The 144,179-nt window shown below is 39.2% G+C and overlaps 1 protein-coding gene and 1 long non-coding RNA gene across 2 annotated transcripts; one reads left to right on the top strand and one right to left on the bottom strand.

Moving 5' to 3' along the window:
• Nucleotides 1-36,327: 36,327 nt before the first annotated feature.
• On the bottom strand, nt 36,328-43,625 carry LOC140322407 (uncharacterized). Its single transcript, XR_011919197.1, has 3 exons — nt 43,493-43,625; nt 36,628-36,705; nt 36,328-36,515 (listed from the first exon to the last, which is right to left on the bottom strand). It is a non-coding gene; the product is annotated as an uncharacterized lncRNA (long non-coding RNA).
• Nucleotides 43,626-54,875: 11,250 nt separating this feature from the next.
• On the top strand, nt 54,876-97,840 carry LOC140330755 (cathepsin E-like). The gene is made up of 8 exons (XM_072411176.1): nt 54,876-54,974; nt 60,403-60,559; nt 64,642-64,759; nt 73,519-73,637; nt 74,167-74,396; nt 78,512-78,653; nt 95,561-95,659; nt 97,781-97,840. The coding sequence occupies exons 1-8, from the start codon at nt 54,919-54,921 to the stop codon at nt 97,838-97,840; spliced, it is 981 nt and encodes a 326-aa protein (XP_072267277.1). The 5' UTR covers nt 54,876-54,918.
• Nucleotides 97,841-144,179: the final 46,339 nt, after the last annotated feature.

Raw genomic sequence — 144,179 nt, 5'->3', positions numbered from 1 at the left:
GGGTTTTACGTCTAGTCTGTTGTGAGTCACTCACTGGTAACTGCAAACATTGGAGTTAAGTGCTGAATTCTGACTACAAAGTTAGCAGTACATGAACACGCAACTGAAAAAGCCACTGTATTTAAGCTTTCCCCATTCTTTCAGTATTTGTAATGTTAGGGTTGAAGTGTTCTACCTATATAAATTTAACAAATGCTTAACAGACCCATCTTTATACACTGCAGTTACATTGTTGTATATCCCAAGGCAATGCTTGTTGTGTATATAACTTGCCCTTATGATATTTAAATACCTTTATGGTATATTATCTATATACAGTATTTTGGTGTATGTGTTTCTGTGTGGATAGTGCACCTATTGGAATGCTTAATATACCAGTAGTATGCATATGTCTTTTGACATGGTTGATTGACCAAAGGAATATAGACGGTTCAAATAGTAAATTATCACCATGCAAGGTATATTTTACTGTACATATAGTAGCTTCCTAAATTAGGTATAATGTTTTTTTTTTCTTTTTAGTAGTCCCTGTATTTGATTGTCTATTATTTGCAAAGTTGTTTATTTCTACAACATTTACTAAACCAAGTGAAATATCCTTTGCAAGGGGACACTTACATTTACCTTTTAGGATACCACTTTAGTTAAATTTTACCCCGATGCTTACTAGTGCAGGGAAATTGTTATGGTAATAGTACCATACCAGTGGTATAGTAATGGTCAACAAATGCAACAGATTCCTGTACTGATATTGCTCAGTAACATCCGTGTGAAAATCTTGCAGGGGCCAGGTGTCTGTCGACCATGACTGAAAGTGTAGACAAATATTTACAGCTTGCTGTCCTGCAAGGCACGTAATCAGGGTTGGTTTTTTTTTTTACTTCCTATTTCAAGCTCATTTGCACCATATGCAGCTGAGGTGTGGGCCGGACAGAAGCGCGTAAACATGCCTTTGGAGATGACCCCTGGCAAGACCTCTTTTGTGTCCTTTGTTTCTCGTTTGGGGCTTCCATGCAAATCAGAAGTCCCCACAGTTTATGTTGGTTAACTTTAGCAATGGGGTTTGTTTAATACCTACACACCCTTGTTATTTCTATGGTATACTTCTTACCCTATTTCCCTTGTCTTTGTTCTGTTAGTTTGATTTATTTATTTAATATATATTGGGAGGATTGGGGGAAGACACAAGAAATATCTTCTCAGTTACATTACAGGTACATTACATTAAAATTAGAATCCTATTCTTCGATGTTTCTCTGTTTTCCGGTTTGAAATAAGACTGGATGCCTATCATTGAATGTTAAGTGGTTGAACTCCAAGGCTTCAAATTAATACTGGTTCTCAAATAGGGCCAATACTTGGTCACACCACACCCCTGTTTTCGTTGAAAAAATATATGGGGGAGATTATGTCACCAGAAGCTTAAAGAACATGTCTTTTATTTATTTCTATATTAAATGTATAATTTGACAAAGTGTAAAAACCTCTGCTTTATACCTGTCAGAGGTATTACGACAAGGGCAATAAAGCAGCCACCCTGTTGGCTCGTAAGGCCTGGACAGAGAGACAGCAGCCACCCCAGGAGCAACACGAAACATCCAGGAACTATGAGATATGATCCTGATTGGATTGAGTGATCTTTGGAGACTACTCTATCTTCATTCTAAGGTACATGATCTCCAGAAAGCTTGTAGACACCTGCCAACCCTTAAAGCTCCTCCAATAGACTCTCTCAATAGTCCTCTCATGGCCTATCACAAGTGGTGCTTGTGGCTACTAAGTTACTGCCTTCTAATAATGCCTCCGGCCCAGACTTGCTAACATACGATTCTAACATATGATTATTAGAAGACCTTTAGTTTCGTTCTGACCCCTTATCTGACCCTTCTTTTTAATAGCTTTCTAGACGAAGCTGCAATCCCACAAACTATTTTATCATCTTGATACCCAGTAAAAATCCTTGTGACCCAGCAAGTTATTAACCAAAAGCTCTTTCTAATGCAGATTGCAGTTTTGAAACTCTTCACCGAATCTTGGCCACATGTTTATTGCCAAAAAATCTCCTAACGTGTATACATCATGTCTTTCTCACAATTATTTCCAAAGATTAGGTGGGTTTTATTCTTGTGGATAATACATCCTACAGTCTCCTCGTCCTTGGGATGTTACTTCCTAACAACCTGATGACTGAAAATATGAAAAACGCAACTTTTATTTTTTATCTATTAAAATATATGTTAAAACAATACATGCTAAAACAGTGAACAAGTGGAGTAAACAATATGTTTCAATAAAATATAGGACATTTTGGTGGTCTCACATATGACATTCTCGACGTGTTTTGCGGATAAGTCCTCTTCTTCATGAAAAATATGGAGACCTATGATATTTGATTCATATGATATTTGATTATATGATATTTGATTCAGTATATAGTAACATTAAATCTTTTCACACCAATTTTAAAAATATAGAAGTAAAAAATGTGTCACTCATTAATGGATTGCAATTCACATCAAACAAAATCATCTGCAGATATCTTTTCCAAATTTTGCTCAGGTCATTCAACAGGAGAGAGTGGTAGCAGTATAGCAGGACGCAATCATTTGTTTTGATTGGGTAAAGCTTTCAATAATGTAATTATCCACACTAATAAAAATCATAGTGGTGATAATCTTGGCATAGTGATAAAGTGTAAAGTCTTAAGAGTTAATTGTTTTGCTAGAAACAGTATGGAAAATATATGATCTATATTACCATTGATACATGAGTGAATGGTGTTGTTCCAAACAGTTCCCCAATACAATAGTACCTAATTTATAAAATAAATATCTTTTGCATAGAACCTTACCTCAGTATCAATGTAGCCTGTATATGCCTGGATTCATAAACTTATCAGGGGGCCAAAGTCTTAACCATCCTATGGACTATTCTAGAATGTTTATCCTGCCTGTACAGCCACCCGGCTCCTAATGAAGCCGAGCAATCGGACTCTGCGTCCCTCATGGATGTGAAAGTCCCGCACCTGTGGGAGGTACAGGGCAGGAGTCATTGCACCCTCCAGCCACATTTGGAACTGGGTGACGTGGGTGGTTTTCCCTATCTCCCCAGAGGGGAGATATGGAGGGGGTTACAAAGTGAACAGGGTGGGAAGAAGAAAAGATAAAGTATGTTCTGTGAGGTGTGAAAGGAGGTAAATATATACTAATGTTGAATAAAAATAAAATATATTGTTAATTGCTCAGATTGGAGAAACTGTGAGTTATAAAAATCTTGAGTACAGAGAAGACAGTGTGGGGAAAATCCCCAGAAAATTCAGCACCCCGAGTCACCGGCTGGGGATAGGAGAAGCAGGACGTAAAACGCTGAATAGGTGTTGGAAAAAGAAAGTGGGGGGGGGGGGGTTATACTTACTGGGGATATCGTTGTTGGTACTGATCTAATGTAAGAAACAGGGGTCTAAATTAGGATCATTAGTTGTCTGAATGGATGATATGAAGTTGGAGTAAATATAGTGGAGAAAAAAGTGCTTACTGAAACAAATTGTTTGTGGTATGCGTGGAATAAGGAACGTGACGCCGGCAGTCAGCCTTAAGAGGTCTGCACTGGCCGGCGTCCCCTCCCTATATGAGAAATGGGGTGATCGTGAATATGCAGTAAGAGTGGAGGAAGCACTTCCGCCCTTACTGTGTGTGGGGACACACCTTACTGTGTGTTTATTGAACTGTAGTGAGCTTTCTGTCTTTTATTGTTCAATATGATTAACACCCCTAGCATTCCAATTCTGTCCAAATTTTCACGCAAAAATTTTTTTGCATGGAAATTTATTTTACAGTGAAGGCCTATTTGTTCCGAATTGCACCCAATCCACTTGTGGTACCCTGCAGCACAATGCAAGCTTATGCATGGAGTATTGAAGTGAGCAGCAGTGCATTAGCTTGCATTGTGCTGCACGGTATCACAAGTGTTATGGGTGCTATTCAGACCAAATTTGTGCATTTGGGTGGCATACAGAATGAATCTTCCCAGAACATTACAAGTGCCGAAAATGCTGAATGCACCTTTTTTGGGTGCGCATTCAAATTAATAGGCTGGTCTAATGCAACACACAATAATGAAATAAAAGAATAATTAAAATTATTCTGAGCATTCCATGTTGTTTTTATCTCATCATTTACTCAAACAAATACTCATTATGTAGAGCTAAAAGGGAGATAATTACATTTATAAACTTACTTTAAGCGTTTCAATCCTTCAATTCAAAAAATGACGGCAATTTCAAAAATAACGGCTTTTTTTTCTGTTTGGACTGAACACGGGAGGTAAGTAGGTGTCAAGACATAACCCTGCCCACTCTCCCATCGCAGATCTGCTCCTGGGATGGGAGAGCGGGGGGGTTGTGTCCAGGGATACAGCTCGCCCACTTCCACAAGCCTGGGATAAAAAAGGGGACATGGCCAATGGTTCTCCTGACCCCGCTCGGTGTGGCACTGGCCAGAGCCGCGGACCACCAAACAGGCCAGATAAACAAGCCGAATGGGCTGTATACGGCCGGCAGGCCATAGTTTGCCAATGCCTGGTCTAGGGGGAAAACATTTGGGGATGTTAGAAATGGAAAAGTATCTGGGCGTTCAATTTTGGGCACCAGTTCCCCAAAAGGACATTGTGGAATTGGGGAGAGTGCACAGAAGGTCAACTAAACTAATAAAAGGAATAAAGGAACTCAACTAAGTCGGGAGATTAGCTGAACGTTATCTATTCTTCCTTGAGAAAGGGGACTGACGGAGCATCACTGGGCTCTTGAATATTAATTCAAAAAGAGAGAAGGGTGCAATCCAAATCTAAGGGCATATAGTGGTAAATCTAGGGGGACCATGTCAGCTGAAATTATCTACAGTGTCTGTCAGGATCTCCTTCATCTTTTCATAAATCATGAACCAAGTTTGAATTGTTTGAATTGAGTTACGGCAGGTGCGGAAGACCACCAAGCTTTGGCTGAGATGATTTTAGCTGGAGTGAACAAGTAGACAGAACTGCAGTTTGGTACATTTGATTAGTTTGAGATTAAGTAAGGAAAAAGTTTTTTTAAGTAATGAAAAGCCCATAACTGTAAGCCATTTGATATACCCAAACCAATATCTTCTTATTTTACTGCAATGCCATCATGTATGAAAGAGCGTACCTTCAGACTGACAACCTTGAAAGCAGTTAACTGATGTATTGTGAGAAAAATGTTTTAGTCTCTGAGGTACCATGTACTAGCGCAACATTAGTTTGTAATTGGGTTTATCCACTGATATAGTTATACTGCAGTGGGCCAAAGTATTCCAAATTTGCTCCCAGTCTTACGAATATAAGGATATGCCAATATCTTTTTCCCTGTGGTGGACATAAGGCAGGGGGAAGGAGCTTATTTGGGCCTATTTGGGCTGACATTTTTTTGTTTGAAATATACAGTACAACCAGAGTCCCCCTATGCTTTGGCTGGAATAGCAAACACAGAGGAACCCTGGGTCTTTTATCACACCATATGAAATTCATGCTCAACCTTTGTAAAATTCACAGTATGTGCAAGGGGATTGGAATAGGTAAGACCCGCATTGGGGACAGGAGTTTTGGCAACCATGTCATTTTGACTGATGCAATGCATTCAAAAAGTCTAAACAAATGAGGCCATAGCACTAAATTAAAAGCCTTCTTGATGTCTAAACTTAAAAAGGCAGGGCAGGCCTCTGGTCTTCGTTAAATGTATTAAGTGCGAGACTCGATAGGTATTTTCCCCAGCTTGTATCTGCGACATGAAGCCTACCTGATATCTGGTTATCAGGTAACTTATACCCTTATTCAATCTGAATGCCAGGACGGAACCAAAATAGGGTAGTTAGACCAATGTGTAGTGTCTGCTTCTGGTTTTGGAATCATGCTAATTGTAGCTTCAAACATTGTCACACCTAGCTCACCTCCTTGCTGCAACTCATTGAAATCTCTCACAAATTTTTTTATATTATAGGGCCGTGAATCTGTCAGGTCCTGGCCTTTTACTTAGTTTAGGGATTTAATCACAGTAAGAACATCTGCTTGAGTAATAGGGGATTCTACTACTTTCACTAAGTCAGATAAAAAAGGTGGTAGCGCTAAATAAAACATTCACCTTTACTTCCGCAGATCCCTCGATCCCTGTGGAGGTTGCAGCCATATTCCTTGCTCCTTTTCCGCCTTCTGCCTAAGTCACCTAAGATCAGGCATAAGCAGAAGGAGCAGCCAGAAGCCTCCTGGGATGCATGACATGGGTATCGCTGTGGCGATATAGACAGAAGGGGGAGGCTTCACTATTTTTAAAAATAAGGGTGTTAAACCCCCCCAAAAAAAGAAGGTAATTTTTACCTTACATAAAAGGGTGGTCTACCCTTTTATGTTATTATTATTATTACACAGTATTTATTTAGTGCCGACATATTATGCAGCGCTTTACACCTCTCCCTTTTTACCTACTGTATTCGCCATGTACACCTCTGGGTAAGAGGGATAGAAATATCTGGGACAAGAGGAACGCGAAAAGCGAATCTCCTGAAGGCATATAATGTTGACTTTATGATCACTGAAGTAACCGAATGCTAGGGAGCGTTTCATTGTTGATTTTAGTCCATGCACATTAAAGGTTATAACTGAGTTAGTTATGATGGTGGTAGCTGAAATCTAAGCTTATGAGCCAGTGATAAATTAGTCATAAACCCCCATCAAAGGTAAAGCTTTGGGGAAGGGGTAGGAAGGTATAGGGAAGAGAAAGGGGTAAGAATAAATAGAAACACATAGGGCTAGTAAAGATAAAAAAAAATAGAAAAGGTTGTGGGCCCAAAGCCCACATATTGTAGCATCTCTATATAACCACCCCTACCAATAATGAGTGAAGGCAAGCACCCACAAAAACTAAAGGAGTTGGCAGTGTTGGTCGCACTGAGGAAGGACAAAATGGGCTTAACCATAACTGAATGGGAGTGCTTATACTGGTTGAGGAAGGGAAAAGCACCAGAATCGCAAAAAAACTAGGTGTTGTTCCTATAGCTCTGGTGAGGGACCAAAGTAGAAGAAAATGGGATTAGGCAATCCCTAGGTCTATAATAGAATAAGGATTTATTATCTGAAAGCCATCCTTCACAAAAGTTCAGTTGGTTTAGCATGGTAAGAATAACTGTTTTTCTTGGTTCCATAAAGGGGGGCTCTGAGAGAACGGGGCATCAACCATATATCATTAGGAGGCCCGCAGCCTTTTTTGTAGCTATACCCTCTTAACCTTAAGCTTAATAACCTTCAGTATGATCACTAGATATTTAACATTAATAAATCCCGATTCTATGTTAAGTCCAGTACTTAAAGCGTACCCAAACTAAGAAATTTCACTTTACTGAAAAGGGTAGACAACCCTTTTATGTAAGGTAAAAATTCTGTTTTTTAAGTGCAACACCCTTTTTTTCGAGAATGAATGGGGGCGCAAAGCCTCTTGGGATACCTACGTCACGCATCCTGGGAGGCTCTTGGATGCTCTTTCTGCGCATGCCCAAGAATCTATTTTTATTGAAGGCAAGACAAGATACAACAAACACAATAAAAAAAACATGACAGTACATATACAGATATACAGTACAATCACTTAAAAAACAAAAAAAGGAAAACAGAATGTATTAGGCCACAAGAAACATAGCGTGAATAGCATAAGAGCATCCGGCATACAAAAGAAAATGAACAAAAATAAACTACAACTGATATAGAGTACATCATCAGACATGGCCTTTGCCCCTTATTTTTTTAATTTTTAAAAAAGTGACTAATTATACATAGAAAAGTTGGAAAAATAACCACATAACCGTGGGACAAAACCAAGTCCCAAAACTAGGGTATACCCATGTAATCGGTAGAACTGTTCTCTCCTCCTTCCCAAAAACCTAAAAGAATAAATTAAATGAACCCCCTTCGAGAAACCATGCGCCCTTATATAAGAAATTGCTCTAATTAACTGCTCCCAAAGCTCTCCTGTCATACCAGATCGTGTGGCGAAAAGTTTCTATATTATCATGTAGCTAAGATGAAGACAGTGAGCACTGCAGATATTGCATCCACGTTCCAAAGCACTTTTGTGGGTGAGTGTCTAAGTGTTTGGTAGCTTCAGTTTTGTCAATCAACATTAGGGTTTGCAAGTAATTAGTACATTGGGTTATTGTGAGGGTATGAGGTTCAATCCATTGCTTTAGTATGGCTTTTTTTGGCTGCCAGCAAACAAAGATGGTCAAATTTAGATAAACAAGAAGTATTACTTGGGGAGGGTTCTCTATAAAAAAAAAGTGCTAAATGAGGTGACATAGAGTAATATATCGAAAAACTGATTTCCAAAAAGCACCTATCACCGGGAAATCACATAACAGATGTTCTAAGGGAGCAAGTGGAAAAACACACTTAGGGCAGGCTACTATCTATTGAGCCACCACACTAGAACAAAACTGCAGATTAAACACATAATATGCTCTATGAATGTTTTTAAATTGCAGTTCTCGCCACACCTCCCGAATAATAGACTTCCTAAAAATGGACTAACTAGCCTCCAATAATTTTAATGTATCAGAATGGGGACATTGTAAATAATCAGCCCGTTTGGCCACAAAATGTAACCTGGATTCTACCCCTGTAGTGGCATCCAAAAATCATGGTTAGATATATGAATGTCTAATGTCTAGATGTGGGTGGGCCCAGCATTCGACCTAAAGAGGAAGGTAGAGGCGGTATAGAAGCAGTGCCCTGCCGTGGAAAAAAAATGAACTTAACCTGTAAATAATACAAAAAGTGTTTGGAGGGGGGAGCAAACTTAGCCCAAAGGACATCAAAAGATATTGGACAGTTTGTGTCATCTAACAAATCACTCAGCTTCGTAATACCTCACCTTACCCATAATTTATATGCATTATATTGCAACCCCTGAGAAAAACTGGGTGAGGAATGTAATGATGTCATAGTGGTAAAGCTTTGCCAATATTGACACAGCTTTTTATTCTCTCGTCATGCCAACAAAGTATCCCGCAGAAGCAAATTTGTACGTACAGTGCATGGTATGCTAGCATATGGGGCATTAAGCAACGACCAAGGTCGCACCAATAAGGATTCTAGCCTGACCACTGCAAAAAAAGATGGATCCTGCCACCAATCCTTTACATATCAAAGCAGACATGCTGCGTTGTATTTGCGGATGTCTGGGAAACTGATACCAAGACTTTCTTTAGATTGAACAAGTTTGGATCTAGCAATCTGAGGGGTCTTACCCTGCCACAGAAAAGCTGTAAAGGCAGCGTTCGATTTCTGAATGTCAGAATGTCTCAACAAAAAGGGCAGTGTTTGCATGGGATATAATAAACATGCAAAGCTAATCATTTTAAGTAAGTGACACCACCCCATCAGAGATAAAGGTAAAAATTTCCAGCTCTGTAATTCTGTCAAAAACTTGGTAATATTAGGAGTATAATTCAATTTATACATATCAGGAAATTGCCTGGTGACTTGGACTCCCAAATAGAGAAAAGCATGCTTGACTAATTTTAAACCCAAATTGCGTATAACTGACAATAGTTCAACAGGCACCGTTGGATGTAGATATAAAAATTCACTTTTATTATAATTTATGCAGAAGCCAGAAAAAGATCCAAAAAACTGTATATGTCGCAGTAATTTAGGTAAATCTTTTTCTGGGTTCCCTAGAAACAGCATAACATCGTCCGCAAACGTGGCTAGTTTGACTTGTTTTTTTTGAATAGTTATAGAGACAATAGAGACAACACTCCCACCACCTGTACTTGGGCTGAGGGAGTGGAGTACCTTGCAACTATAAATTGTGCAAATATCCCTATAAATCCAAACTGCTGGAGCACAACATGAAGCCAATGCCACTCAATACTATTGAAAGCCTTCTCTGCGTTGAGCACCAATAAAGCGTTTGACTTGGAGGAGGAGCCAACCAATCTATTATGTTCCAGGACAGATAGCACTTTCCTAACATTAAAGGCCGTAGATCTACCTCATACAAAACCTGCCTGGGCCAAGCTAACTAGTTTTGGCAAAAGCAACGTCAGACCGCCAGCCAAAATTTTTGACATCCGCTTAATGTCAACATTTAAATGGGTCGGTAGGACCCAAGGTTCAATAGATCTTTTCGCTTTTTAGGCAAAACTTTAATATAGGCCTAGCAACCTGAAGACAGATAAGTAGACCTTGAATAGATATGATTATATAATGTGGTTAATGTAGGGGTAACTTGGTTCACCAATATTTTAAAAAATTCATCCGGTAAGCAATCCAGTCCTGGAGCCTTGAAATTAGCTGGCCGCTTGATCACAGAAGTAACTTCCTCAGATGTAATAGCAGAATTAAGATGCAGTAATTCTTCTGACAGAAGGGGTAATTTCAACTGATCTAAAAATGCCTGCCCCAGTGCAATTTCACTTCCTTGCGATGTATAAAGATTCTTGTAATAAGAAGAAAAAACAGCAGCGATAGCATGAGGTAGGTGTTGTACAGAGCTTGTAGCATCACGAACACTTGTAATTCTCAGAGCTGTTCGAAAACCTTTGGCTAGATTGGCAAGCAGTCCGCCTGATTTGTTGCCAAATCTAAAAAGTTCTGCTGATTTATAAGCATGAATGGTAGTATCATACTGATGCAGTCAAAAGTCAAAAGTTTGAAGCAAGTCTTCCCTGTCTTTTGCTGATAGAGATTCTTGAAATTTTAGATAAGCCTGACGGGCCTGGGTACTGGTTTCCATATATTTCGCTAATGTTTTTTTCTTTGTGAGGACACATGGGCCATAACTTTGCCCCTCAGAACTGCCTTGGCTGTATCCCAGTAAAACTGAGGTGTATTTTGGTGGGCGGCATTGTGATACTCAAAATCTAGCCACCAGTGCTTCAGGTGTTGTTGAAATTGCTCATCTTTGGCTAGAAAAGCTGGAAAGCGCCAGGTGAAATCGAACTAATGCAAACAGCTCTCCGTTAAAGACAATAGGACTGGTGCCTGATCCGAAATAATGATGGGATGAATAGTAGCCGTTTCCAACTTCAGTAGCAGATCAGCTGAAACCAAGATGGTGTCCAGACGAGACATAGTGGAGTGTACTGCAGAATCATGCGTATAGTCTCTGTCCAGAGCGTGCAGATGCCTCCCGGAGTCATTTGACACAGACCCCTGCCGTGGTGGAGATGGATGTCTATCTTCCATGGTGTTGGCAGTAGCATTAAAATCCTCTGCCACCAACATGGGAACTAAGGGAAAATTTTGAATGACTGAAAGAAGGTTGTTATAAAATAGTCAATTGTCCTGATTAGGACCATAAACCACTAAAAGCGTAAATGCATTAGCCAGAAATTGCAAAGTTAACGAAGCCCATCTGCCATCCAAAGGGTCACAAGTCTTATTAGATATGGTGTATTGAAGTCTTTTATGTAGCAAAATCATTACACCCGCTCGCCTACCGTGAGCAGAAGCACCCCAGACCTCGTCAACCAAACTTTTTCTCAACAAATAGAATGAAGATGACTGTAGATTTGTTTCTTAGAGGATCACAATATCGGCTTGTAATTTTTTTAGGTGCCTAAGAACCATAGTATGTTTATGAGAGGAGTGTAATCCTTTAATATACCATGTAACAATTTTCATTTAAGTAGGCATAAATGAAAAAAAGGTAAAGAACCACAGGTAAATCAACTCGTCTTGTTGTCTGAGGCCATTCCAGTGGAGTAGCCCCAAAAAAATATAGTTGCCATCAAATGGGGACAACAGTATTGGGTGAAGAGTGGACAGTCTTTCCAGTAATTTAGTAGTACATTGCACAGTCGGGGTATACCGAAACCAAAAAATAATTGAAAACAAAAATAACAACAAAAATAGCAAAACTCACCTGCGCTTGACATTCTTTTTTACCAGTTAGGAAATACTTAAACATGAGAAAAAACAACCCTGAACTGGGTACGCTGCTGAGAGAAAATTGTTGCCAGACATGTAGAACTAGTAACAAAAAAGAATACATTCTTTGAAAATGTGGTGTGTGCAAAGGTGGGCAGCTCTAATGGACAAAAAAAAATGTATTTTTTCACTTCTTGTGCTATTTATAATTAATAGAAAATCTTGTGCCAGTTACACTTATGGCGGTAGATTATGAGGAGGCAGCAGGAGAAGAATGAGTGGAACGTGACCTACGTTCCCTGTGTGATGGTGAATGGTCAACATCTTCCAGCGAAACTAAAAAATCCATAGCCTGTTGTTGATCATTAAAAGTATGTGCTTCTTTATCAGCGGTGAATATTTTAGGTACGTGAGGGCAAATCTTATCCACTTAGTTACCAGCTGTTTGCAAACTTGTGAAAAAAGCTTTGCTTTGTCGCTTCGGCCGCATAATCCGAAAAAAAGCATTACTTTATTATCATCAACTGTGAAGTGTTCATGGGACCAATAAGCTCCCAGCAACTGGACCTTGTCATGAAAGTGAGGATTTACAATAATGGGTCTTGGAAAGGGCTTATTGCGTTGCAGTGGCCCCAGTCTATGAGCTCTTTCCACTGGTATAGGAGTAGGAGTAGAGTTTTTGTACATCAGCAGCATTATACATTTCCGGTACTCCAATTATCCGCACATTTTTGTGCCAGGATCTGTTCTCCAAATCTGTTAATTTCTCCTATAACGTTGTACAATGGTCTCCTAGCTGTTTTTGTTCCGATCTAACTGTAGGTAAGTCATCCTCCATCCTCCAAATCACTGACTCTTTGCTGTAGCTCTTAAATATTTTCCCCATGCTTATTAATAGTATCTGTAAAAGGTTGCATCTGCTGAGATATAGCTTCTGTTATAAGCTGGGCTAGGCTAGGTTTCAAGCTGTGTGAGACTTCCTGGGCCAGCAGTTTGTAATCTATGGCAACTGAACTCCGCGGGGAATTCATTTCCCTACCTGGGCTTGAATGAGGTCATTTTGGCTGGAAGTGTTGCCTTCCCCCCTGTCCGTCGAGGCTGTTGCTGTTAGTAAGCCTGGGATGAGGAGATGAAGCGCTCCATCCAATCTCCGCAGCCTGCAGAACAAAAGCAGTCTGCTGCGGGATCCCGGGGTATAGTTTGCTGGGCACTGGAACACCGCCGCTTGCACACCACCTCCTACATTGGCGCCGGAACCAGAGGTCTAAATTCCTGATAGCTTAACAGGTCATATGGCTCAGCATTGGCATTTTAAATGGCTCTTTGGATTCAACCAAATGATTCACTACAGAACCTGCACACCGCTCTCCTTTAATGAATTAGTGGATACATTTGCATAATTTTTTCTCCAAATTCATAACTTCTCACTCTCTTACTAGAGACCTAACTTTTTTCTTCCCCTACATCTTTTGAGAGGGCGTGTGTCAGTATTAAACTCTAATGGGGATTACTTCCCTCTGTCTTAGACTTCTACCTTGTATGGTTGTCATTGAGACTTTTGATAATTTACCTGATCTTGGCTTTGTGATTCCTGTAACCGGATTACTTGATGCACTTGTTTCTGTTCTTTTGACTAGTCTGGATGATTGACTTTCTATTTAAACCATGGGGTTTCCTGTACCCTTTGCCTAAATATTGTGGTTCATCTTGTTTGTTGTGTCATCTCTCATGTGTAGCTGTTTAATCTGTTTATTCTTGGACTTTGGCATGCACTCTCTCTTGCTAGATTGCCCTACAGACTTGCCTCTGCTGCTGAGAATAATTAGGCCTAAAGTAAGATGAAGATCACTGGAGATGCGTTTGCTCTGATTTAGCAGATTCCTACTGTAGCCATGTTTTTTTTTTTTTGGGGGGGGTGGATTATATTAGATGACCCACTCCAAACCGGCTATAGTGCTAAACCTGTAGGTTTCCTGGGAGAACTAAAGCCTTCGCTAAGTGAAAGAGTGAAATTGTTAATGAAAGGAGATTTGTTTCCTGGGAAATTACCCAGTAATCTAAATGAGATGTTTGAAAGCAGAGGAACTACTGCACCCAACATACCATAAGAACATAAATAGATATCTGTACCCACTGAATAGAAATACCAAAATGTTTATATAGTAAATGTTAATTAACCCCCCTCCCGTCATCCTGCTGGTCCTGTGGACACGTCCTGCTCCTCTGATCTCCTGCTGTGTAATGCAGAGACAATCTCCGGGGTTTCCCGGTGACGTTGGTGCATGCGTCGGTGTGGGCGGGCGGATCCGCAAGAAATTCAAATAATTTTGTATTGGATTCAATACAAAATAGTTGTATTGAGTCCAATACAAAGAAATTTTTATATAATATGTATAGTTATAATATATATTTATATATATATATATATATATATATATATATATATATATTATATATGCTACTGTACACTTACATTACCTGTTTTAACTATTTTTTGGATTTTTTTTAAACAGATTTTTTGTGTTTTTTTATTTAAAGTTTGTCAATAAATGTATTAAATTTATTAAATATGGGACATATTTCAGTGAGTTAAGCCTAAAAATTTTAGCCTATAATAGTAAAAAAAATTCCATGAAAAAAAAATGGAAATTTGAACACAATTAGAATGCTAGGGAGGTTAACAGCAAAATCAACAACATACAGGAAAAATGTATGAACAAATAAACCCAACAAGAGTCCTGGTGTAGTTGTATACACATGCAGTGCTAAGACAGCTCCAGAGATTAGAGCAGGGGCCTCTGAAGTTGAGCTCAGATGTGACATCAGCTGGAATACCTTTCATTCAGGATGATGGTGATGAGGAGATCCTGCAACAGGCGCTGGACCACCTTGAAGAGTAGCTTGTCTCTGAAAAAGTCAGCAGTGTAACAATGGAACTCAGTGTCAGCCTATCTATTCTGCCACTCAGTCCCTAAAAAGTCTCTAATCTGCTACTGCAACCGGACCTCAAGCTCCCTATGAGCTGTTGGTTTGCCTAACCTGGCTCTATCTTATTCTGTTTAATGTGCTCTACACTAATTCTAACTAAGCTCCCAGACCAAGAGGGCACTACAGCTATTCAGAGTACTGGTAGCTGTATGTAAACTCTAATACAGATAGATTCACCAAATAGTATTATAAGGTGAATTACTTCACATGCACAGAATTACACAGACCAGAACTACTCAGCACTGTGCATAAAGTACCCCCTAGGGAGTCAGTTTTAACTCTGTAACCAGACCTATTGGAACACAGAAGACTTGGTCATCAATAATCCCTCTGGGAAAATTTGGCACACTTGCCTGCTAGGCTTTTCCTCTGGTCTGGGATATCCCATAAAGTCCATTTTCAGGATGCATTTCTGTATGGGTGGCCATGTGCTCCAATCCTGACAATACTTCCTGGAACTGTTATTAACCTGGAACTGTTATTACCAGGGGGCTACACTACATTAACTCAGGCTGTGCAAAATCATATACAGGTCATTTGAGTACTACAAATACTAGTACAATGATTGCAACAAAAGATTCTTACACTGTACGATAAATCTGTCATTACAACAAATTGAGTGTCTCCATTTTCACTGCCAGCAAAATTTATTAGAGACTCAAAGCTGTTCAAACAGCTCTCAAAGGTTGGATTTTTAATTTTCTTACTGATTGAGGAGGCTTAGGTGTGGGTGTCTCCTTACTTGGAGCAGCATTGTCCTGTGCCAAATAGTCTTTACGAATTTCTGGAAGCCATTTAATTTTTGATGACCCAAATAGTTTAGCTACTACTCAGGCCACACTTATGAATTTGTGTTAGGTTTAACATCCAGTAGCACAAAATACTACTGATTTGCATCACTGGGTAGCAGACACAACCTAGAATGACAATTAGGGATGAGCGAGCAAATTTTTTAAATTCGGTCTCGCAGGGGATTAGGCCGTTCCCGCTTACTAAACATGTAGGTAAGAATGGTCTTTGTAAATGTGGCCGGCGAGACCGAATTTTTGGGACCTGAAAGACCAATTAGGGGAACAGAGCTGTCAGCTCTGCTCCTCTGACTCCTGGTACAGTTCGCATTATGTGTTCCTGGATAGAGTTTCTCTATCTAGGAACACAGTGTGAGTCTTGCTGGCTGCTTATGAATACATGCAGCGTGTGAAAAATCCTCAGATTTTTCCCATGGCTGCGTTCATTCGTAAACACAAGCCGCATGACTCACTCTGAGAGGAAGAGTATCGCTGCTGCATTTATGAATAGCTGCGATAATCCTATAGTGATTTCCGATGGTTTTGTGAAATTTCGTTTTCCTACAATGTTTTCATTTCAGGAAAGCAAACCAAACAAGCAAACTGATGCCATTAGGGGACCTTTCTGTGTTTCAGAAAAGCAGAAGACACATGAAAAGAATATGTGCTTGTATTGTGAAAAACCTTGCTATTATGCTGCGCTATGTGCAAATAAACTTCGGAAGACTTTAGGGAGCAAATTTCAGAAAATGGGCCTGTACAATCTATTTCACAGCAATTGCTTCTAATGACACAAGGAAAAACAGGGTATCTTCTGAACAACCCCAATTTATTGTACCAATTATACTCTTTATTTAGAGTACGATGACAAGAGAGCAACCGACAGAATAAGGGGTTATTTATAAGTGAATCTTGTGAAATGTAATTCACACAGTTGTTAAAACTTACTTTGGTCATGCAATGGATAGTACACATGGGATGTACTTTATAGCAAGATTTAAAAAAACTTAAAAAAGCCGATGATATGAATCAGGCAATAAAGTGTTATCTACAAAACATTTACAATTCAAGTTACCCGCTTGTAATTTAGGCCCAAAGTTTATTGGACCTTTTTAAATTTTGGTTTAGGCAATCCTGTTCAAAACCATGTTCAAAGTACCAGTAACAGGTGAAACGGTGCACATTGTCTCCAAGAGCCCCAGTTCAAGTAGAAGGTGAGGAAAAAAGGTGGAAAAAAGACTTGTGACTTTTACGTGCAAACTCTCATACCTAGTTAAATGGCAAGGCTTTGGCCTAAATGAAAATTTGTAGAAGCCAGAAGAAAATGTACATGCAGCTCAATTGGTTAGGAACTTCCTTCAAATAAATCCTAACAAACTTTCAAGTAGTACATCCAGGGGAGGAGTAATGTCTGTAACAGACTCTGCTAGGGTTTGAGCTCTGGTCTTATCATGCTACGTTACATAGTTGTCACTGAAACTTTTAATAATTTACCTAATCTTGTCTTAGTGATTCCTGTAGCCTAATTACCCAATTATGTTGGGCAATCAGACGGTTAATATGCAAGTTAGGGTTTATAGGTTTAGAAGATTCAATCTGTAAATGGATGGAGAACTGGCTTAAAGAGTGCATCCATAGAGTAGTGATTATTGATTCATACTCTGAATGGTCTAAGGATATTAGTGGTGTACCCCAGGGTTCAGTGTTGAGACCTTTACAGTTTAACATCTTTATAAATGATATAGAGTTTAGGAATAAACAATCTCTGTGTTTGCATATGACACAAAACTATATAATGGAATGAAGTGAATACAGGATGTCTATAATCTACAAGCAGACCTGGATGTACTGTTTGATTGGGCAGCCAAGTGGCAAATGACATTCAATATAGATAAATGGAAAGTTATGCACTTGGGGGGCTTACAACATGCATGCTTCATACTGTCTAGGGGGAAAACATTTGGGGAGTCAGGAATGGAAAAGCATCTGGGGGTTCTGGTAGATCGGAGACCTATTAATAGCATGCAATGTCAAGCCACAATTTCTAAAGCTAGCAAAATACTGTCTTGACTGCAGAGATGGAAACAAAATCCTGCGCTGTACAAAGCATTTGTCAGACCTCACCTGAAAGATGCAGTCCAGTTTTGGGCACCAGTTCACAAAAAGGATATTGTGGAATTGGAGAGAAGGCAGAGAAGGGCAACCAAACTAATAAAAGGAATGGAGGAGCTCAGCTATAAAGAGAGATTAACTGTACAGAAACTAGAGAACTCTCTTCCCGAATATTCACTTCAAGATCATAACAAAGGACAACAGGGTACTCTGCGTATGGAGGAAAAGAAGTTTAAGCTCCGGATAAGGAAGGGATTCTTCACTGTAAGGTCTGTGAAAATGTGAAATCGGCTCCCTCAGAAAGTAGTTTCAGCAAGTACTATAGATTGCTTTAAGAAAAAGTTGGATGATTTTTTAGAAGCACAGAATATAACAGGGGTTTAAATCTTTAAATAAAATATAACAGAGACTGTTGATCCAGGGAACATCCAATTGCATTGTGGAATCAGGAAGGATTTTTTTCCCTTGTTGGAGCAAATAGTACCAGGGTTTGTTTTTGGATCAACTATGTCTTATAGGGTTTTTATCTGGGATATGTTTTTGTCCCTAGTGGTTGAACTTGAAGGACTTTTTTGTCTTTTTTTAACCTGACTAACAAAGTAACTATGTAAGTCTGTTTGAAGGCCCTCACACTCGGTACAAAATATAATTCATCCTATTCTGGTTATTAATGTATTTTCACTGTGGTTTATGTATAACCTTGTTTATTTCAGCTGTAAGTCTCCTAAGTGTAGATTTTAGTAGAGAAGGGGTGATTGTTAACAGTAAGTTGTAACAGATTAAATATCTGTTTGCTTAGATATTCCTGGTTATGTTTTTCTTATTGTTTTTGTATAATATTCTTTGAAATTTTAAATAATTATTTACATTAAAAAAACTTCACTTTCTGTAATTTTCAAGACTGCAATATCCACCCCTCCAAAATGAGTAATTTATTAAATAGTCTATATTTGCTTTTATTCAGTCCTTGCTAGTAATACCTTCTCTCTCACCAAACAGATTACCTAAGAAAAATGCTTTCTTTATGCTTGTCATAAGGCCATTAAAAACTTCACTTCAACAGTCAGGTAGTCATGAACCTCTCCTTTCGAAATGAATTATACACTAAAATATCTATCTGTACTTTGCTCTGGTGCAGTGTGCATTTCAAACATTTATCTATATTTACTTTCCTGTATCAAACAACTTGTATCAAACAAGTATTTGTTCCTCTTTGTGAAACAATAAGCTCTCTTTCCAGATAACAGGTAATGTATTTATTATGTATAGGTAAAAGGTAAAAAAAATCTTTTCTTTTATCATTTGTACTCTTAAACACTTGCAGTTACTATAACATATTATGCTAAAACATGTTTGTGTTTGCTTTGCCATTTACCATTGGTAACAATCTTGCTGTCAGGCACTCTGATTTCTTGCTGCATTTGCCACAGGTGTCAAAAACCTGGAAACACCCTTGTTTACAAGAATTCTACTACTGTCACAGCCATGCTCTGTGATTTAAATTGGAGGGTTTTTTTGGTGTTTTCTAAGATTGTGTTGACCACTAAATCACCAAGTGACTGATTATATTATCCAATCTGGTGACACCCAAAGCTCTCAGTGACATCATACAGATAGCTTTGCAACAGGCACATTTAAGGATAGAAAATAAAAGGAGTCACAAAATATAGAAGAAACATTACAAAACTCAGACACCAAGGTAGACTTACTGGCTACCACATTAATGGCCATATCTAGCGAATTACAGCCTCAAGAAACACTTAAATTGTCCTACCAGCTGGCAGTTTTTTTTAAATCAATATGATTGGGGCCCCCTTTGAATACCAGGACAGCTTGAAGTATTCCTGATCTCTGGGTAATGCACATGACAGGTTGATCTATGTGCCTTTAACTCCATGCACAAGAATGGGAGTCCTAGCGGCCAGCTCTAAGCAGAGATCAACTTTCTGAAGTTGCCATACAATTGGCTGAGAGTCAAAGTACCACTTCTGTGTGACTAGCCCCACTGTGACACAGGGAAAACACAGACAAAGCACTATGGTACTTTAAACAAATCAGCAGTTTTCCAGTCCATAGAAGGGTCACACTGCACCACCACCACCACATTGCACTGCAAGCAATACAGTAACAGTCCACACCTGCAGGGAATGACAGTCAGTGGTGTTGCTGGCTGGTTTTAAACAACAGTCTTCCTTCCAAGGCTGTGTACTAGCAATCCTAGCATAAAACACTTGAAAATGTGACTCCTCCTTCTTGCTGTCCTGATGTTAATTACCGTAGATAGTTATTGTCTAGGTTTTGAGGGGACCAAGGCATGGGAACACTTTGGCTGCAACAACTAGACTGCTGCCACAACATTGCTGTTTGCCTGCATTGATGGTGTTTTCCTTTTTTTGACAAGTACAAAAGACAATTCCTGATGTCAAAAAAAATCTTACCATATGCCACTTCCTCAGGTTTCTGATTTTCTTACTTGATGTTGCACAGGCCATGTAAGACCTAAAATAATTCCAATACCAGAAAAAAAACTATTATACAGTATAGATGGTATTTGCCAGTTTTCAGTTATCACAAATTCCTACCTCTTGCCACACCTGCCTGATTACATATTGCCAAGGCCTTGGAACACTTATATTGCCATAACTAAACGGCTGCTGCTACTTTTCTTTGACATCTGGGTAAGTATAGGTAGTTCCACCCTTGCCTTTGGCATGTATAGCACAACATGCGCCCATGTAGACATCAGTGCAGTGGACCCTGTACACCTCAATACCTTCAAAATTACTTTACAAGCCCACCTCTCATACCAAAGCTTTTACAAAATTAAATGTAAAGCAACATTCCTGTAATATTCATTTAGTCACAAATCAAAATTGTACAGCATGGGGACATATGTTGCAACTGCAGGCTTATGTAATACATTGCCATTTAAATAATATGGTTAGAAAGTCCTAAAGGTGTAGGAGGTATTTATTTATATATTTTATATGTAATAATATAAATATATATTATAATTTATATTATGTATGAAAAAACACTGTGTAATGTACCCCACTAATAATAAAATCAGATCTTTCAAGACATTGAACCTGGATGAACCGTGTTTGTATTCACCTTTTGCCCATACAAGGCCACCTGGAACTCAGATGGCCAGAAAAGTAAAAGGCAGCAAGTGTGTAGCCCCTTCCTGGCAACCTCAGGTCCTGTCCTTTCCCCAACAGTGGGGCAGAATAGTGAGGGAACGGCACCTAATTTGTACATAAACACAGGAAAAAGGTAAATGGGTTACCCTTTATTTTGTGGGATTTAATGACATGCCTAATGCATTAATACACTTAAATAAATATCCTATTCCATATAGATTGTAACACTGTGACAAGGAAGTCACATATGTTACTAGGTAAGGACAATGAAATTCAGTGACAGCAAATTAAGAAGTATAGTCGTGGAGGTGAGTGTTTTCTATATGTAGGTAAATATGTAATATTTTAAAATATTAAGGTATATAAATTCAGTATATTGATAATTATATATTATATAGTATGTAAGTATTAAATAGGTCGATAAGGGTATTCCACATCAACTATAAATCCAATAGTCTCTGGGACTTTAGATCCAAAAAGCAACTTAACTCCCTGAGAAAAGAATCAGGAACATCTGCACACCAGATCAAAATGTGAACACTCTCATCCCAGGCTGCAGCTCCTGTTTGACTTAGAGTTATCTTTTCAGTTCCTGTCTTCAATGAATGCAGATAGCAGACACACACTTCAGTTAATGAACCCTGGTGTTCTTAAGCTGCGTACACACTTGCAATTTTTGCAAATCGGGACTACCCGATGCATGAACGGTGCTGTACATACAGCACCATTCATGCTCTATGGAGAGGGGAGAGGAAAGCGACGGAGCGGCACCCTGCTGCGCGCTCTCCCCTTCCCTTTCATTAGGATCGGTCGTCGTCCATCGTCCGTGGATCCGGCAGGTCGGTCGTTCGGACGATGGACGACAACGACTGTACACACGGCAGATTTTCGCCCGATATTTGGCCGATGCCGATTATCAGGCGATAAAAATCTGCCGTGTGTACGTAGCTTTAGTTCTGTTTCAGGACTTCAACAAATGCAGATAACAGCCACATTCTACTTGAAAAGCCTTTGCATTATCTATTCATTGTATACTTTTCTGTGCTTTATAGGTGTATCCCATTGTTTGACACTGCTATCTGTTTGTAAAAGCTACTTAGGGGACACTCAGAGGTTATGGATTTAAGTTGGTACTTATTACATTTGGATGAATAATTATTAAAGGCATGGTAGTGAATTGCAGCTATCATAATGAAAGTGTATTCTCTAGCCTTGGAGTATATTGCATTCATGACTGGGGTAGCTTGTACCTTTGCCCCCAAAAATCCCCCCCCCCAGACATGCCCCCCTTTTTACCCTTGCCAGCCCCTTTTCTTAGTTCTTACCCTCTTCCAAATAACACTTCACAATATGATGCATTTAAAGTGGCTGGCAAGCAGCCTTTTATTTAACAATATAACAATAATATAACAATTTACAATAAATCTTACCTTCCACCAAACCTCAACAGCCTCCTCACACCTTATAACAGGGCGGGTGGGTGGGAAATTTCTTCTTTCAAAAAACTGTCCTTAACTTCCGTCTCTCCTTCCTTTTACCCTCTCTTCTCTCCACCCACTATACTTCCGACCTGACCCTCTCTCTCTCCCCCTCCTCTCTCTGTAATTCAACCTTAACCCCTTCCCCCCCTTTTCTTGTGCAGTCTGAGCACGCCTGTCATACAGCCCCTCCGCATATTTCCCTGCTCTAGGCCTCTCTTGACTAGGGTAGCTCTTACCTTTGCCCCCAAAAATCCCCCCCCAGACCTGCCCCCCTTTTTACCCTTGCCAGCCCCTTTTCTTAGTTCTTACCCTCTTCCAAATAACACTCCACAATATGATGCATTTAAAGTGGCTGGCAAGCAGCCGTTTATTTAACAATAAATTAACACTTTAACATTTCCATAAATTAACTGCATATAAATATAACTCTAACATGTACATACAATAATCAACAAATAAAAAACACATAAACAACAAATAAAATAAATTAACCATTAACTAACCACCACATAAACTCTAAGTTAACCCTTTCTTTCCCCTAACCAATTCCTAAAAGAACCAATCATTTGTATCCAAAACAACTAGGTTGCAGGTCCGGAAGGTAAAGTCCGCCACACCACCAAATCTCCAATAATGACCATTACCGCCAAGCCATTCTGGCCCCTAGCAGCACATCACCACCTCAGGGGCCTCCACCATTCACCACTTAAAGGGCGGTCTCCACCACCTTGGGTGCCCCCCCACCAAAATTAACTCAGAACTCTTCCCTTCCACCAAACCTCAACCGCCACCCTCATGCCCGTGCGCCCCTCCACACTCGAATCGCTCTCTGTATCCCATCTTGTATTCCAAGGCACCACAAATCGGTTCCAACATCATTCAAATGAACCCCATCCCTCCGCAGAAACCGCCAAGTATCCTCCTCCAATTCCCTATGACGTACCACCAAGCCACCATTCCTAGCCACAAATCTGCCCACCTCCTTATTTACTTTGACCCTAGCTTTATTCAACCTTTCCACAGACCTAGCTCCCCGCCATACTGACCTAGCCACCATGTCAGACCATAACAACACTGTCCCCGGAAACTCCAACCTCAATCTCAAGAAATCTAGCCGCACGTCCCTGACCAGACCTTTCATCGCCCTGCGCTCAAGATCGTTACCCCCAGCATGCATCACCAGAACGTCCGGCGGCCTATCCAGCGCTGCGCACCTCCGAATTTCTGGGACCATCCGACTCCACATCATGCCTCGAACTCCAATCCATCGCACAATCGCCTCTGGCCGTGAGAAACCCAATTGACGACCCTCCGGCCTGACTTCCGCCCTTCTCGCACCCCACCAAACGTAAGAGTGCCCGACAATCCACACCAAGCAACTCTGATCACCTAAAAAGACAAACAAATTAACACAACTGTCTTCCCTTCCCCACCTGTCAACCACCTTTTTCTGGAAAGCAGCCCCTTTTCACACATCCTCCCCCATCCTACAATAAATGAGGCCTAATATACAGTTGGAACCTTCTAGATTCCCACCTCCCTATCCGTCTAATGGCCTCCTCCCCCAACCCCCATCTAACTGCCTCTGTAGCCGCCCCAATCCGAAACGAATGTGAAGAAAACGCTTCCACATCCATCCCTAACAACCCCAAGCACTTTCTATAAACCGCAATAAATTGAAAACGGGACAGAAAGGCCCCATCCTCATGAATCAAGAGGGGATCTCCTCCACTCCTCCTAACCCTCATCAACGCCTCCACTGCTTCCACCGGGCAGACCCTTGACCCACCGCTCAGTCTAAAAACCCGACCCAGAAAACCCCTACCCCTTTGATCTGTCTTGGAACGCCTAATCCTCATACTCTCCTCATCACTGGAACACACCACGTCTTCCTTCAAAATACCCCCAGGGCAAGTCTTGGTCGGACTAACCAATTCTCCAATACGCATCGCCCCAAAAAACGCTATGCTAAACGCTGCCTTAAACAAAACCCGCTCATAACTGCTCGTGCACACTACTTCCAACTGCCTTACCACCCTCTGCAATAACTCAAATGACACCGGCCTCCGTCTATCTGGCACCCTGCGTCCCTTCCTGTACCCCTTCTGAGCCTGCCGCACTATAAAATCTTTTGTCACGTCCCGCCACCCCTGCCACTTAAACCAGAAAGCCATGCCAGCCAACAACCTGTTGACCGCCGCCACTGACACGCCCTGCGTGAATTCCCTAACCAACCAGTACAAGAGCACATGTACCGCATCGCTCCTGTCCCCCAAACTAGCCATTTGATCACGCAGACCTTCCCATTCCCTCCACACCGCTGAGTACACTGCCCAAGTTCGCTCACTCACTGACTGCCGAATCAAACCTCTGAGGATCCCAGCGCAATCCCCCATAACTGCTCCGGACACGGGTAACCACATTGCTCCGCTTCTGGCGCCAACACGCCAAACCTGTCCCACTGTAAACGATACAAAGCATCAGCGATGACATTGCACACCCCTAGAATGTGCGGCGCAAAAACAAAAATATTGTGCTGCATACACCTCAGGACTAAATGCTGCATCAATCTCACCACCGGCAATTAAATCTAACCTTCTTATTGGCCAGCTCCGCCCCCCACAACTCCACCGCTAGAACGATCAGAAACAGTTCTAAGACCACTAAATCTTTCACCAGGCCGCCCTCGACTCATTCCTTAGGGCACACCCCTGTGCACCATTTTCCTCCAAAATACGCCCTAAAACCAGTAGCCCCGGCCACATCAGTGAACAATTCCAGGTCCACCGCATCCACCGGCCCTTCAAACCACAGCGCTATCCCTTTAAAGGACTCCAAATCCTTTGCCAGATCGCCAGGTCCGCTCTCATCTCTCTCGTCAAACACACAAAATGCGACGGCACTTTCACCCCCTCTGTAGCCGCCTGCCCTGGCAGCCACAGTCCCCCTATCCTCGGCCACATGTTTAACCCCCGCAGAACGCAGGGTTCCATCTCTAGGTGAAGCCTCCCATCTCAAGGCCTCACCTGGGTCCATGTGGGGGCTACGCTCCCTGGCAGCCGCATCCAGAGCTCCGCCGGCGACGAGGATTCCTCCCTAGGCTAGGACAAGACCTGGGCAAACGGCGCCTGGCTGACCTGCCAGGAGGGTCCTTAGTGGGGCTCCCAGATTGGCGCTGAGCTCTGGCAAATGGTTCAGGGCTCAGGCGCACCGGAGCCCTAGCTCTCCGAGGCCGCAACCCCTCTAATCTATTTAACTGTGGAGCCCTATCAGCCCCCCCAACTGCCTTTGCTACTCTAGCTTGCAGCCAGGCCTCACCTTGTGAGGCTGCTGCAGCCCTAAATCATCTCTCCGTATATGGGTAAATATTTCTCCAATGCTTTAAAGGTAACTTCTGTTGAATCACAATTATGATTTCTAGCACTGGCTTCCATTTCACCCTAGAATCAAATTCAAGCTCCTGTGCTTTGCCTTCAAATCCCTACATAGTTCTTGTCCCAGTTACCTTTCTGACCTGGTAAAAAAAAATACTCCCCCAGCCTCTCTCTCAGCTCCTCCAATGACCTACTACTGACTTCCTCACACTTTTCTAGAGCTGCCCTAATTCTCTGGAACGGTCTTCCCCTTCCTACTCGGCTTGCTCCTACTTTCTGTTCATTTAAAAGAGCACTCAAAACCCATTTTTGAATGGAATGTTGGTGCAATCCTGTTTATTAATAAAAATATTAATAATAACAATAATAATAATAATAGCAGTACCAGCCCAGGATACATTCCAAATGATCAAACAGGTCAGTATTTTTAAAATGATCAAATAACCCCGCCCCCAGGTAATAAGTAATAAGGTTTCTGAAGACACTTGAATATCTGCTAATATTTGGAGAAAGTAAATGGTATCTTTGATATAAGATGATAATTCCACAATATACAGCTGTAAATAAAAGTGAAAACACTAGCATTAGAGGTTAAAGAATTAATGCCTAATGCTTTGAGTTTGTCAGGAGGATTTTTTTTAGATTTTTGTGAGTTTTCAGCAAACAATAAAAGGTAGGAGTAATTGGATGAGTGATCTTAAAGAATTTCTTCATTTCCTCCGGTATAAAGCCATTCTTATAAGCCCTGTCAATCAATCAATAGAATTCATTTTTAAATTGTACACATATGGTAGGGCTGATATGCCTATACCCTTCTTGGTTATTCAATATTTGATAACATGTTTTCATAAATATGTGATAAATATGTAAACTATCAGAGATTGTGCAGAAGACCTGACCAACTTGTCTCAAGTAAAGGTAACCAGAGAAGATTGCAAAAAAAGGTAAAACTCATTTTGAGAACCAGCAGGCCTTTTTGGTTCTGGAAAGGGATTATGGAAAATACCACTTGCCTGACCCTTACCAGAATTGCAAACAGGGCTCAGCAGTTAGGTCTGTGGAGGGTCCGATTGACAATATGAGTTCCCTGGTAACATTCAACGCAGGAACATATTGTGCACATCTCCAGGGAAAATCTCTCCCGATGAAGACAAGGTGGAGTTTGGGAAGGTGGCAGGCTTGGGAAATGTTCACATTCTGCTGTGGATTTGACAAGACCAATGACAGCGGTTGAGGAATGTCATAGATAAGATGACCACCAATGTTTTAAATTCAGTTGGGCCCTATGATTAGTAGAGCTTTTCAATGGCTGTCTGGAGAGGGGTTTGCTCCCTCCCTCCACGAGGTGATTCGTTGTGATTCTCCTGTCAAAGAGGGAGAATTCATTAAGAATTGAGGACTGGTGTCCGATTAGCCTTCTCAATGTTGATAGAAAAATCCTTGCAAAATGTTTTTTCTGATGCTTGTCGTTAGTGGCAGGCAATCATTTGTTCAGCAATAATCACTGCTCTATTCAAGGTAGAACTACATTCTTAGCAGTTTTAGCTATCCTGGGAACCTTGGAGAGATGCAGGGTGCTGGTTGGAGGAAATATGAGCTGGCATTGGATCAGGCATTTGATCGGGTGAAACATAAAGATCTCTGCTGCTTGGCAGATACGGCACATGCTCTAAATTTACTGACTGTCTAAAATACTCTACGTGTACTCTTGTTTAAGAGGGCATAAAGCTACCTACTTGTGAATGGTTGGATTGGTATATCTTTTGAAGTGAGCTCAGGAAGGCGACAGAGATGCCCACTGAGTCTCCTCGCATACGTATTCCCAATTGACCCTTCCATTAAAAGGCTAGAGCGTGGAGTGTTGTGTGAGGTTCCTTTGGGTATTGCTAATAGTGGATCTGTGATTATCTATAGGACAGATGAGGCGCAGGTGGTAGTCTCAGAGATTGAGCAGTATGCAGATGCCTTGAGTTCCAAGATCAACTTTGCCAAGTGTGAAGTTTTCTGTATTGGTAAGGAAGGTGAGAGTTTTGATCTCCCAGTCAACTTCACAGAACCTCAGGAGTAGGTTAAAATTTTAGGAATTCGATTTGGGCTAAGTGAATATAACCTGCTAAATTGGGAAAGTAAACTGGAGATTGCAAATGCCAATATGGAAATTTGGAAGAATTAAAGTTGAAGGAATCTTGTGGTGGGAAGGTGGTTTGCAAAGTATGTACAGAATAAAATACCCTTAATGGAGAGTATTTTGACACCTCTGAGCTATAAAACACAAGACAGAGGGGTTTTTTTGACAAAAAGAGATACTTTTAGTATTCAAGTTTCAGATCCCTGCTATGTTTATCTGAAACTTGAATACTAAAATTATCTCTTTTTGACAAAAAAAACCCCTCTATTTTGTGTCTATCTTATATCTTTACAATATGGAAGAATTATAAAATGTCATAGAAAGAAAGGGTTGATCTGGTCAAAACTTACCTGGTTCCAAATTTTTTTTTGTATGTCAGCTTTGCGTTTTGCTAGCTTCCCTAACACTAGGATATACAACTGCTTTTTCCAGATGCTCTGGGGAAATAGGATGAACCTGGTGAAGCAGAATGTGAACTACCGATCCAGAAGGGAGGGTGCTCAAGGTATGGTCAACTTGTTATTATTCTTTTCTCTGCTCTTTATTAGGCTTAATTTTGGTAAAAATTTTGCAGAGAACCCTCCTGAATGGTTGGTAATTTTCCAATCCTGATTCAAGCTTTTACTACATAATTGGGGAACTAGGGGGGATGTGAAAAAGCCAAAGATCCAGCAGGACAGGCCTATGATACCCTGAGTTTGAGAATCCTAAAGCAATGGCAGATCACAGCGGAAGACATTAAAAACCTTTCTAGGAAAATTCTGAAAAGGCGGAATTTGTCTTCATTCTTTGATGGGTCATTGGCCTTAAGGGATTGCCCAAGTCCAGTTTTAAGGAAAGGGCTGAGAATAATTATTATGAAAAGGATTCCCATGACGTTTAGGCACCTGACATGGCTCCTGCACAAACACTGTGCTATACATGTGGCTCAGGTGGGCAGTCATCTTGGATTTTTCAGGAAAGCTCGACTCTTTTCCATCAATATTTGTAATAAAGTTTTTTTTATTTTATTTTTTTTTACTCTTTCTATTTCTAGCAGCTTCACTTTTAAATCATTGTGTTGGTCGCTGTTAGTCAGATCGTATTCCACATGCTTTTTCCTTACGTTTAGTTGCATGGAAAATAGCTTCTTTTCTTCCTTTTAATTAGTAACAACTGACTTGGCTCGCCTTTCACCTGACTTTCTCGCTCTTTCGGCTCCAATGCCCCTTCGATGTAGAAGTTTACAAAAGAGTATGGAGGTTCAGGAAACAAAATCCCAATTTGTAAAATTCAAGGGTTTAAAAAGAATGGAGGAACATCAGGTCTTCCTTTGATGTTCTTCCCTCTGCAGGGTGGGTGGCTTTCTATGTCGGTCCTTTATACTCTCCATAGAATTTGCTTAGGCAGACTGATTTTTGAAAAAGGGCTACGTACATGGTGTCACATTTGTGCTTCTTGGCCTTACTTAGTATAGGTGTTTATGTGGAATATAGGTAATTTTGTTGCATAAAACTAAGATTTTTATATTGTATAGTATAGCATAATGTGTAATTTTTATTTATAGATTAATATGTATTGTAAATATTGTATATATTATGTGATTGCAAGAATTTTAATAAAACAAAATTTACAATCTGCACAGAGGAAGGTGTCTTGGTGAGCTCTCCAAAGATCCACAGGGCCTTGGCCTGCTCTCCCTTGCAGGCCAAGAAGAATGGCACTGTTATGCAAGCGGGTGTGGACCCACTGTGCCACTGACTGGGTATACTCCAGAGGGGCGTGACTAAGCCACTACCAGGTCTTCGCTAGAGCCTCTGATGGTGAGGATAGGCTTGGGCTGCGGGGTAGCTGCCAGGTGCCACTCCAGAGCAATCCCCAGGCCAGTGGCAGCTGACCACAGGAGTCAGAAAACCCGGTGCAAGCACCGAGGGGCTTGCGTGGCCAAGAAGTCCAGAAACCAGGATCCAAGATCAGGTCAGGCGGCAATCAGGCAAAGTCCAAAAACGTAATCCGAGGTCAGGGTCAGGCAGCAAACAGGCAAAGTCCAAGAAACGTAATCCGAGGTCAGGGTCAGGCAGCAAACAGGCAGAGTCCAAAAACGTAAGCAAGGTCCAGTACACAGCAAAAAAAAACAGAGAAAAACACCTTAGCAGAGTTACACAGGGTAAACCAGAGATTGCTCAGGCAACTTCCTGTAGTAGGAGGTGCCTTTAAGTACCTGCAGGAAACCAGCCATAGGCTGTAGAAACCAGAGGGCGTGTGTGTGTGTGTACCTCATAGATTAGGAGAGACACACCCACGCCAGCTCAAACACCAGAGCAAGTCTCAGCATGAAGGAAACACAAGCATGGAACATATGCTTTCAGGTAGTGGGTTACCTGAAAGATAGGACCCGGCGTCCATGCCTGCGATTAGGAGCAGCGGCGCCGGCATGACCTGCAGTGCTAACAAGCACTATCCTGGGGAAACCAGGAAGCTAGCCTCCCTGCCAGTGACTTGGAAGCTGGAATCCATGTGTCTTATTGTGTCTTTTAGGATCTCAGCACAACAATCAAAGAAATAATGAGTTTTCACAAAAAGTGGTGATTAAAAGGAAGAAAAGAAGCTATTTTCCATGCAACTAAACCTAAGGAAAAAGCGCGTGGAATACGATCTGACTAACAGCGACAAATGAGAGAAGTAATGCAGGATATAGCAGAAGCCGAGCTCGCGATATTCTGCCATTCCTGAACCGACAGTGACTCTCCCCGATCTGAGTCCCATTGACACATATAGAAGAGTTTTTTGAGAGGGTCAAATAAAGCTGAATATACAGCCAAAATTCTTCCCTTGGCTTCAGACAGGGCTGAGCATGACTTTTCAAAAACTGTAGTTTGATTAGTTTAGATTTAAGGTTTAGATTTTAAGAAGGACTGTATTTGCATAAACCTGAATGTTTCTGAAGTTGGGAGTGAGTATTTTTTCTGTAGTGCACATTATATTCCTTCCATCCAAGAGAACTCCAATCTCTTTGTTTAGCCACCATCCAAACTGTAGTTTGTAACACCCGGGGGGGAGTTCTGAGTTGTTCCATAGGGGTGCTAAAGGTGAGTGTATGGAATCTAGATTATGATTGTATTTTTGGCCATCCCAGATTGGCCATGAATAAGACAAAGCAGGATACATAATTGCAGGTCTCTTGTTGGGCGGAATCCACATTAATACATCAACCAGTATGGATGGGCAAGAAAGTGCTTCCAATGCTGTCCATTGTGGCCTGGGTTCCATGATGGTGCATAGTACAGCAACTTGTGCTGCTCTATGGTATAAAATTAAATTTGAGACTCCCAGGCTTTCTAATACTTTGGGAATAAATAGGGTGTTGGCAATAATTCTTTGGTGTTTATTACTCCATATAAAATTAAATAAATTATTTTGTAGGTTTCGTAATATATTTCTAGGGATTGCATTAGGCAGGGCTCACAGAAAGTATAGGAGTCTTGGAAAATATTTATTTTAATGCCAAACCATGAAGGTGGAGAAGTTGACCAATCTTGTAAATCTTTGATAATTTTACGGAAAAAGGGGTGGGTAGTTTGCCTGAAAGATTGTTGCCATGGAGGGAATCAATACCGAGATCTAAGATGGATTTTTGTTCCCACTTAAATTTGAAATTGTCCTACAGCTGGGAAACTATTGTCTGAGGGAGATTTATATTGAGAGTTACTGATTTATTACTGTTCACGGTAAAGCCTGAGAAAATATATTCAATTCTTTAAAGAGATTAGGATGTATGATTATTGGAGTAGTGATATACTTTAATGCATCATCTGCATACAGCCCACATTTGTGCTCGACTGAGCCCCAGGTAATGCCCTTTATGTCAGGATTCTTCCTGATCACTATTGCCAGAGGTTCAATTGCTAAGGCAAACAATAGCGGGGAAAGTGGACAACCTTGTCGGGTACCCCCTCCTTATCTGTATTAGTGAGGATAGGTGTCCTTTTAAGGAAATATTTGCTAATGGTGTGAGTAGAGAGAAAAGAGTAATCTGAGAAATGCAACTCCAAATTCCATTTTCTCCAGGAGAGCTAACAAGTAGTCCCAAGATAAGCTATGAAAGGCCTTATGTAAATCTAAGGACAAAAGCATTGCTTCTCTGCCCTGTAAACCCAGGTCCTCCTAGTTTGGTCTGGGGCCTTAAAGGTGATGCAGAAAACCAACCTGGTCTGGCTGTATGTAATGACCCAAGAAGTATTAGGTCTATCAGCCAGAAATGTAGTCATTATTTTGATGTTGCAGTTAATGAGGGATAATGGTCTGTAGTTGTCTAACTCCGAATGGTCTTTACCTGGTTAAGGAACGACACCAATAAAGACCTTGTTGTCATTTTCTGGAACTAGAATACCCGCTCTATGATGGTTAAAGTAATGGACCAACTGGGAAACCAGTTCCAGTTCAAATGCTTTGTAGTACATATTTGAAAAGCCATCTGGGCCAGAGGTGCTATTACCCTTCAAACTAATAATAGCTTTTATAATTTCTTCTACTATAATTTTTTATCCAAAAAATTTGCATGTTCTTTATTCAATTATGGGAGAGGAATATTAGAAAAAAAAAGATTCTGAAAAATAGGTCTCTGAAAACCTGTGGAGAGTCGGAGTATATTTTAATATAATAATTAGGTAAGATTTCCAGAACCAATTTCGGATTCTGGGACATTACTCAATTTAAGTTTTGGCATGGCATAAACTGTTTTTGGGATGAAGTCTATTCACTAGGAGAGTTCCTGGTTTATCACCCCAAGTAAAAAACCTATGTTTGAACCGTTGCAGAGATTTTTCTGCTCTGGAAGTCAAGGAACAAGTTTAATTTAGTTCTAAGGGTTTCAATTTGTGACCTTAAATCTAAATCTGGTTGTCATTTTTGTTGAGGTTGCAATTGGAGTAAGGCCTGCTGATTAATGATTTGTCTAGATGGATTTTTAAGATTGGTAGCCAGGGAGTTTAATGACCTCTAAGTGTTACCTTATGGGCATTACAATTAATCATAGGAGAAGTATCATCAGGGTTATTCAAGCTAAAATATTTTAAAATTATGGATTTGATAGAGGCGCAAGTGGGAACATCGCTAAGTAAGGATTAATGTTAACTCCAATGTGGATGGGGGTTCTTGGACCATGGTTTTGGAAGTTGAAATAGAACCGGATCATGGTCCGATCATGGGATTGCTAAAATACGAGCTAACGTTAGGCGTGATGCAAGTTTATTGAATGAACTATACGTGAATATTGTTTGTGGGCCGAGGAGTAATAAGTGTAGTCTCAAGTAGTATAAGTGTAGTGGACGGCTTGTGTTCTCTCCAAGCATCTACCAGGTCATATTGATGTAATATTATAGCCAATTTTGTGCTTTGTTTAGGAGAGTATTTTAAGTTGGCTTGGAAGTCTTATCTAATATTTGGTCCAAAGCCAGATTGGAGTCTCCCATTATTATCATTATTATCGAAATTCCCTCTATGATAATATGAAATTTGAAATTCCCTCTACTGATAATGAATCTAACATATGTTGAAAAAAGGTATATTGACCTGGGATATGTCAAAATAGATACCATTGCTTCTTTTAATTTACTTACAACCAGTATATAGTGACCATCAGCATCTTTTAGTTCTGGATGAAGTTGGAAGGAAACTTTATATGAAAAACACAAGGCCACTCCTTTCTTTTTTTCCTTGGAATTAGCTAAGAAAACCTGTGGGAAACATTTATGCAGGTACTGGCAGTAGGAAGTGGCAGTAAAATGTCTCTTGTAATGGTAATACCCTGTTTCCCCGATGATAAGACACTGTCTTATTTTTTTTTGGAAGGCCAAAATATGCTCTAGGGCTTATCGATTCTGGTAAGTAATCGGTGGGTGGCTTATTTGCGGGGGGGGGGCTTATTTTTCATTTTTCCCTAAAAAGGGGGGGCTGTCTTATTTGATGGCCTTGCCTTATCATCGGGGAAACACGGTATATCAACCATAAGCGAGTGAAAGTACTGGAAAGCCTTGACGCTTTTACTGGGGAGTTGAGGCCCTGTACATTATTTATCAAGCAAGTACACGTAAGCTCGCTGGGTGTATATACGCTCCGATATACAAGGCGTATTTCCGTGAGCCGGAGTCAGAGCCGACTGCTAGTACACTCGCCTTCACTTGCCAGTCGGATTTCAACTTTGATAAATGAGCAATGGTGACGAGAATACGCCAATTAAGGCAATTAGTTGTGAGGTCATAGCAATTAATTAGCGCACACTTGCTCCTTGTTCTGTGCATATCTACAGTCCAATACAGGTCAAATAATTCAAGTTAGATTACAGATGAATTAAACAATTGATTCATTAATTAAGGTCTTTATTGCTTGCTTTTTTTAGGTAAGTGCTAAATTTTTTGTTACATTATATACATTACCAAAACGTCTTCATTTATAGTTAGATTTGTTGCAGTTGTTTTGATACTTTTTAGTTTGGTTGCAACACTGGTAACTTTATATCATGCTGTAAATAAACTAATTAGCACTTCATAATATGTCACCACACAATAGTATGAATTTAAAAAAAAAAAAAGGTGCAATCAACCATTTTTGATTTGCTTTAAATTTCAATCTTGTTTGGCTTTAGATAAAGCAAATATTTTAATGAAATATTGTTGGCAAAGTTGTTAGAATACATGTATCAAGGAACATTTAATGATTTCACTTGTGTGTGTATGTATGTCTAAATAAATTTAAATGTATATAAATACATATGCATTTTAATTTTTACTATTTAAACTGGACTGGTTTATGGGGGTTAATCAAGGAAGTTTGCTTGTCTACTATGAGTTGATGTGACTTAATGTAATCTTCATTCTTGCTATTGGACAGGCAGAATCGAAACCAACATTGTTGCAGTTGCTACCACAACAGCCCTAGCCACCAGTATAATCTCCCTCATAATCTTAAACATATGCATAAGCGTGTATTTGTGCATATTTGTGCACATTTTAAAAACAAACGATAACACCAAAACAGGCAAATCACATATGCATGAATAATCCACCATATAATTCATGAGGCTAATTCATGCATATGTGTTGTGCAGGTTTTGGTTTGTTATCTTTGTTTTTTTTTTTTTTTTTTTTTTTTTTTTTATATTAAAGAATTTGCAATGTTACTGGTATTGTTGAATTTTACAACACATAGGTCCTGATATATTAAAGCTCTCCAAGGCTGGAGAGAATACACTTTCACCAGTGAAGCTAGGTGATCAAGCAAACCTGGAATATATTTCTTCAATGTCATTTGCTATTGGCTAGCAAATGCTTTGAATCCTGGATCAGATCCATCCCAGGTTTGTTAGATCACTCAGCTTCACTGGTGAAAGTGTATTCTCTCCAGCCTTGGAGAACTTTAATAAATCAGGGCCATACAGTCAGCACATATAGTTATATGTATGTATGTATATATATATATATATATATATATATATCCTTCAACGTCCCGCAACTTTTCTTTTTCTATTATTTGTTCATTTTGGGATGTGGCTGGTGTAATAATTTTGCTGGGAGTCTCCAGGTTTGTTTCTTTAAAGCCCTGTGTTACACTTTTGCACAGCCAGTGGAGTGATTGGGCAAATAATACATAAAACTATTTAAACCGGGAGTTTGCTTTCATTGTTAATTTTTTAAAAATAATTACAGTGAACTTTAAGCTGCAAAATAATCATTTTCAAGTGGAATTAATATAAAAAAAGAGAAAAAAAAAAAAAGAAAAAAAGAGTTGTTTTGTGCCACACATGTTCATGCTGGTATGCAAGGTAAATAATAGATATTTTTAATATGAAGGATACTCGGTATATATGTAAATAAATACATGTTTAGCATTTTTATTGTTGGTAGATCATTTTGAAAGTAGCTCGCAAACCAAAAAGGTGTGGCCACTCCTGTACTAAAGGGTTCAGCTGTGTATTGTATGCAAAATGTATTGTTGAATGATGTTACAATCACATTTAGTTTGAAGAGGACATATCTATCATACCCAAGTATGTTACTTTTAAGGTTACATGATAGCTTGGAAGAGATGACCAGAAAGGAATGCAGCAATGGTGTCAACTCTTCCAAGCTTCAAAACAGGTTGGTGTAGGATAAGAGCATGTGAGATATTTTTATGTTCAAACAACCATTGTGTAAAAACTAATTTTTTGGGTGTTTTTGTAAAGGAGAACCAAGGATGTGAAGGAAAGCCAGCGGAGATGTTTTTAAATGTGTGACTTTGTGTTTTGTTTTTGTTTGAAACCAATAAACAAAAACAAAACCTTGCTTAGATTTATTTTTAATTCTGCCCCTCCAACTGATTTTTTTTAGAACAAAATAAATAAATAAATATGAATATACAAAATGTAATCAATAAAAACGTTTTATAAACATATGTACATTTTTGTGAACAGAACAATTTTTTTTTTTTGGGGGGGGGGAGTTTAAAATCTGTAGTGCCTTGGCATATACCACATGGAGGGGTCATCCTCAGCTGACGCTCCATGGCAGACATCCTCCTGTGAAGCCGATACGGGCTATCATGTCTACTTCCTGGTGGGTGAAGAAAAAACAAAGAATATATTAACCGGATGAGTTTGTGAAAAACATTAAGGAAAAGTACTGTCCTTGTAAAAACCAAACAAAAAATAAACTAGAAACTTACCAGGAGGATGTCTGCGATGTCACTGGGGTGCGAATGGAAACTCCTCAGGGCTGGATGCCTCCATCGATCCTGAACTGGCTGTGTATGTGGAAGGAGACAAAAAATTAGAGCGGTAAGTACTAAGCGAATGTAATAGTATCATATGCAGGTAGTTCTTAAATTGCACAATGCTGAAGAATGCAAGTTATAACTCATCAAGTTATTACTGTTTTTCTGTTTACACTGAGTACAACAAGAAAGAAAGCCGATTCCTGGGGCCAAGCTAGTTATGACAATGGAACTAAAGTTATGCAGTTTGTTCTCAATGAAGATTGTGGGTTTTCACAACGGACAAACTTGTTCCTTGGCTAGTGGCTAGTCATACACTCATAATGATACTTATTGGAGCTAGGCCTAACAAACTATATCCTAGTTTATATTCATGGTCCTAAAGGAATGTTTAAAATATATAAAATATAGAAATACTTACATTCAGATGAGGAACTTGTGTCCTCTAGAGGAAAATAAACACCATAAGTAAAAATGAGTGGGCCCGACTAAAGTGGATGTTTGTAGGTTTAGTCAAGGATAACAGATTAATGCTTACTAACTTCTAACTGATACTTTTGGCCTATGTCTAAAAATTGGGCTTAAACATTTTCCAGTAAGGTTCAACTGAACAACTCATGACTATTTTAATTCATGCTAGCCAACAACCTAGATAGAACCTTCATTTGATGCAGGAATAATGACTGGAAGCTATATAAAATCATGGTCGATCTTTGGATTTGTAAGTAAAAATGGTTAAAGTAGTGTGTGAATGTGTTTTTGAAAAACATTTTGAGCAAAAGATGATTGGAATTGGATGGTGCAGTACTAGTTGTACTGAAAAACAAAAGGATTTGGCAAACATTGATGGTAAAAGCAGCCATGGTTTAAAGAGCCTGTTCACAATGCTAGAAATCTGGCAAACAAAATAGGCGAGTTGGAAGCCTTAATGAGTGAGGAGGATTATGACTTAGTTGGCATTGCTGAATCCTGGCATTGTTCTTCACATGACTGGGCTGTCAATATTCTTGGGTATACTCTTTTTCCTAAAGACATAGTCAAATGAAAGGGTGGTAGTGTCTGTCTGTATGTGAGAAGTGATCTAAAAGTGAATATGAAAGAAGAAATTGCGGATGGAACAAGCGATGAGGTTGAGGCATTATGGGTGGAGTTGAATAACACACAATTATTTATTGGAGTCTGCTATAGGCCCCCCAATGCTAAGGAAGAAATAGAAAATCAACTACTAGCACAGATAGAAAAAGAGGCAAAAGTGGAAGTGTTTTAATCATGGGAGTTTTCTACTACCCTGACATTGACTGGAGTAATGGCACTACAGGAAAAGCAAAAGGAAAGAAATTTGTGAATTTGTGAACACAATTTTATGGTACATTTTATAGAAGCCCCAACTAGAAATGATACTCTGCTTGACCTAGTTCTTTCTAACAATGCAGAGCCTTATAACAAATGTGCATAAAAAAGAAAATCTGGGTAGCAGTGATTAAATATTATTTCATTTAATGTAAATTTTAAACAGGAAGCAAAAACAGGAAAGATAAAAACATTTAATTTTAAGAGAGCAAATTTTCTATTATTAAGGTCGGCTCTCTGTGACTTAGACTGGGAGACAATATTGTCCTCAAAGAACACAAAACAGAAATGGGAATGTTTCAAGTCTGTTCTACAAAAGCACACTGAAAAATATATTCCAATGGGTAATAAGTTTAAGAGATTAAAATTAAAACCTATGTGGCTCACAGCTGATGTTAAAAAAGCCATAAAGAACAAGAAAAGGACACTCCAAAACTATAAGAATGAAGGATCACCTTCATAATTTGAAACCGATAAAGAATATAACAAAAGATGTAAAAAGGAGATAAAATGTGATAATGAGATAAAAACTTCAAAATGAAAGACAAACTGCAAAGGAAAGTAAGGCAAATCCCCCCAAAAATTCAAATATTTTAATAGCAAAAATATCAGATCTGAGCATGTAGGCACCTAAAGGATGTCGCTGGGTTGGTAACTGGGGATAAAGACAAGGCAGATTTACTAAACACTTTTTTTAGCTCTTTGTACACAAAGAAAAATTGCAGAGCTCAAGTCCAAATTCATAATAGCAATGTCACTGCCTTAAATCAGTCACAATGGCTCAGAATTGATATGATTGAGAAACAGCTGGTAAAAATTAGGATTGACAAAGCACCAGGACCTGATGGATTACATTCACGTGTCCTCAAAGAGCTGAGCTTGGTTTTTTCAAAGCCATTATTTCTCATTTTTAGAGACTTTTTAGTCACTGGCAAGGTACTGATGGATTGGTGTAAGGCCAATGTGATTCCTATCTTCAAAAAGGGAGCAAAGTCCTTACCAGGTAACTACAGACCCGTTAGTTTAACGTCTATAGTTAGAAAGCTGGTAGAGAGTTTGATAAAGAACCACACAGAGGAGTTTCTGCTAGAAAATAATATTATAAGTGATAGTCAGCATGGCTTCAAGAAAGACAGTTGTCAAACCAATGTACTCTCTTTTTATGAGGAAGTAAGTAACAGGTAGACAGTGGAATAGCAGTTGATATAGTGTACTTGGACTTTGCTAAAGCATTTGACTCTGTACCCCACAGATGGTTAGTATGCAAGTTAGGGTCAATAGGTTTAGAAAAGTCAATCATGGATAGAGAACTGGCTTAAAGATCACATCCAGAGAGTTGTAATTAATGATTCATACTCTGAATGGTCTAAGGTTATTAGTGGTGTACCCCGGGGTTCAGTGTTGGGACCTTTACTGTTTAACATCTTCATAAATGATATAGAGTTTGGGATTAAAAGTACCATTTATATAGATAAATGTAAAATTATGCACTTGGGGACTAACAGCATGCTTCATACTATCTAGGGGGAATACATTGTATACATTCTATACAATCATAGACTTATTAACAGCATGCAATGCCAATCTGCAATATCTAAAGCTAGCAAAGTACTTTCTTGTATTAAAAGAGAAAAAGACTGCAGAGATGGAGACATAACCCTGCCCCTGTACAAAGCATTGGTCAGACCAAATCTGGAATATGCAGTCCAGTTTTGGGCACCAGTTCACAAAACGTCTCCCATTCTGCCAAATCTTAGCCCTGTGTATGCAATTGTTTTCCCCTGCAAAACAATTGCATATATGGTACGTCTCCCATTGTAGATGAATTTATTACACCAACTTTAATCTCTTCATAGATTTATCTGTTCACTGTCCCTTAGTTCCAGCTGAGTGCACATTGATATTTATTGCCCTGCGAACCCCTCCCCTCCCCAGGTTCAACTGATATCCCAAATTCCCTATACTCTGATCAGTCCATCCATAATCAGGGCCCAAAACACTTCTATTTCAACAACAGGCAAGGTCATGTTGGGACCCTGGTCACGTGCCCAAACCTTAAGTGTCAAAATTATAAGTGCAATGGGAATAATTCCAGGGAATTCACACAGGAATTGGAACAGATTTGGACATAATATTTTACTCTGCCAGTCCCATCTCAGCCTTTGGACTGATTTATCCACCTGGTCTCTGCTGCTGCCATTCTGAACTGGTATTTCATCAAACCATCTTTTTGACCGAATCATCATGTCCCACTCCTGAAACTCATTGAACGCAAATTACAGGAATGCCTTTCTTGGACTTCTGTTTGCCACATTGTTTAATGTACGCATATGGTTTGCAATTATCTGTAAAAATATAATATTCACCCTGCTCTCTTTTTGTTGGCACTACTCCCTGTCCTCCCTAGTCTGAACTCATTATCTCTCTGCTCCTTCACTCTCCTGCTTTCTCTGTTTGTGCTACTGCACCTTTTTTGTCTACTGATACTTTCTGGTGACATCTCACCCATCTCTTCTAATACAAATCATGCGCTCTATTGGTATCAGTGACTCTGCTCTCTTTTGGTTTGCTTCCTATCTGTCTGACTGCTACTTTCAAGTTTCTTTCAATGGTAATTCCTCCTCGCCCACTCTCTTCCCTGTTGGTGTTCTCCAAGGGTCAGTCCCTGGACCGGTTCTCTTTTCTCTGTACACCTTCTCTCTCGGTAGCCTCATATCCTCCTTTGGCTTACAGTACTAAATGTATGCTGATGACACTCAGATCTATCTGTCCACTCCTGAGTTGTCTCCCTCAGTCCTGGATAAAGTCTCATGCTGCCTGTCAGCCATCTCATCATGGATGTCTGACCGATTTTTGAAACTCAAACCTGGATAAAACAGAACTCATCATCATCCCCCCCATAAAATTCCAAATCTCCCCCTGAAATATTTCTAACTGTTAACAACACTGTTATTCAGCCCTCCCCTCAGGCACATTGTCTGAGGGGAGGGCTGAATAACAGAATATTCAGAACATTTCAAGGTCCTGTCACTTTCATCTACGCAACATCTCCAAAATCCATTTTCTTTTGACTTTTGAAACCATCACTTCTTCCCACCACTACATATCTCCAATACTATTGTGTGGTAATTCCCCCACCTACTATATTGTAAGCTCTTCAGGGCAGGGTCCTCTCCTGTATCACTGTCGCTATATAAATCCTGTTTATTATAATTATTATTATTATTAATAATAATAATAAAAATAATTACCCATTGGAATATATTTTTCAGTGTGCTTTTGTAGAACAGACTTGAAACATTCCCATTTCTGTTCTATGTCCTTTGAGGACAATATTGTCTCCCAGCACAAGTTACAGCGGGATGCCCTTAATAATGTAAAATTTGCTCTCCTAAAACTAAATGTTTTTATATTTCCTGTTTTTTCTTCAAGTTTAAAGCTTACATTAAATGAAATCATATTATGGTCAGCGCTACCCACATTCTCTTTAATATGCACATTGGTTATAAGCTCTGCATTGTTGGAAAGAACTAGGTCAAGCAGAGTATCATTTCAAGTTGGGGCTTCTATAAACTGTACCATAAAATAATCTTGTATTAAATTCACAAATGTACTCCCTTTTGCTGCTCCTGTAGTGCCATTACTCCAGACAATGTCAGAGTAGTTGAAATCTCCCATGAATTAAACACTTCCACTTTTTGCTGCTTTTTTTTATCTGTGCTAGTAGTTGATTTTCCATTTCTTCCTTATCACTGGGGGCCCTATAATTAATTGTGTATTGTGCATCCTCACATTCAACTTCACCCATAATGCCTCAACCTCATTGCTTGCTCCATCAACAATTTCTTCTTTCACATTCTCTTTCAGATCACGTCACATACAGACAGACACTACCACCCTTTCATTTGATTCTGTCTTTACGAAAGATAGTTTAACCAGGAATATTGACACCCCAGTCATGTGAACAAAGCCAGGGTTCAGCAATACCAACTAGGTCATAATGCTCTTCACTCATTAAGGCTTCCAACTCCCCTATTTTGTTTGCCAGACTTCTAGCATTGGTGAACAGGCTCTTTAAACCAATGCTGCATTTACCAGCACTGTTTGCCAAATCCTTTTGTTTTTCAGTACAATTAGTACCGCACACTCCACACTTGTATGTAACATGGGAAGCTCCTTATATTTTATTATATAAACAGGAATTATATAGCGCCAACATATTACGCAGCACTGTACATTAAATAGGGGTTGCAAGTGACAGACATATAGCCAGTGATACAGGAGGAGAGGACCCTGCCCGGAAGAGCTTACAATCTAATAATATTTTTCCATAACTCTCCCCCCCAACTATCCCCAATCCACCATCCACTAGTGGCTGACCCCTGACAAACCTTTCTGCCACCTTATTTAACTGTCACACCACCCTCTGTTCTAGTTTAAATGTGCCTCCCTCATCCCCCTAAATCTTTTCCCTAGCACAGCAGACCTCCTTCTATTTAGGAGCAAACCATCTCTGGCATACAGGTTGTACACCAATGAAAAATCAGCCCAGTGCTCTAAGAACCCAAATCCTTCCCTATTACACCATGGCTTGAGCCATGAGTTTAGGTGTCTAAGATCCTTCTGCCTTTCCTGTGTTGTGCGTGGCACAGGCAATACTCTAGAGAATATACCCTTGGAGGTCCTTTCCTTCAACTTGAAACCTAGTTCTTTAAACTGATTTTTAAGGATCCTCCATCTTCCATCTATCCTGTCATTGGTTCCAACATGGACCAAGACAGCTGGGTCATGCCCAGCACCTACCAGTAAATTGTCCACTCTGTCTACCACATGCAGAATCCCGGCACCAGGGAGACACCAAACCATTTGGTTGAAGGGATCCCAGCGACAAACTATTCTATCAGTCCTCCCCATCATAGAATTCCCTATGACAACCAACTGTCTTTGCCTTCCTGCATATCCCTCCCCACGCCTACTAGATGGGATGCTCTCCCGGCTGTTTTGGTTAGCAGTAACATCTAGAGTTGCTACCACTGAGTCTGCCATCTGTACATCTTCACATAACTTTGCAAATGTGTTAGGGTTCTCAAACCCAGGGCTGGCCTTCCTCTTCTGGGTGCCCCTACCACTTTCTCTAACTACAGTAACCCAACTCCCTACATGTTCATCCTGATTAACCTCTCCATCCTCCACATCTATGCCATTAACTACCTGCTCAGTGAACAGGAGACCCTTCTCAAGGTTATCCAGTGATTTCAGTGTTGCAATGTGCTTCTTCAGCTCTGCAATGCGAGATACCAGAAGGGCGACTTGCTCACATCTGTCACAGCGATATTCATCTAGGAGCTGTTTCTCCATTTGTACATACAAATGGCAGACTGTGCACTGAACAACACCTTCCACCTTGCTACCACTCATTTTCCCAGTTACAATGTTTGTTTTCAATGAGTTATAAAAATGTACTTACAGTTTGTAGTTACTATAAGGATTCAACTCCTTTTATTTTCAAACTTCTGTTTTCTAACTTTTCTTGATTCCAAGCATCTTGTTTCACCAGCCAAGTGTGAACAAGATTAAGGTGAGTCTGCCCAGAACTGAAATCACCTGTGAAACATTGACCACTCCCCCTTAAAGATCAGCAAGGAAAGAGGAATTTTTTTTTTTTTAAACTGACAGTCAAACAGACACAACCTAACAGTCAAACCGACACAACTCCTAAATGCACAATATCAGAAAACAACAGGGGTTTTCTAACTCCACTTGATTCCAAGCCACTTATTTCACCAACCAAGAGTGAGCAACTTTTGAGTTGGGATGCAGTGGATTGACTTGCTCCTCATTGCTTGCTGGCTGTGGGGGCTGCTGCTGCCATCTTGTATACAGCAGGACCCAACTTTACATGCCGATCCCAGGCTTTAGAGGATCCCTTGCTCCACATCTAAGAGGTGAGGAACTGCAGGGAGATGAGAGAGAGAGACTGTGTGGCCATGGATTGCTTTAAAAATGCTCACAATGCAGTGGAGAAACGAAGGGGCATGGAGAGGTTTAGCAACACGTGTGCATCAGCTGCCCGCCCATGCGCACTCCTTTCACCTTTCAGTCCTTCTTACACAGACAATCTCCCTTCAGAAAAGATAATCTGCATGATTTTAGTAACAACATCATTAATAATATCCCATAAATGTTGGTAGAACTCTACTGAGACTTCGTCTTTGCTGGAGGTCTTAATTTTTTGTGTCCTTTATTACAGACAACACCTCACCTTTAGTTATTGGCATGTTAAACAACACCATATCCTCTACATTAATGTGTTCTCCATTACACAATAGTCATAGATTTCGTCAATGTTTTAAGTACCTGAATTGTTTAGAAATACATTTTCCACTTCCTTAAATATCTCCTCCTAATCCAACACATTATCAAGAGTGATAACAGATGTTATGTATATTGTAGATTGTATATGCTTTCCGGAAAAAGTATACAGTACATTTTTCCTCTTTTTCATAATGTTTTACTTTCTATTAAAAAAAATGATTATTCTTCCATTCTCCTCTTCTTTTTAACCTCACTAATATGCCCCACCATCTAAAACTCCAAATCACAAGGCGACACTAATCTTGTCACTAATTAATTTTTCTAATTCCCTTCTCCTTTTGGGCTTTTTTTATTCCCCATTTCTGAAAACAATTTCTAGTCATTTTTAACCCAATCAATCCAGATCATTTTATCAATAAAACTCTCTTCCCTGGCTCTTAAATGGGAGAAAAGGCCTTTAAAATCCTGTATGATTTCATCCTCCTTTAGGAGGGTGCAATTTAACGTCCATGCACCTCTAGCAAGAAGTGTTCTTACACCAAGCATTACTTCAGCCCGGATAAATTTGTGGTCGGAAAAAGCACAGGGGGATCGCACATACCTTGATTTTTTATACTTCCAGAAACAAACAAAAAGTCAATATGGGACATTACAGTTTACATACTCAGTTAACATACTCAGTAAAGAAGCTGAATTTTTCCAACTCTTTACATAATTTCAACGCAATAATAATAAAGGGCAGATCATTGATAATACTATTAGGGACCCTGTTTGAGGTATCTAACTTGCATTTGCTTTTACTAGATCAGTCTGCTGTTGACTTATTTGTATTGGAATTGACTACTTCTATTGGAGGGATTTTGCCACTAAAATGTAATTTCAGGTCCCGTAAAAAATCAGATTGTCCATTTCTATCCATAGGGACATACACATTTACAATTCTAAAACCTACATTAGCATTTTCAAGAATTGCTATTAGGCAACGCCTAGGGACCAGCACCTGTTAATAGAAATTTTACTATTTCCCTGAAGGATACAAGTTCCTTTATTTTATTTTTTTCAAGTAAAAGAATAAATTGCATTTTAAGACCAGGGGTAATACATGAGTTACCAGTAAGATCTATCTTCCTACTTACACCAGCTAAGGGATTGACATCCTCACTGGCAGAATGTCTGCTGAACAGCTATCTGATGGCAGTTCTGCCTCTTCAACACTTGCTATCCTCAGCTTCAAGTATTATACACTGAATGAAGGAGAGTTATTTTGCTGTTTAGGACAGCAAGGGTTAATGAAGCAGCACTGCCAATCAGCTAGTAATTTGGCAGACAGTCTGTGTAAATGCAGCCATGGAGTTGAATAATGGATAATGTCACACTACACAATGGGGCTGATTTATCACGCGAATGCCCGTAAGCTCGCTGCACGAATATACGCTCCACTGGACAAGGCACATTACCGCGAACTGGGGCCTAGTGCTAATGCACTCACCTGCCAACTTACAGCACTGATAAATGAGCAGTGGGATTGAGAATTTGCCAATTAAGGCAATTAATTTTCAGCTGTGCCATTCAGGAGGATCTGTTAAGCTTTGTCAATGGTGATGTCATAGCAATCAATTAGAGCTCACCTGGTCCCTGTTCTGTGCACATTAACAGTCCAATACAGGTCAGTTTGAATCTTTAGTGTTTGATCTTTTTTTTTTTTTGGCAAGTGCTAAATGTTTATGTTACATTATACTAACTCACAAAATTGCTTCATTTATACTTTGATTTGTTGCAGTTGTTGTTTTGAAACTTTTGTTTTGCAACACTGCAAACTAATGTATATAAACTTTATATATAACAATTAGCACATTATAATATGTCACACAATGGTATGAATGTAAAAAAATGTTCAAAAGCATTTTGGATCTGATTGAAATTTCATTATAGTTTGGCTGTAGAGATATTAAATATTTGAAAAAATGATTGTTGGCAAAGATGTTATAATACATGTATCAAGGAACATTTAGTGATTTCACTTGTGTGTGTATGTCAAAATACATTTAAATGTATATAAATACATATGCATTTTTACTATTTTAACTGGACTGGTTTGGTTGTTTGCTTGGATGGAATGCATTGATGTGACTTTGTAATCTTCATTATTGTTGGCTTCATCTGTTGCTGCAATGTTTTTGTGCCTGGTTCCCAATTACGGTTTTTGTTGTTTAGTAATTCTTCAGCAATGTTTTGGCATTTTATCCACAAACAATTAGTACAAATGTATGCATGGTTTCCACTCCAAACTGCTACTTGGCCTCCCTCGTTGCCTTTGTCTCATACTCAAAGTCAGATTGTCACATATTGGTATTTGAATGTGTAGCCCTGTAATGGGGGGTCATGTAAATGACCCTCACAAACCAGGCTATGGTGCTAATCTGTGGATAACAGAAAGGATCCCAGGCCTTCTCTATGTGTAAAAGTGAGGATACTAATAAAGTTGGCAGTGCCTCCACCCAGGACAGGGTCTCTGTTAGCAGAGGGGCTCCCTTCCTGGGACTTTAACAAGAATTAATAACAGTAATATAAAACAGCACCCAAGGAACCACTACACTCAGCATACAACATTACCCATTGCAGCTAAATGAACACACAGGTTGGAGTATTTGTAAGCTTTATATCTCAAAATAGTAATAACAATATTTACAATCAATAAACATCAATGAGTACATATAGCAATAGTCCTGAGGAGAATTGTGCACAGATATACCCGGGTATATATACAGTCTATAACCACAAATACCTCCAGTTATGATCAGTGTCAAGATGAGTTTCGGGGGCACCTGGAGTTGATGGTAGCAAAGATGTCCTGATGAGATGATCCTGAAGACAGCAGCAAGGAGATCCTTCAACCGTCAATTGGGCTGTGTATGCTGTGATCATGGATTGCAGGGATGTAGGGCAAAGTCTCTGGAGTCCAGAAAAAACCTATCTGCACTACCACGTAGACCCTAACAATCAAACTAATCTGCCAATGCAACCGGACCTCTGCTACCTATGGGCTGTCGGGAGCCTAACCTATGCTAGCTGTGACTAGGCAGAGGGTGCAGATTAGCAAAGATAACTGAAAGGCAGAGCAAATATATATTTGAGTATGTAGCTGATTTACTAACAGTAGGGATTTCCCCAAAGTGATTTCTGATAACAGAATCACATATAATCCATGAATGCAGAGGGAAATAATATAATATTGCACTGCACACAGACACAAAAGTCAGTGTGTTCTGGAAGGGATGCAGGCACCTACCCTGGCTGAGCACATGTTCTCATCTCTGCCCCTTCACTTCCTGCATTTACTTACAAAACCTGCTGGGGTTTCTAAGGTCCCTCAAGGGGCAGGAAACACTTCACTGTTCTTAATGAAGAGGTGTCTGTTTATTTTAACAAAATTATTAAATCTTTTCAAAGGTACAACTCAGCTAGCAGATAGAAAAATGCAGCCCCCTACAAATGTATAATATACATTTATATATATATTCTTTTTATGAATAACTAAAACTATGAACAGTGTGGGATCCCCAGGCAATAGGGGTTAAATAAGGACAAGGCTCCCCATTCACCTCCATGATTGGCTGAGCAAAGGGGATCCCTGATGATGTTTGAGTTGTCATCATGGTTTCCCGTTTATCCATTCAGCATTAAAGGTGTACGGGGAACCTTGTCTTCATTTAACCCCTAGTGCTTCGGGATCCCACACTGTCAGTAGTCCGACAGCTGTGCTCATGGCATGAATGCAGCCGTGCGAATAATGCTTTCATTGTGGGATAACCTGTAAAAAAAATACAAGTTTTAAAGTTACACTAAACACACATTTAATAAATGACTTACCATTAAAGCCTCCTCTTATTTTATTTTTTACACATATTTTTTTCACCTTTCAGGGAATGAGTAAGGGTTTTTTGTACCCCTTTACTTATTCCCCAGGGTGGGGTGGCGGAGATCTGAAAGTCTCCTTAGACCAAGCCTTCATATGAAAAAGATATATATATATATATATATATTTATATATATATTTTAGTATTAAAATATGAAAGGATATATATGTTTTTAAATATCTATCATAGATTTCTATACATGTATTTATATCTATATATATGTGTGTGTGTGTATATATTTATTTACTTATATAATTATAGATATAAAAGCAAAGAAGAACGTGGGTGGATGGATGATCCAGTCCGCTGGCAAAAGCGAAGTCTCGCCTGCCAGAGTTCTCAGGGATTTATCACCAGGTGGATCCTTGGGTCAGGTCATAAGCTTTTAGGTATGTGTCTGTGTAAACAGCTGAAATCAGTTAACTCTTTCCAAACCTGAAAATATTTGGTCATTTAAAAATATGCTTATTTCTAGGCTAATATATATGTTTGAAACACTTGAACACATCATACATGTTTATTTAGGGCTAACTGGAAGATGTGTGCCATTTGAAAGAAAATTTTTTTAGGGAAAGATTGACTTTTAGTGAAAGATCGCTAGTGTCAAGCTACCAAAGATGCAAGCCTCAAAGCGCAAAATCATTTTAGTTGATAAATGTCGGGAGAATATGCCAGCGTATTCTTGGCGGCTGAAAACTTCCAAATTTTGCTTGATGAATCTGGCTCCCTGCCTCTAAGTCAGTCCATTGGGGTCTAGACTTCAAAAAATTATATTGGCCCAGAGATGCTATTTGGGTTGCCCTATGGTATAATGCCAAATTGGGAACCCCTAGTCCACCTAGCCTATTGGGAGTGTAAAGTGTTATTCCTATGTTATTTACCATCACTTTGGGGATTGCAATCGGCATAGTGCAAAATAAATATAGTAATCTGGGAAAAATATTCATTTTGATTGTTGCAAACCAAACCATGACGGAGGAGAGGATTGCCATCTCTGTAGATCATTAACTAACGTATGAATCATTGGGGGGATAATTAGCTTTAAAAGGTGTCTGAAATGAAGAGTTAATCTGAATGCCCAGGTTGGTTTTGGCCATAGGGTCCTGTTTAAATTCAAAATTTTGTTTAAGCAGAGATACTAGGCTTTTAGGAAGTGAGAGGTTGGGGGCCTCTGATTTACTTCCATTGATTCTGAGTTCTTTAAATAGGTTGGGCAAAGAAGTTAAAGGTGAGGTGATATATAAAAGGGTATCGTCAGCAAACAAGCCACATTTATGTTTTGTAGAACCACACTGAATGCTTTGTCCTGGTTGGGACGTATAGCTAAAGCCTGGGGTTCAGTAGCTAATGCGAATAACAGAGATAGCGGGTAACCCTGTCTAGTTCCACATCAAATATCCAACTATGGTGGGAAAAACTGTTTAAGGGGAACTCTAGCTGTTGGAGTGGAATATAGGGACGCCATCAGCCGCGTAAAGACTGGACTAAAATCCTTTCGCTCTAATAAAGACATCAAGTAATCCCATGACAGGCTATGAAAGGCCTTGTGAAGATCCAGTGGGAGTAACATAGCTTCACAATTGGTACCACTATCCCAGTTCCCATGCACTGGCGAAATCAGGTCAATGGTTCTCCTAGTTTGATCTGGTTCCTGGCGGTTATGGAGAAACCCAACTTGATTGGGATGTATATATCGGTTTAGAAAGGACCCTATTCTTAGCGACAACATTTTTGTCAATATTTAAAGATCGCAGTTAATTAGCGAGATGGGTCTATAGTTGGCCACTTCCCTATGATCTTTACCTGGTTTGGGGATTACGCCTATATGAGCTCTGTTGTCATCAAGCGGGACCGAATTGCCATTACGAAGGTTGTTGAAAAAAAGAGCGTGGAGCTAAGACTTCACTATATGTTTCACAGTATAGATTGGGCAACCCGTCTGGGCCCAGGGCACTGTTACCTTGGAGAGATTTGATAGCTTTCACAGTCTCTGCCGCCTGCCCTGACCTCCCCCTGGATTCTGACGTTTATGACTGCTGTTAACCCTGATCTCTGCCATGGCTTCCAAAAGGCGTCTCTCAAGTCAAGCTGCATATGAACAACTTGCAGACAGTGAGGGCGACTTGGAATTGCAAGTGGAGTCAAGTGACAGTGATTCCCCTGGAAACCTGTCATCGGACACAGAAAGTGACAGCAATTCGGACACAAAGGTTAGTGACATCCGCACCTGGTGCTCAATTGATATCGGTCAGCTTCAGCCAGTACCCCCAAGATTCCTATTCACTGGGGAGCCTGGTCTGAAAGTAGAGGTGGAGCACAACCCCCTGGCGTACCTGGAGGTATTTCTGAATGACAAAGTCATACAGAAAATTGTTGAGAAAACCCGACAGGTAGCAGGATTTCCAGGACCAGAAAATGGGAACCTGTCACTGAAAAGGACATTTGGCTGTTTCTGGGCCTAACTTTTCTCAAGTGAGTGGTGGGGAAGCCCCTGCAGAAGTGGAATTGGTCCACAAATAGGCTGATTGCTACCCCTTTTTTTTGGAACAGTCATGTCTGAGTATCGTTTTTGCCTAATAATTAAGTTTATACATTTTTCAAATAATGAAACATTTGATGAGACCACACATTCTGCGCCCAAGCTGAAAAAAATCTGGGAGTTGTATCAGATGTTGTTGGAGGACTTCAGAGACAGCTATGTCCCCCAAAGAGAAGTAAGCATAGACAAAAGTTTAATGGCCTACAAGGGGAGGCTCAGCTGGATCTAATACATCGCATCCAAGAGGGCCAGACTTGGAGTCAAGTCATTCATGCTGTGTGAATCAGCAATGGGGTACATATGGAACACCCTCATATATACTGGGAGAGGCACAAAATTTAGCCCCAGATTCAGCAGCTATGGAGTGGCGACATCATCTGTGCTGTCACTAAAGAAGCCATTGCTGAATCAAGGATATTGTATTACCACCGATAATTTTTACAGCTCCCCTGAATTATTTGAGTTCCTGATCAAGCATAAAACTGATGCCTTTGGCAGAGTTAGAGCTAATCGGTGAGAAATGCCACCCGTGTTTGCCAAACAAAAACTGAAAACTGGAGAAATAGTTGCCTGGCAAAATGATGGCCCTGTGATGGCATGACAAAAAGGATGTGTGCCTTTTGAGCACTGTACACAATGCCGCCACTGCTATGGCTAGAACAAGAGGGGAGAAAGACATCTACAAACCACAAGTTGTTCTGGATTACAACAGCACCATGGGGGGTGTTGACAGAGCTGACCAGGTGACCAGATACTTTTTATCCTGCTGTTAGAAAACAACAGAAAAAATATAAAAAAATCTTTAGACATCTGGTGGAACAATGTCTTTGGAATGCTTTCATTCTTTTCAAAACAAAGAATGACAGGCCTGTACTTCACAATAATTTTATCTGGCAAATTTGTGAGGCCATATGTCCAAAACATCAAACAGCAGAAACGGATAGAGTTGGACGCCATACTACCATGGTGATGAACCCAGAACGCCTGACTGGTCGCCACTTTATGGACCACATACCACCAAGAGCAACAAAAGAAGCGCCAACTAGGATGTGTATGGTGTGCAGCGCGATGACACCGGGAGAAAAATAAGAAAGGAAACCCGGTTCTACTGCCCGGATTGTGATTTTGGACTCTGTGCTGTCCCTTGTTTCATAATGTATCACACCCAGGATGTTTATTAGTTGTTTATTAGTTTATGAGAAAAATCATAAAAACCTCAGAATTTGTGTTTTTTTTTTAAAGTTTAATATTAAATGTAATTATTTTGACAAGATTTCGTGTTTCAAACTTTATTTTACTTAAATTATTTTTTGGACATATTCTGGTGAGTTATGCCTAAGAATTACAGGCCTACAATGAAAAAAAAATTCATGAAAAAAATGTACCGCTTTTAGACATATAAAATCAGAAAGAAATGAACTGCTAGGGAGGTTAAGCCCCATTCATTATGTTGGTCTTGGGTTTTTGGTGCTTAACCCTACAAAATGAGCAGCTAATGGCTCCTGATCAGACCATGGGGTGGCCAAAATGTGCGCAGAATGCAGGGAGTATTAATAAAAATATGGTCTATCCTGGTGTATTGTCTAGAGCTGAGGAATAATAGGTGTAATCCCTAGATGAGGGATTGGATTCTCACCATGTATCCACCAGATCAAAGCTGCGCAACAAATTGGCAAAACATAGACTCTATTTCGGTGGGTGTCTATTGGTAGGAGTAGATGTCTTATCTAATATCTGGTCTAAAGCTACGTACACATGTCAGATTTTTATCGCCCGATAATCGGCATCAGCCAATTATCGGGCGAAAATCTGCCGTGTGTACAGTCGGTGTCGTCCATCGTCCAGACGACCGACCTGCCGGATCCACGGACGATGGACGACAGCCAATCGTAATGAAAGTGAAGGGGAGAGCGCGCAGCAGGGTGCCGCTCCGTCGCTCTCCCCCTCCCCTCTCCATAGAGCATGAACGGTGCTGTATGTACAGCACCGTTCATGCATCGTGCACTCCCTTGTCGTTGGAAAGGATCGTGAAAGATCCTTTCCAACGACAAAAATTGGCAGTGTGTACGCAGCTTTAGGCTAAGTTAGAATCACCCATTAAGATCAAGGATCCCTTAAACAAATTAGCTCTTTTTTTTTTTTTTTTTTAACTTAGTAGTGAAAAATATATTTGACCTGAGGTGGGGCATAAAAGATCAAGACAGAAAGTAACACTCTAAATTCGCCTACCACCATAAGGTAGCGACCATCTTTATCTCTGTGTAAGGTGAAAGAGACCGATTTAGAAAAACATAGGGCTACTCCCCTCTTCTCTTATTTGGCATTAGACAGAAAAAACAGGATAATTTCTGTGTAAATATTTGAGGTGGGATGTAACTGTAAAAATGTGTTTCTTGTAAAGCCAAAACATCAACTTGCATTGCATGGTAATACTGAACTCTGACTCTTTTAGGCTGGGTCTACATAGACGTTTTGTAAAAAGGCATGTAAACGTTCCTACTGCGTTTATAAGCGTTTTTATGCACTTTTTTAAACGTTTTAAAACTTTTTTTAAATGCTGGAAAATGCTGAAAAATGTCTATGCTGCATTTTTCCGTGTTTTCGCACCAAAAGCAAACACAATGGCAGACAATCTTCACACGTGCCAGGCATAGGTGTTAATTTTTAACAGCATAGTACATGTAATTATTCATGCATGACACATAGAATAGTGACACAGGACACAGGCCATTGTTAAAACGTTTGTAAAAGCCTCCATTGAAATCAATGGAAGTTTTTTTATTGACAATTTCTAGCATGCATAAACACAGGCAAACGCTCCCATTAAAATCAATAGACGTGTTTCCCCACGATTTCCCGCGTTTTCCCGCGATTTACCAGCGTTTTAATTTTCTAAACATTGCAAGCAACATTTACGCACTGCAGAAGAGGATGCTGCTGCCTGTGAGGCAGCCATCTTGGAGGACCTGGGAGCCGGCTTTTCTGCCCATTCCCGGATTTTCAGAGGTTGTTACCCCGTCATCGCTTGCAGGCTGAGGGAGGCTGTGATGTCAGCAAGTGATCCTGGAGCCAGGGAGCTGATTAAGGAGTTTCAGTGTGGTGGGGAGGATCGGAGGTGCATGGAGCGGTTACAGGGAAATCCGACCTGGCCGTCTGCGCATGCGCACTTAATAAAATGTTATATATAAATATTGTCTTATACGCATTGCCTTCAAAGTCCCCTATACAAAAAGTATTTTGCAATATAAGTCTTCTTAAAGGATGTTGGCAGTAGGTGGTTAATTTGGAGACTTGACAAATAACTACAATTCTGCTCTTCCACAGACTAATGTTAAATTTGAGTGAAGAGTTTGTCCACCAACTGGAAGTGGCCACAAACTTTCCTGATAAAAAGGTTTCCATCTGAGAGGGAAAGGGGGACTCAAAAAGAACACGGGCAGGAGAAGCCAGGGAAAACCTACAAAACAAGCTGTGTTCCTTGGACATTACTGAGAGAACTTGACTTACAGTTAGCTATAAAAGTATATAGCAAAAGATTTTGCTAACAATCAAAACATTGGGTACTGGTGTGAGAAGGATTTTTTTCACAAATGTTTTTACTTTTTCTACCCATATGTCCATTGATTTTTCATTATTTCCCTAATTTTACAAACTACAGTTGAAGGTATATTAAAATATTTATCTCTGTATCTACAAAGATTTCATGTGGGAATCAGTAGGTTGCTGTCACTGGATAGGGATCTATGTTAGTTACCAAGATTGTGTCCAAAATATCACAGGGAATTCTTAATGTCGCTGAAATCGGCGTAAATTGCTGCATTTTAGTATTTTTTTTAGTTATTCTGCATATATATGTTTTACATGATGCTGAAAAAAAATGTTACCACAGCCTTCAGGCAGTTGTCTATTCACTGGTTCTAGCATAGTCTTCTCACCAGGAGAACTGTGTATAAAGCCCTTGCTAGCTTTTAACCTTGTTAATTGTGTAAGAACTGTGGATATAAGTCACCTGTTTACTTTACACAGCAAACAATGCTATCTGGGTTTGGTTCAAGCAAAGATATAAATTGGATTTTTTAGTTGGTCTCACACATTGAACTCTAATTCCTGCATGTGCTAACGATGAAGCAAATTCTCGTGTTTTTTTTCATTATATCCTTTGTTCATGGGATAATTCGGTGAGTGGCATTTCTGTTTCCCTTCATTAGTAATTGTAACTACACTTTCTAAGATTTTTTTAAACATGGGTTATATTACTAAAACAATAATGAGATCATTTTTAGGTTTACAGGCATCAAATAAATGTTAGATAAAATCTGATAGTTGTATGTTATTGCATTTAGACATTTTTTCAGTTTATTACATGAACTTAAGTTTTTTTGTGTGTGTTAAAGTAATCCTCTTAAAGTTTAAAACACTTGGAGATATAGTAAGTGGTCGTTTTATAAAGTAGTAAATCATCACAAATCCATTGAACTTTCTCTTGGGAAGAAACTTCCAGGTATACATGTTTTCAATGGTGATAAATGATTTTCAAGAATGTTTGGTGACTCAGATTCACTGCTTTATAAATAGACACCTTCGAGTAAATATAATGTAATGTTATACATTGTCAAACTGAACTTTTTAAAGTATATGTAAATACTACAATTTTTCATCCCACCTGTGTGGCCCCACAGAAAATTGCAAGTCTTTGAAAAGAAAATGTACTGGCTAATTATTGTCACTACTATGCATGTGGCCCTATTTGTAAACTCTACTCCTGTGGAGAGCTGGAGGCCACAATAACTATGTCTAAATCAAAGCCATAAAAAGACTATGAAGTCCATCCAAAGTAAAAATGTATTTTAGTATTTAATGTGTTTGTAAATGTATTTAGGTACTGGGCAGATTTCTGAATTGCGGGGGGTGTATGTAATTTACCAGGTGGGTTACATTTGAGAGTGGGGAGGTTTACTTTATTATTTAATAATATTATATTATTATTACATAGTATTTTTATAGCACCAACATATTAGACAGTGCTTTACAAAGTCCATAGTCATGTCACTAACTGTCCATCAAAAGGAATCACAATCTAATATCCCTACTTCAATTTTTTTTTGGTCAATTTTTTGAAGGAAGCTAATTAACCTCTGCTTTTGACACTGTTGATCACCCCCTTCTAATACAAATCATGCGCTCCATTGGTATCAGTGACACTGCTCTCTCTTGGTTTGCTTCCTATCTGTCTGACCGCTCCTTTCAAGTTTCTTTCAACGGTAACTCCTCCTCAACCACTCTCCTCCCTGTTGGTGTTCCCCAAGGGTCAGTCCTTGGACCGGTTCTCTTTTCTCTGTACACCTCCTCTCTCGGTAGTCTAATATCCTCCTTTGGCTTACAGTACCATCTGTATGCTGATGACACTCAAATTTATCTGTCCACCCCTGACCTGTCTCCCTCAGTCCTGGATAAGGTCTCATGCTGCCTGTCAGCCATCTCATCATGGATGTCTGAGCGATTTCTGAAACTCAACCTGGATAAAACAGAACTCATCATCCCCCCCTCAAATTTCAAATCCCCCCCTGACATATATCTAACTGTTAACAACATTGTTATTTGGCCCTCCCCTCAGGCACGTTGTCTTGGTGTCACCTTTGACTCGGCCCTCTCATTTACCCCCCATATTCAGAACATTTCCAGGTCCTGTCACTTTCACCTACGCAACATCTCCAAAATCCGCCCCTACCTGTCCCCTGAGACCACCAAACTCCTTGTACATGCTCTTATCATCTCCTGTCTGGACTACTGTAACATCCTTCTCGCTGGTATTCCACTAACCCGACTCTCTCCTCTACAATCTATCATGAATGCTGCAGCAAGACTCATCCATCCTTCCCTCCGCTCCTCTTCCGCTGCATCTCTTTGTAGTTCTCTCCATTGGCTTCCATTTCATCTTAGAATCAAGTTTAAGCTCCTGTCCTTTGCCTTCAAATCCCTACACAGTTATTGTCCCACTTACATTTCTGACATGGTTAAAAAATACTCCCCCTGCCGCTCTCTCTGCTCCTCCAATGACCTACTAATGACTTCCTCACGCATAACCTCATCACACGCACGGATACAAGACTTCTCTAGAGCTGCTCCAACTCTCTGGAATGGACTTCCTCCTCCTATTCGGCTTGCTCCTACTTTCTGCTCATTTAAAAGAGCGCTCAAAACCCATTTTTTCAAACCTGCCTACCCGGCTTCTTCTGTCATTTGAAACTACTACTACTTCCCACCACTACATATTTCCCATCCTATTGTGTGTGAAATTCCCCCACCTACTAGATTGTAAGCTCTTCGGGGCAGGGTCCTCTCCTCCTGTATCACTGTCTGTATTAGTCTGTCATTTGCAATCCCTATTTAATGTACAGCACTGCATAATATGTTGGCGCTATATAAATCCTGTTTATTAATAATAACTTAACTGTATGTTTTTGGGATGGGAGAAACACAAGGAGAACACACAATCTCCATGCAGATAATGTCCTGGCTGAGATTTGAACCTGGGACCTAGCACTGCAAAGGCCCAAGTGCTACCCCCGAGCCACTGTGCTGCTACTTCAAGTACAACTTTACTAAATGTGAACTGTAAAGGATATTATACAATACTAATACAATACAATTCTTTTTACTCTCTCAGTAGTTAATAATGCTTACTTTTTTCTTTCTAATGGTTCTGTGTACTTTATATAATTTTACTTCCATATACTTTATTTTTTTATATGGATTTTTAAGGATTTTTTCTAGATAAATGTTTAAGTGCTTTACCCCACTCTTAGCATATTACTCTCTACAACCTAATATTGTTCAGGTGAGGAGTGCATAGAGAAGTGGCTAAACTAAATTGAATATATACCGAATACAGCTTGCTCAGATATGTTATGGAATGTGTTTATTAATAATTATGGTTAGGTTCCTTATTTTATGTAGGAGATTGAGAGTTGTGCATAAGGAGGTCTGTTATCCTACAAAAGTGTGTTTGCTTGCCTTAAGAACTCTATACTGTCACACATTTGCCTCAGACCTCCTTTATTGACTTTGGTGTTGTCAATGTGTTTATCTTTTCTATTGTTATTTTACAGTTTCCATTGAGTTTTAACTTTAAGTACTAAAGTTTAGTGTTTTTTATGCTCTTTTCCTCCTTGATTTCATTGCCCTCTTTGTTGTGAATAGTTTATTTCTCAGTGTGCTTTCTGCACCACATTATCTGATCTGACAGATGTATAATTAGGGTAGATATATCTTTTGATATTTCCAGGCCTAAAGGTATCTTTTGCTATAAAGACATCTTTTTAAATATGTCTAATAGTGCTAGCCTGCAAGGTTAGACATTTCAATAAAAAATAAAACGGATCCAAAATCTACTTTACTCACATATCATAAAATCTTGCTTGCCTTCAGGAACTTCAGGAAGGGTTTTACCAGGATACTTTCTTAATCTTTTCTAGAGGTGTCACCATTTTGCTACACAGAAGTCTGAATTTTATTTTTTTATTTTCACTTTTTTTGACTTTGATAGAATATTTTCCAAATATGTCGGGTCTATATCCTGGCCCTGTTTGCCTATAAACTGTTCCAGGAGTTTTAAAAACTTCAAGGTACACACTCAAACCGCCTTTATATCTGCATAGAAGATTTTTAAAATACTTTCTTTTTTTGGTGTGGATCACTTTCCTCCACTGAAATCTTTCACCCCTGGTGGTGCCACAAATTATGCTACTTTTACAGACCTACAGCTTAGATCTAAGTAATGTTTGGAAACTTTTCAATTCTACTTATAAACCAAAAGAAATTGTAAACTGACCAACTGAGACAATGTGACCTGCAGGCATCCGAGCCCCCACCAGGTGTGCTGGAGAAGAGGCAGTTCAAATAGTGTTCCACTCTCCACCTGTAGGTGGAGTTCGTTTTCAGAGCACTCTGGTCCTCTGAGGTAAAGGGGCAGCTGACATAGTCACGTGACCTGGACCAGGGAGCAGCCTATGAATGAGATTCCTGAGGGGAGTTGTTGCTGGCAGCATGGGAGTGCAAGGGGCGTGAAGCAGAAAAGGGCACAGATCCCCTGGTCCTGCAGATATTGGTCTAAGTTTTAATACACTGCAAGCCCATAATTTTAGTTACCTCAGTGGTCACTGGTAAAGTGGACCTAAACTCTAAAATCAAACATAATAGATATCTATTGTCAACTTCTTGCACTGGAATGTCAGTCCCCCTTTTTGGCACTGGCTGTATCAGGCGGAATCAATTAAAAATAAAACATTTATAATATGCATGGAAGCAACCATCTTGTGTGTGGCAAATTGCCATGCCATCAAGTCCTGACCTTCTTCTCCGCCCACAACCCTCCCTTACTGCTCAAGCTTAGGTTCTCTAACCAATCACTCAGTGTGTTGTGTTCTGTGATTGGTTGGTGCTGATGTCATAGATACAGATCAGGTCCACCACCACAAAACAAATATCAGGGAACCTATCCAACTGTCATATCAGACCTCTGCACAGTATCATTACCATCACCATCATCCTCCTCTGGAGCCTGTTGTCACCCTATTTTGCATTGTCACCCTCATCCAAAATGTTATCCTATTGTGTGTTGTCACCCTTATCTGCATAGTCTCCATAATCCACAATGTCCCCCTTTACTGTGTTTTTAGCCTAATCTGCATTGTCACCCTCATTCACAATGTTACGTTATTCTGTGTTTTCACTCTAATCCACCTTGTCCCCACAATCTATGTTTTGACATCATAATCTGAGTTGCCACCCTAATCTGTGTTGTCATACTAATCTGCATTTTCACCCTAAACTATGTTGTCACCCTAATATGTATTGTCCATATTACATCAACTTTTTATCTAGATCAGGAGATTGTGCTTTGTGTATACCTCTCAGGAGATCACTGACACCAGTAGTACTCTCCAAGAATACTCAGATATCCCGGCACCTCTAAATGATTTAGAGCACTCCTTTATCAATTCCCTGCAGTGCTACTAAGGGGATATAACCCTCAAGCAGTGTTAAAGCCATCTGGATTTTCAAAACCATTTGCATGGCTAATAGGGCAAAGGGTTTAGAAAACCTTTGAGAGGTTTCAGTTCATTCAGCCCACATACTATGGTCCCCCTGAGCAGCTTTCAAGTGTCATTGGCCATCACCCTGCAACACGGCATTGAAGTGGCAACGTTAACTACTACTAGTTTTGGTTGAAATTTTCTGTTCACAGTCTGCTTGAAGTAAGCATTCTTGAGCGTCCCTCCCTTGAGCTGTCAGAAAGATCGAAAAGGTAATACTTGCATACTGTAATTTTTTTTTCTGATCCTTGGCAGTATTTAGTATTCAGGAGGACTAGTTACGAAATACTAGGTGTATGGACCACCTTAAATTTAGCTAGTTACACCCTGGGAGTGGGAGTGGAAACTGATTACCTTCCACTAGGTAAGTATTACATTTTTTGTTTTTGATATTTGAGCACTTATACACTTTAATATAAATACATTTCTAATAAAATACATAATATATAACATGTAATGTAAAATAATATTTTTTTCCTCTATTCACTATGAACATTTTTATTTACAACAGGATTCCCTTGAAGAGACAGAAGTCATTGCGAAAAACTCTTCAGGAAAAAGGAAAACTCTCACATTTATGGACAAAACAGGGAGTTGATTTCCTACAGTACAGTGATTCTTGCAACTCCCCAGAAACTGCAAGTGAGCCTCTTATGAACTACTTGGATGTAAGTACTGAAGTGCTATATTTTTAAACAGAAATTTAGAATAAATCACTAAAAAACACAAATACTTGTAAAAATGTCCAGTTTTGGGGCTTGGCTGGTATATGGCAGGATAGGCAGCACAGCTCAAGAGCTCGGGTCCTTGACTGGGGGAATCTTTTGTTCAGCCCCATCTAAGCTTCCTTATTGCTCCCACCATGGGTCCAAAGCATTCTACAAAGACATCTCAAACCACACAGGAACAGGCCTCAATTATAGCCAGCTTCCAAGTTGTCAGCCAGCATAAATTCATCCCATCTACCTCCGTTCGCGCAGTCGCCTATTCCCAGCCCTGCTATTCCTTACCCTTTTTGCCACAGCAGCCAATAAATGGGATTGGAAAGCTCATTTGAAAGTTCTCCCCACTTGACATGAACTGGAGAACAGCTTGTTGTTGAAGCAAGTTGCAGGTCAGAATTTCTCTCTATTCAACAAACATTGCATTATTTTATAAATCTACTACTTGTTTTTATTATAGTCCTCAGATCTAGAGATGCATCTCACCTCCATTTAACTCTTTTCTTGCTAGAACTTTAGTTACATTTCGACATCTCCTTCCCCCGTCACTGCATAATTCACTTTTCACCAACTTCATTCCACGGTGCTATGAAAAGTAATTTCTTAATTTTGATTTGACTATGTCCCTTAGCTATTTATTATATCTGGATCTGTCACTTGGCCAAAGGTGTTATTGAGTTATTTCGTAGACACCTATATGGTAGTTATTGATGTATTCTTTTTTTGATGCGGCTGACAACTTGCCAAAAATGTAGAAAAAATTTGCAGATCTCACTGCCCATGTGTGATATTAAGCACTTTATTTTTATGGTAGAAAAGCCCTTGATACATTACCGATGTTGGGCATGGGCAGCCCACAGCCACCTGGGAAACATGACAAAGAACTGTGAAATTTATTCACTGGGTTGTGTGTGTGTGTAATGATTTTCATCAGCATTGTGATAGCTGTGTGTGTAAAGGCTGCATGTCATATTGTGCAGCCTAACAACTTACTGTGTTCAAACTTTCATATGTCCTAAACCTGTCAAAGAGGAGGTAAAAAGGTTACTAGAACTGGGTGTCATCGAGGAATCACAGAATGAATGGTCGAGCCCAATTGTGTTGGTACCCAAGCCCAACAGTATACTGCGATTCTGTAACAATTTTTAAAACTTGAATGAGATCTCCAAGTTTGATGCTTATCCAATGCCACATGTAGATAAATTAATTGAAAGGTTAGGCCCCACCTGCCACATCACCACCCTAGGTTTCTAACCAAGGGTATTGGCAGATACTCTTGGCCAAGGAGGCCCAGAAGAAGACTGCTTTCTCCACTCCAGATGGTCACTATAAAAAGCGCAATTAGGGCTAAAGACTTTTCTGGCTACCTTTCAAAGGATGATGGATAATCCCCATCAGAAATATGCCTCAATCTACTCTTGATAACAGCTTCCCCGTCCATAGAAATATCACACTGGTAAATCCTATTTTTAGAATTAGTATTAATATGATGTGCTTTTAAAGTCCCAAGATACAAGTTTTTTTTGGTTCAGTTTTTAGGCACTCAGACCTCTTCACCAATGGACATTACCTTAGGCTAAAGATGTAATTGGCTAGCACAAATTTCAAACTTGGCTGAGGCAGTAAGGTGATTGTATGCAGCTCAGAGTCAGCTACATAATAGTAATTGTGCAGCGTATGTGAGTGAGTGCAGTTCTCTCTAAGCCTAAGCCTCTAGCAACCTCTGCAGATTATATATTCATGGAGCCAGAAAGATCTTGGAAACCTTGTTATCTCCCAAATTTTGGTGGGGAAGCTAGTTGCTCAATCAACGTCATAGTCATTCCTTGAGAACATCTCCATCTGCATGTGTTTCATCAATGTTTTTTCTCATTCTTACTTACCAATTTGGGAAGTTTTCCAAGGAATCCCATGGCTTTGTGGCTTCTTCCCTTAATCTCTCTTCTGCTGTCAGATTGGCAGTCAATACCATGTGATGATGCGTAAACCTTACCCATTACAATTAGGGGCAGGGAGAATCTGCCTTTTCTGCAGTGGTCAGTGACTGACTGAGAATTTATTTGATCAGGTTATCATTGGTCCCCACTACACACCACAGCTAAATTGTCAAAAATGTCTTTAGTACCGACCACCTTTGGGGAAAACTCCACCTTGTTCTGGAGGTATTGTACATATGGCAATTTCTTGTCTCACACACCCCAAACCTTCAGTTGCTCTTTCAATGTCTGGAGCAGAAGATGTGTCAAATACTTACTGTAAAAGTCTTCATAGAGCTGGGTGACCTGGAAGTCTGTTTTAAGTAGCGCTTCCGCCTGTTTGTCTGTACTCGACAGGTGAGGTTTTAACCTTTTGTCTTTTGTCAATTTTATTGGGTCCCATTCCCAGAAGGTTATTCTGCTTTTCTTCCCTCAATAGTGGTGGGTAAGGCACTTTTGCTGTATATACCCTCTTCTTCCTTAATTATACCAAATCACAGAAACCATTCTTAGATGGGCCCTCTTGAGAAAATGACCATTTCCTTAACTGGCTGTCACCTTCCTGAACAAGATAAAGATTTTCAGTATGGTCAACGGCTCCATCAGCCTCAGCAAATTTCGAACCCTTTTCTTTTTGTGTCCCTTACGTCTTTGGCATTTTTTAACCCAACATCCAACAGCCCTGACACACAACTAGATACTAATCCATTGGTCCCAAGCATTTCTTCCTTCTCAGTTCTAATAAAATTCTAATTCTAATAAATTTGCCCCTCCTTTAGGTTATTTAAGTTACATCCCAATGGGATTAGAAAGTAGGGCACCCCACAGGACATGCTCATCTTTTGTCTGGTCTATAGCTATATCCTCCATTCTCTTCTTTTGTACAGTCAAGTGTATCTTGTTCATAAAGAAGATTATAAGCTTTTTTCATCTACCCCAAAATCATGTTGTATCATGCAGAGAAATCCATAGGAGATACAGACGTTTTGAGTAAACTTTCTCTCTCTGAACTCTGAAACTCTCTGAAATTCAGTTTCTTTTGAGCTTAAGAAATGTCACATTCTTCAAGTGCTTGCATAGCTTGCTCAATCCAGGTTTCTGAGTATGTATCTGAGTAGTACCTAAGTATGTGGCATTGGACTGATTAACATTTGATCAATAATTTTTCTTCCCTCAATAGTCAGTAAGTCATTTAGAGTCTACTGGTGCTGGCTCAAATAAGAAAATGCTTGGCGGGGTTGAAAAAGTCTTTGTCTTTTTGAGGACAATGAAATTTTTTTTTTCGTGGGGCTAGGTGGTCGATTTCCTATGTACAAAATTTAGTACTAAAAATAAAAGAAGGGGGTCTTAAAGTGTACTGTAAATAATGCAGAAATACAGCAAATAGATACCGAAACGTGGTGGGAAAAGGAAACAGACAATTACAAAATGTATGAACATTGCCTTTGCCCTCACAGTTTTGATGATCATTTAGCATGCTGTGATACCTATAGGCCCATGACAACATTAGTCCCCTGGATGTTTGTACAGTGAGGATGATTATTTGAAAGAAGTTAGGCAATAAAATATAAATCATTTCAGTGTTTGGTTTTAGTATACACTCACCACGCCAAAATCAGTAAAGGCATTTTCACAAGTAGTAGTGTGGAAAAATTCTGAAGGGAAAATGTGCATTCTTTAAAGTTATAGGACAGCAGTTTACACATCCATACTTAAAATATCACATGGTAATCCCCTTAAACCTGCAATTAAAAGCAACCTTTGCAGGTGGAGAATAAGCTTTAAAGCTGGGGGATAGCGGTACCCCACATTTGCATTTACAATAAATAAATGCATTAAACTAAGGTCATAAGTTATAAAAAAAACATTTTATTTTAAAAAACAGTGTCTGGACAATCTCTGGCCAATTACAGATATTTTTAAAATCTATATATCTATGTTTATTGATTATTTTTTTAAAAGAAAAATATGGTTTGCAAGGCCTGATGTAACATACATTGTTTATTGTTTTAATATACTATAATATACTATACGTTTTTTATGTTTTTACAGGTGGAGTATTTTGGGCAGATATCTATTGGTACACCTCCTCAGCAGTTTACCGTAATCTTTGACACTGGGTCTTCAAACCTGTGGGTTCCATCTATATATTGTACAAGTCAAGCATGCAGTAAGAAATCGACACATACCTTACAATCACAGCCCTTTATCAGGATTACAAACCCTTTTTTAGCACAAAAATACCAACTATGCCTGTCTTTGTATCTATAAAACAGGGAATCAGACGTTGCCTTAAACATTTCCTCGTGGGAATTTTCCAGGTCCATGTATTTGAATGGTAGTAATTGAGACACATGAGGGGATGTTTTGAGGGATTGTCAGATATTTTATAAATAGAGCCAGATGAATGAGTTTTGACATTTTTCTGGGTCCCAATGCATTACATACAGTACAGTGATACCCTGGCTAACAAAGATAATTTGTTCCAGAATCTCAGTTGTTAGCCAAAAATCTTTGTTAGCGGAAACGTGATTCCCTACAGATTTCTATAGAAGACCGTTTAATTCGTTCTGGATGCTGCCCATAATTTAAGGATAAGTTTTATAAAAATATTAAAAAGCCCAATATCCAAGGTCATAAACTCACCGAAGCCTGAGATGAACAGCTTCCCAATTGGAACAGTCTCAACATATAATTAGGCAGAGTGGTTAATCACAAACAAAGCAATATAAAAGCCTGGAGCCTAGACATTAACTTCTGGAGCAAGTTGTGCTTTTATCTGCAAAAAGAAACGACTGCAGAGTTTGTCTTGGTCATTAAAGAGTTACAAGATGTTGAAGGAGAGCATATCTCTCCAAGATCACTCACAACCCCAGCTGTGTTTAGCTAATGATTTTATTGCAAGTCATGCACACTGCCCCCTCCAGCCTCATCCTGCACACGAGCAACAGGGAAGCCGTGTTCCTGCCTTCTTTTATTTTTTCATTTGTTAGCCAAGTCAATATTCGTTAGCGGAGTCTCTTAAACAGTGGGAAAAAAATTTGCTAGCTAAAAAAAAATTGTTAGCAGGGCCACTCGTTAGCTGAGGTATCACTAAAATAAGTGCATAAGAAAACATATATAATCCTCGCTGCCTTAAAACTCATGAGCCAAACCTGAGAAAGCCTTGTTCACAGCAATTTACAATGCTGCCCCACACCTTTAAAATATTTCAGAAAATCCAGAAAACAGATGTTTGCACAAAAAAATCAATCAAAAACAAAAGTAGAAAAACGTTCCTACTGAAATTAGACTTTGGGTTTCCACTTCCCTAGACACTTCTCCCCCTATCATTCTTAATTTCTTTTTTACTGATAGCATTCACACTGGTTCATTCTCTAAGGGGTGTATTTAAAAATAAATGTTGTTTGTGGATTCGATCCTATTTTTATTTATTTTACTCATTTCCCCTGACACATTCACTTTTTTCCTATTGTTCCACTTTCCTTTGCCTATACTTGGATTGGATTCACTGTAGAGGCATTTGGGTTGACTCTAGGGCGATATACAGGTCAACATGTCATTTTCATCAGATATATTTTTATCTGGGCTTTGTAGTATATTTGATGCAGATTTTTATCTGTGTTCAGTTTTTCTGGCTGTGTTCAGTGACTGGCTAAATCAGCGTAAAGCAGCAACGCCATTTGAAATCCCGATGGTGTGGAGAGAACCGCAGGACCATCTAATTGACTGCTATTTTTGCCGCATCAACAAAAGTTCTCAAGTAAAAACTAAGCACAAAATTGTATATTCCAGCCCCGATTCTTAATTAGGCCTGTTCCTTATGATGATTCATTGCCAGTTCCACTACCGTCACATGATGGACTTTCTTCTGTAGAAGGTGATGAGGAATGCACTGGAGTTGCAGCCAGGTACAACCCTGAATCATCTGATCCTTGGCCGATGAAGATTCAGAACCAGAGACCTTTACACAAGCAGAGCTGTAGGCCATGGGTAAATCAAACTCCACGGGTTTTTAGTACCTTGTTGAGAAGTTTCCAAACATAAGCACTGCAAAAATGAAGGAAGGGATATTTATAGGACTCAAAATAAAGTCTGTTTTGCAGACTGGGTTGTTGCATGTCATTAAAAATACATTTCTGGCACTCACATCTCAAAATCTTTCAGGAAAATCTTGGTATGGTGAGTGACGAACAAGGAGAGAACATTTTCACCAGGACATTCACCTAATGGAGCACTGCTACCAAGGTTTCTGGAAGGAAAGTATGATGGCTGACTACTGCTGGATGCTGTACCATGACAATCCAGACAGAGAGTACACAAGAAAATCATACTCCAAGCCAGGGGTCAGTAAACTTTTTGGACTACTAGGCTATTTCAGGAGATCAAAAAGGCACACTAGGCCAGAGTGTACTCACTACACGGTATACTCTCCGTATGTGTGCACATGCTTGGCATCGAAATGCCCCCTGGGATTGGACCACTTGAAAGTGCTGTTGGTGTCGTTGCACACTAAACACAGGGCTTTGTTGCCACATTGGACAAAGAATAATTTGTCAGTCCATTCAGGGTCGAAGACACGATGTTCAAGGTCAACGTTTCTGAGACTGTTAGCCGCGCGTTGTTACTGCTCTTTAGGCATAGTTATTGGGGTTGCTGTGCGAGAACTCGGTGATATCACAGGAATTTGCAATAACGCGACAATTCAATTAGGCCGGATCCAACAATAAATAACTAGGGGGCCGTTGGGCCATGCTAGAATACTGGCTACGCCGTATCCGGCCTAAAGGCCAGAGTTTGCCTACCTCTGCTCTAAGCATTTCTGAATAAACAATGGTACCTGACTGTTCAGTAATTCTATACCACAGTGTGCCTTATTTAACTTCACACTGAAGATGTATTAACATTCACTTCAATGGCGCTTACATTTTAGTACAAAATATATGCACGTACAGTGTTAATTATATTAGTACTCATAACTCAGGAACTGTATGTGTTAGAGAAAAACTGAAAACAGATTTTAAACAGATCAAAGTTTGTTGTGCTTTCTGATGATTATCAAAATTAAGTTTTTGTTTGATCTATGTCATTTATCTCAGATGACGTTTTATCAGTATACTGAATCAAAAACAAATGTTATTTTGCAATTTAAGGGGTAATTAGCATATATAAGGTTTTTGTCTAATGTTACTCATTTACACATTCATACATTCTACTGCTTAGAAACCTATTGTAATAAAATGGGCTGGGTGAAACAAGGTGGAAGTATTTGTGAGACTACATTTTTTAGGAAGGACTAAAGAATTACACAAATCACTCTAGTCATCACACAAGAATCACACAAAACTTAGTACTTAGTATCTTTATTGGATGCATACTATGGTCCAAAACAGGAACAGTTCCAACAGCAAGATAACGCTACTCTGTTTACCCCGGGAAGTGCCCATTTTCATATCATCTAACTGGGAAGTGTCAGGCAGGGAGAAAGCTCACATTTCTTTAAGCATATCAAGAAAATGTCAGCGTCAGCACTCAATTCTGTGATACCTGTAGTTAACGATTTTAAACTGATCTTAACCAATGAATGTCTGGCTCATTTTGCCAAACTTTCTTGTTACATAATTCTGTAAAAAAAAGGAAAAAAAAGCAAACAAAAAAAACTGTAATTGTTATTATATTTTGTATATTACCAGCTGCTTTCTCCCTCATGACTGTCGGGCATTCACAACTTTCTTCTTATCAGGTCACCTCCACTCGAAAAACTGTGGGAAGGAGGACACAAAATGTTCACAAGATGTTCAACCTGTACATCCACAACCCTGTGGTTCCCTGGTTTCTCTGTTACCTTTCCAAAATTGTAAACTTTAATACCCAGTTAAATTATGTGCTTCTAGAAAAGCATCCAGCTTTTTTATAAAGCAATCTATAGTACTTGCTAAAACTACTTCCAGAGGGAGCCGATTTCACATTTTCACAGACCTTCCAGTGAAGAATGCCCTCCTTATCCAAAGGTTAAATTTCTTTTCCTCCAGAAGCAAAGAGTGCCCTCTACTATTCTTGTTACCATATTTGTAAAGGGCCCTTCTACATTTATTGAAGGTAGCTTTGGCCCTAAATAAGTAAAGTGCCGCCAGCTGTTTGCATAACATTTGTGATTCTCTGCCCTAATGGGAAACCTTATGGGAAAGTTCTAGAACATTTATTTCTTTTAAAGGACTCTCGATCCCCTACTGGTGTGCCTTTTTTAAGCTTTCCCCCATGCTTTATGGATATGCCCCAAACTACTGCTTTGTGGGCCTCCCAAACTAATACAGGATCACTATGTATTGGTCTATTGTTGGTCCGAAAAAGTATGTTAGTTCTGAGGAAACTTCCGCAACCATCAATGCATCCTGGAGGGGAGGCTTATTTAGGGGCCAGTTGCATGATTTAGGATTTAAGTGGGATATTTCAATGGATATTGAAATTGGCGTGTGATCAGAGAAAGTGATTGGTTCAATGGAACATGAATGCACCTTTTGGAGTTCAGAATGTGGCAGCCAAAAATGGTCTGTCCTTGATTATGAATGGTGAGGGGAGGAGTAAAATGTGTAGTCACGTCCCACAGGATTGAGAATTCTCCACACGTCCATGAGTTGGGAGTGGGTCAGCAGCTTGAAAGCCTGTCTGCAGGTACATGATGGCAGCTTACCTGAGCTGTGAGATGAGTCAAGCATGGGGTCAGGAGTGAAATTGTAATCTCCTACCATCACTAACAAGCCTTCCCTAAAGTTTTCCAAGGCTTGAAGCATCTGAGTTAAACAGGTAGCTTGACCGGTGTTGGGGAGGTGGACAGCGGCAAGTGTGATCAAGCAGCCTTCCAAGAACCCTCCTATGAACAAAAACCTGCCCTCTGGGCAGCGGATAACCTACCTGAGTTGCCATTTGAATGTAGAGGCTTTGAAAAAAGCTAACTCCCTTGGATTTGCAGCTTGTAGAACAGCTGTGGTAGGCTGTAAGGAACCTGTGATTTGTAAGTTTTGGTATATGATCGCTGCGGAAATGGGTCTCCTGTATAAAGGCTACCTGGACTCGTTGTCTATGTATGTCAGTTAATAATAAAGATTGCTTTTCTTGAGTTTTAAGTCCCTTAACATTATAATATAGGAATTAAATTTAGTAATCCCATATTGGGCAGTTGGTATCCTTGGGTGGGTTGGGAGAAGAAGGGGTGAGGGAAACGGGTGAGGGAAACGGGTGAGGTTGGAGGGATTCCTTAGAGAGTGGGGCTTGGATGGTCAGAGTGGGACTCCCACCATCCGGGGCGGGCAAGACTGAGTATAAGCAGATAATACATTTGCTGAAAAAAGAAATGACATGTGTGGTGGGGAGGAGTATGGAGAACACACATGTATTATCAGCTAGAGCATTAAAACTTGGAAAATTGTTAAACTAAGATTAGCATATAAACCAAGCGTAAGAATGTCTAAATCTGATGACAGTCAGTAAAGCTACCAGTCCACGAGAAAGTTCTTTAACTATTGGGAAAACATGAGGACTTCAAGTCGGCTCTTATGTAATGCATTGGGGGGAAATCTGGATCTGCCTCTTTCTGGACGGTTGCCATTCGGATGCCACCGGTGGAGTTAGGAGCGTGGTATGCTGTGGCCATTCAGGTAGTGCTACTTGTGGAAGCTCAAATGTTTACAGAAACAATGCAAGGTCCCCGAGATGACGAAAGGTCGCTGATTTGTTTCCTCTGTGAGTGATTCGCTAGAATGGGAATCCCCAGTAAAATTTGACAATGATATCTCTGAGGAGGTCTAGGAGTGGTTTTAGAGCCCTTCGAAATGCCAAAGTTTGGTGAAAAAGGTCCGTGAGTAATAAGATAGGTTTACTATTAAAGGTAAATTCTTCCTGGGATCTCGCCTCTAGCATGGTGGATTCCTTGAGTTGGAATGAATGTATGCGGCATATAACATCTCTCGGCCTCACAGGGTCCTGGATTTTTGGGCCTAATGCCCTGTGGATACAATCAATCTCTATGAAGTTTTCTTTTGGATTGCGTAAGAGGTAATTGAAAATGGAGGTAGCTGCAACATGTAGGTCTTTAGCTTTAATGGACTCTGGCAGGACCCTTATTCTAATGTTGTTCTGCCTACTGTAATTTTCCATGTCGTCTTGCTGGTTTATGAGTCGTTGTATCAGGGTGGAGTGTTCAATCAATGTGTGTGCGTGTTGTTGTACATTACTCCAGAGGTCTTCTGTCACTTGCTCAACCCCTTCTATTCAGGACCCTAGGTCTCTTCTGGGAGCTTGCATTTCTGAGTGAAAATGCGTTGGAGTTAGGCCAAAAATCAGACTTGATGGGGATTGACTTAAGGTGTGCATCCGGGTCCCAGCCAGCGGTTGAATCAGTAAAGGAATATCCAATTGTGGGTCCGTCTCCATTTGTTGCAGGGTCTCTTTGCCCTTGAATGCTGAGGGAAAGGACACCCGCAGAGAGTGTTTAGTCAATTGACATGCTAAGATGTAGAAGGCCCCTAAGATTGTAGATGGCAAGTGAGTAATTCTGGACCACTAGACTAGTAAGGTAAGTGAGGTTTATAGCATACATTGGAGTGTGGATAATGGCGTGCATAAGGTAATGGCAGATTTTCTAACTGATAGGCACCGCTGTAGCAACTATGCTCCTGATAGATTGATCCCTCTGCACATGGTCAGCTGGTGGTCATTTGGCCTAAAAGCAAGTTGTGATAGTGGTAAGCCCAGCGGGAATGGGGGTCCCCATTTTAAGGGCAATTTTGGTAAGTTGCGAATTCTGGCTTAGAAAATTAAGCACTTTTATCTCAGAGAAAGATGATGCCCTGATCTGGGTGGGTATGTACTCACGCTAATCTGGTGCCCTTTTGAGTCAGTGTCCTGCTTTCTCAGATAAAGGGCAATTGATAGAAGATGGTGATCCTGTGGCAGGAAGCAGGATCTCCCCAGTTGTGGTATAAACGCTGTCAAGTTGTGGCCTCCAGTGCCCTGATTTCTGGGGTCTGGAGTGGCCAGTGAGTTGCTGTTGTGGGGGGATGGGAGTTGGTTTGGGTCTGTGAGTTTTTTCTTTTCAGGCCTGCCAGGAATTCTAACCTGGCATTTCCTGGTAGGTAGTAAGCTGTGTCCCAGATCAACGAGAAATCCAGAGGCCAGGGTTGGAAAATGGGTTCCCCTATTAGTAAAGGGCTCTCCTCTATAACAGCTGGTCTATGCTATTGGAAGAGCTGTGCAGAGTTGCAGTCGAGAATGTGTTAAAGATGGCCCACCTGTTCAGTGTTGTGCCCGAAAGTTCCGAGACTGTCTGCACTCCGAAAAGCTGGGGTGTGGTGCGATGGTACTTGCCCGTGACGTTTTCGGGTCTGTGGGGCACCTACTGACCGGGATGCGGTATCTGGAGTCCGTAAATCGCCGGTAAAGCTAATGAAGATGCTAATAAGTAGTGGAGCTGTGGTAAGGAGCAGCTGCCACCAATGACTTCTCCCCTGGAAATCCCCCAAACCTGTTTTTAAGGTGTTTGTGTTTGTATATATATGTATATATATTGTAATAGCTGGCCAAAGAAATCACAGGGTTTGCCCAGATACAGGTTATACGCGGAGTATTTTTCTGTTTAGTCAGACAGTTTTCCTTTTGACCTGAAGGTGGGGTTGAAGTACCAGGCTGGATGACAATTAGCTTCTTGGCCAGGTGGGGGAGCTAAAGAGGCCTGGGTATGATCAGGTGTAATTATCTCAGCTGAAACCAATTCTTGAAATTATGCTGGGGATATAAACTCCTAGTCTGCTTATTCCTCTGGCTCTGTTTTGGTTGGTGAGCTGGGAGGAGGTCCAAGGTAAACTATGAGTAAAGACACAGGCTTTGTTGGAAAATCCGTATGGTTAGAGTTGGGCTGTATTGTTAGTAAGGGTAACTAACAGTTAGTAAGTGGCCAGGCTTTATTTTGCTGTTTGTTTTATTTTGCCTGCATTTGTGTGAAAATAATATTAGTCAATAAAGCCTTTGATGCACTTTTAACCTGCTGGTCCTCTTTCCTGTTTAAAACACCCCCTGTTGCTACAGGAGATCTTGCTATATATATATATATATATATATATATATTGCAAAACAACCTGGTTCTCAAATACTAGAAATCTGTGGCATATTAGGACTAGAGGGGACACAAAATGCACCACTGTCACCTGAACTGCATACATTTTCAAAGCCACTGTGTGGCTGTGTTGACCTTTGTTGGCTTAAAAAAGCAATCAAGCAATTTTAAAGCCTCCACTGCAGATGCCACAAAAATAAATTGTAAGGTGCCTAAAATGTATGTCAGTTTCTACCAGTATGACAGCTTCCTGGCACCACTCATCTATCTATGGCTTGAATTTGAGGCCTATTTAAATACGTGTTGTACTGTTACTCCCTACCTTGATTTCATCAGCGTTCCCTGAACTTATCATTGAATTTTTGATTTGAACTTATCATTGATAGATCTCACAGGCTTCCTAAACTACCTCATCTACCTGAAAAAGTTATTAATGATGTTCTCCCTTGCATCCAATGTATTTCTCAAGAAAGAACTCATTCTTACCTAATCTGTATAGCTACAACTATTTCCCAAAATATCAGCTAGAAACAAACAAAGCAAAAGTATAATGGGACTTTTAAGGGCACACTGAAAGATGTTCCAAGCAATTTTAGAAATATAATTTTATATAGCAATGAAACTGACAGTAAACTGTATCTCTATCTCTGTTTGATAATCAATCGCTGCCCTTGAAAACATTCACATCTTTACCAGAAAATGTATGCTAAATGTTAGATCTTCTACCTTTATTGATATACTTGAAAAATAGATCATTCTAAAATTCATATATTTTCAAAACTGCAACTGGTAATTTTCTTTTTCTTGTTTGTTTTTTGCAGTGCAACACAATAGGTACGAACCAAGCCAGTCTTCCACCTATGTTTCCAATGGTGAACCTTTCTTTATTCAGTATGGGACTGGTAACTTAACGGGCATTTTAGGAATCGATCAAATTACTGTAAGTGTAATCTATAATAAATACTATGAGAAACAAAGGGTGACAAGTGCCTTAAGAATCTGTCATTACAGTTTAGTGCAATATCCTATGCAGTATTGCTAAAAAACTGCTCACATAACTTTTTGTACTTTTAACTGGATTATCCTTAAAAAAATCACTAATGTTGACAAAAAGGAGTCAAAAAGGATCTCAACAGCAATTACCTGCAATGCAAACAACAATGATTTATCTCTCTAAAGTAAAACAAACGTGGACAATTTAAAATAATAAAAAATGCAAATTTCTAATTACCCTATTCATTAGCTGAATTGTTTGAACAAGCCTGAATGTGCCCCTTCATTGGTCATACAGATAACAGATATCTGTCAACTGCCATACCTGGAAAGATAAATTCCTATATATGGCTAAATTATCAAGGAAAGCTAGTGACATAATGCCAACACCTTTATTTATATGATCATTTTTTCTATTTGACCCAAAATGTGTTTTCTCATTTCTTTTTTTTTTCTCATTTTTTCTGGTTTTGTAGGTTCAAGGTATAACTGTGCAGGATCAGACATTTGCAGAAAGTGTATCAGAGCCTGGGAACACCTTCCAGGATTCAAACTTTGATGGGATCTTAGGACTGGCATACCCCAACCTGGCTGTTGATAACTGCATTCCAGTGTTTGACAACATGATTGCACAAAAATTAGTGGAATTACCTTTATTTGGAGTCTACATGAACAGGTATCCTAAAGCATATCATATCACACCTGTGTTTTAATTTTTGAATGTTGTGTAGTTCAGTATCATACAGCATTTTTAAGTCTGATGTGGGCAAGGACAAAACACAGCTTGGTATAAATTATGAAATTGGTAGTACTCCTCTAGCAGAATCCTTGTTTGTAGAAGTTGCCCTTCCCATTCCTGTTGGAATTGGAAAGTTAGACCAATTTAGAAGGGGTTTCAAACTTCCTTCCTACTTGGTTTAACATAAATTTCTATGTTGTAAACAGTGCTGTCTGCAAACTTTAAATAGCAGGATTTCAATGGAATTGTCTTTGGTGAGATGTGCTAAAGGTCAGTCTTTTGTCTGTTCTTAATGACATTACTTTGAAAGTGAAAGTAATGACATAACTTTCTCATACTTTTTTGGGTCTAAAAGTCATATGTGGATATTTATATCTGGCCCTGGGGTGAACCACTGTTCAGACACAGATGCTAGTACAGTGACCTCTTTACAAGCAGTGGTATTTTTAATTTTTTTTTTTACAATAATTTATATATACTATTTATATTATATACACAGTGCTGTATAGGGCTTCCAAACACACAGAAAAAAGACACCAGCACTCACTAAACAAGATTTTTTTTTTTTTATCAGCTAGACAAGACTAGTGCCTGCCAGCCACCTAATGCACAGAATTTCAGAAAAATGTTCAATACTGACTAGTTTTAGCTCAGGCAGACTCAGGCTTATTTATTCCCAAGTTTCAGAGCAATTTCTGTAAGAATGTCTAGTACTTTTAAAACCTTCATAGTATACAGGTGCATTCCTGGGGTTATTAAGACAATAAATTGACTTAACAATAAATACATTGTTTTTTATTATCAGTTTATTTTGTAACTTCATTAGTTACAAATATTTTGTATAATTTCCAAAATTATAAGTTTGTCACCATGTTTGATTTATTTCATATAGCAAAGATGAATTATACTGCTGTTTTTTTTATTGTTACTTACCTTTTTATTCACACATTTTTTTCCTTGCTTGATGTCTTTATAAAAAAGGTCTTTAAAGTATTGTTGGAAATTTGTATTTTTCTATGATTATTATGATCAAAAACAATCAACCCAGAACTTTATCCGCTTGAAGGAATGTGCTAGTATGTACAGTAGAACATAAAAACAACTTTTTATTGGTTACATTTATTAGGAATTATATTAAAATACCATGTTCCATTAGTATATTTGGTTAAACCACCTCCATTTATATCATCCAGTTTCATAATTATTACCTCAACACATTTAATTTGAAAACTACTTTAGGAGGTATGAATAAGAGGTGGTAACTATAAATTAGCTTGAACCACAAATATAACAATATTTGTATATGGGATTTTTTGGTGCTTTTTTTCTTAATCAAACTAATGCAGATAAATAAAATCTAATACCAATTTAATACCAAATTCGTAAAAGCATGAACATAATCAAACATATGCATTTGTACAATCAATGTTTTAATAATTTGCTATACAAAGGCTTCCGACATATTTAAGTCCTAGTTAGTTTGTGTCAATATAGGTCCCCCTGTTCATGAAGCATTTCCCCTGCTTGGCTTCATCAGAAGGGCAAATTTAAAGGGCTTTATATCTTTCTAAACGAACATAAATAATACATATTATGTACAATCATCATAACATCTTCAACAATGTGGTTGTGGACCCTATACTTACTTTTATTCAGAAATGCCATTCAGAAAAAACTTTTTTCACCAATAGGTAAATACTTCTATGATTATGCATTAAAATGCCAGTACATCCATTCTGCAAGAGATAGTGTGGCAAGTACTTCCTCCACCCTTTCTATACACTAAGATGTGTTTCGAGCAAAAGGAGGACGAGAGAATTTAAAATATATATACTTAATTTGTTTTTCAAGGGGTGTGGTGTTTATTTTCGTTATTTCTGATTAGTCTCAACACTAAGATTCCTAATAAACCATATATTTACAGGGAGAGCAAATGTTATTTCCTATTAAAAAAAAAATACTTAAATATTAAGTAATATATATTATACTCATTATTTGCAAAACATACCCATAACCATTAAACTCCTTCAAATTTCTATTTACCATCCAATTAAGCGTATATTAAAATAAAACCTATAACTATTCTTAACCATGGAAGACAAATTCAGCTCATTCATGTGCACCGTTTTTTGCCTTTACTACCCAACCTTAAGCTCATGTTTACATACCCCTAATGATCCATGCATATTAAATAGAACTAAAAATATAACATATCATTCCATCTTTATTACTCTCTAATTTGTGTTGCTTGTGACTAAAATAAAATTGCAAATTCTTCAATTGCCCTTCTTTTTAGGGATTTATTGGAAGCCATTGTATAGCAAATAGTTGAAACATTGATTGAACAAATGCGATTGTTTGATATGTGAATGCTTTTATATATTTGTTAATAAATTGGTATTAGATTTTATTTCTGTGCGGTAGTATGAATAAGGCTAAAATACCAAAAAAATTGTCATATATAAACATTATTGTATTTGTGGTACAAGTTAAGATAAGAGGGGATGTGGTACATTAATTTAGAATACTCCATGATTTATTAAAAATAACTATAAACTAACCATATATCACGCCTCCTTCCTCGCTTAAGCACAGACGCTTCTCTCTTGCACATGTGAGCAGTTCTAACACTGGTCATGTCTGCTTTTCCAAGTTTTATCAGATAGGACCATCCCACCAGCCAATCAGGAAATAGCCTTTTAACCTCCAGAGGGTTAAGCTTGAGTGTGACTCAGGGTAAAAAAAAAAATTGCTAAAAGTAGTAACCCCGAGCCACTCTCGGGGTAGCTAATAAAAAATAAAGCCTTACCTGGTCCCATCAGCATCCTCCAGTGTCCTGCCATCCTCTGGCCGTGTCATTGTCGCTTTGTCCCCCGGTGAGTTTGCTGAGGTTCCCTGGCAGTTCCTGGTGAAGTCGGATGAGTACAGCCATCGCTAGGGGCGTGGGCGGAATTTCAAATTATTTTGTATTACATTCAATACAAAATAACTGTATTGCATTAAACACTACATTGTCTTTCATGAAAATTTATTTTACAGTATAATATAATAGTATGAGTATAATAAAGTTTAAAACACAAAATCATTTTGAAGTTTATTAAATGTGTTTATTTTTTTCATTTATTATTTTGACATGATTTTGTGTTTCAAAATTTATTATATTCATACTATTATATTATACTGTAACATAAATTTTCATAAAAGACATTGTACCGCTTTTAGACATATAAATTCAGACAAAAATGAACCGCCAGGAGGTTAATCTTTCCTGGCTATTTAGCAATCTCAAACACAGGATTCAGTGTTCATGCAACATGTCTCCACTAATGCTGAGCCTCCTAGCCCTGCTGAACATTTCCTCTACACCTGCCATTTAATTCAGTGCTCTCCCTGTCCAGCTTCTGTGTTAACCCCTTTTTGCCTAGTCTGGTGTTTTCCCTGCCTGTTCCCTTGTGCAGTTGTTTCTGAGTCTGCAGTGTTCCTCTCTTCCTGTGTGATTATTATTTTAGGAGAAATGTATTGGCCCACAAATTAAATTGCTATTATATCATTATCTATGAATGTTATTAACTTTGTAAATGCTAAAACGAACCTGATCTTAAAATTGTAATCAGATAATGTCACCTGCAAGGAGGTTGGAATGTTTTTTTCCCCCTTTACAGATCTCGCACCTATGCAGTGCGAGATTGGGTGACATAGCAAGAAGGAGGAAAAAAACAATGGAGGATGGTGGCTCCTGGCACTTCCGTTGCACTGAAATAAGGAATTCCAGGACGACGCGGGACCAGATTGAGGAAAGGTCCAGTGTGATCTAGGGATCTGTGGGATTAAAGGTAAATGTGTTAATGGGTTTTTTTTTTTTCATTTTTAGTTAGTTACGCTCTAAGGAGAACTTCCAGATCCACTTCCAAGTACTGGTCCAGGACAAGACAGGACACTGAATCTCTCCATTACACGCTGGACTCAGATCCCAGATAAAATTCTGCAATATATATTTATATTTAGTATGCCTATATTTGATTTCTGTTATTTGTTTTTTCATATATATATTTAATATTTCAAATGGTGTAATTTTCCTCCAGCATACAGGTGGCAGGCCAAGTGGTATTTTGCAGTGGTGGATGTCAAGCTATAGTAGACACTGGCACCTCCTTAATTACTGGCCCATCAGCTGATATTGAACAACTTCAAAATTATATTGGACTCACAAATACAGATGGAGAGGTAAGAAGAATACAAGATGACATCCATTAATGTACATATGCATGTTGCACTATTATATTTGCTTTATTTACAACATACTAATGTCACATTTGTGTAAATAAGTGATGCAAATTGTAGATGTGGTTATAGCACTAAAACTGATTTATTTATGTATAAAGATGAAAAATGCACAATTATTGTGGAACAGGTTTACACCTAAAAGCAGGCAGCAAATTATTACACATTTTTGAATATACAGTTTTTAAGTACAACACACAAAATAAATGATCCTACAAATGAACTAAATACTGTTCGATCTCTTAACTGCATTTTACTTTTACAATAATGATAGAGAAACCTTGCACATGTGGCTGACCATTATTAGGCTTTTTTTTTTTCAGAGGTAGTTGCTCTTACACAATGTCTGCACCCTATTATTCCCTTTAGAGAAAGCAATTAAATGGTGAGTGGAAATAGGTTACTTTAGATCCTTTAGTGTTTCTCCATGAACACATGCTCTATGACCTGTTGTACTTGTTAACACTCTGCAAGCAGATCTTCTGTTTAGTAGTTAGCAAAAACACCAGCATCCCTAATTTCGTCATTCTCTGCATTGCCAGCACACTGTGCAGCTGCAGTGGAAATAATGAGTGTTTCCTGCAGGAAAATTGGCAGATTGATTCCTGGTCATTATTCTGTCCTGCCATTGATGGCTAGTCCTTTTTAAGCCTCTCATTACTCTGGTTCCTGAATCCTCAGTGTGTTACCTGTGACTCAACCCATCTATACGCTGCCTGACTTTGACCTTGCTCTGACTTCAGACTGTGTTGACCTTGTTTTTCACCAGCTGCTGAGTGTGGCCTGGTTATGCTCCTTACTGAGAATTCTGCTTACCCTGTACCGATCTCTGAATGTCCATACACCTAAGCTATCTGTTCAGCTAACCCCTGATAGGGAGACCCTGGGGGCTGTGACCTGCAACAAAGTAGTCTGGGGAAAAATAGGGTTATGGGCCCATCACACCTTGCAGGGTGCTCTGGTGAAGACCAGGAGATGCCCCAGGTCATTATGTTTCACTTGCCTGAAGGCACAGAATTGTGTGTGTGTTCTTAAACAAGGAAATACTTTATAATTTATAGGCATACAGAATCACTCCTGTATAAAAGAATATTGACATTAGGCAGGTTGTCCAATACAATGTTTTCAGAGGTCCATATAAGCATATTAGTTCTTAAATAGTTAATGGGGTAAATAAAGCATTTGTCTTAACATTTTTTTTTTTTTTTTTTGGTACAAAGATGACTGTCCACCATCTTGTACAAGCTGGCCCTAATAACAAGGGTCTCTTACCACCCTTCAGGACCATCCTGTGTTCAGCTTTCAGGGTCATCCCTGTTTCTGTTGCAGGGACTGCTCTCTGTAAACAATAAAACAAAGCAGTATTTATTCCACATATAAGCAGAGTATATTTTATTTATATATAAATATAACATTCAGATATCAAAATTATGCATACATACACACACATGCTATACAACATCCTATCCAACACCCTAGCGTGTGAACACTTGCAATGTGCAGATGCTCCTCATTTAACAACCACATTCCTGCAAACTGGTCATTAACCTCCTGGCCGGTTCCTTTCTGTCTGAATGTATATGTCTAAAAGCAGTACATTGTCTTTCATGAAAATGTATTTTACATTGTAGACCTGTAATTGTAGGCCTTGGGCATAACTTATATTGCAATATTTCATAATGTAATAAATTTATTAATAAACTTTAAATAAAGACAAAAATCTGTTAAAACAAGGGTGCGTAAATAATCAAAACACTGAAATGTGTACTATAACTGTACAGTTGATTATATTTATTTTGTATATACTTTGTATTAGATTCAACTCAGTTATTTTGTATTGAATCCAATACAAAATAATTGAAAATTCATGCTACGCTCTCTCGCATGTGCCGACGTCACCAGGATTTTCCATGGAAGGTCCGCGCACTCAGCAAAGTAGATAAGCAGCACAATAAGTCTGATAATGATAGTGTTCTGAACAAGCCATAGGAACTGGTTAAGGTTGAAGAGGACAGTGGTGGGGAGGTAGGTACTTTGTGGTACCACCCATCCAAAAAATGTTTTGGAAGGCCAGGCTTCTTACAAAGTTTGGACGTCGCTGCCCACTGAAGTTGCCTGCGATGATGCATTTTTGCTGTGTCAACATATTTAAATTAGGATCTCTCCCAGGCTTCCTGCTTATTATTGTCATGTCCTATGACTGAAGGGTGCTGCTGACAGTTTTGAACCTCCTGCCACAGGTATCTGACAATATTTTAAGTCCTTAATCAAGTTTTGAATGGGCCAAGACCTGGAAACACTTCGGCTACCACAAATTCTGCTGCTGCCACCACAAGCCTGCTGTTTGACTAGGCTGGAGTCTCTTAGATTTTCAGGTTATTTGTCATAGCCTTGGATTGACCATTGCTGATGCCACAAGTATCTGTCATATGAAGTTGCCTGGGTTTTGAGGGATGCAGGGGTTTGGAACAACTCTGCTGCCACAAGACCTCTGCATCAACTATGCTTTTTGACTAGATTGGGGTATTTCCAATTTCCAGTGAGCCATGAACAGCCTCCTACTACTTTTTCCAATGTCAACTCTAGCACATGCTTTGAAACCATTCACAATAAGCAGTCTGAAGAACATTTAATTTTCCCTGAGGAAGAAAAGAGAGGATTGTGCAGGCAAGAAGGGAAAAAAAAAGCAAGTAAACTTTCCCTCTTTCCCATTTATCCATCCATAGAACAAAGGTGAAGGGGAGGGGATGTTGGTCCAGAAGAAAAGAAGCTTTGCTAGGGATGTTCCAAGGCTCATACACTCCAGTAGTTATCCATGAATAGGAGGAAAAGCCAGTGGGCACATCCGTGCTGCCTGACCAGAAATAGGTCTCATTCTCTGGAGTCTATGCCTCTTTTAATACAATAAACTATTTTGTTTGCTTTAGAAATTGTGACTTGACATTGCATGCCATTATTTTGTCTGTGATCTACCAAATAACTTAGATTATTCTTCATTTTTTAGTTCTTCAAGTGTGTTTACCTTAGACTGTATAAAGCATGCATGTTGTTAGCTGCATAACTTTACTTTCATCAATATTAAATGCATTTGCATGCTAATTACCTATTCAGTGCATTCAGATCTGTTGGCCAGTTAAAGACTTCTCTTGTATGGAATCTAAACCATTACAGAGTCTGGTGTCTTCCTCAAACAGACATGGTACTCCCTATAATTTATAAACATTTTAAATAGATAAAAAGTAAGGGTCCCAACACTGAACCACTTGGGTACACAACTGACAACCTTAGACCATTTGGAGAATAGATCATTATCCCTACTCTCCAAATATGTCATTTTAGCATGTTCTTTGTATTTAGAGACTGAACTTTCTAAGTCTCTCTTAAATCTATATTTTCTTCATCAAAGTCTCTAGTATGTTCCCAAATATGGTTAGGCTTACCAATCTGTAGTTTCTGGTAAAGACTTTGCTCCCTTGTAATAAATTGAATATTGACTCTGTTGATCACTTCCAATAGATTGAAAGTGTTGTTCCATATGTTAGTTAGTAGGAAAAGGCTCTCAAAACTAAAGGACTTTTTTTTTTTTTTTTTATATTCCTATACTTGAGATTGCTCCCAGTATGCAATGAATTTAGAAAATCATTTATAACTATTCAAAGCAGGATGCTTTCTGCAATGAGTTTGTATGTTCTCTCTGTCTCTGGTTTCCTCCCACATCCCAAAAAACATGCAATTAAGTTATTCGTCTTTCCCTCAAAAAATGAAATTGTTTCAATAACTACATTATTAACATATGACTATGGCAGGGACATTAGATGTCAAGTCCCTTTGAGGAACAGCTAGTTGTATGACAAGCGCTGCCTATTATGTTGGTGCTACAAAAGAGAAATTTCCAGGTACAATTTGCTTCAACAGGGGAAAACAATTCCTTCCTGATTCCATGAGGCATTTAGATCTTGTCTGGATCAACAGTCCATCATCTTTACTTTAAAGCTTTAATACCCAGTTATATTCTTGGCTTCTAGAAAAGCATCTAGCTATTTCTTCAAGCAGTGTATAGTAGTTGCTGGTTATGGCCCTGATTTATTAAATCCAGTGCTACTCCACTGTCTACCTGTTTTCTAATTTCCTTTGTTTGGCAACTTCAGTATTTCTTGAATCCATGCTGACCATCATTTATTATATTAATTTATAGCAGAAACACCTCCATGTGGTTCTTTATCAAACTCTCTAGAAGCGGGTTAAACGTACCAGTCTGTAGTTACTTGGTAATGGCTTTACTCCCTTTTGAAGATAGGAACCACATTGTCTTTCACTTTGAAGTTTTGTACATTTTATCTCCTTTTTACTTTTTTTTGTTAAATTCTTTTTATATTTATTCTCTATATATTTTTGAAATGATGAAGATAAGCCTTCATTTTTATATTTTTGGAAAGCCATTTTCTTACTAGTTATGGCTTTTTTAATTTTAGCCTCCTAAACTTGTTGTCCATTGGGTAATAGTTTCAGTGTGTTTGTGTAGAACGGACTTGAAACATTTTCTTTTCTGTTCTGTGTTCTTTGAGGACAATATTCTCTCCCAGCCCAAGTCACAGAGAGCTGTCCTTAATAAAGGAAAATTTGCTCTCCTAAAATTGAATGTTTTTATCTTTCCTGTTTTTGCTTCCAACTTACAATTGAATAAAATCATATTATGGTCACTGCTACCCAGATTCTCGCACATTTGTTATAAGCTCTGCATAAAAAAAAACTAGGTTCAGCAGAGTATAATTTCTAGATGGGGCTTCAATAAACTGTACCATGAAATTATGTTGTAATAAATTAATACATTTTCTGCACTTTTGCTGTCCATGTTGTGCCCTTATTTCAGTCCGTGTCAGGGTAGTTAAAATCTCCCATTACTAAGACATTGCCAGCTATTGCAGCCCTTTTCTATCTGTGCTAGTAGTTGAATCTCTATTTCTTTCTTAGCACTCAGGGGCCTGTGTAACATGCATCTCCATATTCAACTTCCCCATATGTCTCAACCTCATCCCATGCTCCATCAATAATTTCTTCTTTCACCTTCACTTTCAGATCATCTCTCACATACAGAAGGACACTTTGACTCTGTCTTTACGAAAGAGAGTATAACCAGGAATATTGACAGCCTAGTCATGTGAGGAACAAAGCCAGAATTCAGCAATGTCAACTAAGTCCTAATGCTCTTCATTCATTAAGGCTTCATTTCCCCTATTTTGTTTTTCAGACTTCTAGCATTGGTGAATAGGCTGTTTAAACCATTGCTGCATTTACCAGCACCTTTTGCCAAATACTTTTGTTTTTCAGTACAATTAGTACTGCACAATCCAATGTTTGTGTGTAAAATGGGAAATTCTTTATATTTATCTATAACCCTCTCCCAACCAATCCACCCTCCACTAGTGACTGACCCCTGTCTGACCTTTCTGCCACCTTATTTAACTGTCCCACCCACCCCTAACACTTTTTCCCCTAGCACAGCAGATCCCCTTCCATTTACGTTCTAAGCATCTTTGGCATATATGTTGTAGCCCAATTAAAGTAAGCCTAGTGCTCTAAGACACACAGACTATTACACTTTATTTTAGTAGCATCCTTTCTCTTGTAAGGGCTATTCAACCCTTTTGCATTAAACAACATAATTTGAAGATCCATTATAAAGACTCAAGGTGTAGGAGTACCAGTGGTGAAAACAGTTCTTAACAAAGTCAGTATAATGTTGTGGTGAAGAAATACAACGTTTGAAAGAAAGTGGTATATTGAGAATGATCAAGTCAACTCTGTGGAACATGCAAACCAGGAAAAATAAATAGAAAAGAAGCCAATAGAAGCTTAGGTTGATGGAAAAAAAAGAATTCTGAAAAGATTCATAACAAAGCATTCTGGCCTAAGTGTTAAAGTTAGAAGGCTAAGGGAAGGCATGTTTCAACCAGGAAGCTAACAAGCACAATGTAGAACAAAAATGTTCCAACTCTGGATAAACAAGAAGTAGAAAAGAGTGATGAATTTCAAATGGTCATTCTCATTTGCTTTGATGCCTCCATTCAGGGAAGAAAAATTAGCTTATAAGTAAAACTACTTACAACCTACTTTCTTGGTGCAGATTTACATTTTTTTGCACACTGAACAGTTAACCAGCCTTTCCCAATACCAGCAAGGTGAGGATGTACGCTTATCATTTAATCTTTTTTTTTTCCAAAGTAATAAATTCAGTTTTCTTCTATATTAATAGCTGAGCGTTGTCCCCATATGATGTACCATATGCTTATCCATCTATTGTGATCATTTTCGGCATGTACTTTGTTTTTATTTACATGACTATGGGAAATTTATAGGTATATATCTTTAATAGACCTCCAATGTCCTGATAAAGCAGTCCTTTATACTGCAAAACAAATAGAAAAAAAGCACAACCTTAAATTGGAGGTCTACCTGATCAACTTCTCTACAATGTATACTGATTTGTATTGTATTTTGTTTACAAACTTATGTTCTTAAGAAGTTTGTAAGATTTAAAAAACACAATTCTAACTGGACAGTTAAAAACTACATTGTAATCTTTGTGAAGCCAAATTAAGAGTCCTTGTTGCTGGATGTTAGCACATAGACATCCCCACTTTTTCTATATTTATGTGTAATTTGTTCATGGGATATGACTTTTTAGGCAATATTCTTTTTTTGGCCTTCTACTACCTAAATATCGAAGGAAAAATTAGTTGTGCATATTAAAATGTTAATTCTTCTGATACAGTTACATTACAGAAAGCAAACTAACAAATAAACAAAAGCACATCAGTAGTACTACATGCGATTGGATTTAGAAAGAAGAATAAACTTAGTATCGTAAAACAAAATTCACATTCACATGCATAGTAGAAACCTTATCTTGTGAAGATGGAGTTGTAAAAAATAGTTGTCACAGTGAAGGGAATGAGTGGGAGAGAAGGGTCTCCAGATACATTCTCGTAAAGGGGTAGATTAGGAAAGGAGAACTTTTTATATTCTCTATACAGATCCCCCTATATTTATCTCATTACCTCCTCTCGACCATATTTAAGGGTTAAACTTTATCTTTACCTCCAATCCATGATGCATTAGATTCACAGTGCTACATTCACCTCCTGGGTGGAGGGCACCTCTTCTCCAGGAAGAGAATCCCTTCTAGAATTCGAGGAGTACTCTCATTTACAACAGTCATGTAATCTTATCTGTCCCTGTCTGGCTCCTGATTCATTTTAAATGGCTTGATGAAGGGATTTTATGAGATAATGGGGTCTGCATACATTCCTTTAACTGTAGTACTTTTGGCAAAAATGCACATTTTTTTTAGGTATTTACACAAATATAAGGAATAATTTAATAGGAAACATTAAAACAGCTCCTTTTTTGTAGAATACCTCTGTTAGATCTATCCCCCCTGGCAGATGACGCAGGATTACTTGGGGTGCAGAGTCTGTGTCTCCTGGTTTTCATCAGAGCACCCAGCAATACGAGGGGATACTGAGAAGCTCCTGGCTTTGCCAAGAAAGAAGAGAGCCAGAGTTATGAGATAACCAATTTATTCAACATATTCCCACCTTAGACTGATCCACTTGGTACAGCGTAGTTGCAGCTTTTCTAGACCGTTCAAATAAAAGTCCTTTGGTTGGGCCGCAAACCAGCTCTCAGCAGCATCTTTGACATCAGAAATGTCCTCAAACATTGCCCCTTCAGGTGTTCCTTCAAATTCGGGAACAGATAATATTCTGAAGGGGCCAGGTCAGGTGAATAGGGGGGATGGTGGACCAATTGGAAACCCATGGTGTTCAATTTGGCAGCCACAACGTTGGACGTGTGCGCACCAGCATTGTCCTGCAAAAAAAAGGATCCCTTTGGTCAACTTTCTACGTGTTTCATCTTAATTGCCTCCTTCAGCTGGTCCAGGAGGTTAGCATAATACTGTCTGGTGATACTAGAGCCCTGAGGTAGGTAGTCCACCAACAGATTTCTGAGTTCGGGAACTTCTTCGGCAGCGGGGACTCGCTGTGGCGCCATTTTGTTTGACTGTTCCTTGGTTTCAGGATCATAGATGTGGAGCCAGGTTTCATCCTCAGTCACCTACTTAGCCAAAAAGTCCTGTGCGTCTTCAAAATGGACCAAAACGTCTTGGAATGCTTCAACTCGTTCCTTCTTCTGATCACTATTCAAACATTTCAGCACCCACTTCGCTAAAAGCTTGCTCATGTCTAGGATAGTGGTGATAACAAACCCAACACGCTCCTTTGAGATGTCAAGTTTTTTGCGGGTATTTGCCAGTCCTCAATAATCTGCTCGTGAACAATATTGCAGGTTGCCGGGTCAGTTGAGGTTGGGGGGTGCCCACTGCGGGGCTCATCTTCAACGGTGAAATGCCCAGTCTTGAAACGATATCTAGGTTTTAACAGTGCTGTAGGAAGGACACTTTTCCCCAGTGTTTGTGACATCCATTGTATGTGTGAATGTCCTTTGCTGACTTTCCCTAGAGAAATAAAAACTTCATGAAGGCCCGTAACTCTGACGACGTGAAACTTGTTTGTGCCTCTGCCATCACAACTTCTCACTAAAAGAACAAACCGTTTTAAGAATCGCAAAGACCTGATTTTGCAGTTATATACTAAGATATTAGGCTGTCATTAGGCTGAACTTCTCAACACCCCCTCTTAGATGGTTGACCTGTGACCATAGTGGCCACGGGCTTCTTTACTGTAGGAAGAATGCTAGGTCGCTTCCCCCCCCAAGGCTCTCCCCACCAGAGGCGAGTGGAATAGAGAGCTTCTGTGTACAAGGTATAAGCAGACTGTGGCAGGCAAAGTGTAGTCAAGGTTCTAGGCACAAGTCGGAAATGCAAAACTGTATAAATGGCAGAGTATAACTGAACAAGTCTGAGGCAGCAAGGCTGGGGATCCAGCAACTAGAGCCTGGAACAAGCAGGGCATCAATAAGACTAGCAGCCAATAGCAGGACAAGATTAGAACCAGGAACCAGTCCGCTTTTTGTCTGCTGCACATACTGTGAAATCCCCTTCAGCTGTGCACAGAGTAGGGGCAGGGGATTTAAAAAACACTTCTTTGAACAGCTTAAGGGAGGCTGAGGATGCTAAAAGCCACTTGAAAGATGATCTGCAGGTGGAGTGTTAACATTGCCCCCCTCTGAGGGCTGCCTCTGGATGCCCCTAGGACTGGGATTTTCAGGTTGTGCACGATGGAATGCAGAGACCAACCTCTCAGCGTGGACATTCCTGGATGTAACCCATATGTTCTTTCTTTGTTCCAAAACACTTCCACTTAACTAGGTGTTGGATCTGGGGTTTTTTTTTCCTGGAGTCCAGAACAGATTTAACTTTGAATTACACATTCCCATCCACCAGGATAGGTGTAGGAGGAACAGATAATCCATCCACAAAAGAATCCTGTGGCACTAACATCAGACAGGAGACATGAAAGTTTGGAGGGACCTTCAGTTATTCAGGGAGTTAAATCCCTACTGGGTAAACAAAGGTCCTATGAATTTGGGTCCCATTTTTTTTTTTTTTTTTTTTTGAGGGGCAATGTAATTTAAGGTTTGCTGGGGAGAGCTACACCATATCCTTTTCCTTGACGTCCAGGCAGTTTCTTCTTTTCCTGTCTGTTCTCGGGGACTGGGCTTGTGAAAGAACAGACTGTAGAAGCTTTAGGTTACCGGATATGAAATTCGATCCTTAACCAAAAGACTTTACTGGGCAATTTGGCAAAACGGCTGGGTGAAACCCATAGTTGGTGGGGATTATGATGTAGAGGAGTTGTTATATCCAAATTCTGCCACAGGGAGGAGATCAGTCCAGTCGTCTTGAAAAGCCTATGAGAAGCACCTCAAGTATTGCTCCAATGTTTGATTGGTTCTTTCAGTCTGATCATTAGTCTGTGGATGGTAACCGGAGGACAGTGAGAACCCAATCTAAATATCTCAATGTCCATTGGCATCATGGAGTTGCAGCTAGACAAAATATTTGCTATGAAGGTAGGTATGACATAAATTATTCGTTAAACATCTTGTAACCCAACACGTTTCACCTAACGAAACCTCAGGGCTGTATTAGACGCAGTTTCAACAGTTTCTGAGTTTTTGAGGGAAATCGTAAACGTACTTGTTGGATGAGAGATGCATTTGGAAATCAGGCGCATGCTTCCGAATAAATTATTGCTTGGACCAAAAAGATTCCTTCAGGCAATACAGAATAAAACGGTGAGACATGACCTGTGGACTCAGCAAGGACAAGGGCAGGAGACAAAGAACCTCCAACTGCTTTGCCCAGAGGACAGATTGGGCAGTTTTGAAGGAAGTAGGCCAGAACCACCATGGTGTAAGCACAAATTTGCTTGATGTTGTCTCCGGCATTCTTCCCTAGACAGATGGTCTGGCAAGTACTAGCTGCATGTGCTCAGGGGCATCCAGGGAAGCTGAAAAAGGTGGTCCTGCAACTGTTGATGCTTGGGCTGATGGGTCTGAAGGAACTCTGGAGAAATGGGAGACGACCATCCTATCCCGTTTGCGCTCCCAAAGTCTGGGTGGCCAGGCAGTTCAGGTCATTCAGGGAATTGGGCCCCCTCACTTGGGTCAGTTAATCCTTAAGGGAGATAACCGTGCCAGCTTTAGTGAATTCCTCTGCAAAGGTCAGGGGCTGCAGAGTGAGGTAGAGCCAGCATGCATTGCAAAAGGTTTGGAATTGGCTTTGATCTCCCAAAAACCAGGTCGGCCAAGGGCAACTTTGGTTCGGGTGCCGGAACTGGGGATGAGGCAGAATGAACGGGCACATTGGCCATGGTCTTTTGTGGGCCGGAGGGGGTCTGGGTCTCCAGTTGATGGTAACCTTTCTGGACCTCTTGCACAGAGATATTTAACTCAGAGATGTGCCTACATAGTTCCAGTGAAATGTATTCACTCTGCCCAATCTATCTGGTATTTTTTTTCCATCTCCAAATTCTATAATAACTGGGGCTTGGTCTAACCATGTGATGGATCCAATTGGGGACAAAGTTTGATACGCTCCCGAAATCTATCGGAAAAGAAGAAATCAATTTGTGAATATGAGAGGTGCGATGCTGAAAAATAGAAAAAAAACCTGCTCAGTCCCATGTAGTCTTCTTGTTTTTGATATTTTAAAAAATGATATCTATATACATCAAAATTTTATATATATATATATATATATATATATATATATATATATATATATTACATCATTTTGGTGGTCATTTCACATTTGACTTGGAGTTCATGGAGAAGCTTGGGGTGATGTTAAAATTTCCTCCAACTAAACTTACTGTATGGTTTAAACATATTACGAAGTAAAGGCAAAAGTTGAGAGCGTAGAGATTGACAAGGGTAAACGTATTGTAGGGTAACCAGGGTAATATCAGGGTAATAAATCTTCCATTCTGGTCTTCAATATAGTTGATATAGTGAAACTGCGGCAAATTTTTGATGGCAATCATTACTCCACATTTTTTCCTATTGGTACTCGCATTCCAGGTGGAAGTGTTGACCCAATAAAAATAGGTTTCCTGAATAAAAAAAAAAGTTTCCTTGTTAATGTATAAGCCTCCTTATGTAACAATAATTTTTTGAAAGGGCTGTTAAGTCTGCGTGTTTTGGCAAATCACCATGAATAAAGTTCAGAAGATTGTTTATGTAGCAATAAACCTTGCTGCAAAACAATATGTTGTAGATAGAGGAGTGTTTATTCCAGTGAATTTCTTCAATAATGCTGATACCACAAAATAGTGTTGAGTTAATGTAATACAATTATGTTGGAGGCTGGTATGTAGATGAAAAAGTTGGAGCAAAGCAAAATAAAAAATGTAAAATAACAAACTAGAAAAAATCCAGCTGGTGTCCGCAAAGAGAACTGCTTAAAAATTGGCTAATAATACACAGGGCTATAGATTCCAAAGAGTAGTTCTTCAGAAATAGACGAAAAAAAACATAATGAGGCTATAGACACTTGGTTGAAAATTCAAATGATTATTTTAAAGGCAACTCAGATCCAATCCTCAGTAATCTTTTTAGGGATCCCGAGGGTCAGCTAGTGGTGTTGGGAGAACGAGGTTGCCATTCTTGAAGCAATTAATTTAAGTCAGCCTCAACGGATGCCACAGCATATGTCTTCCCTTGGTGAGATATAAGAAGTTTGGTTGGATATCCTCATTTATAGATAGTGTTGCAATTCCTTAGGGCTTTATTGAGTAGTAGTAGCTTTTTCCGGTTTTGAATTGTAAAAGATAAGTCTTTAAATAAAAAATAAAAAAAAATTGAAATTGAATAGGCAAAGATGGAGATGTCCATGCTGCTGCTATCAGTATTTACTTCATGTGGAAAAAGTGAATTTTGGCTAAAACATCTTAGTGCTCCAGCAGGTAAGAAACTAGATTTCAGAAACCAATGTGCACTGTCAATTAGTAAATCTGGTTTTGTTTCTAAGAAAACGTAGGGAGATCCAAATTTAGATTTAACTTTGGGGTGCCTCTGAATTTTATATTGTTCCTTCTCGATCAATCCTCCAGATCGGTGACCTTGGACTTGAGCCAAGGTCATTGGGGGGTTGTAAATACTCCCTTATTTTGGATTCCATATGTTGAGTTCTGTGCTTATAGCCAGATAGTGTAGAATTAAGTTTGTTCAACTTTGATGTTAGATCTGATGGAGAAGAGTGATTTAGGAATAACAGCAAGTCTTTCATTGTGGTTTTTGAAACTTCTTCCCCTGATACTGGGAATTGCTCTGGGGAGAGATTCTCCCTAGGACAAAAAAGGCCTAACTGCGTCTCATTTTGCTGCAGTGTGTAGTTAGGGTCTTGTCATCCTTCTGCTGCTGTAATCTGGGAAGAATTGGTGAAGAGGGTACAGGGTGAAAGGACTCACCAGTGCTGTGTGCCCAGGGCTAAAGGTTGAAATGGATCCCAAGAACGCGTGTATTGCAGGAGACACAGAGGAAGGTGGAGTGATGCCAATTTTTTTGCTTGGCCATGCTCAGGAAGGTGAGTAGGATTTTCCGATCACCAAGAATAGCCCAGAGGTGTAAAAAATGTAATGATTTGTCACTAAAGTAATTAGCAGAGCATCCAGATCAGGCGACCATCTTGGTTGCCAGCTAAACATGCCCCCCCCCCCCACACTTACAGGCACCCCCTCACTAAAACACTCATCACATGCTAACAATAAGGGATGGGACGGCCTGTGTCCTGATGTAATCAAGGCTAAGCAGCTCAAATCTCCTGAACAGATGACTGCTTAGCAAGGAGCAGACTCAGTGTGACAAATTCAAAGGATTAGAGTTGCTGGTGAGAGGAGGGTTGGGGTGGCACAACTGTCGGGTGCTCCTCCCACCAGAATAGGGCTGTGGAGAATTGTGTACTACTACCCGGCCAAGCCTTTTTTATCTACAAACATATCTTCTCAAACTAGTTCAAACATATCTACCAGTCCTAAAAATTTAGTATAGTCGATCTGTAGGCACAGAAATATGTAGAAAGGTTGTGGAAAATGTGTGGTGGGTACTTTTTTTTTTTTTTTTTTTGGGTTATGTGGATTATTTTCGGCACAGATCAAGCACCTTTGTACAAATTCCTGACATTGTCCTAATGTGTCACTCATAAACCAGGTAACTTTGATCATTTGGGCCGTTGCTTTAGATTCAACCTGTTCAGGACCATGAGCTAGTCATAGCATCATCTTTTCTACCTGTGGTGGCATGCAAACTCCTGCATATCATTGGTCATCATACATTGATAACAGAGCATCAGCTTCTTCTGTGACCTTGGCTCCTTCTCTTTCAAATGGCTTCTTCCACCCTTCAGGTACACTGTCTTGCAACAATTTCAATCTCTTCATCCCATCATGGAATCTTTTATCCTCTTTCTTTTGTCTTCTTCATTTCTTTTTTATCCTTCTCATAAACTGTAGTTTGCTGTGCTACTTGGATCACAGTAGTTCCTGTTGTATGTAAATGTGAATTTAAAATTGTACTCATTAATTTGTAGCAGTTCAAAGAATTCCTTTGAAGTTTCAGATGGGCTTGTCCATAGGAGCAGGACTGCGTCTAACTATCGTTTCCAAGTAAGAATAAATGGACGGTACTTAGATAAAAGATTACTGCTGAACAGTTTATTTTCCCAATGTCCTAGAAAGAGGTTTGCATATGAGGACGCACACGTCATCCCTGTCTTGTACTTGTAGGTATACTATGTTATCAAAAGTAAACATTTTCCTGGTTAGAATAAATTGTAATAAGGATATGATTAATTTGTTTTGTGTAGGGAAGGTGTTGGGATGATGATTTAACATTGTTTCAATGATAGGTAGGCATTTGGTGTGAGGAATACTACTGTATAAGGCTTCTATATTTATTGCAGCTAAGACTGGGAGGTCCTTTCATCTGGTTTACGAATTTGAGTTCTTTGGCATCTTTCAAGAAAGATGATAAGTTTGTGACCAGTGGTTCTAAGGCTGAGTGTATCAGATCACTTGTGTGTGATAATAGTGAATAAATCCCTGATATAATTGGTCTGCTCGTAGGGTTATATAATTTTTGTGTATTTTAGGGAGAGCATAAAAAGTAGGTACAATTTGGTGTTTATTGTGAAGGTTAAGAAATTCATTGTTGCATTGGTTAAATTGGTATAGGAGTATACTATTCTCTGTTCTCTAGTATTTGTAGTCACATAGATTTGTAATAGTCAGTGTTCAGGATGACAATCTTACCTCCTTTGTCCGATGGTTTGATTACGAATTCTTTACACATAATCAAAACGAATCCTTATACGATTGGTTATCTTGTTATTTTAGGCTAACATGTTATTTCATTGTATCTACCAATTGAATATATTGGTTTGTATGTGATTTGTTTAGTTTGTGAATGTTGACTGATTTGCACATATACTTTATCAATTACCTTTGTATGTCTTAATGTTAGTGCTTTGCATGACTCTTCAAATCCCCTGAGGAAGCCCATAGAGCAAAACACATCAGATTCTCTTGCAACTAACTTGCATTTGAAAAAAAATGCATATGGACTAATTACATTAAACCACTTACCAGCTAATCGTATATCTAGATATCTCCGAAAACTCCACAGTACCAGTGGATTTGGGATTAATAATTTTGTTTTCTTGTTTTTCTCGTAAAATGGACAGTTTACTTATGAAATGATTTGTTCACTGAATATAATATTAAAAAAAAAAATACAGATTTCTTCACCTTTGCCAATAAAAGCCTTACTGTCTTCATTTCCCTCCCATTTCTCCTCTGCTAACAAACAGCACACACCTTCTGAAGCGGGTGACAATTAGACTCAGAGTAGCACATTTGGTTCAGTAAGTAATAACTACAAACAATCAGAAGGACAGGAGTCTTATCTAACATTAATTGATGCCCAAACATAGGCAACCGCAGTCTGCAGCCGCAGTCAACCCTTATCAACTGCTGTTACCACAGCTGCACAGGAATAGCCAGGATCCACTGGCAGGGCAACTTTTGGTATGATGAGGACTGCAGCCATTCAGCATCACCCACTGATGGAACTAAAGCCATTTGCAAGTTCTGTGCTCAGCATTTGAAATAAGGCAAAACATTACCAAACCAGGCACCACCTGTATAAATAATGAAAAAAAACAAAAAACAACAAAATTCATTGCAAGGACCACATGAGCAACGCCCAAAGTAGACACCAGTTGACTTTCACAACTTCTTGCACACTGTACCTGCTTCTACCTTTACCTCCACCTCTCTAGGATCACCCCACCTAAGGAGGAATAGGGGTTTCGGTGTGAATACAGGTTGTGTCCAGCAGGCGAGAGAGACAGACCACAGTGGCAAGGGGTCAGAGCTATAAATAAGTAAGAATAATCATAGGCCCAGCCAAATGGTTGGAACAATTCTGATAAGGCTAGAATAGCCTATGCTCTTTTAAGAACCCCTGGGCGGTGTACCCTTGCCATCTCTGTCGGGCAGTGACAGGTAGTGGGCACCAACCCTGACAGCTCAAGTGAGACAATCTACACAAGATGCCGTGGGACAGTTCAATGGGGAGATCTGTAGAAACCTACAGGTAGTATGCCAGGTTTGTTAGCAGAACACAGGCACAAACAATATTTCATCTTTGAGCTATTTGGTATGTTCTTAAGCTTAATACTTAATAATAATAATAATAATAATGGGCTGATTTTTTTAAAATCTCATTTCCAGTTCAATAGAATGAAAAGATCCAATTTAAATCTTACTTCGCAGTTTATCAGTCATAAGTGGCTGACCTTTGGGTTTTTCTTGTAAATGTGGAAAGATCAGAAATGTTGGTAACTACCAAGCAAATTCTGAAAAGTAACAGAACAGGGACAGGTGAGTATATTTAAAAAATTGCAAACAGGCAGGTAAGGTTCGCTTATTACAGAAGGGACATTGCCTGTCTGTTTTGCAAAAAAATGTATCTGCCTGATCGCAATTTTTTTTTTAGCTATAGTTGCTTTAATTTGTTACAAATTGTTTCCTTCAGCTGTATCCTGCAGGTGACACCAATTCTACAGGTTTATTTGGACTTGGACTGGTGAATAAACAGAAGTCTTACATTTGAAAGAATGTTGCCAATTTACTTTTTTAAACTATTGTTAATTTTTACATATTTTCATTTTTTGGCTAGCTTTAAACTCCATTTTAATAACCATGATTATAGAGAAAAAAAATATTTCAAAAGGTAATATTGTAAAATGATATTGCACTAAAGTGGTACTGCACTAAATTAGCACTAATACACTTTTAACTAATTATTTTTCTTATTGTTTTTAGTATGGTGTGAGTTGTTCTCTCCTGGGTCAAATGCCTGTGGTTACTTTTACAATCAACAACGTGGATTATTTATTGACACCTGAACAATATATGCTTCAGGTGAGTTACTTTTTATCTAACATGAGCTTAGTCAATCAATGAATGCTTTTAGGATATATTGACCTAAGTACAGGTATTTAGGTAACCAAATAAGTAAAAATTTAGAAATCTGAAATTTTCCACTCAAGAACCAAGATACTAAACGTTATCCACTATGTTTGCTGGCAGGATCTTTGCCTGCTCATATTGTCCACAAAAGCCTAAAAGGTGTTTGAAAAGGTAGACTGGGATTTCATCAGAGCAACTTTACAATACATCAGTCTAGGAAGCTCTGTTTTAGAATGTATCTTGACTATACTTTTGCCCTTATTGCAAAAGTTAAAGCTAATTAAGTGTTATCAAACTTTTCATATAACTAATGGGATATGTCATGGTTGTCCCATTTTGCCCCTTATCTTTGTTCTGACCCTGGAGCCCTTGCATTGATTAGGAAAAAGTATTTAAAAATATTTTTTATTTGAATTTTATTTTGGCATATTTTTGCCATATTTTGGCCTCTGTTTCCAAGCTTTATCAACTCCGTCCATGCTGCTGGCCAATCGGGAAATAGCCTCTTAACCAGCCCTTGCTATTTAGCTAGCTCTCAGACTCCATTTTGTGTTCGTGCAACAAGTCGTGTCTCCTTTGTGTCTCCATTGTGCCGAGCCTTTCTCAGAGCTTGCACCACCTCCATACGCCCCCTAGTGGTCCTGTCTCTCCATTGGTGACATATTCAGTCAAAAAAACTTTTTTTATTTTTATTTTTTTATAAAACATGAATTTTATTAGTAACAAGTCATAAAAACATCATATTAAAAGATTTAGTTGTTACATAGTACATAATATGTGGATATCAATACTGTCTCTCACAAAAGGAAACAATGTTTCAGTTATTGTACAATGTATATCGGGGAATTTTTGAACTGCATACAATATTGAAAAAAGGTTCTCTATGCTGATTCAGAACATATATCCAACTTTCAATGTGTTTTACATATTGAGTATGCTTCTTCAGGAATTTTGGGAGTAAGTAAGTCATTGCTGCAAATTCTTTAAAATATCCAGATTATAAATTCTCTGGATCAGCAACAGCAAAAGTGGTCTGTCACACCTGGCTGAGAGACAAGTATCCATCACCAAAAGAAGCTGCCTACTTTGGCACTTGTATGAGAAAAAGTAAGGAGCAGCCAAAATGTTGGCAACAATTCAAACAAAAACATTTTTTGGATACTTGTACAATACAGGATGTGGCATGTATGCAATAAACCTAGAGGAATGTTTTATAGCTTTTGAATGATTAGGGAAAATCGTAATATTTTAGGTGTTCCTAGTGCTAACAAGGAATATAAGATAGCAGCCTTGGTGGAAGCTTAGAAGGTACAAAGACTTCTCTAATGACAGAGACTTGATATTCAAAAAAAAATTCAAAAGTCAGACGCTCTGAATATATCCTTACCAAGTTTTGAAGTTGCAGAATTGGTCACCTTTTTTTCCTTCAAATGGACGGAGGCTATCACCTACTTAGGAGTACATACAACTGGGGGTCCTTCATATATATATGATCTTATGTTCTCTTTAGATCTTTCCTTTTATTAGATTTTGGCTCTGTGATAAGCCTTATGGATTGTCCTTTTTCTAAAAGCCTATTTCTTAATTCCACAGCATTTTCTTTAAATTACATTTTAGATGAGCTATTGCACCTCATTCTTACGTATTGACTGAGTGGTTTGCTTTCAGTTAACTGTGCTGGATGGGCACTGGACGCATGCACAATGGTATTTGTCCACAACACGGTTTTATAAAGAAACTGTGGAAGAGTTTGACTTTCATCAACTTGAATGTAACTATTAAAATTTAGAAATTTTCTGTATATCATATTGCATAGTAAAGGTTAAATTTTAATTATTTTTTTGCATATTCCAGTAAATTTAACACCTTTTCTCTGACTTTTTTTTTAATTGATTGAGCTTTTAGAAGACAATGATGAGCATGTAATTGACTCACTGTTCGATACATGTGAACAGCAGCGAACAATATCAGAAGCGAACAGAAAATGTCCTAAATTGAGATCAAACATTTTCCCTGCTCTAAAATTTAATATGAAGGAGTACTTTTGTGACTTTTTCTATCTTTTTTTAACAGAACCTGGCATTATCACTTAAGAATAATGTTCACATCACCTTCAATCCACCTGAAAAGTAGTAACTTTGTGGTGATGAATAATATTCATTATAATGAATTATATAGTTTATTTTATATGACAAATTATCTACAAATGTGTACATAAAAAGACAAAGGGACTTTGAAGGCACATAAAATAAAACAGTAACAGTAACATAAAAAAATAAATTAGTTAATAAAAAGGCACAGTATATAAAAAAACAATTTATTGATTTACTTAGATATATAAGTCTTCTAACACTCTTACACAACAATCACATAAATGTGTATATTTTGGTAGAATCTACTAACTAATGAGTTTCACTACATGGATTCATTAGAATACTTTTTTTAAAACCCAACATTAAAAAAATAAAATATGAATATATATATATATATACATATATATACACACATACTTTTAGAATTAGTAATAGTCTGCCATCATGTGTCTATCCCATCTGCCCTGATACCTTTCTTCAATCACCTTTATATCTTGATGGATCTTCTCCCCTTGTTCCTCACTGAAATCGCCAAGGTTTTCTGGAAATGTTTGCAAATGGCCATAGAGATAGTGTACCTTTATGCTCATAGTAGCACTAAAATTTTTAAGAGCAAGTTTTGTACCAGTTCTTCATTATATTGTGCCAATATATATATTGGTTACCCAAGAAGTTCTTGACAAACATGACATAGCTGTGCCAGGCAGAAGCTTCAGTATCAGTCATGTAACTCGTGAAATTTGAATCATTCATCAGTTTCAGAATCTGGGGTCCATCAAAGGTTCCTGCTTTTAATGTTTCAGTACTCAGTCCAGGGAAGAATATAGAAATGTATTTGAAGCAAACACCGTCCTTGTTTAGCGCTCTAAGAAATCTCCTAATTCCAACTTTATGTCTAGTGTAGGGAGAATGATTTTTCTTTGTCAACCATTGGCTCATTAGTGATGTTGGCTGCATCTTTTTTCAAGTTTCCCTTGTAGGCGATGTCACTTTTTTCTAGTGATCCTGCTTTGCTCTAATATCCCACAAGCAGGTGACATGGGTACTTTGTGTATCCACTTTGCTGTCCAAGTAGGAAGTTTTTTAAATCAACACATATGGACCATTGGTGTTCATGATAGCAAAGCTTTTTTAAGACCATTTTGATATTTTCATATTCTTCTTTAAGTTTTGTTGAGTGACCAATTTAAATTGATGCATGACAGTAGCCATTATGCAGTAAAACAGATATCAAACTTCAAAAATAACTGTCTATGAAAAGCCGCCAGTCTTCTGCTCGGTATTCTGGTACTCCCATATGGTCTAGTAGTTCAGGGATGTTACAACAGTACACAAAGTCTCCATCTTCACTAAAATATGGTAGAATTGTTACCTCTTCTGTCCTATAAACTGTTATTTTAACTTCCAGTCTCATACTGTTTTTTTTCTTTTAGCCTGGATGCCAAAAGTTCAGGTGCTTTTTTTGACAGACTTATGTCACATTTTAAATCATTGAGCTCTTCTTGCGAGAACTGCTAGTTTGATGAAACACTTCCTTCATATTCATTTCTACTGCTAACTCCTGGATTACACTCCAAGTCCTGTATATCCTCAATGTCAGATACATGAATATCAGGGAGTGTACTAAACACTGGTATGGGAACGTCAGCACCATGCGGCACAGGTCGTCTTGCTGATTCCACTTTGTTTTACTCCCACTTGTTTTTCTTTTAACGAGTGAAACCTTTGAAATTCACAGCACAAAAATAACAATCATTATGATGATTTTTGGGCTCTCGCCATAACTTAGATACACCAAATTTCAAACTTTTCAGTTTCCCATTTTTCCACTGATGTAGACACTCTACGCAAGTTTTGCGTACCATATGGGGAGCCCAATACTTATTTTGGTCCCCCAGTTTAGTACCAAAATATGCAAGATATGCTTGTTTCACAAATTCTGTAATGTTTCAATGCAAAACATTGGTGTAAATAAAGACTGATAATATGCTGTGTTAACATTTGTTGTTGGTAAAATTATGTATTCCGATTCCTGTTTCACAAGAACTAGAGCCAATTTAATGAAACTGATGTCATTTCTGGATTCAGCAGACCTGAAATTCAATAAATATATTGAAAATTCTTAAACTTCTTTTCCTCCAGACGCAAATAGTGCCCTCTTGTTCTTTGTAATGATATCAAAGTGAATAATGGGGAAGAGAATTCTCTATATGGACTGTTTTTATATTTATACTCATGTATATTATACTATACTGTTATGTTTCTATAATGCACCGTTTCTGCATTGATTTTCTAATTAAACACTATAAAAAGTGTAAGCTGAATCTCTGAATGCTCTAAGTTAAAATAGTGTAACTTGTTAACCCGAAATGCTACTATAAACATTGTGATTTCTGTGACATCCGTCTGGAGTGGCAGTGGGTGACACTAAAGAAGCTGAAGCATAACTGCGGTTGTCAAAAGGTAACGGTGTGTGCTTCCACTTAAGCACGTGGTGGCAGTCGACCTGTGATGGTGTGTTTGGCAAGGGTTACCAAAGTGGTTAATCTTTCCCCGTGACAGCCCCTCTTCAGCCTGCTGGTGTGTGGACTGTTGCTGAGCATGCTGGAAAGTATATGCGCAGAGGTGCAGGCTGAGAGGGTGTTCATCACACGATTCATCTACAGTTGTTTTTTTGTGTTTGTCCTTTAAGCACAAGATTTCTAACTGTTTCAGGAAGGTCTTTCCTCTTGCATACGTGCCTGAGCAACTATGAGGGACCTTACTTTCTAAGTTTGGTTTCATTTATTTCTACATTATAGAGAAAGTAAAAAAGAAATGTAAAGTGAGGTATGCCTAGGATTCGGTGTTGTATCTGCATTCCACTTCACCACTCCCTCTTTAAAAAAAAAAAAAAACTTTTTTTTTGTTTTGTTGCTGTTATGGTTTTGATCTTTTGATCCGCTTGATAAGTTAACCTCCTGGGCGGTTCATTTCTGTCTGGATTTCTATGTCTAAAAGCGGTACATTGTTTTTAATGAAAATTTATTTCACAGTATAATAAAATATTATGAGGGTATATTTACAAACAATTTTCATAGTGAATTCAATCAATACTTGTTTATTTGTCCAAATTCACTATACAAATTGTTTATAATTATACCAATAAATATTCATATTTTACATGTAGTTATGTTGTATGTCTACTTTACGTTACCAATAAAAAGAACAATCTTCTTACCGATTCTGAAGCACAATGCTTGATCAAGGGTAGGGCCACAGAGCCTGAACAGATTCTCCAGCAGGTGTGAGATTTGCAGCAAATACAGAACCTGAGAGATTCAGTGCACTCTACTCTGCAATACAGGATAAACCTGAACACGTTTTATGTGCTCTTGTATGTTTGCATACAGTGCTCCTGTTGCAAATTTACTTCTTTAACAAAAAAGTAGTTATTCACATATTGTTTTTGTGGCTCCACATACAAGAATCCTATTGCATATATGAAACATATAAAGATTTCATTGAGGTGTCACATCAGCATATCGACGGATTCCAAGATTCATATTATGATCAAAACATTCAGAGAGATTACCATACCTGAGAGAGTTAGAAAAAAGATTTGTTCTTTTAGTTTATGAAACACTATACCATGCCCCAAGGGAGCAGCAGCGAGGCTGACCCTTAGCAATCATACAGGGGGGACTTCACCTGGATGATGAACAGCCAGAGATTTACTCTAGCCAGGAAGGTGGCTGCACCAGTGCTAAGAGTACACAGGAAAACATTTAATGAAGGCTGGGGTATGGACCACCTTGAATTTATCTAGTTAAGTCCTGAGAGCAGGCGTACGAAGGGATTAACCCATTGTATGCTGATATTGAGTGGTCAGGAAATTAATTTTATCATACAAATAACAAAAGCAGGTCCCAAAGAGAGACTTCCAAAAGAAGGATTAGTAATTAATTACAGATACATTGTTGATTTTTATGATGATTTTTGGTATAATAAAGAAATAGATTTAGTAGATGACATGTGTATGTAGATATAAATGGATAATAATAGATTGCTATTACAATTATTAAAGTACAAGTACAACACTTTTGCTACGAAATTCCATTAAATAAAAATAGTTTTTTTACTATATTTTAGTGTCAAAAAGCTTTATGAGAAGATGTTCTCTTAAACCATCTATATTGTTTCAATATTGTTTATGAATAAAAACAATAAAACTAAAAGCCTAATGTCAGTCTGCTGATTACTATTTCATACTTGGAACATTCAAAAATTTCATACTTGGAACAATAATAAATGTAATGTTAGGAAACGCCTAATAGCCTGCCGATTACGTCATGTTCACCACTCCAGTATCCCACACAGCCTATTTTTCTCAGCAATGTCACTTGCAGCAGCAAAGAGAATGAAGAAATAGCAGCAGCCCCTGCTTCCTTTTAGTTGTGCAGCTTGATGTATTTTATTGGCATCCCCAGAACCCACTGTTAGGTTGTGCACAGCTGAAGGGGATTTTAGAAGCTGATCAGTTCCTGACATTATCCTTTGCTGCCATTGGCTGCTGGTACTTTATAGCCTTTCTGCTCCCAGTCACCAGTGCCTGTTGTAGCGTTAAGCTAGGCTGACTTGCTGCTGGTGTGTATTCATGTGATTTACTGTTGCTGACCTTGCCTGTTCCTGACCCTGTGAGTTTTTGCTTCCTGGACCAACCTTTTGCTTGTTACCCCGACTTTGCCCTTATATACCTCATCTGGGGGATGGGTTGCATGTGTGTGGCCGCTTGCTCTGTATTCTAGACTTGTCTTTGTGGGAATCTTGGTACTGCTATCTGTGGGCTCCTGGTGCTCTGCCAGCCCTTACCCAGACACCATCCCTTTTCGCAGTGGGGGCAACCGTCTTGGGAAATTCAACTAGTCTCATGAGGGTGAGCAGGGCTCTCTATAGGTGAAGAGTGCGGCGTTGTATTGGGGGAATGGTGTTTGTCAAGTACTGCTGCTGGACCAGGGTCTTACACAAATAAATATCTGCTGTATAATTAACTGCTACAAAGGGAGTTGCCACATAGCAACCAACTTGCTTTAATTTCACAGTATTTCAGCAGTACACATAAGATTAAATAAATATTCTGATGTTAAGAGTTTATATACACAATAGATTCCACTTTAGCTCCACTAAAATGTTCCATCAGGCAGCCATCATTGCAGAAAGGGGCAGCAAAAAACAAAAGCTTGTTGTGCATGCATTGGTTGCCAGGATACCTAGCAAGCGCAGGACCCAGTCCTACACTGGAATTCTATTATCCCAGGCAATCAAGATCGCAAGAAGGAAGAAGATGGTGGAACACTGCAATGGAACAGGGACAGGTGAGTATAGCAGGTTTTTATTCTGCTTCATCAAGCATTTATCAAACATGTGAACACCACTATGTGAGGTTTTCTACTGTTCCACAGTAACTAAAAAGGTTTGAGAAGCTGAAACATGTATGTATTTCTTCCTAAACTATGTTTCCAAAATGCCTTTTTAAACATTTGAAATGCAAATGCAAAAGTCTTGGCAGATATTTAACCTAATGAGCGGTTCATTTCTGTCCGGTTTTATATGTCTAAAAGAGGTACATTGTTTTTCATGAAAATTTATTTTACAGTATATTATATTAGTATGAGTATAATAAAGTTTGAAACACAAACTCATGTCAAAAAATTAAATTAAATGAATTGTCAAATTTGTCTAAAGAATTCTTTAGGGTATGAGTAAGTCTATCATTCACCATAATCCAGCTCAGTTTGGTAACAATGGGGTCTAGAGAGATCGAGGGCGACTTCCATGCTTTGGCCAATGAAATTCTGTCAGCCAGTAAGATCAATCTAATCAGTTTCATCGTGGGTCTAGGAAGGGGTAACTCCGTTTTGTTGAACAGGGCGGCCTCCACGGTGCTACTAATCTCCCGCTGTATAATTCTGGAGATCAGTGTAAATACCTCTTCCTAAAATAACCTAGCAATCGGACAAGTCCACCAGATATGCAACATCGAGCCTCTATGACCACAGCCTCAAAAGCATAGTGGAGAGACTGATGGAAACATTTTTGCTAGTCTAGCCGGGGTGAGATACCATCTAAGCGCCACTTTATAGTTGGCTTCCACCACCACGGAGTTCAGGGAGACCTTGGAAAGGGAGTATGCCATCTCCCACCACTCTTCCAATTCCCACGTCATACCCAGTTCGGATTCCCAGTCTGTCATATATTGCAGTTTACTGTCCGGGGCAGCTAGGGCCGAGTAAATAACAGAGATTTGCCCTTTGGTGGAGGCTAAGGAAGAGCATGTGCTTTCAAATGGGGAAGAGCGCATGGGTCTTGGGGCCTCTCTGAGTAACGAGTTGATATAAGAAGTCAGTTGTCTATATCGGAAATGTTCCGTTGGAGGGATTTCAAATTTACTGGAAAGATATTCCCATGTAATCACTGTCCAGACATCTATCAAGTCCTTCACCCGCCTAAAGCCTTTAGCGATCCACCAATTAAAATTCACTGGATTTAGTCCTGGCGGAAAATGCGGATTATTCCAAAGTGGGGTTAAAGGTTTATGGGTAGACGATAATTTAGGATGACTACTAAATTTGTCCCATTACTGAATGGAATGAGCCAGAGCTGGGCATTTGACCGATCCTCTTGCACTTTTTCTGATCCACATAAGAGATTCTATGGAGCCCAGAAAACCGTCCTGGTTCTCAATCTCAACCCATTGAGGTCTAGCCCGGTGCAATGTACTTAATGAGACTTGTGCCACTTGTGCTGCTACATAGTAGTATTTCAGGTGTGGAGCTCCCAACCCCCATGCGTTTAGGGGCAAGTAGCGTGGCTTTACGAATTCAGGCACTCTTCCCTGCCCAGATAAACTGCATTATTCTTGACTGAAGGAGTGCAATCTCCTTCATCGGGACCTGAATTGGGACAGTAGGAAATAAATAAAGTAATCTAGGTTCATTTTGAGAGCAACAATCTGCCCCAGCCATGAGGGGGGGGAGAGAGACCACCTCCGAATATCTGCATAAAGTTTTTTAAACAGGGGCGTATAATTACACCTGTAGAGGCTATTGTAAGCGGGGGTCAACTGGATACCCAAATACTGAAAGGAGTCTTTATGCCAGCTGAAGTCAAATTTCTCTTGAATCACTGATAGTGCCCCAGTGGGAAGATTTATATTAAGAGCCTGGGACTTGGTTTTATTCACTTTCAGGCCCGAGCATAGTGAAAAATCATCCAGAAGTTTCATTAGATTGGGTAAGGTGGTAATTGGGGAAGTGATGAACATCAAGATATCGTCAGCAAAGAGTGCACACTTGTGTTCTACCTGACCACAACTAATCCCCTTAATATTTGAGTCCTTTCGCAAGGCTATCGCTAGAGGTTCATTTGCCAGGGCAAACAAAAGTGGAAGCGGGGGCATCCCTGCCTAGTCCCCCTCTTAATTGGGATAGCTTTGGAAAAAAATCCCGCTAGCGATATTTTCCTCCGGGGAATCATACAATGCCAGAAGCAAATTGGTAAAGTAGATACCAAAGTCCATTCTGAAGAGAACCTGAAACAGATACCTCCAAGATATACTATCAAATGCCTTTTGAAAGTCGAGGGAAAGCAACATAGCCTGACGTGTGGGGCCCCCGTCCCAGCTGGAGTTTACTACTGATATGAGATCAATGACCCTTCTCATTTGGTCCGGTGCCTGCCTGTATTGCATAAAGCCCACTTGATCCGGGTGAATATAAGCTCCAAGGAAAGAGCCCAGTCTATTGGACATAATCTTAGCCAAAATTTTAGGATCACAATTAATCAGGGGGAAAGGTCTGTAATTGGCCACTTCAGAGGCATCCTTCCCTGGCTTAGGAATCAATGCTCTGTTTGCGTTGCCCAGAAGAGAGTTTCCCTCCCACAGAAAATTAAAATATGCCACCAGCTGTGGCGCCAGTACGGTACTGAAGGTTTTGTAATATAAATTAGGGAATCCATCCGGACCAGGTGAACTGCCCAATTTGAGAAATCTAAAAACTCTATTCAGCTCCTCAACTGTAAATAGTCGTTGCAGAATTGCCTTGTGTTTAGGATGTAGTTTGGGGAGGTCAAGCCTGTTGAGAAACCTTTCTTTTCCCACTTTGGAAATTGAGTCCTCAGAACCCTATAACCGGCCATAGAAGTCTTCAAAAGCCACCAGGATTTTTTCTGGGTTTTGTGAAAGTCTGCCGCCCTTGACCTTAATTTTAGGGAGAGCATAAATTTTGGGCTTGGGGTTAAGTTTATTGACTAATAGGCTTCCCGGCTTGTCACTCCACAGGTAAAATTTATGAGCTGCCCAGCGCAGAGATTTTTCTGCCCTTGTGGTGAGAAGCAAATTGAGTTCAGTGCGTTTGGCCTCCAGCTGGGACTTCAGCACAGAATGGGGAGCTGTCTTGTGTTGCAGCTGTAACCTGTGATAGTCTTGGAGACAGGTATCAATCAGTTTGTTATGGGCCCTTTTACGTGACGCCCCCATTTTGAACAACTCCCCCCTAATATAAGCTTTATGAGCCTCCCAGTTGATAGCTGGGGATGTAGCACTTGCAATGTTAATCTGAAAATAGCTATGTAACAAGGAATCTATTTCCCCTTTTGCCAATGTATCTGAAACAAAGCTTTCGTTAAATCTCCAGCGAAACCCGGGTTGAGGCCTGCTAAAGCCCATCACATAAATGACCACGGGGTCATGATCTGACCAAGAGGTCGATAGGATTCGGGCCCCAAGTAAATTGGGGAGCATGTGGGACTGGACAAAACCATGATCAATACGTGAGTACCGATCATGGGCCGCCGAAAAATAAGTATAGTGCCTAACCGATGGGTTCATTTCCCTCCAGCTGTCAACAAGATCATATTTTCTCAGTAGTAGGGAAAGGCCATGGCCTTTTTTCGGAAGGTCCCTATATCTGCTCTATTTTGATTTATCTAAAATGTGATCCAAGGCCAGATTGGAGTCTCCTAACAAAATTAGGGAGCCCTTCACTTTATTGGACATGTTTTGGAAAGGCACACACCTCTCTATAGAGCTCATAGCTGACAATGCATATCAGAGCGAAAAACCTACAATGAGGTCAAAAAACTGCCTGCAGAGGGCTACAAAAAATTTTGCTTCACTGCTTCTGAAGAGCACAGTTACCTCCATAATTCTCAAATGTGAGAAGGTTGGCACAACCAGGATTTCAAGAGCTGGTCACCTGGCCAAAGTGAGCAATGAAGGGAGAAGGGCCCTATAAACAGAGGTGACCAAGAACCACGTGGGCACGCTGACCATGTCCCAGAGATCCTAGGTGAAGATGGGACTAAGTTCCAGTAGGACAACGATAATTGCAGCCCTCCACTGGTCTGGGCTTTTCTGGCAGGGTGGCTAAATGAAAGCCTCACTTCATTTGGCGTTTGCAAAAAAAACACCTGAAGGGCTCTCAGACTGTGGAAACAAAATTCTCTTGTCTGATGAAACTAAGATTAAACTGTTTGGACAATTCTAAATGTGGAGGAAACCAGGCACTTATCACCACCTGCCAAATACTATCCTAACAGTTAAACATGCTGGTGGCAGCATCATGATGTAAGGCTGTTTTTCAGCAGCGACTGGGAAGACTGGTCAGGGTTAAGAAAAAGCTGAATGGGGCCAAGTACAAAGATATCATGTTTCACAGTGCTATAAAAACCTGTTTTACAGTGCTCAGCACCTCATACTGGGCCGAGGACCTTCCAACATGACAATGACCCAAAGCACACTGCAAAGACAACACAGGAGTGGCTTAGGGACAATTCTGTAAATATTCTAGTGGCCTAGCCAGAACCTGGACATGAACTCTATAGAAACATATCTGGAAACACCTGAAAATGTCCACTGATGGTCCACATCCAACCTGACTGAGAGAATTTGCAAAGCGGAATGTGCAAAGCTTGTTGCATCATACACAAAGACCGGAGGTTATAATTGCTGCCATATTTCAGTTTTTTTTTTATTTCATTAAATCTTCAAGATTGTCTACAAATCTGGTTTCATTTTGTCATTATGGGGTACTGAGGGTAGATTAACCTCCTGGGCGGTAACCCATAGTGTGACTCGGGGTAGAAAAAAGATCACTTATAGTGGTAAACCTATAAAAAATAGTAAATCTAGTTTTACCTGATCCGCCGGCATTACACGTCATCTTTTGTGTCTTCTCTCTTCCTTTCCATCTTCTTTCTTCTTCCTCTGGCATCTTTTGCACCTGATGAGTCACCGGGGAGTTTCCAGTGATGTTGGTGCAATACAGTGGATTTATTTGTGTAAAAGCAGTACATTGTCTTGCATGTACATATTTTTTACAGTATAATATAATAGTATAAGTTTATTATTTATTTAAAAACTATAAATAAAAAAAAATATTTTTTTTTTAATTTATTTAATTTAATTTATTATTTTGACATGAATTTGTGTTTCCAACTTTTTATATACTCATACTATTATTATACTGTAAAATACATTTTCGTGAAAAACAATGTACCCCTTTTAGACATATAAATCCAGACAGAAATTAACCACTCAGGAGGTTAATGAGAAATGATAAAAAAAAAAAAAGAATTGAAACTATTGTAGCATCAGGTTGCGACATAACAAAATTGAAAAATGTGGTCTGAATACTTTCTGAAGCCACTGTGAATGAACAAACCCATAACTCCTAAATGCATATTTTCAACCTAATTTTACCTTAAATTTTATTTATTTAGAAAAAAAAGGAGATATGTTGCAAAAATTCAATTATCAGATGAAAGTGCTGCAAGATATGATGAATTCATTTATAAAATTAGAAAATATAAATAAAAAGGGATAATGAAGCTAAGTTTGTACCTGGAAAGAGAGGTGCTCATTCAAAAGAGACTAATGCACATCCACCCTTACAGAGTCAACACATAATGATTGCATATACACAAAAACATTACTATGTGTATAAACAAATTAAAGTGAACAGGAATACGGGATATGATGGTGAAGAATCCCTTATTATATATCTGATAGAAGTTAGCAAACCCCAAAAACCAGTGCACACCTTTACCGTTGCTCAGGGCTGGCCACTCCAATACTGCTGATACCTTCTCAGGATCCATGGCTATTGGGTGGAATAATAAAGCTCAGGAACTGGATGGTGTCTTTCTCAAATTCAAAATTTTCTGGCTTGACATATAGACCATGACCTTGGAGACGACCTAGGACCTTCCTAACATGGTTTCTATGCTCCTTCAGGGATGAAGAGTAGATCAGAATGTCTGTTGAGCAAGCTTAGGTTCTCAAAAAGGTTAATCACTATGTTGGCTTTTGGGGAGTAAGTGAAGTCTGCCTCTTAAAATTGAGAAGTAGTTTTGATTGACATAGGGTCAGGAAAGAAAGAAGAGGGTAATGGGCTATATAGTGTGCAATGTTTTTTGGCATCACAGATTTCATAGAAAATATGACCCAAGTAAGTAGACCTATGAAGATGTACTGTATATCAGTGTATTTAAGAGGGTTTACCAGTAATTTAGTGCCAATTACAGCTGTGTGATTCATTTGTGAAGAATACAAAAATAAGTCCTTTAGTTTAGGTTAAAGGCATTCATTAGGTTTCATTGATACATGAAGCGTCAAAAGTGTATTGTACAGAGGATTGCAGTCCTATTGGTCTGAATTCTGATTGTATTGGCTTCCTCAGAGAATTGATGAGACGTGTAGATTGTCCATGGAGATATAGCTGAATAGAAGAGTTTCATTGTCGGGTCAGGTATGGAAGATGAATATCCTTAATTGAAGTAGGGAATTTACCTGGTTGGCTTAGGTATGTGTTGACCTTACTTGGAGGAGATGCCTCTAGTGTGTACACTTAAGTGAGGCATGATAGCGTGGCCAGGTGGACAAGACTCTTTCCCTGGGTCTGCCAGGCTAGATAAATGTTAATAAGTTAGAAAGAAAAAAATTAAGGCTAAAGGGGTGAGAACACTTCCCCTTTGTTATTGAGGCAGCAGCTATATAGAGAGGCAGCTAGCACATCAGAGTCTTTTCTGGGTCAGAGATTGTAAGTAGCAGCAAAAAGGCCAAATTCATCTGTATGTAAAGATGCTGTTTCCACACAGTTGTCTGTCATAAAGTTACGCAGTAAAGTACATGAGGCTGCCTTAAAAATAGCTTTTGGAGAGACTTTACTGGAAACTGTGCATGAATTAGATAGGCATCTGGTAAAGTGAGCTGTTACTCCCTGTGGACTCCCCTAATTGCAGGCACGTGCGCCGGGCCCAATCTTTCAGGTAGCGTAACCCCACTACCTGTGTTCCATGACAGAGTTTCCTTCCTGCTGGAGACTTGCACTGGTGTTTGAGCTGGTGTGGGTGTCTCTCTTCATCTATGAGGCAACACATACACGCCCTCTGTTTCTACAGCCTATGGCTGGATTTCTGCAGGTATTTAAAGGCACTTCCTACTACAGGAAGTTGCCTGAGCAATCTCATGATCTTAGCTTGTCTAACTCCAAGTGCAAAGGTGCTTCTTCTGTCTGCCTTGTTGAGTACTGGATCTTGTTTACCGAACCCTTTGACTTTGCCTGTTTGCCGCCTGACCCTGACCTCGGATTTTGTGTATGGACTTTTGCCTGATTGCCACCTGACCTTGACCTCAGATCTTGTTCATGGACTTTGTCTGATTGCCACCTCTCCTATACCCTCTTGGCCACACAAGCCCCCTCGGTGCTTGCACCGAGTACCCTGACGCCTCTGGTCAGCTGCCACTGACCCGGGAATTGCTCTGGAGTGGCACCTGGCAGCTACTCTGTGGCCAAGCCTATCCTCACCATCAGAGGCTCTAGTGAAGACCAGGTAGCAGTGTAGTTACGCCCCTCAGGAGCATACCCAGTCAGTGGCACAGTGGGTCCACTTCCGCGTGCATTACACAAATACATAATAAAAAAATAATAATATTCTGAATATGAAAAGTGAAAAGTTGTAGGGGTTGTTTCCATGTCTAATGGACTGGCATGGATGCCGTCAAGATTGAGTAAAATAGAAAGAGATATTTATTGGGTATTGCTGAAGGCCGATGCTACCTTCTATTAGCCCCCCAATATTAGCATGAATACCACTCTAATTGAAAAGGTTAGAAATGGCTCCTTCAAACCAAGGGAGGCTATGTCACGGTCTGGGATCAGGCTCGAGGTCCAGCAGCTGATACAGCAAGTAAGCTCACAGTGAAGGCAGGCTGGGTTTGGTACACAAGATATATATAATAATCCAAAACTGTAAGGCAGAAGTGTGGGCAGTAATTCAACAGCCAAAGGTTGGTACAGGAGTAGGCAGCAAAGGAGCAGTAGCAACATACATGACATTGGTAGGAGCACAAGAATCTGGCACACACGAAATCCCACACATGTTTTTTATAGGAAGTTGCTCGGAGGAGCATTAGAATTCAGAGTTCATCCAAGAACAGTATTAGGCAGGACTTGGCTAAAATATCAGGTACTGAGCTATCCAGCATTTCAGATGGCTCAGTGCAAAGATCCACCACCAGCTACCACAGAAGCCTCTGGTTTGATTCCTGATAGTACTCCTTTCCTTTCAGGATGGCCCCTGGATGTCTTAGAGGACCAAGTTTGTGAGGAAATAGCTGATGGAATTCTCTTGTCAGCCTTGGGGCATGAACAGTTTCCTTCCGGTTCCCAAGAATTTTCTTCTGGTCCTTTCTGCTGAACCATATATTGCAATTTATTTCTGAAGATCCTGAAGTCAAGAATCTTTTCATCTATAATTTCTTCTTCCCCTTGTACATGCAGAGGTGGATGAGGTGGAAGAGCTTTTCCAGAAAAAATGTTTTTATTAAATGGTTTGAGCAGTGAAATATGAAGGGTGAGAAGTGAAAAAACAGGGTGAATCTTCATATGAACAGATTTTGATAAATTTTAAGCAAAACATGACTGGATTGATTTAGCATGAAATTTGAAAAAGTCTTAAAAATTTTGGCCTAGTTTAGAAGATGGAATATGTGTCTTTGGGAGACTTTGGGAGGTGGAGATGTGCTTTGAGTAATTATAGGCTAATTCTGCTGCTGGAAGATGGTCAACCCAGTCATCCTGAAGATAGAAGAAGCTGACAAAATATTGAAGGAACTGCTCCTTGGTTTGATTTGACCTCTCAGTCTGACCATTAGATTGGGGATGAAAGGCAGAAGATAAATTGACTGTTACGCCCAAGGCTGTGCAAAAACTCTTCCAAAATTAGGAGGTAAATTGTACCCCTCTATCTGACATAACATTATCTGGAATTCCATGAACTCTAAATATTTCTCGAATCAAAAAATATGCAGTTTGTTAAGCAGTGGGTACACCCCTTGTTGGAACAAAATGGGCCATTTTAGTAAGGCAATAAACGACAACTAAAATAGGGGTCTGTCCCTTGGAAGGAGATAGATCAACCACAAAATATCCATATCTATCCATAGGGATAGAACCTCAAGGCCGTGAGGACACTGGGAGTGGTTGCAGTAATCCTCGAGGAGGGGTCTTTTTCCCTGCACATGTTTGAGAGGCAGCTACATAGTTTTTGACATCTTTCATATATCTGGGCCACCAAAATGAACTTGATAGAACATCTTGTGTTTCATTGGTCCCAAAATAGCCAGCAAGTTTGGAGTCATGAACTTGCCTCAGAACTTCCAACCTAGCTGATATAGGAACGTAGGGGAGCTGTCCTTGAGTCCAAAAGTCATCTTTAAAGATAAGATCAACATCTTTAGGTTGGTGGTTAGGAAGTAGATCATCCTCATAACCATCCTTGAAAAGATTCAGAGATGTCTTGGAGTTAGTGACCCCTAAAAAAATATTTTGAGGCAGGATAGTACAGTCAGAGGAGGAGGTTCAGAAAGGGTTCTCAATAATGCATCTGCCTTTCCATTTCTTGATCCAGGTCAGTAGGATTGAAAAACAAAGCACATAGTGCTTGTCTAGAAGTCAGGCTCTTGGCAAACAAATAAATTCTACATTTTTGTGAATGAAAACTGTCACAGTATGATTTGCCCCCTCCAGGAGATGTCTCCATTCAGTTCTTTGCTCCGGATGTCGTAGTTTCTTTCAGCAAAAGCCAATAAACGAGAGAAGTAAGCACATGGATGAGGCTGCATCTTGTCCCCCAATCACTGAGAAAGATTAGCTCCTATGGCTGTATATGAGGTATCCACCTCTACAATAAAAGGTAGCTCAGGATTGGGATGAGCTAATATTGGCACAGAAGTGAAAGGAGACTTTAGTTTGCAGAAGACAGCCTGTGCCTCTGGAAACCACAAAACTTTCTTCCCTTTCTTTTTTGGGTGGGTAATAGGTGTTTTTACCTTTGAGAAGTCCCTTAAAAATTTTAGGTAAAAGTTAGCAAATCCAATAAACCGCTGAGTCTCCTTAATGTTTGTGGAAGGAGGTCACTCCAAAACAGCTTTGATCTTACTATGGTCCATTCTCAACCGTGCTGGTTGTAACCCAAAAAATGTATCTGTGTTTGTTCAAAATCACATTTATCCAATTTGATGTAAAGTGGATTCCTTCTCAATTGTTCTAAGATGATGCAAACATGCCTGCAATACTCTTCTATGTTATCTGAAACGATATAGATGTTATCCAAATAGGCAATAACAAATTGATTTAAAAGGTCTCTCATTACATCATTAATAAAATGTTGAAATGTTGCAGGAGCATTGCAAAGGCCAAATTGCATGACTACAGATTCAAAATGCGTATATCTGGTTCTGAAGGCATTTTAAATTCATCTCCTTGACGAATGCAGACAAGGTTTTATGCCCCTCGTAAATCCAATTTGGTAAATCTCTTTACAGAGCGGAGACGTTTCAGTAGTTCAGGAATTAGAGGGAGCAGATAACTTTTTTTTACAGTGATAGTATTTTAGTTTACTATAGTCTATGCATGAATGCAAGGTACCATCCTTCTTTTCTACGAAGAACAGCTCTCCCCCTGCAGATGTAAAATGTCTGATGAAGCCTTTCTTTAGATTCTCATCCAAATACTCTTTGTAATATCTTAATTCTAGCTCAGACTGGGAAAATACGACCAAATGGTATATTTGTACCATGGTAGCAATTCAATGGGACAATCATAGGCACGATGAGGCAATTGATCAGCATTCTTCCTTTCAAAAACATCCTAAAATTCACTGTATTGTGGAGGTAGTGTGTCATTCTGCTGAGTAGACATTTCCTTAATTTGTCATTCAGTGTTCCTTGAAATATTTAGAAAAATGATTTAGTCCATGTCCTCCAACTGATAGGGGGTTTATGAGAGGAAAACCAAGGGATCCCCAAAATTACTGGAAACTTGGGTGATGCAATGAACTGAAACCTGATTGTCTCACAGTGGTCACAATCAATCATTAGTTTAAGAAGAACAGATTCATGGGTAATTGGTCCCAATGATAAACCATCAACAGTCTCCATGTCTATAGGTGCAGATCTGATTCTTATCCCTTTATCATTGTTTCAAGCAAATTCTTTTTCCATAAAGTTTTCTCTACTCCAGAATGCAGCATGACTGAGCAAGGAATTTCACAGCTTTCCAAAATAGGATGGATAGGAATGACAAAATGGGATGGTTGAGAATGAATTGTTGAGAATCAATTGTATCTTCTGGTTGTATAAGCTCGAAGGCCAAAGAAGTACTGGAGTTCCGATATTTTAAAAACAATTTCAGCAACTGTTCTTTTTAATTTGTTTGGACAGTTACCTGCATAATGACTAGAGTCCCCGCAGTAAAGGCATAAGTTCTCAGAGCGTTGTCTCCCCTTCTCTTGACGGAGATAGATTTCCTTTTATGCATCAATCTGCATGGGTTCGGGTGTGTCAGAACTAATGGCCATTCTGTGCTGCTTGACAAAATGAAAAGTACATGCCTCCATTACTTCCAAACATCCCTAGACTCTTCTTTCTTCCTTCTTTCTTTCTTTTATTAAGGCTCTGATCAATTTGAATACATATTAAGTTAATTCATCAAGGTCATCTGGAGTTTCTACTCTGGCAAGCTCATCTTTAACTTGTTCTGAAAGCCCTCGACGGACCTGACTGATGTACTCAGCAACTGAGCACCTACCTACCTATGTCGCAGACCATGAAACCTAGCTTCCGCAGTACCACAACGGTTAGGATCATCAAAAACTTGATTCATTGCAGTTACAAAGATATCAAAATTATCCAGGATTGCACTGCCCACAAAAGGGGAGGCCCGGGCTAGGGCTACTTGGGTCAGAAGATTATTATTAGAGATTAGATTATTTTATAAACAGTACATTTTTTGTCTCAGGAACAAAAGCAGTAGGTTGCACCTGAAAATATATATGCGGCTTTAGATAAGAAAACCTCTGTATTGGTGGTTGTCTCCATTGAATCCAAGTGATAAAGGCATACGTGCATTAGAATCAGTAGTAGTACCATCTTTAGAACAAAGATCCCGCACAACTCTCTGCAAATCACTGATCACCTCTTGTTGAATTTTAACAATATTTTGCAAATCACACCCATATTCCAGAAGCAAGTCAGTGGAGCACCCAGAAAGTAAAGCAAGAGCATTACCATCTAAGCAGGTGTGTGCTTTATGCATTAAAGAAGCATGCCGAGATAAAGAAAGTGATCAGGCTAGTAGGAAGTGGCTGTTTTTATCCTGAAGAAGTTATATGCCACATTTTAAAAGGAAAGTCCAATAAGTTTCCGTTTAGGATCCTCTAGGTCAGTGTCTAGATGACGACTCGAAGCAAATATTACAGCGCTGTGTAAAATGTTGGCACTATATAAATCCTGTTTTTTCTTATTATTATTAATAATAATAATAATAATAATAATAATCTAAACCACAACCGGTCCAGTTGTTGCCCAGCAGTAGTATTAGGATTGGTGTCATATTGATAAACAGGTCCTGTATGCTGCCCAGATCCTATTTGGAAGGAGGTATACAGAGAATCACTGGGGGCAAGTTGCCAAGTTGTGGTCTAGGCATCAGTAGCTCCTTTACATAACTGTGCAAGAGGCAAGAGATTTCCTGTCAAGAAATCTCCTAAGTAAAAGGAACCTAAAAATCCCAGGTTCCTTAGGCAGGTAGTCTAAAAAGGGCCTAAGGAAAGCCTTCTGAAGGTGTGTCCATTCATACGTTGAACATAGAATAGAAACAAGATTGTCTAAGTTTTCCAGCTTTTGGGAAAGCACACTGACACCCTGGGTGATTTCACTCAGGTAACAAGGTTACTGGATAGAGTTTTTGTCAGGTTCTCTGAGATCCTGGTATTTTCAGACAACAGTTCTAAGAGATTCATAAAAGTGTAATGAGCGTCTATCTTATGTGCAAGGATTCGGGCAAGCAGTGGTGGTGCTTTTAATAGGAGAGCAAGAAAGTGGATTCTATTACAAACTTTTTATAGCAAAAGACCTCTGTAGGGGTTAAGGTAGTTTCTGGATATGAAGGATTTAAATCCCTTTGTTCACACTAAGAGGGTTTGTATGATAATATTGCAGATTACTTTGTCAGTCATTGGTCTGGCTGATTGGATGATTTCAATAGATCTAGATGTTTGAAACGCCTCAAGTTCGCCTGTCTACCCTTCAGTCTTTTGACAGCTTCAGGATGCTTAATAAAATGTTTGTCACAGTGATAACCTTGCCGTAGTTCAGGGAGTCCGCCTATGTCACTACTTGAACGACATTCTTTTGCTGAAAATATCCAAACCAAGTTGGCGAGCACAAGAAGACAATTCTGCAAACTCTGACTTTGGTAAACAGATATCAGAAGAGTCCAATGCAAGAAATAGAAATTTGAGGATAATATTCATTACACTTTTGCCTTCCTACAAAGTGGCACAAATGATGGTGTGGGCTCAAAGAGTTTTAGAGGGTTCAACATGCCAGCAAAAGAATTACTATTATAATTATGTAGTATTTATATAGCGGTGAAGTGTTGCGCAGTGCTTTATAAGGTCCATAGTCATGCCATTAGTTGTCCATCAGAGGAGCTCCCAATCTAATGTCCCTACCATAGTCATATATTTTATTACAGTTTCTGTGCCAATTAACATAACTGTATGGAATGCAGGGTATTTCTGAGCCTGGTGAGATCTATTTCCATTGGTTAATGAATAGGGTGGCACATGTTTGGGTTCCAGTTGTGCTTTCTTGATCCTTGGGTTTGCTGCTTTTTGGAGTAGTGACTTACTGTGCCCTGGTCAGTGTGACAAGACTTGGGATAGTAGTCCTCCAATTGCAATTTGTCTTGGGAAATAGCTCTGAGGCACAGGTCTAGGATTCCAGTCACCTTAGATGCCAGTCTCAAAGGTTGGGTAGTCCATGGTATGAGACATCTCCTTTGGCCTTCCCTTCAAAGGCACTCCAATCTGTTAAATTGTGGGCATTCCTGGGACTTTTGAAAACCTTTGCTTTGCTCTTGCATCAGAGAAAGTCAAGGTACCTGTGAAAAGGACAGCTCTTCTACATTGCCAGACTAAGTGGAACACAGATTGTCTGCTTCCATCAAGTCACAGTCGGGTTTTTTTTATATTTCATGGACAAAGAAGCATTCCTATTTTTTTGTCTTCTAACCACCAGCCTGAAAATTTACTGGCTGATGATATCTCCAGTGATGTTTAAGTGCCAGCAAATACTGGCCATGACCCTATCACGGGAAAATGGATTTTTTTCCCTACTTTTTGTTTTAGAACCAATAGCACTGATCCTGAGAGGTCTACTAAAAAATAAGGAAGGATTCAGAAAAAGCAAGGGTAATTATTTCCCATTGGCCGAAATTGGAAAGTGTTGATTTGAATTATGATGGCTATTTCTTTTATTCTTTTTGCCAGGATTAACATTTCCAGGGCTGGTGGCCGCATTCTATCTCTAACTGCCCGGGACTGAATGCCAACTAGAAAAGGCAGAGGCTCCTAGCATCTGGCTTTTCTCTGTTGTGGCAGATATGCAGCTAAAAGCTTAAAAACATCTATATATAGAACAATATACAATATACATTATATAGAAAGTTTTTATTTGAATAGCTGAATTTAGGATTTTCTTTGTTAACCCATCACCAGCACAGGTTCCAGAATTTTCTGCATTCAACTTTGGATGAGGTCAACTTGTTTAAGTCCAAGTGTCAACCCCCACAACAACCAAGTGGGTGCGCTGGTAGTTCTTTAATAAGCAGTTTTGAAATAAAGCATTCAGTAAAGTCATTCTTTTCAGCATAGGACTTGCCTGTGGTCCTACAAGTTCTCAAGGACCTTCCATTCCGTCCAGTCAAGGTCTGCTCAATAGGAAAAAAGCTTTATATGTTGGAGCTTCAGCCACCATGGGGCTTCCATTTAGCAAGTGGCTCTTTCTAAAGAGTAACTTTGTTCCTGTTTGTTTCCTTCCTTCCCTTTATATTATTGCTTGCTACATCCCATTTGTACATGCTGTCAGGAGGAGTGTCAGGAAAGTGGAAAATTGTTGACATACTTACCTTTAGTTTTCCTTTCCTGTAAATTCCTCCTGACAGCATTTTTCCCTCCCTTATCCTGGTTTCAAATGAATCTCATCTTTAAAGAACTTTTTTATCAGTCCACGCGATGACCATTGGGTTTTGGCAAAAGCTGATATTGCTGACACCTGGACTTTCAGGAAACCGAGACTGAGGGTTAACCCTTTATGTAAGAAAATCCAAAGGCTTTATTTAAAAAACAGAGAATCAGACATGCCCATGGGTTTGGACACTTGCTGCAACTAAACAGTGTGCCTTCGAGGTGGCATCAGCATAGCCCTGCAATCTTTCAGCTCTGTGTTAAAATTGTGTGACAGAAACCCAACAGGGACAGAAACAAATAGGTTACCTGTGCAATGTTAACCTTTGTCTGCGCCATGCAGGTCATCTGTGGCCGAGCAAGTAATACTTTAGCACCTCAAAGGCTCACTAAAATGAGACATTCACTTTCTATGATACTGTAGTTTTCCTCAGCTGGATTTAACTTCTGGCCCACATAGATGTTATGTTACGGATATATTTTGTGACAATGTATGTAAATATTTATAGGTTAAATTGAAGGTGTACAAAAAGAAATAACACACAGACCTACAAGTAAAATTTAAAGATTATACTAATTAATGATTTAAAGACAGATAGAAAAAACAATGCAATAACAACTAGTAAGATATGACTTCGGAAGTGGGTTGTATTCAGCCAAGGAGTCCGCCCAGTTCTTGTTAAGACTGATCAATTAGGTATGGCATGCATTTTAACTTACCCAGGAACTGAGACAATGGCCAGCATTTTACCTGCCAATTAAAGGATGAGCTGCATTCCTTTAGGATGACCTCATAAAATTATATATATACTAGTATATACTGGTAAATCATTATTGTTGGTGAGACATTATTAGTATTAAATAAAATATAGTCAACAATTGACCAACAGATGCTCCTCTCCCTGCACTACCTGTATTAGGACATTACCCAAACCTACCGTATTTTTCGCCGTATAAGACGCGACGGAATATAAGACGCAATTTTAAAGGAGGAAAATCTAGAAAAAAAAGATTCTGAAAGATTATTCCCCTTCTGATCACTCATGTGCCATTCAAATTCCCTTTCTGATCACTCTGTGCCTTTAAAATTCCCTTTCCGATCCCCCCTGTGTCATTCAAATTCCCCTTCTGATCACTGTGCTTTTTTTCCACTGTACGGCAGTTAGGACAGGGAACAGCAGGTGGCGCTGTGCCGGCTTCTTTCGCTCTGCTTTACAGACAGGAGAAGACACGATGCTGGCAGAGGAGAGAAGAGACAGACGCTGCATGCAGCCAGAGACACACGCAGGATCGGGTATCGGGTGAGTATATTATTTTAATTATTTTATAACACATTTGTCGTATAGGACGCACTAACTTTGCCCCCCCAGTTTTGGGGAAGAAAAAGTGCGTCTTATACGGCAAAAAATACGGTAATTCCTATATTAAACAAACATGTTGCAACATGTGGTAAATAGGGTTTTGCATTTTCACAAGGGAAAAACTTGGGCAAAGGACATGTAATCTTTTGCTATTTAGGGGAACCCTGCACAAATATTTGCCCAGCAATTTTGAAAGGGGTGTAAGAATTTCTTTTCTTTTGAAATAGTGTATAAAACACATTATTTACCAGAAATGGTGTTGTGCCCCACTTCACAGGAGAACTCAGGGTTCCTCCACTTCAGGTTACTCCAAGTGTGCTGCAATTGAAAGGGGCCACATCCTGTCCCCATGCTCTTTATTATTTGCTGCTTGGCAAACAGAGATGGCTATTAATCATACAGCCACAGAAACAATGTCCAAAACCAGAAAAGAAAATAAATAAAATTATAAGATAGTTTTCCCAAAACATGACAAAACTACTATAAAAAATACTTCTTTACACTGTAAAACCATTACAGGGTTATGGGCCACAATTTCCCACAATTTCTCAAATAACTGAAATAAGTTCCAAGAAAAAAGTTAACTGTTTCTATACTGTGCTAAATGTATTAATTTTAATTAGTTGGTTTGAAAAGTGTAAACTCCCATTCTGGGTTGTTTCTTTTCAATTATAATAATTTTGCTGTTATAAACTCATGATCAAGGCAAAATTTTGGAACAGTATCCACATTTGATTGTTCTCACACGTGTAAATAAAAGGCTCCATCTATACCAATCAATAAGTCCTTGTTCCTTTAAGAGGGAAATTCATTAAGCTTTACCAGTTTCTTTGGTGCCCTGTTATGGGGAAAGACTGAATTCCTGGATATGCGACAACTACGACTGAGGAGCGTGGTATCAAACCAGACATACAGGGTGTTTTTGGTAAGCTTTTTACTTTTTTGTCTGTTTTCACCTCGCTCTCATCCACCAGCTCGCTCACCTGAGAAAGTTAGTTTTTACCTGAACTGTACTTCTTGCTATAAACTAACATGTTGTATTAATGTTGTATGAGACTGATGTACAGTGTGGTTATACAGCCTCACTGGGAGTGAAAGTGACAATACAATCTTGCAGTCCAGATGCGTGCAATAAAATGTCGGTATTGTTTGCTGCAATTTTTGGATCAATCAGCTTATCTAAAAATAGATATTGCATGAGAGAATACCACTAGGTCAATGTCTAGGAGGTGGTCTGATTGATAAAGAGACTGTATTACATCAGCAGCATTACTTACCTGTGTGAGGTTTAGGTGGCTTCACACAGAAGGACTGCAGAATGTCACATGGCACATGTCAAGACAACCCCATTCCCTGAATGGAAAGCCAGTCATTGTAATTACTAACAGGGATTTGTAATTGTTCATTCATAGATAAATATTATGATTCAGTGAGTTGTTTATACACATCAGATTGTGTAGTAAGACGTTTTTATGCCATTGTAATTAACCTCTAGTGCCCGGGGATCTCACACAGGAGGTTTCCCAGGGCTGCATGAATGAATGCAGCCCTGGGAATCCTCCTGTAATGGTTTCCTGGAACTTCCAATGGGTCAACAAAATCAGTTTGCTAGAGGCATTCTCGCTCATCCCTAATAATAACAAAGAGAGGAGTCGAAGTGAAAAAACCCTCAGAGTGAAACCCTTATCAGAGGAAACATAGGACAGCATCATAGCTCTTTGTTCCTTAGAGAAAAACTCAGGAATCACAGAGAGCTTACCCAGTGATTTGTTAATGGCAACAAATTGTAATGTTTGGGACTAAGAAAGAAACAATGGACTCATGAAAAAGTGTGCTCCAGTAAAAATTAAATTAAAACTAGGTTACCCGTAAATGTGTGCAACCTTAAATCTAGCTACTTTGTTATCAGAGACTGAAAGCTGGGAAATGGCAAGACATGATTGTACTGAGGTAATAGAATGCAATTATGAGGGAGCAGAACGGGTGAAGTATTCCTCAATCAACAATGCTGATCCTATAGTTTTCATAGATGAGTCTGGTTGTTATACTGAGGAGAGATATTCAATTTTTGAATATTCTGTTGTCACCCGAGATAAAGTGTTATTTTAGGAAAAACTACCTGCATAAAAGGTAAAGGGAAGAAGGTGACGGTGTACACTGACTCACAGTATATCTTTGGCATATGTCATGATTTTGGCCAGTTGTGAAAATTAAGGGGCTTTATGACAACTAGTGGAAAGCCTACAAAATATGCTGAGTTTGTTAAAAAAAAGTCCTTGAGACACTTTGGTTTCCAAATAAGGTAGCCATAATTAAATATTAAGCCCATACCAAAGGCACTGATGAAATTTCAATTGGAAATGAAAAAGCCGATGCCATGGCTAAATTAGCAGCAATAAATGGTACTGAACCTACAGGGATCTTTGTGGCCACTTCCTCTCCTGAGGAACCTGATCATGTAGACTTGTCTTGAAGAAACTGCAGTTGCAGTTTGTTAAAAAAGAAATGAAAAGATCAAAGGCGTACTGATAAACAATGACTGACTACCATCCCTGAGGATGCTGTATACACATCTAGCTGAGGCAATGCATGCCTCATCTCATCTGTCCATAGGATCCATGATTTCAGCAGTAACCCCACATTGGACTGTCCTAGAATTCACTACAGTTACAGAACAATTTTGTCATGAATGTGAGATATGTCAATTATATAATCCTGGAAAACTTGTAAAAACCCTGTGAAACATTTATCTAAAGCAGGGGTCCTCAAACTTTTTAAACAGGGGGCCGGTTCACGGTCCCTCAGAATGTCGGGGGGGCGTACTATAGTTTGAAAAAAAACAGGAGAAGATTCTTATGCACACTGCACAAAACGTATTTATTGTATAAAAAACATGAAAGAACAATACTATATGCACAGCACACTGCCGATCATTAAAAAAAAAAAGTGGCGTTTACTTTGGCTTTAAAATTGCTTGAGATTATTCCTCAATTCCTATGTGCATTGGAAAATGCACAGATAAATTTGAATTTTCACTGTGTGTATTGAAAATGCAAATTTATCTAGCATTTTCTATGCAAATGAATAATCTCAAGCAATTCATTAATTTGCTTCTTTTTATACACCCTACCCTACACCCAACACTACCCCACACTTTTTATTAATTAAAAAAGGGCTGCTAAAAAAACTTTGTCAGTGTCTGCTACCTGTCACTCACTGCTGCCTTCATACATGGATCACACTGCAGCACATGTGTACATGATCAATGTGCATAGTATGTTTATACTATTTACAAATGTACATTGATCATGTACATTTGTGCTGCAGTGAGCAGGGAATGAAGGCAGCAATGACTCTGCTTTGCTCATACCTTCTCTGCCTGATGGCTTCAGCCCGACAGCTCCAGCGTTACCCCGGCAACAGTGGTGTCACGTGACCGGGTTCCCTGGAGTGCAGATGGCAGGCAGCCAGAACTCAGGCAGAGGAAGCAGCCTCAGCGGCTGGAGGGCCGGATGGAGAACTTCAGCGGGCCGTATTCGTCCCGCAGGCCGTAGTTTGAGGACCCCTGATCTAAAGCATTAAACTTCTTTCAGAGGCTACGAATTGATTATGTTCAATTACCAAAAGGTCAGGAACTGCAGTATGTTCTGGTGTGTGTAGATATGTTTACTGGATGGATAGAGGTTTGGCTAGTTGTCAATACTGCTGCTTTAATCACAGCCAAAAAAACGGTTACAAGAAATTGTGTGCAGATATGGTCTGGTGGAATCAGCAGAATCAGACCCTGGAAATAATGTCAGAAGTTATAGAAGACTTCCAGATTGAACCGAAGTTTCACACACCATATCAGGAAGGTATAATGGGATTATTGGAACCATGGAAGCATGGATCATGGAACTATGATCCGATTATTATTTCCTCAAGAGATGAAGTTAATACACTTCCTATTTAAAATATACAAGAGTTGCATAAATAGCTTACTAAGTTGCATGTCTAAATTGTTTTTTTATTTCAGATCCTACTCACTAGAGCACACTTTCTGCAACCAGCAGTATGACCCTACAGTCGTACATGAATTTAACACTATGGAGTCCACCTGAAAGTTATGGTATGGTATATCGGGAATAAAACCTGAAGGCTGGAGTCCTTCCCCAATTCATAGAATAGAGTGTCATCAGGGGAAAATACTCCCTCGGTACCCATTATACTTTCATTGGATTGTCCACATTTATGCATTTTCAGGTGTAAATTTGCATGGTGAACTACCTGAACATGTAACAAATGTTGAGCTTCCTATAGAACTACAAACAGACTATACTACATTAGAGCAGTTTTGTAACATTATGTGTAATAGGTTTAGTCATGCACGGCAGGAGCATTAAAAAGTAGTAATAAAAGGGAAACCTGAGTTTATCTTCTTTGTGATTTATATGCCAGATGGGACTATCCCAGAGTGTGAAGGAGACCAAAATCCATAAGTAGAAATTTGTCTTATTCCAGGAATCTTTGATGAAAGGATAATGATGATTATTCTTACAAAAAAATGTTTGGTACGATGACTGACTCACCTATTGGTGTGAATTCTATGAATGTGTCCTTTTTTGATAAAATGTAAACAAAGTAAAATATTTCCTGAGGATCCCAAGGGAGATAATTTTGCATCATGGTGTATTATGTTTGTTACCAATGATGTGGGGAAAACAAAACAGCAAACAAGGTATGAATTATGACCAACCTGAACCTGTTTCAGGGTCATTAGTGTTTTATTCTTTCAGATGGTCTTTTAGAGATTTTGATTACTAATGAGTCCTACGTACACAGAGGATATAGATCCACTTACTTATTTGCCCCAAAAGAAAGTTATCTTGCTACTAAATTGTAGCCTAGCCCAACAAGGTTAATAGTTGAATAATCAAGCAAAATTATTATGACAAAGTACGCAAAGACACTGGTCTTACATGTACAAACTGATGCAAAAAACAAAATGTATGGAAACATACACTCAGGGAGTGGAGTGGCTAAAGGTAGTTTCATTATATTGCTACATTTGCACCTCTGACATTGAGGGTCATTATTTTTTTGAGATGGTAAACTGGTATGCAAATCAGTCTTTATATGTTTTTGGTCCAAATCCTTTGAAGTGGGATGTTCTATGTAATGGTTTAGATATTTTAAATGAGTGAATGACTGGATGGCCAATTAATGAGGATATAAAAGGTGTGAATGTGACCAATGATTGTTGGGACCCTATGGGTATCTAAATTAGATGGACCTTTTGCATGGCCATTTTGTGAGAGTACTGATGAAGGTTCCTGGAGGTTTAAAGTGATCCAGTAACAGAACCAAGAATAGCACACATGGGAAGGGTAAAGTGTGTGTAACTGTCATTTGAATAACAAGTGAGAAAAATGTTTTGGAGCCTGCAAAAATGAATCCTGGTAAATGTAGTACACCTATAATAAAAGCTGAAGACTGGGTAATCCCATATTTATTCTCACAATGGACTTTTTTTTAACAGAAACTCAGTTTGTATTGTACACTTGGAGCATAGCAATGAAAGATTTTAGGGTTGATAATTAAGATAAGAGATGTGCATCATATGTAATGAACCAAATCTGTAATCTCATTGGAGAGCTGGAGTTGAGGTATATTGACAAAAAGGTAAGCGATATCTTGACTACAGCTTTGGGGTCAGGTGGAATTGCAATGGGAACAATAAATACTATGGAATCATATTGGAAGTACTGAGGAGCAAATTCGGGAGCCTGGCTCAACATGTAGGTAATGAAGACACAACTAGACATAAATCATATATTGGAAAATCTGCAAAATGTTCATATTGATGCTACTGTTTCTTTGTCTGATAACATAAGAATTAAATTTAAAGGGTTAATTGCTGGGCTGGTAAAACAGCAGGCAGAAGTTCAACTTGCAACTTTACAACTTTGTATTGCCCCCAAATATAATCTGAATTTTTACAGGATCCCAGGTTCATAATCACATCCCTCTATGAAGGACAATTTCCACTCAATCTAAAGAAACAACCTAGGAAGGTGGTACCTAAGTTTTCTTCTTTAGTACCCATCTCAGGGACTGAACACCGCCCCTATACTGCTATGGATTTAGGTACCACCTTGTGAGATGATGTTGTCCTGCATCATAGGTTGGATCATAATCTGATGGTTTATGAGTCAGGACAGCCTCAAATGATAGACACAGATTGGGGCTGAAGAAGGAAAACTGTTTTATTGTGTCATGGAAATCAAGAAAGAATTATAAAAGAACAATGCTTGGATAAAATAGGATTATGTTTAATAAGGCTCATAATTTTTCCCTTAACTACTTAAAGTATATAAACCAAGGTTATTGTGTGTATGTATTGAGAGCTCTAGTCAAAGAGGTACTTTACCTTGTGAAGTTTATTGTGTCCCTGCTCTTATCCTGGGTGTGAACATGGCTGATAAAAAAGGACGCATTCCTATCACCCCAGGAAGAAAATTAGGCATCAAACCTGATACCCCTGTAAGTTTACAGAACATAAATCTAGGGTTTGGAGCGGAGTTAAAAGCGAATTTGGAAAAATAAAATATTGAATACACTAAGTTTTTGAAAAACAAGCAGTCATACAACTGTTTAAGGTATGTTGGTGGGAAAGTTTAATTGGATACAATCCTAAAGCGACTGCCTTTTTAAATCTTCATCCTATTTTCATATTCATTTTTACTGTATTGCTTTACTTGCTTATGATAATTATGTATTTTAAGCTCAGGAAATAGAAAAGTGTAAAAACTTAAAAGGCATATACCTCTACCAGATACCTCCTCTTGAACAATAAAATAGATCAAAAACTTAGGGGCGACCCTTTGCAAGGCCTCCCTAATACCTGATGTCTAAGGGGGCACCTCCTTTGTTTTGGCTATCAAGGGAAGAGATCACCTCTGAGAAAGGTGTATTGAACTTCACTTCAATCAAAACAGACATGGTATGTGGGCAGTCAACCCTTTGGGATGAACAAGGAGCCTACTAGGGTCCAAGTTCCACTACATCAAAAGGATTCGCCTTTTGGTGAAGTGTATGTACGGGGAGTGGCTCTGACTGCCAAGGTTAGGTAGAAGGTTTGCTATGCTTAAAATATTGAAATTCGATTGTTACCACTGAATTACTGATGAGTTCACATGTTCTAATGTCTGTTGGGTTTTTTAATGTAAATAATTACTTCTAAAAATTTGTTTTAAGAAAAAATATATTTCAACAAATGCTGAATCACCTGTTTAGAATGTGCAAGTTCATTTTTGACCTGATGTATCTTGGAGAGTGTCCTTTAGTATTTTTTATATTTTGTCTTCATCCAAGGTGGCTAAGGAAAACCCGACCCTGGTATACCTACACCTGAAGATTGTTTGTTACTAAAACCAAAGTCTGGATAATAAGCTGCTAAAAGGAACTAGTTATCCTCTTAAAAGTTTTCAGGAGGTTCTGAGACAAGCCTGGTCGAGCCATAGACCATCATCTCACCTATGAGTACGCTACTTCACTCTTCCAATGCAGGAGGTTGAAAGAGGGTTTCCTGTACATATCGAAAGAGTCGTGTTGCACGATACAAGCTCCAGACCTACAGTCTTCCCTGGCACCTAAGACCTACAGCAATGTTTGGAGAGTCAGCTTTGTTACCAACGCTGGATACCATTTTTATTTTTTTGGCCTATGCAACACCAATTTGAATCTAAGCCAGTGGTGCCCACGAGTAAGTGGTGTGGGTGGCAGGTTGCCCAAGTCTCTTCTATGAGTACAAAATGCTTGAAGGTAATATAGGTTCAGGAAATGAACTTGAGGGGGGAAATGATGTGGACCTTATGATTTTATATAAGAATATAAAAAACTGTATACTTGCCTCATATCAACAAATGACTTTATCACCTACATCTTATGTTTCTGGACTATGAACCTTTGTGACCTCAACAAACATCAAGTTTGTGACCAACAGACCTTTTGTACCAGATGTACAAACATCTTAAATCTTTTTATAGTTAAGGACTCATGATATTGACAATTGTTTATTGACACTTGACAAAATCCCTACATTATTCATGAAAATAGGTTCCTAGAAAAAGGTTAACTGTTTCTATACTGTGCTAAATGTATTCATATTATTGGTTGGTTCGAAAAGGTAGAAACTCCCTTTCTGGGTTGTTTCTTTTCAATTATGCTAATAATTTTGCTGTTATAAATTCATGAACAAGGTAAAAATATTAGAACAATAGCCAAATGATTGTTCTCACACATATATAAAAGAAAGCTTCATCCAGGGCAAGAAGCCTCTGTTCCTTTTAAGAGGGGAATACGTTCAACTTTAACACTTCTTCTTGAAGGGGTCTTCCAAAATAAAGTCTTCTAAAAGAAACTTTAAATACACCTCTCCCCCAATTAAACATGTGTCACTATTGTAGGACAGGTCCCTTTAGAATATTTAGGAGTTACATATCTCTGCTTTATTTCTTATCCAGGAATGTTTCTCCACTTGTAATTTATAATATAATGCTGATTTGTTATTATTAAAATGTGAGAATGAAAGACAGCATAAATGGGTGCTCACTGGGCTGAGAGTATAAACACATCGTCTGTGGACATTTCAGCATCAACAACATACATTAGGCAGCAGCTATGCTGTTTGTAAGTTTCTCCCCTTAACAAATCTCCATTAGTCAGCTGATAGTATGCTAGCAGTCACTTATTCAGAACTTTAGCACCTGTGCTCTATTACACTACACCTATGCAATTGTGTTTGCACTAACAGCAATTCTCTTGCACTTTCATTTTTTGATTGTCTTATAGGTAGGCTTTATTAGTTAATATATGGTATTGTGTATTTATTTTTTTTGCGGGAATCATTGGGATTGAGTCTACCCCTCATTATTTTGCTTCATCAAAAATAGATGTTAGAACAATAGAACAATTAGGCATTATAATGCCCAGCATTTCTAAACCTAGTAATAAGAACACAAAAAAGATATTCAAACAGGGTCAGGTGACAGAGAAGAGGTTTTAGATGATCATGGGGTCACCTTCAGCAAAGGGGGTATTTCAGTCACATATTTGCATCAGAAGAAGTAAAAGTGGTTGTAGAGCCATTAGGTAAATAAATGCGTTCATGTTGGTTAAAGGCCTTCCAAAATTTAGTTGCCAATCCATAACATCTAAGTAGCGCACAATCACTGGGTATATTCTTGAATTTGAGCCAACCTTACGAGGGGGACCCAGACGATGCACTCTCTACAATTTATAAGAAGGTAAACGACCTAAGGCCTGTGGGATGACTATGGCACAAAGATGTTGAAGTTCTTTATTACTCACAGTTTCAGTGATCCCCACAATGTAAAGATTATTTCTCCAAGAACTATTTTCCATATCGTCTACTTTTTTTCACCAGGAGGGCCAACTTCTTAAAAAAAGTTTGAATGTCATTGTTTTTAGTGAGAGTAGCTGATTCCTGGGAATCCACACCTTGTTCCACAGCACCCACTCATTGGGACTAGGCGGAAACATCAGCCTGTTTCTGGATCAGATGTTGCTCCATAGCTCTGTTGCTCCTGAGACAGAGCATCTTTCAAATGTATTACTACTGCCTTTGCCAATGTAGCATAATCCAGCTTCAATATTGAATGTGGGGTGGAGAGAGACACTACAGTGTCTTTGCAGACCTTCACCATTTTTAGTGCCCGCCGCTGCCAATCCCACATTGAGGTGAATCAACATGGCAGACACTAAACAACTATCCAGCTTTTGGGTCTTAGCCTGTTTTGGCATGAAGGAGTGTTGGTATACCCAAGACCATCTCATGGAGAGAGCCTGCAGCCTCACATTTTGCCTCCATGTACCTGAACTGGAAGCCCCTGCTTTTGATTTTAACAAATGATAACAGACAGGGTGCTGTTTATGTAAGGTCGATGTTTACTGTTGCCCATTGTAAGGCCATCATTTTACCCAGGTACCAATTCCCCAATCTTTCTCTGACTCTGTACAGTCTTTGTCTATTGACAAGTCCCACACAGCCTTGTGAGGCAATTTGAACCATCCCAGAACTTGGTTGTCCCTTAGGACACAAGGGATGGTGATTGGGGAGAGCAATGACTGACAGACAACCAGGATACCCCACAGGCGAACAAAGCCACGGTTAAGAAAAAGGAAGTTCGGACAGGTCATAAATCCAAGGAACTTAGGTTGTGGTCTGGGGACAACAAGCCAGATATCATATGCACCATTCAATCAACTGGGCAGCTGAACATAAGGAACAAAAGCACACTATAGCAGTTGTCAAACACTAAGCTAGTATTTGCAAGATAGCTATGACAGAATGCAGCTTTATAGAAGTGGTTCAAGGAGTAAATGTCAAATTTCCTGCATTACCTACATCTGCTACTAGGGGGAAGCCAAGCACCACCAGAGAGCCTAATTGGTGGGTATCCTTCCCTTGGCCTTGTCTCTGAGACAGCAGGAAGCCCTAATGTGGACCTATAATCAAAATTTTTACTTTTTATTAAAGAGTGGATAACCCTTTTATATAAAGTAACAATTTGCTTAATTTTTTACCCCATCCAAATTAAGTTTATTTAAAGGGGATGCCTCTACTCTTCTGTCTTTACCATTGCAGCCTACGTCACATATCCCAGGAGGCTTTGGGCTGCTCCTGGGGGCTTTTCAGGCACTAAATGCACGCACACATGCGCAGTGAGATCAACACAACCGATCTTGCTCCTGCGCAGTGCAAGATTGGGTAATGTAGCCAAAAGAAGGAAGAAGATGGAGGTGCCAGGATGAAGGAGGATTCCAGCAAGCTGTGGAACCTAATTGATGCCAAGTATGGAGGTATCGATATCGATAAAAACACGGGAAAACGCAGCATAGACTTTTTCCAGCATTTTAAAGGCAAGCTTTAAAGTGCTAATAAAAGAGCATAAAAAGCCCAAAAAAGTATATAAACGCAGTAGGAACGTTTACATGCATTTTTGAAAACGTCTGTGTAGACCCAGCCTAAAGAATACAATATTTTGACACATTATTATTATCCTAGGGTGTTAGCTGATTGTTAGCTGACAATCATCTTTAACCTTTTCTCTCCCATAGCACTCCGTGTCACACCTGTTGGGCTATACAGCAGCCTTGGGAAGGTCCCAGTATCTAAGGAGCCATATGGCAGACATCCTGCTGGTAAGTTTCCCATGCAGTGGAAGTCTGTGTAATACATTTATTGGTGTATGAAAATGTACAATTGAAACCACTTTTAATGCATTTTACTAATCAGACGGTCACATCATAATCTACCTAACATTTTGAGGATATGCACAACATGTGTGGGAATGTAATTTTTTGCTTGTATTGTGCACAAGTTTGTGAAGATGGTTGATATGCAGAGTCTTCAGCCATGAATTTGCAGCTTCATATTGCCAACTATCTCCATTTGTTTTAAACCCCACCATTTTCTGCATCAAGTGTGGTTTCTATTTAGTTGCTGTGAACTTAACCTTACTCCCTCCCTTGTTCTTTTACTAATATTTCCTATGTGTTTATTTTTTATGTACTCAGTTTCAGATAGGTTGAAATAAGGGACTGGGTTTATTATTTTTCTGGGTTAATGTTTCTATTGAATTGGCTTTTTTTCAAGGTGCGTATTGTAAAGTTGTTGCTAACCCAATAAATTGTGTTTTTGGTTTGTTGCTTTCTGGTGCAGCAGGTCACTGCATACATTTTATTCTCTGCTTTTGCCAATGTAGCCAATATATTTTGGCAATCCCCTTTATCTTAAAAAAAAAAAGTCACAGGCCAGGAAATACAGATAGAGTTTCCACACATAGTAATTAGATGGTAAGTAGATTTTACAAGCAAAAATGGTGGTCAGGCCACATTATCCAGGGGCAGGTCACATCTGTCTTTTTATCACTCATAATGTTGTATTAGGAGTATTTCAAAAATGTTCAGTGAACCGTGGAGGGGCAATTTCACAAATCCCTAATTGTAAGGTAAAGACTATTTCAGAATTTTAGTTCCAATTGCCATAGAAAAACAATGTACCAATGTATGTTTTTTTCACAGAGTATATTGTAGGTTTAAAAACCAAAGAGGGAGGTTCTCTTCTGTCCCCTAGAACAAACTCACCAGGACATGAAGGAGGCTGTGGCTTTTCCTACATCAGTGTCAAATGATAAGCCCAAATCATTTTATTCTAAAACTTATAGCGAGAGTATGTAATGAAAATTGTCAGTTTGCTTCAAGACTTCTGTTCAGTGCTTAAATTCCTAACTTACATATCTGGTTAATCCTCAGCCCCCTGGATTTTCACAGATGGTTTTTAATTCCCCTAAACCATGAAGGAAAAATCTAGGTCTAGGATGGTTGAATAACTATGAAAAATGCCACTTTGTTTCATCCCCAAGGCTTACATTTCTGGGTTATAGGAAATATTCAATTTTGCAACCAATTTTCCTATAAGAAGTAAATTTTTGGGATGTGGTAAGAAACTGAAGTGCCAGGAGGAAACCAGCGACCAAAACTTATCTATGCAGCTAGTGTTCTGTGCAACACTTAAACCTGTGAGACTAGTACTACAAAAGGAAGAGTGACCCACCCTTAGATTAGTTAGATGTTTTTTTTTAAGTGGAGCTCAACCCTAAATGTTTTTTGGGGGGGATAAGTTAAAGCTGTCAGTTTCATTATAATAATGTCAGTCAGTTTCATTATAATAATGTTCCCAACCCAACTACCAAGATGTGAAGAAAAAACCCAAAATAGGGACACCAAGTTTAGTGACAGCTAGTCCTGTTACTTTATTGATATTTATTTCTATCTCCTAGTAGGACTGAAGAACATGAAGTTACAAAATTTACACAATACAAACACTAATATTATTATCACAACAGAATACACTGCATCACAAAAAAATAAACATTGTCTGCTACTTGGTCCTACATGTCCTATACTAAGTTAAGTGCTCTGAATCCAAATCTGAAGTCCGATTCTGCCTAGGACGTCAAGAGCTTAAGTTAATTATGCATTTAGACACGAATAGCTACATTCTCTCGTTCTGCAGTTACTATGTAATCTCTATACAACTAACTTTTGCCTCATAGTTCCATGACATTACAAAAACATAGTTTTATGTTGCAACAATATATACAATTACACATAATTCACCTGAGCCCTTGTTCAACACACATGTACACTTCAGAAGTGTTTCAGGCACTTGCTTTTGCGTTTGTGGCTCTCTGCTGTCTCCTGTTGCAGAAACCACCAGTAGTTGCCCATCATATTGGGGTTGCACTGGCCTTTCTGTTTCCATAACAGAAATGTCCTGGTGGAACCTCCCCCCTTGTTCATCACTCACATTACCCAAATTTGGTGGGAAGACGTCCGGATCAAAATGTAAGATGAGAATTTTAAGTGACATTAGGCAGCCATGTTAATGGTATGCTGTTAGCATGTTGTTCACAAGTTCAGCATGGTTTTCAGCTCCCTGGGTGCTCAGAAATTTTAGTGCAACTAGCACAAATGAATCCCAAGCAGCAAGTTCAAGTGGCTTGAGTTTGTCTCTGAATGTGGCATCAAATTGCAGTTTTGGGGACCAACAAATGAAGTGGCGGAAGGTAAACTTTCTGTGGATCAATGAGAGATTTATGGTTCACGTTGCACTGGCCAACAGTGTGTTCAGGTCTGGGTGGCCATTCTTTCACTTTCTAATGGTTGCTGTCATCACGACTGTTCCACAGGCACATAGCATATTCCACAAAGCACATATATTTTGTATATCCCAATTGCAGACCAAAAAGGCGACCTTCAGGTCACCACAAATGTTTCACTTGTGTTCTGAATACTTAATTTCAATTTCACAATGACCTCCATGGGTTCATAAGTCTCTTTCATTCCCTCGGCATGATCAAGAGAAACAGGTTTTTTGTTACCTTTATGCAGCAATACAGCTTTCAAACTTGCTTTCTTTAAACAATCTCCACTGCTCTGTTATGTATTCGCAACCTAACTCCATCATCACACTACTCACAACGGTGCAGCAAATGTCGTTTTACAGCTTGTAATACCCTGCAAACTTTGTGTGACGATCACAAAAGTGTGAAGTTCTCATTCTTTTTTGTAGCAAATTCTACTCTTTTAATCTGGAGGCTAACAGTTCAGACTTCTCTTTTGACAAAGGCAGGTCCCCTACTAGATCATCTAAATCTGATTGGCTTAGAAAATGTGGCTTACCCTCTTCATACCATTCAATGACATCAACATCATCCTCTTGTTCCTCATCCAACATGTCACTGTCAGAAACAACAGATGTAGGAGGGACTGCCACTGGATTCGCTTCATCATGTGGCACTGGCGTCAGAGCAGATTCACAATCAGGATAGCTGATTTTTGACTTAATCTTCTTCGAAAACCCAGCAGTTTTACCCATACAGAAATAGCAGTCCGAGTTATCGTCTTTTGGCTCATGCCAAACCATAAGCACAGCAAAAGCCATTTTTTTCCATTCCTTTTCCCATTCAACCATTGTATTAGGCCAACGTAACACAGGTGACAGCAGATATGAGGTGCCCAGCTTTTATCCTGATCTCCAATTTCACATCCAAAGTAATACTTGTAAGCAAATTTCACCCTCTTTGTTAGGTTCTTGCATTGATCACACAGGGTTTATTTCTCACAAATGTAGCACAAATTGTCTGGTTTGTTAACACAGCTGTGCCTACTCATCTTTAGCTCAAAACAGACTCACTATGGCCTAGATGTTTTATCCAATAAGATGGTTTCGCACTAGAGGCAAGCCCTTGGTCCATCTCGTCTTATATACCTATTTCTGACGTCTGCTCACTGACTTGACCAGACATGCCCAGCTGCTGCTCGAACATGCGGGGGGGCGTGATTAAGCTGAGACGGCAGCAGGTGGTGGCTGCAACTGGTATATTTCTCCCATGTAAAAATACATTACCCAATTACAGACCATTTGAACAGCTACAGCACACCTATAAAATCTGTACAGGATAGGTGAATTCTGAGTTCAGATTTGGAATAAGCACACTCAATATCATGTAAATCACATGTGCTATTCCCAGTAGAAAAATTGTTGTTGTGCAGCGATATCAATTAAAAAAAAACAGCTTTTAAACGCTTTCTCATCCTATACAGAAATAATATGTTTTAGCTTGTTGATAAGTTAGAAGTTGTTAAGGTCAAAAAGGACACTGGAGCACATAAGTTTATGACCCCAAGATAACTTATTAGTTTATATTATAAAAACTAAGACTACAATTAAAATGTCCAACATATTATTAAAAAAGTAGCATGAAAAATTGTTATTATGTTGAAAATGCAGAGCTTCAAACATTATCAAAGTGCTATCATACAGTGCTGCTCAGTCATTTATTGCTCCCCACTCACCTGTACAAAAGAGCATAAACTACACCATACAATGTGTTCTGTCAGTTATAGGGGAGAGCTAACCTTCTTTGTACCCCAAAATCTCTGCAATGGATACTTCTATAGATTTACAACTCATGTGACAGATAACCAAGGGTTGACAGATAACCTGTTCCCGAGAAAATAGGGTTAACAGAAGGTAATTGGCCAGATGTGTGACAAGGTAGCATGGTATAATAACTATAGTTTTGCTTATCTTGTGATTGCACCACAGCAATAAAATTTTAGGGTACAGCTCCTCTTTCAGGAGAAATTGGGGTTAAAAAAACATAGGCGGACATTTAAATGTGACAGGGTGATACATTTTATGAAGGGGGGGGGGGGGGGTGGTAGCCACAAGAGTCCTCCACTTATCCTACTTTTCACATTCTGTTCCTGAGAAAGGAACAGACGGTAAGAGGCCAGCTACTATTTGTGTGACAGGGTAGTGCAGTATGTATGTGCTGTAGGTAACGTTTTTTGTATCTTGTGATGGCACAGTAGTGATTAATTTAGGAGGTTACAGTTACATTTTCCTTTTCTTACAGAGAAATTGGGGTTCAAGGAGAGTAAGGGGATGTGTGAAAGGGTAGAATGATATGATGAGGAAACCATTTTATTGTTCACAGGAGGTAAGTGGCCTATTATGTGTAACAAGCACCTTGCCAGCTGCTCAGTCCCTTGCGCCGCAGCATCTGTGGATTCCACTCCAGGCGGCAGGGAGTGGTAATGAGCATCTCTCCCTAGGCATGGTTCTATGGCATGAGTAGGGAGTAACGGCACTGCAACCTTACTGCCAACCTGAATGCAGCCTGAATTTTTTAAATGAGCAAGTTTATATTTATATAATAGGGAATTGACAGTACCCTATTGCTCGTTGCTGTGGCTCCCTGGGGTCCCTAACATGCAAACTGATATTGGGGACCTTGGACTTGAAATAGCACCCCTTGGTGTGAAAATATCCCAGCATATTATTAGAATTTTATGCATGTGATCCCGTATCTGGCAACTTGTTATGTTTAGGGGGCTGAAATGATTTAGTACAAGCTCTAGGGGGTCCCCTGTGTACCCTGGAAATTTCCTGTTTTTATGACACTGGGTGTCAGAGATATGAAGTTTTATACATTGGGGCTAATGATAGCTGCATGGACCCAGACACAGCTCTAATGCTGCTGCTGCTGCTACTGGAACTATTTCAAAGTACAAGATGGGCAGCCACAGCTCATTGCCAGGTCTATAGTATGCATCCACTGTCAAGGAGCTCACACTGAGCATGCTCCCTCTCCTGGCAGCACGATGTCATCGAGAAATACATAAGAGATGCACTCTCCCCATCCTCTGCAAATCCTTAAATCCTTAAGGTAGATCCAATAAAAGGATGGGGCAGAAGCCCTGGATCTAAACTCTTTCTGTGGCCCTGATTTATTAAAGCTCTCCAAGGCTGGAGAGAATACACTTTCACCAGTGAAGCTAGGTGATCAAGCAAACCTGGAATGGATTTCTTAAATGTCATTTGCTATTTGCTAGCAAATGCTTTGAGTCCTGGACTAGATCCATCCCAGGTTTGTTGGATCGCCCAGCTTCACTGGTGAAAGTGTATTTTCTCCAGCCCTGGAGAGCTTTAATAAATCAGGGCCTCTGAATGCAAGGGAGAGAAGTCAGGTTCTAAATTAACCCAATATTTAGACTGGGAGTGTGCACACCAGTCAACTATTCTGGAAAGATGACAAGCCCAGTAATATTTGCTGATATCTGGTAATCCTATGCCGCCACTGTTTTTGGATGCTGCAAGCAGGTGAAATGCTATCCTAGGTGGTTTTTGGCTCCAGAGGAATCTTCTGAAACATAGTCCCATTCCAACCTGTCAAATGCTTTTTCAGCTATTTTGTTTGAACCATACTTAGAAAAGTACGTAAAGCCGTCTGCCTGTCATTCAGTTCCCCTTCAGGTTGTTGGGGAGACTTTATATTATATAATTGTGTGTAAAATTCTTGAAATTGGTCATCTATCCCATCCGATTTAGAGAATACTCTACCCTGTTTGTCTCTGGTGTTGCCCGATCTGTCTGTAATAAGCTAACCTCCATCCACAACCTTCTGCTCTCTAAATCTCTAAACATCCTGGCTCTCGCTGAAACTTGGCTTTCCTCCTCTACATATGCTGCTGCTCTCTCCTATGGAGGCCTGTACTTCCCACATACTCCTACAGAGTGGGGGGTGGTGTGGGTCTCATTCTCTCCCCCAACTGTACATGCAGAGTCCCTCATACCTTGCCCTCTCTCGTTTTCACCTCTTTTGAAGTCCATTCCATCAGTTTCCCTTCCCCTCATTGTCACTGTTGTCTACCGCCCCCCTAGCCCAGTCTCACAATTTTTGGATAACTTTGCATCTTAGCTCCCACATATTCTTTCCCATGACCTGCCCAACGTCATCCTCAGTGACTTTAGTATTGCAGTGGATGACCCCAACTATCCTTCTTCAGCCAAACTGCTCTACATTACCTCCTCCTTTGGATTCACACAGAGCACAAACGACCCAACACATATCGCCAGTCACACATTAGACCATATTCTCCCAACTCTGCAACCTCACCCACCTTGACAATTCATCATTTACCTAATCTGATCACAACCTTATCACCTTCAACCTATTTAATTCTTGCCCCCCTTTGACACATCCCAAGCCTGGTCAATGGCAGAGAAATACCTATAACCTTGACGACAACATATTCTCAAACTGCCTTAACCCCCAGTGTCTCTTAAATAACATCTTCTGATAAAGCTGCCACTCAGTTCAACCACACTCTTTCTTTGGCTCTGGATAAAGTTGCCCTTGCCACTTTCCGCTACCCCATCGTGCTAACCCCCAACCTTGGCACAACAATCACACCAACCATCTACAAAAGCCTGTTCATGCAGCTGAGCACAAGTGGAGTAAATATGGCCAATTTTTTAGAATGGTGGAGATGTGGCAAAGTTGGTGGTATATCACTGTGACTGTAAATAGAGCAATAACGTGCCTACCCTCATCATTCAATAGATCAAAAAACAACAAAGACAGAGATTTAAGCAGGGTTTTTCGGTACAAACGATGTATTCAACATACATTAACAAAATTTGTAATAGGGTTTGTACATTAAAATATACTCGACGCGTATCTGGCGAAACGCGTCAAGTATATCCAACAACATGCTTTGATGATCAAACATTGTATATGGCCAACAATATATAGGTTGATAGCTGGTATATGTCTAGTGAAAAAATCACTTTGTGGTTGAACCCCAATGATAATGAGGTGGTTCAAACCAAACTTTGATTACTGTTTATTGTATTAAGTAATCATATGACTTCAATGACTATACCTGACCACTAGTTGTATACAGTGGTATTTTTTAATGTACAAACCCTATTACAAATTTTGTTAATGTATGTTGAATACATCGTTTGTGCCGAAAAACCCTGCTTAAATCTCTGTCTTTGTTGTTTTTCAATTTTTTAGAATGAATAAATATTTTTATTATATGCAATGCATATTATTTTATTTATACTTTTATCATATTAGAATATATACCACTTATATTTTACCTGCTTCATCAGGGTAAATTTAACCCAGGTACTGCAATGCCGCATATAAGACACTACATTACAATACCCCCATCATACATACAATCAATAACCTTCTCATTGACGTGGGGTGCGATGCAAGGGTTTGTTCTCTACATCCTATATGACCCGGGTTTATCCTGACCTTATATGAGGCCCTTAAGGGGTCAACTGCAAACAATACTGAAAAAACATTACAATTCTTTATCTTCATTAAACATTACAACTTAAAACCTAAAACATTTCTTCAGTAGGCAGGTGTGATGGGGAATAGGGTGAGAAATGGGGGGGTTGTGTATTTTCCACACATACCATAAAATTCTGTTAGTGCCTGGAGAAAACCCATGTAAAGAAAGGTAGAATATACAAACTCTGAAGGGTTTATTTTTTGGTTTAGCAGGTTAACAATAAAAATCAGAACTTACGCTGATAGCTAAATGGTTCGTGATTGGATATGGTAATAGCATCTATTTTACCTTTGCCTATTGGATGAAGAGAAGCATAAAAATACGTTTATTGAGCTTTGTGCCAGAAAAAAAACTTTTTCTTATACACATTAAACAAGTTTCTGTAACTAATACAGTGTGGTGATTGGAAGACGATTTAACTGTCGATCAAATCATTAGACGATGAGGAGAGCAAAAAAAAAAAAAACAGCTTCAACGGAGACGGCTCCATGACAGAGATTTTTACAGCAACAGTGTTCACCTTCAGAGTCAAAGAACGTACAAACACTTCACAATAAGATGTCTGAACATACATTGAAGACTAGGTGAGGGCTGTTGTATGAAGGGTGTGAGGGTGCTATTCCTAATTAAAGCCAACGCATATTATAGGCTTTTATTCCTTAGGTTATATTCAGACCTGCGGTAAAAAAAACACATATAGATCCTCCACATGTGGAGAAGCAGCATTAACCTGTGCTAAAGCAGAGGCTGCTAAGGCACAACTAGCATTTACTGAAAAGGAAGCACAGAGTAGAAAAGGCACACTTATACGCTTCACTGGAAGTTTTCAGTCTGAAGAAGTCAGCAGCAGCAGCAGCAAAATGCAGAAGATGTATTAGAGGCTGCAGTAGATGCTGGTGATGCAAGTGAGAAACTTAATATCAAGTGAGATGTAGAACCTCAAACTCCAATACAGCACACTGAAGATTATGTTATAAATCATTTGCAGCCACTCAGTCAATCAATACCAAGTTTAGAAAGTGAAAACAACACACAGTGACTTAATTCTGCCACTTCAGCAAAATATTTTTTATTTCTCTGCAAAGTTCTCTGCAGCAGAGCACTACTAACCTATACTTTCCAGGCACTTCAAACTCATCATATTTTCCTCTGAAGGGAAACCAAGGTGATTAGAAACAACCATTGCCTTCTGCAAGTATGCAAAATTTGCAGTGAGCATTATGCAACATAATGTTTATTAGGCAGAAGATTTATGCCTCCCACTATTCCCTACCCTGGACAACTAGAATGCAACCAAGATGTTTCAGAGCTCGTAAGATTTATGGTATGGTATTTTTGGTACCAGTTGGATAATTCTGATGGCTGCAATTATCTACCAGTTTTGCAGATTATTTAGCCCCATCAGGGTGGATGCCTGGAAGGAGTTTGCACTTGCCCATAAGGCACAATTTCTATGCATCTTCCTAGACCCTATCCAGAATAACTAGATCGCACCCAAGATGTTTCAGACCTGGTAAGATTTATGGCTCGACGAGAAATTATCACCACAGACCTTGATCAATTTGATGATCAACCGAAGAATTGCAGACCTTAGCGTCTTTTATTTGGGAATACTGTGGTGGGTCTTAATCTCTCATACAAAGAAGAAACAGATTTTCTGGTGAAATGGCTTGGGTCTGAATCAAGTAAATAAGCTAAATTAATTTGGGCAGTGTATGTCAATGACTCCCTGGCTTTGCAGAGTAATATGGTGCTCCTAAGATCATTGAGTAGTCACTATGGAAAACAGTTGACAGCTATAAGGAAATCTTCAACAAAGATCACAGGCTCAGAGAACTGGGCCTGTTGATTGAACTCCAAGCTACAAAAGATGAAGGTGACTCCCCAGGGCTATCTTTTCTGGATAAAATTCGAGGCATAAACAGCATTGTTAAAAAACTACCATTTTGGTTGGATGACTAAAGGGAATCAATACAAAGAGATGTATAATGTGCCTTTTTTTTTTTACAATATTTATTATGGGATTTTAAAAGAAAAGGGAAACAAAATAAAATTACATAATACAAAACAATAAAATGCATTGAGAATTTCCTTTTTGTAGTAACAATGTACAGAAACAGAACAGTGGTGAGAAAATCAAAACACAAAAGTACTAAAAATTTACTAGTTGCCCATTGTTCCTTTCATATCTATATATTTTTTCATTTTTTACATGTACATAAAGTTGGGGGAAAGAGGGAGCAAACCAAAATTGTAAATAGAAAAAAACAAACCAAAATTGTAAATGTAACGAAAAATACAATACTGCAGTAATGTGAAACAAAGGGTAAAGAAATTATAATATAAATTACCAAATAAACATATAAACGTATGAATCTGCTTCTTCAAACTTCAATATTGTGTTTTATCATGCTGGACAACAAGGATCGAAATTGAAAACATGTACAAAGATATATAATAATAAGCTTCCAATTGTTCAGGGGGTAAAGTTGTCATTAAAAATGCCAAGTATCAAAAAATTTGGTAGAATGAGTTTCTATATATAACAAAGCGTCTGTCTTGTCTATTAACATAAATCTATGCAGAATCTGTTGTAGCTGACTTAGGCTAGGAAGGTTTGGGTTGAGCCAATTCTGCATAATACATTTTTACCCACCAGTATACATAGATGTTTAAACTTCAACAGTGGATGAATTAGTCTGCTGCTGGATTGTGTGGAAAATGGCCAAATGTGGAGTTACTTGCCGCATACAACCGTTACCTTGAGACATAAAAAAGAACACAGATTCTCCAAAATGCCCTAATATTTGGATATGGCCAAAGGGCATGTTCCAATGAACCCGCTGGTGTCTGACATTTTTTGAACTTGCATGAAGACACAGGTTTAAATTTTAGGTCATATGCATAATAGGCTCTATGAGTATTTTTAAAATGCATTTCTCTCCATATTTCACTAATAATGGACCTTCAAACTATCGCCCAACATTGTTCAAGTTTATCGAGAGTATCATCATATGAGAGATCTAAGAAAGACGCCCAGCATTCTATGAGAGATTTTTAAAGAGCCGTTTCAGTGATAGTACAAGACGAATGCCAATACAATTCCGATATAGATATATTAGATAATGGTGGGCCCAATAATTGCCGTAGCAGTAATGGGAACTGTGGGACATGGTATTCCCTGAAAACAGAGTGTGTTTTAGTTAATAATAATAAAGAAAATGGTGAGAAGGCAATGCATATTTTAAATAAGACATCCCCTGAAAATAAGACCCAGGGCATATTTTGGCATTTCAAAAAATATAAGAGAGTGCCTTATAATCGGGGAAACAGGGTATAGAAAATGATAGTTATACATTTTGATCATCAAGTACATGAGCAAGTTCTGTAATTCCAAGTTCTGTAGATTTCCAAAACTGGAAAACTTTAATTTGCATCCCCTGGGGAAAATAGGGACAAGAACAATTAGGTCATTAGCAGAAATGTCAGGAGGGTTTTTCTAAGGTATTCTGAATAATAGTAGAATTTAATTTCTGATTATTTCTAAGCCAATAAAAACAAATACATACAAACATTTATTGGTCAATGATTTAAGTGGTCCCATTGCTAACATAGAACTACTATTCTAGGGGATGATCAAATCATAAACAAAAATTGAAACAAATAGCAGTGTTTATACTCTGTAAAAGGTGATCTAAATTCTAAGCTTGTGTTAAGCACCCGACTCTTTTGCCAGTAAGGCTTCTCAGGGGATTGTTGAGATCACAGAAATGGAGAAATAATAACAATAGATAGTGCAATCCCTGTGCTTTAAAACCAAAGAAAGGGGTACCAGGGGAATATCCACGCCAGAGTACCCTCAAGGATCATATTAAGAGACTGTGGGTGAATGATAATTTTCAGCAGTATTGGTTACTTTAATAAATCTATTGATTGGTATGATGGCATGGGTAGAAGATAGTTTCTCGATCAGGAGACAGGTCAAATCATCATCTTGATAACACTTGATAGTATGATACTTGATTGTTTTATAAAGATGTTAATTAAAATGGAGTGTCCATGGAAAGACCATAGACAGAATCATGTTGCATTCACATGCTAAATTTCAACATAACAATGGATTCCAAACTGTCTCTTAATTCTTATCAATGTGTCCGAATTGAATAGAAAATATGTTTTCGTTGGTGTCAGTGGTGGATTGAAGTAACTGTTTCCCCGATGTATAGTTGGTGGTTTGGGGTGAGGTGAAGGGTGAGACGTCAGCAGCCAGTTTCAGGAAGAAGGAGAAGAGAGAAGACAAGAACAAATAGGTAAGCTTGGCGAAACAGTACCATACACCTTGTATACTTTACAGGTTTCCCTCCAAGCGATTAATGTTTCTCTAAAAATTAAGTTTCTCTTGACTGTTTTTGAGATATTAGAGGTTAGTGTAATAACAGATTGCAACTTGGTGACATCTGAGTGTTTAAGAAGAATGGGATATAATAACCAAACAAAGCTAATCATCTTAATCAGATGACATCTACCCATAAAAGGTAAATTTGGGGACACCCCTGTCCTGTGCTCGGCCAGAAGGCACACCTGATACACGCACCTGTGCCTTCAGGGAGGAGTACATGGCTTTTAGGAAAGATACAATCTCAAAATCTCTGCATCACCAAATGCAGCCACTCCCATTCTATGTTGTCGAATGCCTTCTCCGCATCAAGTGCCAAAAAAGCCGCCGACAGGGTAAAGGCATCCGACAATCTAGCTCACTCAAGCGCCAGCAACAATTTACAAATATTGAAAGTAGTGGTGGGGCCTATAACAAAGTCAGACTTAGCTGGACCTACTAGTTTTGCCAAAACCTTAGACAAAATTTTTACATCCTGATTAATAAGGGAAATTGGACAGTAGGATCCCGATCTTGTTGTTTTTTTTGGTGAGATATTAATATATGCTAATTGAAAAGAAAGAAGGTAAGAATGGTCAAAAAATAAAGTGTTTTATGGGTTGGCCAGTGTATCGGATAAATTCTCCGACAAAATTTTGTAGAACTCAGTGGCAAGCCTTCTGGACCTGGTGTTTTAGCATTGGTGGATGACTTGATCATTCTTAGAACCTCCAAAGAAGTAATTTCAGAATTTAAATATTGCATATCAGAAACAGACACTTCAGGTAACTAACAATTGTAAAAATGTTTTGCCTGCTTGCAAATCACATACTTGA

The sequence above is a fragment of the Pyxicephalus adspersus genome, chromosome 1 (assembly GCF_032062135.1).
Source record: "Pyxicephalus adspersus chromosome 1, UCB_Pads_2.0, whole genome shotgun sequence".
Lineage (NCBI taxonomy): Eukaryota > Metazoa > Chordata > Amphibia > Anura > Pyxicephalidae > Pyxicephalus > Pyxicephalus adspersus.
This window is presented reverse-complemented; position numbering and strand designations above follow the sequence as displayed.

Coding starts and splice junctions, on each gene's coding strand:
- LOC140330755 (XM_072411176.1), top strand. CDS start 54,919: ATGAAGCAAATTCTCGTGTTTTTTTTCATTATATCCTTTGTTCATGGG. Junction 60,560..64,641: donor CTCTTATGAACTACTTGGAT/GTAAGTACTGAA, acceptor ATGTTTTTACAG/GTGGAGTATTTTGGGCAGAT. Junction 74,397..78,511: donor GCATATCATATCACACCTGT/GTTTTAATTTTT, acceptor ATTTTCCTCCAG/CATACAGGTGGCAGGCCAAG.